The sequence below is a fragment of the Morchella sextelata genome (assembly GCF_020137385.1).
Source record: "Morchella sextelata strain SCLS chromosome Unknown scls_22, whole genome shotgun sequence".
Taxonomy (NCBI): domain Eukaryota; kingdom Fungi; phylum Ascomycota; class Pezizomycetes; order Pezizales; family Morchellaceae; genus Morchella; species Morchella sextelata.
The window spans coordinates 812,941-936,696 of NW_025408637.1; the positions used below are offsets into that span (position 1 = coordinate 812,941).

A 123,756-nucleotide genomic window follows, 5' to 3' on the forward strand; every position below is an offset into this window, starting at 1 on the left:
TATGATGTACACTTCTCTCGAATCGAGGCCAGAGCGACCTGTCGGGGGTGTATCATGAAATATCACTCGCTCGATTGCTGATCTATTTAAAGAATTGTGCGCATAGTGAGCTAATCATGCAAAACTGTTTTTATGATCGTTTTCCATTTTGTAAAGGAGGTGCGATTCCTATATATCAAAATGATTTAGTGTTGACGTAGGCCGTTCGAGAGAGGTATACATATACATGTATAGACTCATGGATTGTGCACACCACTCATTGCATCAAACCCAATCGATTCTGTATCATCATAACGACAGCATCGTGGGTAGAAGGGTGGTAAATGGTTAATGCGAAATAGCGTTGTGCTGACAATCCAGTGCGCAGGCCACGGTATTAGCGGCCCACAAGACTGCTCGCGCGTCTTTGTCAAGAATACTCCATGTGAACACTAGTTTGGGGGTTTCATAGAAGAGCGAGGTCTGGTAAAGTATCCTTGGTGAAGACGCGCGACTATATGTAGCCTGAAGTCAGGAAACGTTGTCAGAATTAAGTTTGACAGGGGGCGTCCTTCTGGACCTCACTCGAGACATCCCACACATTTACCCATCAGGTGAATCTGTCATATCTTAAGTTTTCCTTTTCGAAGTCGCGGTAATATCGGTTATCACAAATACATTACCATTGATAACCACACTCCTGGCGAGAATTAATCAGTTGAATCGAGGGCAAGCGGAGCTTGCGCCAAGTCCTTAATCTTCCTGTGGTACCTGCTATAGATAGCTAGCAAAATTGACATGAATGAGGATGTACGTGTACGCCGTACCCTATCTCAAAATGTACATTGTGTCCTGTAAAGCTGACTGGTGTGAAGGCATAGCTAATGGTGAGGCATCGTTGATATCTGATGGTTATCACGCCCAGAATGAACTGTGGTAGCGCTTGGAGCTTGTGCGCGCAAGGTTGGCCTGGCACTACCGTCTCGTCGGAAGAATTGAAATATAGCTCAAGACGGAAGGACCCCGAAATGCGTGTGTGCGGGCATGTATATGTAGTTAAACGTCTAGTAAACCGCAGGTACTAAAGTGCACTTAAAGATATCCAGGGTTGTCCACGTCGCCAGCCTCAAATCGGCGGGGAATCGCCTTCATGAGCATTCCCAGATACATCGGTATTGCAGCTACATTACCCGTATTTCCTCTCAAACCAGATAAACATCATTTCAGAAGCGTATTATGACGAGAAACCCGATTTCATTCTTAGAATTAAACCACGAAAACACGCTTCTAAACACCCGACCTCCCAAGAGTGACTCTATTGCTATTGAGAGGGACCGAAGGACAACCTTCCGTATAAGTAAGATTCCAGTAACCGTCTCGAAACCAAAATTACTATCCATTCTCGACCTGCTATTCTCTCAAACATCTTGTCACGGACAGCCTGCGATTCCTGGACGGGTCTCGGAGTGTTCAATTGCTCCTTCACCTATGGACAGTGGAAGATACCAGATTGCAACTGTGACCTTTGAGTCCATACCTACACAGCTTCAAGCATGTGGTGGAAGTGAGGAGTGGGTATCTTTAACAGCCAGAATCGATTCGACGACAACAAAGTTAGTGTTTGACTCCCACTTTATTGGATTGACTCCTCTTCAGGGGAGCAATGGTGATTATCAAGTTGAGTAATACATCCCGTCCGAGATTGATTTACATATGAAAATCCCCATTAACCGTTTCACTGGTATCGTTGTTAGTCTTGTTTTCGTTACCGGTCTTGCCGGTCATGCGTTCGGATCGTGGAAAGCGAGGGGTGAACACACGATGTGGGTGAGGGACTTTCTTGTTAACGACCTTGAATACCGGCAGCCCGGAAAGACGCGCGTTCTTACCTACGGATATGATACAAGATTGCTTGCGTCGAGCTCAACTGCAGGAATTGACGAATTTGCGTGTAGTCTGCTAGACGCGGTAAAAAATGCTAGGAGATTTCGTAATGTATTTAGACTCCGGAGGTGTGTCTTAGAGGGTTAAGCTCAAATCCTTGTTCAGGAACAAGTACGGCCAATTATATTTGTGGCGCATAGTCTGGGGGGTCTTGTAGTCAAAAAAGTAAGTAGATACAGTCCGTTCTAGTTATTCACAGTCCCGCTGATTGGGGAAGGAAAGGCTCTGCTACAGGCTTCAACCGGCACTGAGAGAGACAGGGGCGTATCTCGCTCGGTGCATGCTTGTTTCTTTCTTGGGGTGCCACATAGAGGCATGAATAATGAACAACTGAAGTACATGGTGAAGGGGCAGCCTAACGAGGCTCTTATATCAGATCTTGGCATCGGTTCACAGTTTCTCAAAGACCTCGAGAGGTCATTCAACGAGACATTCACACTAGATTCCCTACGCGTTTTTTCAATATATGAGACTAGCTTATCTGCAACGGTTCGGGTACGATAATTCTGGTGCCATGATTGTGATCTGTTGCTAACTTTAATAAAGCGGAGTCCAACCGGCATATGGGGCAGAACAGGCCCAAAGGTGGAGATGGTCACCAAGGAGTCTGCATTAGACTGGTTAGACGATGACAGAAGACATACTCGGATACCAAGAAACGTCGATCACTCGACACTCGCGAAGTTCACGAGTAATGCCGATCATGATTATGAAGTCCTCCGCTGCCATATCTTGGAATGCGTTGAAGAGGCTGTAGAAGAAATGTCAAAAAGACTTTCAGAAGTTAATGATATTTTTGCCGATTGTTATTACGATGGTATACCTACTGGCCCTTTGGTGCTAGGATATCATATTGCCGAGCTCTCAAACACCTGCGCCTCCGGTATCAGCTCTGATGTTGCTAGCCTTGCAAGCCTTATTTGCCTTAGATTGGTTGTTGACTCGCTCAGGAGCAGTCAATGTGAAGTTTCAATATTTCAGAAAGAAGTTAATGGAGATGAAGTACCGGTTAATCGTCTATCGAGTGTGGAGTTCACCTACAGCAAAACAATGGAAATTGAATGTTCGACGCACAGAAAAATCGATGTTGGGCTTCCGCCTCACGTGAGAACACAAGTTAATTCTCGAGATGTGAGGAAGTGGCCTCAGAGGCTCGGGAGGACCGTATCGTTTTTTCGCCGATCTCTCAAATTTTCGCTTAATGCGAAGACCAGACTCCTCAATACTATTCTACAAGCCAAGGAGGCATCACTAGACATCTCCAGGCATTCTGTCCCAAGATCTATCCGATGGTATCTAGTAGGGAAGAAGGAAAGACTTACTAGTACTCACATAAGCGCCCTGCGTAAGACCGTTCGCAGGGGGGTGGTCTAAAGTACATGGAGCATGAGGCTAACAGGAACAGAGAGATGGCGCAATTTATTGGAATCAAAATCAATCACTCGCACACATTCCTCTGGTCATTCGTTTTACTTGTCCTAGACGATTTCGGTTTCTGTGGTTATCACTGGATACATTGGTTCTCACTATCATGGTTTCGCTGGTCCCGACCCCGGAGGTGGACTGTCGCCAGGCCCGTTATAAATGGAAGGTCTGAAGTCTGGCCTCAAATCACCGACAGTCCTTGGAGTGCAACATGTCGAAGTGAAGCAAAATTACTCGGAGTGTCGTTTTATGAATGGTGAATGTATATTAGTAAACATCGTAATGGTGGTAGCTATTCTACAGGGTTTGGGGGTAAGGAAATACGCGTTATATAAGGCTTAAATAAGGGTTAAATAACGGTTTTTGGTAGTATAAGGCTTATTTATCTTTCAAGTCTCCAGTAATAAACTCTGGCAGGACCTGGCCGAGAAAGGAGGAATCTCATGCACCCTAGCTCTAGATCTGCCTCCTACTTATTCCCAAGGTTTCCAGTGGTTCGGCGGTTAGGTGGTTGAAACCGTTTTAACTGAACCATTTAAGTTAGCAGTTGGTACGGTTCTTATCATTTATAATACATGGTTTGAACGGTTTAGAAATCTTCAAAACCAGTTATACCGACAGTTTAGACAGTTTACACGACTCCTGTTCGTGAGCTTGAACACCCCAGTTCCTAAGCTCGAACATCCTGTTCGAGAACATGAACACCTATTTTGCGGACCCTTACCACGGTAGATGTGCCAAGACATAGAACCACGGTTTAGACGGTTAAACCGGTTCAAACTGTCAAGATAAACAGTCGGTACAGTTAGTACGGTTTGACTTCCCCGAGTTAGTGGGCGGTGCGGTTTTGTCGTGTACCAGAACTGGTTCCTACCGTTGGAAACCCTGCCTATTCCACTCCTAATCGGATGTGCCGAAACCTTCTGCCGGCCGACGTGGTGTAGGATATCCATTCAGCAACTTTATCGTTGGTTCATCAGTAGAGCGATTTATGAATTCCTGCCGGGAGTGGATATAAAATTGATGGCCGGGGGGGTACATAAACAGAACTGGATTGATATGATCACATCGTCGTTCGAGAAACACCTCATTATATTATGCATCTCATTATAGACCTTTCCTACAAGATGTGATAGCAAGTCATATAAGCTGTTATCAACATGCGGTGGAGATGCGTGGATACGCTTAGGAGCCGATATCTCGGTGATAAAGAAGACTCTATACCGAGAAACACATTTTGACAGATAAGGTGTCCACTTCTCATTGAAATAAGTTGAGAGACTGGTGAGAGGTGGAAATCTCAATTATATCGTGACTAGATATTCTGTTCTCTCGGTTACGAGCCCGGGTTTTCTCTCATTATTAGGATTAGGGAGGGCTACCTGCTGATTTGTGGGTGCGGAATCAGGTAAAGGGTAAAGTGAAATGTGCGAGTTGTAAACTATTATGAGTCCGATACAATAGCTAGGTCTTATATAGCTTATATTTGCTCGTTGACTAATAGGTCAGAAGTCGTTCCAACGAAACCTCCACACAGAATTCCGACATTCTAATTAGCGCGTGAGTATCGGCATATGCAGGCACAGCTGCATGTATATGCAGGAACATTCATGCACTCGCCTACAAGCTTAGGAAATGGAAAGTACAGATAAGAAAGGCAATGATTATCTGCGCCCTTCTGAAATATAAATAATCCTTGTATTTAGTAACGGTATTTTCTGGCTCATATGGTGCTCTAATAATTACTTTTTTTTTTTTTTTTTTTTGTTTATTCCATATATGAAGTTCCTCCGTTTGAGAGCATTTCCATTTCGCAGGATACTGTATCAGCAGATCCAGCCATGGCCGGAAGAAATCTACCGTTTCGGATGTTCCTAAATAGTTGGGCCATATATGGACTTCCAGTATGGCGTAAGGAAAGAAATTCACGAATAAGATGTTTTCATTATTGCGATTTCCAGGCGAACAGCTCCAGAGTCCAGACCTGTGGCAGTAGCTCAATTGGGACGATATTTCTGATATCAAATAATGCTTTCAGGAATTAACAACAAACCCAGTGATTGTAATACTGGACGCATAAATTCGCTAGCATCAATTGACAATATTGAGTATACAATCCAGTTTGTCTTACATAACCGCTCATATACTCATGAGTAGGGCTTGGTGAAATATTGATTATGCTCGACAGGATCACGCATGCCAAACAAATAAGCCTGTAATTGGGTTGAGGATAATCTCCCGAGGTAAGATCATCTGGGGAGATCTCTTGGCTATCGATAAATCCTTGAATGTCGAAAGGTTTGTTAACGGCATGCTGGAAATCCACATATTCCCTGGCGGTGTGGGAACTTCTTAAATTGTTGTTTGCTTCCCGCAAGGGCTGAGCGTTCCGAGCGGCGACCCGTCGTATATAAATCTCCCCAAAATGGCTAATGTTGCATACAGACTGGGTCATGTCTTCGTCCTATGCTGAGATAGATTGTGCTGTTGGATTCCTAGGCATGTGCAAGCTGCTGGTGGATTCCCGGTCTTCGTCTAGTTTCCTAAAGATTGTGAGTTGGCGGGTTTAAAGCTCGATGTCGACCTCACCTTTCTTCATCTCCTTTCCTTTCCGCACAAGACCCCTTTCCCCCGCCTCCATCTTCGTGGAAAGGGAAGGGATGACATACCCTCCGCGCGGAGTTAAATAACTAGTCTCCCGCGTATGGCGAACAAAAGCGAGAGATTTCACTCGGTCAAGCTCAAATCTACCCCCAAAGAACATGGAAAGTGAACCTCCCTCTACCGGCTTTCCCCCGGTCCAAGACACTCCCGGAGCCACATGTCAGACGCACCCCTAACACCAGCCCACAGCTTCTAATAGTCTATGCGTCTCGTGGTCCGGACTACTCACCACTGGTCCTATTCCGCTGTTAACGGCCGGTCTAGTCCGCTATAAAACTAGGCTAGAATACACTGCGCTAGTCTCTAGACCATGAAATTGGTAGTTTGAAACCCCTGGTACTGGTACCAATATTTACCCAGAACCTTGAGAAAGGTCTCACGCCGTGGCGGAGAAGTGTTTAAACCTTCCTCCGGAGGCGGACAAACAGTACATGGGCGATGTCGTGGTTCTGGCTACTCTGACCATGGCCACTTATTCCGTGGGCTGCATCAGTTTGCCTTCTGTTCCTGAGGATCAGGCCTGTGTTACCCGATTGTGATCTACACTTCGGCCCGAGGAAGCTCTGGCTCTCACCTACCGTCCGCCGGAAACTAAGTAGCTGCCCGCCCATGGAGAATAAAAAGCCAGAGGGTTATATCCCGACCAGGTTTCAAGAAAAGGGCTTGCAGAGGACCTGACCGTTACGTTAGCCCCATCTTTGCTGGTGCGGCGAAACCTATTGCAATTCCATGACCGGCCGGGTCTGGCTGGAATTATCGGAGAGATGGAATTGGAGGTGTTGGTTATCAAACCAGAGGTTTTGTTCCCTCCGAACGCCGGAGGTTTGGTAGGGATGGAAATTTTGAGAGGGTGAGGCTGAGATGGGTTTCTCTGTGCCTATCTCTACTGAATCTACGTACTTGTGTCGCTCCGCCCCTGGGCACGATTATGATCCGCCATTAGCCGTGCAGGAGAGCAAGAGGCCGGAAATATTTCCATCGATCATGTCGGAACATTCCGCCCTGGTTTTTGGTCTGGCTGGGTGGGGAAGCATAATTTCTTTCCGTATATTGCCGCGTCGTTCGGACGACCGTGGTGGGGCGGTGAAAGGTTTTGTAGTCCAACTTAAATCTCTAGCCGGGGGTTCCGGTCTCTGATCATAACGCTGGCGTACATAAATGTGGCGTGCTCCCTTTAATCGAGACAGAGTCAAGATGAGTTAGTACGTTAGTTAGTCCATCTCCCTGCGGTGATCTGGTGTAATAAAATGTCGTGCTTCCTTTAATCGAGACAGAGTCAAGATGCAATTAGTAGATTCGTGAGTCCATCTCCTTGCGGCGGCCCGTACCCCAGCAATCCCCATTCTCGCGGTTTACTAAATCACCACCGTGACCTCCGAATGGATGGCGGTGATCCGTATGAATGAAATTCCGCTGTTACAATGAAGGAAAGAGTTGTGTGGTGATCCGGGTATAATAGCTGGTGCGCTTCCTTTAATCGAGACAGAGTCAAGATGCAATTAGTACGTCCGTTAGTACATCCCCTTGCGGTGATCCGGGTAGGGTGGTGGTGCGGGTATAATAAATGTCGTGCTTCCTTTAATCGAGACATGGCCAAGATGAGTTAGTACGTTAGTTAGTTCCTGTCCTTGCGTTGGCCCGGGTATGATAAATGTCGTGCTTCCTTTAATCGAGACGTAGTCAAGATGCATTAGTAGCTTCGCTAGTACTTCTCCTCCGCGCACCATGATCATGTGCGTAGGTAGCTATTCGGTATCCATCTGCGGGCCTTCCACCACCTGATGACCTTCCACCACTTGCCGGACTACATCCATCGGCGGCGGTAAACCAGGTGCCTCGTGCTATGAGCGCTTGTGATTTGTTTTTTTTAGATTATTATTTTATGTACCCGGACACATGCACCGATGGAGGGAGAACACATAACCTCGTCGCATGAGCGGCGGACATACCGCCCTCGGGGCTGCGGGCCTCGCGAGGGGGCGGCTTGTGTTTTTTGTTTTTGCTTTTTTGGTATTGAAGCACCCCGGACCCCCACCCACCGACGGAAGGCAGGACAGGACAGGTGCCCATCGCATGGGGCGGGGAGCGGACATACAGACCTCGGGGCGGCTTGTGTGTGTTTTTTTTTTTTTTTTTTTTTTTTTTTTTTGAATTTGTACATATTTATGCACCCCCGCCGACCGTCTACTGGGCTAGCTGCCGCAGTCGGTTGGACTGGGAGCTGTAGCGGTTGGTATACAGCGTCTTGATCGATCAAGGCGCGAGGAAAGCGCGGAGAAAAAAAATGTATTCCGTACATACATTCCCCCACTCGCACCTCCCAGAATCAACATGTGCTGCACGGCGGACATAAACGCCTCGGGTGGGTAGTGGGGCGGCTTGTGTTTTGGTATTTATGCACCCCGGCCCGCGGTGTGTTTGTTGGCTGGCTGCTGGACGAAGTTGATTGCGCTGCGCTGGGGGATGTTAGTGTAATGATATGCCTTGGTCGATCATACAAGGAGGAGCAAAAAGAGTATTCCAGAAAACAAACACTTGGCTTACATTACATGCCCCGTGCCAGAAATGAGAGAGAAAAAAAAGAAACAAGAATTCTAAAAAAAATCTTGCAAACGGTTATTGTTTATGGTTTGCGAAAGTTTTCCCCCGCGAAAAAAGGGTCTACAAGCGGGGGGGGGAGAGAGGGGCGGGAGGCGCCTTATATCGCTGCTGCCAGAATCATTTTGCGGGCGCCAAGCCCCCACCCTCACGCAGCATTCTATGGACAAGGAAAGGGGGAAAAAAAAAAAAAAAAAAGAAAGAAAAAGACGTATGTATGTATGTATGTATAGCGTCGGGAAAACGCCAAGAGGGGCGGGGCTCGGCGCTTTGAGGCGGGTTCATTGGGAATGGTACCCGCAGGGGGAGGGGTGGGTTTTGGTAGTCAGGGTCTCTTCCGGTCTGGGCGGGGCGGGACGGTGGAGCGCACGGGGAATAGACAGCCAGTAGTGCGCTCATTGGGGGACCTGGGGGGAGCGGGGGGGGGGTGATTGTGCTGGAAGCGAGGAGGAGGGAGGTATTTGGGGCAGGCCTAGGGAGAGTGGACGAGGGGGAATATCCCCCCCCCCCTGAGGTAAAGGCGAAGGAGGATGAGATGCGGTAGGAACAAACGTGGGTGGAAGAACGAAAAAGTCGGCGGTGGGGTGGCAGGTGCACGAGCTGCGGAGATGTCAAGAACACTGGAGAAAGCGCCGAGGAGGCTGGGGATGGATGACGTGGCGATGGCTTGGGGGGGGGGGAGGCAGAGGGATGGCGGTCGGGCTAGGGGGGGGATCTAGTTGTGTTTTAAAGGGGTTCCATCGAATAGATTTCTGCAGTTATGAGAAGATGGGGGAGAAAAGAACTGTAAATGCGCGAATGGAATGGGGATGCTGAAAAGGAGCGCGAGACAAAGGAGTGAAGAAACTACATATGTCATTGGCTCGCAACTCTGGCTGCTCTCTGAGAATGCACGATATGCGGGGGGTGGGCAGAGTTATTATGAATACTTACATATGTGTTAAAACACGTTTCAATGGCGACGTGGTGGTCGGACTCAGTTGAGCATACATGTATGTATTATTTTCGGAGAGCCTATATGTAAATTACACCGCGGCACCCCCATCCTTGCTCACACCATCACCACTCTCATCTTAAGCATCCGGTAATCTTGCACTACCGCACTGTCGAGTTCGGAGATATTGAGAACTCGATCAATAGTGTGGGACAGCATAATTCAATGAAGTGCATATATCCGGGTGTGCCAAGACATGGCAAAGTCTCCCGGCAGACTCTCTTGGCAATATCTCTTGGCAGATTGACAGGGATGGCCTTTTTTCAGGCCCGCCGGCTATCACAAACCCGCATCCTACTACATTTCATTTCCAGACTCTCCCGCTGTTCACCAAGGTGTGTGTGCCCCGCCCCGCCCCCCCCGAATGCCCTCGCCGTCCATTGCTCACCGCATCCTGCAGCCACACCCAACGCCCTCCTCACCCTGTCGCTCCGTCCGACCAATGTCGCCCCCGCCCCCATCCACCCTCGAGGACGTTCTAGACCACTACACAATCCGCTCCACCCTCTTCTCCCTCCTCGACCCCCTCTCGCTGATCCGTCTCCAGCGGTGCTCCCGCAAACTGCACAGCCACGCACCCGAGATGCACAAAACCCAATGGAACCTCCCCCGCTTCCTCACCCGCTGGGTCCGCGACCCCGCGGCCTTCCGCCGCCAGATGGCCGCCAACGACGCCATCCTCGCTGGCTCGGCCGCGCTGCAGTTCTTCGACCGCACCCACTACCCGGACAGCGACCTCGACGTCCTCTTCACGGGCGCCGGCAACAACGGCCCCGAGGCCACCAAATGCTACGCCAAGCTCGCGTCCGTGGCAGCGCACCTCGTCGCGGCGGAGGGCTACACGCCGCACGCACCGCCCGGCATCGACTGGGCGCGCGCGACCGGCAAAGAGCTGTTCGGCAGCCTCGCACGCCGCCGCCGCCGCGACAGCCCAGCGGCGCACCGCGAGATCTCGGGGACATATCCGCTGCTGTTCGACGTGTTTGAGTTCCGCAAGGGGCCGCGGCGCGTGCAGCTCGTCATGTATGAGCGCTCGGCGCTGGAGAGCGTGCTGACGGCCCATTCGACGGTGGTCATGAATTTCGTGGGCTGGGATTGCGCGTATAGCCTGTTTCCGGCGTACACGTTTGGCAGCAGACAGAGCCTGGTTAATCGTGTGCCGGATGCGGGGACGGCGAAGGTTATGAGCAAGTGGCGGGGACGCGGGTTCGCGTTTGGGTGGAAGAAGGTGGTGGGGGATGGACTGGGTCCGGAGAATGACGTGCGACCCCCCCCCCCCCCCCCTTCCTCCCCGCGGGCCCTTTCTAACAAAGGAGACATAGGCCGAGTTCCAAGCGCCGACAATGGATCCGTTCCGCCGCGTGCGCTCCCTGGCGGACCGCCACTGCTGGCGGCTCGAGCTGGATACGGCGGGGCTGGAGGATGTGAGTGCGCAGACGGTCTCGCGGGATATGGTGTTTGGGACGGTGTGTGATTACTTTAGCGGGCGGGATCCGTTTGGTTACCCCGGGGCGTGTGTGAGCTTTCGATTCTTTCGGTATGATTCCCCGGTTGAGCGCCCGGAGGGTGTGGCGGGTGTTGTGGGCGGCGGTGTGTAGGGTGGCTGGGTAGTGAGGTCGGGGGCGGTGGTGGATCGGTGGGTGGGCGGGGTGCGGGTGGAGGTGCGAGTGAAGGTGGTTTCTCGGTAGTTTTGCATGTACTGTCTCTTGGGCGCCGCCTGTAAGACCCGCTGATACGGCCACACCCACCTCGAGCTTGGTCTAGACAATGCAAGCCTGTCTGCTACTCGCAGTGCTCCCGGGCCCAAAAGTGGTGCAAAAACGCGGAGTTATTGCTAGGCGGGCGCACTAGAAAGAAAGGCTGTCAGTGGCCCTATACGTATTGACCGAGCCCTGGTTCTGAATCCCGTGGTGAACGCTCGACCAACTCTACAAAACACGTATACCCTGAACCCACCCACCGCTGGTAATGATGGACATAGAGCCCGATGTCAACGGGCCTGCTGAACGCGCACATTACTCATAACACAAACCCCGCGACCCGCTACAACCCCGCGTGCATTCTAACAGCCCCAGCTAGTGGCGGCAATGACTGCACCCTCTGGCATGATGGCGCAGATGGAGATGTCCTGTCTGCTATGGGGCTAGTCCGGTGGTGCGTCGGTGTCAGTGCCCCCTACAAGAGAATCCCACTTGCTGTTACCAGTGTTCGTCGGTGGGGTATTCCTGTACATTCGTCAACGCCAATCGAAACAAGCGGGCGTGGAAACTGATATCCACCGACCCCGGCCGGCCCTCGGGGCGGAGTAATGTATGGTTTGGCGTCTGGCAGTACCAGGATGATATATCAACCGAGACAGTGATATTGAAGGCAGCCCACGTGCGAAGGGTGGTTTAGTGTACTTTAATCTCCCATCCACTCGGCGTACAGGAGAAAGCACTGTGCCGGCGCGCAACTACGTCGCGGAACTCGACGTCTTTAGTGATACAAGTAGTAAATCTCGCGAGCATATCACCGGGGTTTCCAACGGTACAAACCGGTTCAAAATGAAGGCGAAACTGTACCAACTGCTAAAATTAGTACGGTCAAACCGTGCCAGCTGAACCAACTACTTGAACTTGAGAGTTTGAGCCGGTTTAACCGATAAACCGTGGTTCCATGTCTTGACAGCTGAACATGCGCATGATGAGTGTGCAAGCTCCTGCAGGAACCTGGGTGGTCGAGCTCAGGAACCTGGGTCTTCCAGCTGACGGAAGCATGACGTTCGATCTCACGAACAGGCCTTGTATAAACCGTTTAAAGCGCCGGTATAGCCGGTTTTAAAGATTCGTGAAACGTTTAACCGTTTTATTCAAGGAGGCAAAAAAAACCCTACCAACTACTTGAACGGTTGAGTACAAACGGTTTTAAAACCACATAACCGGCACAACCACGGGAAACACTGACTAGATGTTTTCTACAGGTAATAAATCGCTCACGCGCATACCACCACGGGTAGAGATGCCCAATCACCGCCTGTAATCAACACACCAAAGTGCGTCCCAGCCACCACGATCTCGCTCCCTCATCCTGGTGCAAGTCACGGTAGATGACTTGACGATGGTAGCGGAAGATGCTGTGCGATCTAGCATGGTCGGGGGCGAGTTATTGGTTACTGTGTAGTGCGGAGTGATTTTTATCGCTACTAGTCCGTCAATATATTGATATGGGACGACGGGACCGAGAATTTAGTGGATTGGTAGAGATACATAACTGCTGTGTAAGTATATTTTGCCTTTCACTTCGAATTTCATTGGTCTATCTTGCAGCTTGTATTGACGCAGCCCCATCATGCCTCGGCGCGCTCCGCTCCTGCCTGATCCGTCGTAGTGTTTAATTCGCACCATCTTTGGCGTCCTCGGGATCTCGAGATGTTCTGGTCCCCCCGGTCCATCCCGCTACGGGAGCAAGTAAAATCAATCGTGATGACGCTGGTAAATGACAGTAAATGAATCTCTGAGTCAAATACAGTAGCAAAAAAAAAACAAAACGGGGTGATATCACTACGGTAGAACAGCGCTACGGCATTAATTTGGGTGGATGCCGTATTTGAGGGCATGCAGGGATTGTATTTGATTTGGATTGAGAAATGCCCGCATTCCTACGACATTTACTTCACTGACCCAAATTCCTATGCTATATGACTAGCCTGAATGCATGAATGAATACATGCAACACTTGACTGTAGTTACACTCGGGTTTTGCTTACATATCTCCATTGAGGCATCTCAACTTTCCATTAAACCACCACCAAGATTCCGAACACAATAGCTCAATTCATCAACAGATCTATAACTGCATCTCCCTCATCAATGGGTTCCAAAGATCTAGGGAATACTTTTGAAAAAATAATTTTTTTAATTCTATGTGCCCTTATTTTATACTGGTCTGATAGGGTATCTGACTAGGTGTAGGAGTACGGACTACCAAACCGCATGGCCGCCTCACCTCCGCAAGGTAAGTTATTGATCGATCAGTTAATCAGTTAGGCATTTAAAGCATAGGTTAGACATTTAAAGGCACAGGTTAGCAGTCTTGCAAATGCCGCTTTACAACAGCATTCTTAACAATGCGACATTCTTTGAGAATGCCGCAGTGCTGCCATATCACTTCAGTAGTAATTTCACCCCGATTTTTGCTACTGTATGTCCCCTTTTTTTTTACACATTAGCTGACCTAGTCTTGAAAGGGATTTTCTAGGCGATCACTTATGTATTGTTTGCCCAAGAACAGCAAAGATTATTGCTGGCAGCGAGAGTTGAACCCAGAAGCTCCAGAAACCATTGATAGACTATATCACTTACGGAAAATAATACACAATTATTATGGACTTATGCAGAGAGCAGAGATAACCCGAAAATGGTGGTAATGTACACACAAATTGTATTTTAATGTACAGAGAATGTTGCTTTAAGGTGTCACGAAAGGACACTCGGTAAATACATTGTAAATGAATCACTTGTCTCATTTACAAACGACGTTACCGGTAAATGAATCAATTGATTCATTTACTCAACTCGCCTTGGGGAGTAATGCATCAATTGATTGCTTTTCATTTCTAGTAGAGTCCTGGTCTTCCTCTTTATAGGTGACCGCTGTTGTAACACGAGCTCCGTAAAGGATTACTACTAGGTGTTTTACGTGATGAAATTGTATAGGATGATGTACAAGTCTACACGATGTGGTGGTGGGTGATGGCACCGTGATTTTGACGAACGTTTGGCTTGCACCGTCTGTGAATATGTTTTGGTGGGTGATGGCACCGTGATTTTGACGAACGTTTGGCTTGCACCGTCTGTGAATATGTTTGGTGTTATTGGTTGGAAGGAGACGATACCACTCATTTGATTCCTGCTCCTGCTCTTCCGTTTCCTTGGACGGCTACCGCTTCTCAGTAGCTCGATGACTTCTGCAGTCTTTATCTTCCGTCCGCTGATTTGTGATGGTGGAGATGACACTTTGTCGATAGGGTTCCTTTTGATCTTATGTGAAGTGTTTTGAAGCTAACGAATCACGTCGGGGTCACCACGTGGTTGGCTGCTCACAGTGTTCTGATTCCTCCTTCGATCATATACAAGCAGGAAGCATGATGATGATCTATTCTAGGAGGTTGGTCTGACTAGTTATGACATGCTGATCCTGCTGCGTTACAACTAGGCTAGTGTCTGCTTTAATCAGTGCCAAGACTGATTACATAAACTAGACAAGCATTCTTTGGATGACCTGTTGTCAATAACGGAGCTATATCGTCACCGTTGAGATCGGAAGAAAAACTCCCCTGGCTCTCCGAGGGTGGCGTAGACCTTCACAACCTGCGGTGTATCGGTCTTTGACAGACGTCTCCGGCTGCAGGCAAATATCGCAACGACAATTATCGTGACACACCGAAATGCCACCGTTGCAACCTCGAATTGTAGGGAAGATTTGTCGCTCGCTACTAGAGCGGGCCCCTGGACGTCTTTAAACGTTGCCCATGCTTTCGTGATTTGCAGGGCACCTTTAATCATGGTCACCACCTTCAAACTTATAGATTAATAGATAAGTTGCACCAGGGGCTGTCTTATTGAGGGTGTCTGCCCGGGTCAGGAACTACCCAGTGGCGCAACATAATCCCGGCTGAGATGCCAGGAAGATTGCCCGGGCACCCCTCGGGTGAAGAATTCCTGGATTTTCTACCCCGCAAAGCTACTGCGGAAACTTCGAAGACCAGTGACCTCTTGTCTTTTGGTAATAAACCTCACTCCTATACTCATAGTTAGTAACAACCTTGGCCATGAGATTCGTTAAATAAACTTACGGAGTATATGCAAGTGGGGCTTCCATACGAGATCAGAGGGTGCCGTCTTAAGGTTTCTGCCGAAGGCGGGAAACTCCTCAATAGTAACGAGGGTAGAACGCCGTAACCAGGCGGCCTTTTGTAACCGCCATCTACTAAGAGTTTCCAAAATAATGTGAGTCAAGAAATCTTTCAAAACGCCAAAAGGCCGCACCACGGGGAGAACGTTATAATACCTGCTACTTTGTGCATCACTTGTCGATCCGCCCTGACGAGCGGGACGAGGCACCAGATATTCTGGGCTTTGTTGGCTTCTCAACGCTATCCATCAGGTTTTGCTGATGTTGTACTGAGCGTTTGTAACCCATTGGTGAGAGGGTAAACATCTCGTGGCCTCTGTGGGTTACGATACCTGTACGGCAACGGTTATCTGGGTGAATCATTATTTGTTAGAATACTGATGTTACATCTGGGGCGCTAATGAATTTCATACCGCTGATTTTCGCAAAGATATCTTCTTGACGCGGTAGCGGGTATGCGTCTCTGGGGACTAGCTCGTTGAGCATACGCATGTCGATTACGGGATTTCTTTGCCCTTGTGTCTTACGACGAAGACTTGAATGCTGTAGGGTGAAGGTCTGTCTATTCTGGCCATGCGGCCTTGCGGTACGTTTCGCTACACCGATGGAATGGTGATGATGGATGTTGAAACCCAGCGTGGGAAGTGGCTGAAGTGAGGTAGAGGATTGCCATAATCCCGGGTGTTCCTCCAGGGGTACGGACCCCATGGAACGAGCACGAGGTCTTCTCATAGGACAAGAGATTCAAAGGGGAAGCACCCAAGATAGTCTTGAAGGGTGAAGGATTGGCAGAAGGAATGGTCGTGGATGCGAGTGCGATGTTGATGATGGATGATGAAGAGGAAGAGGAGGGGAAGGAGGGGCTTAAATACGTTTCCGAGACATGGTTGTGGACAGGTGGTATGGGGTGTTGGTGCGGAGTACGTTGCAGGTCCGTGGTATCGCCAGGGGTGCTGTGGGGTGCAGGGGAGGGGAGCCGCGTGGCTTTTGAACAGAGCTGCGGCATGTATGATATTTCTCAGGGCACCGTGTCGATTACAGTGGGTGTTCTCGCTTATCGAATGCACGAAGGTGCGGATAAACGATCTTTGCACGATTCAATACAACTGTGTCCTTGCCTCTCCTCCGCAGGCACCGTGGGGGACAGGTGCACCACGTCTCCAAGAACACCACCCAACCAGGCCCTAGACGCCCATATCTGTCTTTGCATTCCCACCCTCACATCCTAAGTTAAAACCTCACCTGTAATCAGTTTTGTGGGATACATGTCGCCGTGGGACTTGGCGCAGGGTTAGGGTTTCCAATGAACTACGAATACCACAAATGTCACGCTACGAAAGGACATAGTAATTACATCGTGTCCCCTTCGTTGTTCAAAGTTCTGGGCCAGTTCCGTTTAGACTTCCGGTAATGCTTTAGACAGCGAAATAAGAACGAGTGTTGTCTTGTCCACTTAGACCAGTGTAAGACACCCCCAGAGGACACATCGAGCATATGCATCCACAAACCCATACCAACAAACTCCAACAAAGGCTTCCGAGTACTTAGACACCGTTCAAATGGGTCCCGCAATTGTGGTCTCATCCTCTTTATCGATATATAACCGCCATCTCCCAGAACCCCCCACACTGCCTACTCACCACCATCCCCACTCCACCACTTCAACAGCAAAAATGCGTCCCAACACCCACAAGCCCACAAAAGTCGCAAAAAGGCAGTACCAGGACCTAGACATCACCGCCCCCGGCCCCGCCCCCGCCCCACCCCACCCCCCACGCCACAAGCTCCCGCGCCCGACATGCAAAAAAGACACGCCCGAGTCCATCACATGCAGCGACCAAGCCACCGACAACACAGACAGCTCGGACACCACAACCCGGCAGGAGATTGACCCCGACGACAACAACGACGAGAATAACACAGAGTTCGACTGCAGCATGATCGAAGACGACACAGAAGCCCCCAAAGATCATGAAGATAGTTGCGCAGAACTTTCCGCCGCCATTGCAGCTGTAGAGTGCGACATGACGTTCAGCAGCGTCTTGAATTCATGCACAAGTCGCAGCTCGGATGCCGAGCAGATCGATGGTCTCTGGGGGTGGGACGCAACAAGGGGTAGCTACTACATTGGTGATGCGGAGACAAAACCGCCGACGGAGGGGGCGAACGTCGTCGGCGAAGGGGGGGGGACCGACAAGCTGCATCTGCTGGGGGATGCTATGGCCCTGGTAGCTGAAGCTGAGGCAAGCGCGGCTGCCGATTTAGGTGGGTCGGTTTCGCACCCGCAGCTCCCAGCAGCCACCGGTGACGGGTTACCGACGCTCGCTACACCCGCCGTCCGCCCTCTCGGTGAGGTTAAACGGTCGTTTCGTGATGTATATCGCAAGCTACGGCAGAATGAACGGAGGATTAAAAGGGTGCAGCGGAAGTTACGTATGGTACGTTCACCTCTACACTATATGTTATGTTGGATATGATGCTGACGTATCATTAGTACACGGCGGAGATGCAGTACTTAAAGAGTAAGAGGATGCGGATTTGGAGGCTGTTATGATTTCTGGTTTCGAGGTGGTGAGTGTTACATAGATATTACACTGTGTAGTATATTTCTTCGGGTGGTATGCAAGTGTCTGTACAAAAAAAGGGGCGACACAGATCAGCAAAGCTATAGCTAGAGAGGAAGAGTAGAGAGAAAGAGGATAATACACTATTTTAATCTTAACTCACTACTCCCTCCACCACGGTCAACAAAAGAATAATAATACATACCACCACCACCAGCATGACCACCAGAAATACCGTTAAACCGCGACGTAGCAAGTACAAAATCACACCGCACCCACAACCAGCAATATGTGTATCAGTAGTCCAAGACCCCTAGCACACACTTACACAAGATCACATACTGTACCATACTCTCCGGATTGCATATACATAACGAAACAATCAGCCAAATCAGCCAAATCAACCCCCGGGGGTGCATCACAAACTATCACTCGCACACCATCCTTCCTCTTCCCTCCCCTTCCCCATCCCCATCCATCCCCTCACCCCTCCATAACACACTCAGTCCACAGGGTGTCGGTATCGTGCTAATGGGTCGATGTTCCGGGCGAGAAGGGAACGTTCCCACTGTTCCCAGGGCCCAGGGGGGTGTGGCCTTGACGTTACCTGTGCGTGTCATCGTAAAGCAAGTATACGCCAAGGATATTATATAACAGATTTGAGATATATGTACTCTGGCAGCTCTCTTTGCTTCTTCTGGCCTGGTCTCCGGAGGAAACATCTCTTCTCGTTAGACTGATGGAAGAAGCACCTGTAATCTGTAGCTCACAGAAAGTGCTCAACCTGTGATCCTGGGTGCGTTAAAATGACACCTTCCTTCCAGACAACAAGTCCAAAGCGAGCCAGATCCATCCACAACACTCCTTCCATCCCACATTCTCTCTCCCTCCCACTTACACTCCCACTCGCTTCATCATGAACACCTGCCCCCACCGTTCCGTCTCCCTCGTCGAGCTCCGCAACCTGAGCCCAATACCCTTCCGCCTCTCCCTCGATGCCACCATCTCCAACTCGCTATCGTCGCTCGACTACCGACTCTATCGAAAGTCACATCTCATCATCTCACCCATACCTTTCAAACTTTCCTTTCAACGTTCGACCGACCCGAAGCCGCTCTCCCCGGAGGAGATCACATCACCGATCTCGGATGAGCCAGGATCCCTACCAGCACCTCCCTATCGCCTATCTCTCGGTGGTTCCTTGCCGCGGTTGGAGATCGAATCTATAAAACATCAACTAATTTCCCTCTCTCCAGCCAACCTGCCGGAAGAACAAAAGACCAACTCTTCCGACAACCCCAGAACTATCACGTCCGCTGTCCGCCATCCGCCGATCTCGCTGGCAGCCAGTCCACCCCGCGGATCCAAGCGAAAGGCTACCGACCATCAACTCCCGCCACCCCACGGCCCAACAGATACCGACGCAACCGCCCCCTCCGGTCGCAAGCGTAAGCGGCGAAGACAGAATCGCCGCCGCCGGGGACCTAAGGAACCCTCTCCCGCAATCAGCGACGACAGCATAGACCGGCAAGTGATGACCGCCGCCACCGCGGAAGAGATGGATGCAGCAGCCGAGATGTGGGTCCAGAAGACGATGCGAAAGCTTGGGTATCCGGAGTTACTGAACGCCGGTGATAGTAGTTGCCCATAGCGGTATCATACCGAGTGGGCGTGGGGGTGATTTACATTCTTTCTTGCTCAGACATGGGATCTTCATGCGTGCTTCATGCTGTTCTTGCTGCTCATGTTTAGTGCGCTTCATGCGGGGATGTTTATATTGATAGTACAATACACGATCGACTTCACTTCAATACAGAGCACATGACTGACAGTCTCTCACGCTTCGATGCCATTGCACCATAACGCTTGGAGCTTTTTGGACTACATCACCGGTGTTCCCCCTCCCTCCCACAAGCCAATACTGATCACGGTATATTCCCCTCAACTACACCGGCCCAGGGCCCGAAGCACACAAACCACCGGCACCCCCGCCCCCATCAGCCCATTACCACGCCACCACTCGGTGCCCTCACCGCCTTCCATAATCCATCCGAGCCCAGCCCAACCCCACCCGCACTCAGAACCAACGCCCCCTCCCATCTCCCGCTAAGCTTTGAACCACACCGGCCCTACCGCAGAAATCCCACCACCACAGCTACACCCCCCACCTTCCGCCCCTTAATATGCAGCGGCGCGGCGAGCCACCTCCCCTCCCACGCCCCCCGCGCAAAAACCTAGCGACAACAGACCGCTGATATGATATCCTCAACACACGCCGTCCTTGGACCTCCGAGTGACAGCGCACGATCCCGCCGCCCATCCCCGACGCGGTTTCGGGGGTGTGCAGACGAACGGCGACAGAAGTGCGGCGTTTTGTGTGCGACACATCCAACTCCCGGTCTCAATCTCTTACGGCGGGGGAGTCGTAGCTACGACGCCCCCCCCGGCCCTCCCCACAACCCCCACTCAACAACCTTCGCCCCAAACCCCCACGCACACCGCCACCCCCGCGCTAAAGCCACCTCCTAGCCGCTCCACCCGCCCGCATCAGCACTACCACCACCAGCCCACGCCGCCAAAACTACAGTTAATACCTACTTTATAAGTAAGCTACGGGCATAAGACGACTCTGGAGGAGAGAGGCTATACAAATTTGGAACAAAGCTACCTTCGTCCCGACTCCCGACTATTACACAAAGTTCCGCTATCACTAAGTGGATAACCTAACCCCTCCAAACCCGATATCAAAACACATTAATTGAAGACCTGCAATGCCGCTTAACCGGAAACGCACCACTCCCAGCAACTCCGGATTTTGAGAACAAATAGATCTACGACCACAAAAGAATAAATACTTATGCTGGTGCCATACCACCTCGAACTGCGCCGACCAGAGATACCCGCACTGAACATCACACAGACCGAGTGATGCTCGATGACGCACCCCCCGCTTCCATATTTACGGGGAATATATATACTCCATAGTACGATGGACCACCCCACATCCCCTCTCGTCTAGCTCAAAGATAGATGGGAGAAACTAGCAAAGTACTTTTGAAATCATGCCCGATATCCCCAGTGACTTATCGAACAGATCTAGTGAGACCTTACCTCCAAACACCGGATGAGAAACGAGAAGAAATACAGCGCACTCAAAGTGAGTTTAGTATCCAAAGCCGCTGCGTCAACAGTATGGTTGACATCGGAAGTTAACGAAGGATTAAAAGCAACACAACTTGCACCGACTCCTTCGATCGGGCCGTCAATTCCGCCGCAGGATTGAAAGAAACACCGCGCCGGGTGTGAATATGGCATCAATAATATTGTGTCGATTGCTGATAAAACACGGACTAGAACGACAAACTAGCACGACATGAAAACCACGAACCACAAAAGCCAAGCACCATCGCGGTACCACCACCGGACCCACCACCCCCCCCCCCCCCACCCTCCCGCGTATCCCAAAATACTCTGCCTTCCGTCCACCACCACCGCGCTCCACCCCGCTCCACCCGCCAGCCACATTCACAACCAGATCTCTCCACCGCTTCCACCACCGCCCCACTCAAAATCTCAATGACGGTTTTTCCGACGGCGAAGTCTCTGTAGAGGCGAAGAAACACAAGGAACTGGCATCCCTTGGCTATGGATGTGCCGCTTGGTATCTACTGGGGTACGTTCGCGGTGGTGGAGAAGCCTAGGAGGGCTAGGAGAAGGAGAAGGGATAGGTGGTACATTGTTGGCTGGTTGGCCGGCTTGTTAGTCGTTTGAGAAATGGAGTTTTGAGTTTTATGTTTAACGAAAGAGGGGGGGGGGGGGGGATGCTGCATACGGCTTCTGCTTCCAAATATCGGGGTAGAGGCCATGCCTCGCAGTGCGGTAGTGGAGCATCGGGAAGTTTATTTGGCAGGTGCGGGACGGCTCGGGAGTGGCGCTGTAGGGAGCATACCATGCAGCGCAGGGATCATAGTGTCGGAACATTAACTTTCCGACCACTCTCCATTTCCTACGGTGGCCTCCGATACGTGATATTGGGGTTGGGACTCTGGTTTACGGACATCTGGGTCAGAATAAAGTCTAATCCACATGCCGGAGGCTAACGAAACCTTATCTGTCGCATGCTCACGGATTAGAATCCGACTGCTCCCGATCCCCAGACTTCCGAGACGTCGGAGTAATCACAGTAGACGCCCCAGCAGCAAGATACCCTCAGAATTCTCACCGCACAACCTCATTCGCAGGTATAAGTTCAGTCCGGATGCCACTCAGAGGGGGTGGTGCAAGTAACCGGGGGTGCATCATGAGCTATCACTCGGGTACCTTTCCCGTGGGATGTCTGCATCTTTTTTTCTTCCCTTGGTTTAATTCATTAATTGTATGCAGACCTTAGTCTAGGGATGTCTGGATTATCCACAAATATATTTAGTTTAGTACCGTATCCCGAGTGCGATCTTAGCAAGTCACTACTCAATTCTGGGTGTAGAAAGGAACAGTTTTAAACCTTGTACCAGGTGAGGTAGATGTCGCACCAGAAGGCTTATAAAGATATCATATTACAAGTAGCTACGTCGCGTACTAGTAAGAAGGATTAAGATATACGTCGTAGGGTAGTAGATCATAATCCCATCTTATTCCAGTCCAGCTAGCCGCCAGTTTTCACCCGCCCCACATTCCTTTACAAATTCGCTAATGAGAGGCTAGTCTCCCAGGGCCTTTCCGAAGACTGGCCATTACGGAGGATTCAGCCACGGCGGAATTTTCCATCATGGCGTATCTTCCAATATGGCCTACAACAGCCACCGCGCCGCCGCGGAGACCGACCGTGAAGCGGGGATCAACACGAGCATCACTCGGCTGTTTCTCGGAGGACCACCAAAAATATGGTTTCCGCGGGTGTTACAGGAATTACGAGCACTGCCCTAAGTCGAGGAAACAGGAAGAATAGTGAGTGAGGGGTGGTGATGCGGGTATGGTCGGGTAGCGGAAGAACAAGCATAGAAAGGTACCGAGGGGTGTGGGAGCACCGGGTGCAACAACACCAGTATTAGGCTATTGTGAGAACACGCTTACTATTGGGTGTCTCACCCGGAACGGAATAGAAGCGGGGTTAATGGCTGCAGGCCATTCTACTTAAGGAAGTAGCTCTAGGACAATGGTATGATACAGCTCGGTTACTGGCAATTGCAGGGTTCATGGTTACGTGTTAGAATTAGAATGGAGGAACGGGACTGTGCGGGTGCGCTTTTCTATCGGGGCTATCTTCAGGTTGATTGTCTTATTCTATTATCGTGGTATTAGTAGTATTAGAAAGCGAGCCTTGGCATAGGTTCCAACATGTATAAATAGGGTAGGATTCTGCTTCGTCTTAGTGGCATCATCAGTCACTCAGCGAGCGGAATCCGGTTTACAATATTACAAGTTTAAGAGCTACAGAATTATCGCTTAGCATTGGCATTTCCCCAAACACTATATTGTTCCTTATCCACTACGCTATTATTTTACCGATCGCATATTATCAACGTCCCGATAAGACAACTACTTGCTTAGACCAATACTTGGGAGTATTTTGTGTGGCGGATAGTCACCGTGCGCTCAAGTAAAAGAATAAGAAAGTAGTCTATTAGAAGGGCTCTTTGATACCTTATGCATCCCCGAGTAGCAACAGCAGCTATCAACAACTTTATTTGCACTACCTCCTTTATCGTTCGTGGAGGCAGTGCCGAACATCTCTATTGCGGATACCTCGAGTACGCCGGGTTTTTTATCGAAACAGGCACTACTTGCACGTTCGAAGAACACGACCCGGAGATCCTCAACTACCCTGAACTCTTCCCCATCAAAGTCACCCTTAGACAGCAATCCTACGGATTAGCTCACTCCGTCCCTTGGTTCGTCGTTCAACCCTGGTGTAGAAGACAGCCACAGCTCAGGATCGAGCAACTTAGCGATGTCAAGGGGTCATCAGCAACGACCGGAGGAAGACTACAACATGGAGAGTTCAATCACAGTGAGAGATCGAGGTATAGTCGAGACCCAGGCGAGGCAGCGCCACAGGAGGGATCTGGACATGCCAATCAGCGACCTCTTCAGATCGACTCAGCCGGCCGAATCCTATGGCCAACCCCGCTCACGCAGGCAAGGGGACTATCGAGACTATTCCCCGTACAAAACGCCAATCAGAGAGAGGTCTTCTATTCCGAGGCCCTCGGTCCCCAGGGTAACGGACGAGGACGAAGACACGGATATGGACGTAGAGGAACGCCGTATCGAGCACCCCTTTGGAGAGATTATCGGGCAAGAAATCGAACGGAGAGGAGCCCCAGTGGTTCAGCAGCTGAGTCGCGGACTTGGAGACCTCACGGTGAGCATCCAAGACCTCCCTATAATCAGGGACATCACTCGTCAGCACTCCGCGCAGCTCGCCCAGCAGCACGCAGAGCAGACCGAACTCATCCGCGAGTTGCAGATGAAGTTCGGCCAGGACCAAGAGGAACGGGAGCGCCGCGAAAGGATCATCCTCGCGCAAGTGTGGGCAGAGACAGCCACAACCACCGCGAATCTCGGCCAAGTCTTGGAACAGATCGTCACCACTACAGAGGCGCCAACGGGAGAAAGAACTCTCGCACCGTCCTCGCGCCACCGCAGGTGATGCACCCAAAAAGGCCAACATTCCCTTCTCCGGAAAAGCCGATCAAGACGTAAGACTCTGGATCGACCAGATGGAGATCCTAATCAGTCTCCAGAAGAAGGTCCAATGGGATAACGGCACTAAGATCATGTGGGCCTCCCTCGAGTTCACCGGTAGTGCGGCGAACTTTTGGCGGAATTTTACGGAGAGGTTAGCCTTGGACAGCAGCATCAGAACCTGGGAACGGTTCAAGCAAGAACTCCGTACCCAATATTGCAACCGCACAAGTCAGGAACAGGCCAAGCAAAAAATGGATAAACTCCGGCAGACTGGCCCAATCGACGACTATATCAATGAAATGCAGAACCTAGAATGGGACGCACGAGTTGGACCAGTTGTCATGAGATCCATGATCCTAACAGGAATAAACTCCTCGCTGGAACAACGGCTATCCAATGCGATTGAGGAACCTGGAGATTTTGTGGACTGGTTAACCTGGGTACGAAAAGTCGGACGCAAGGACCACGAGGTGAAGGCTCGGAAAGAGATCCTGCGAGGTAAAGATACTGTCAAACCTCGCGACGAAAAAACGGAACGGCGAAAATCGCGCAACAATGCAAATCCTCGGAAAACTTTCCCCGCATCAGCCAATAACTCTAAGGCCTCGGATGACTTAGGTGTCACCAAGGAAGAGAAGGAAAAATGGCAGAAGGAAGGAAAATGTTTCCGTTGTGGTAGAGATAACCACTTCGTGAAGGATTGCGTGGCGACGAGCAAGGTCAGGTTAACAAACCTGAAGAGGAGAGAGCCTCCTTCCGGGAGAAAGGACCACGGAAGGGAAGGTGATAAGAAACGGAAATTGGGGCCACAAAATGAGGCATTTAGGGCAAGGATTACGAATTTGGAGAACTAAAATTGATTGGGTATTTCTATGTTTTACGGTTGTTTATTCTATGTTGTGTTATGAGGTTTTTTTTTTTTGTTTGGTTTTTACAAGGGATCGGGTTATGTTATGTTCTATCGGTTGTTATTTTGCGCAATTTAATTCTCTTTACACATACTCTGAGAAGCGGGGTCACACCCCGAAACACCTGACGCATAAGTGTTGTACTATGGCCTTCATCGACGCTTGAATTGTCTATATAAACTCCCTCGCCCCGCGCTCAACAACAAGAACCATTCACATCAAACTCACTTATATCTGAAAACAACATACCTTTATCTTACACTTTTATACATATGAATATGTCCTCACAAAACCAAGAAACCCGCCTCGAGATTGAGATCTCCTGGGCACACCCTGCAACTAGTACCCTTCATGCAGAGATAGTCAATGCACTCCTAGACAGCGGAACAGAGGACTGGGTTATGCCCTGGAACTGTATCCATCGTCTCAAGATCCCAACCCAACCTCGACCTAAGCCTCTCATCATCAGACAGGCCGATGGTACCCCTATGCCTAACTCCGGAACCCACATCACTGAATCTCTTACCCTCCGCATCGGCAACCATCTAGACAGAGACATCGTCTGCGAGGTTGGCTCGTTTGCAGGAGAAGACCTCGTCATACCACATCGATGGCTTAAGGACCATCAACCTACCATACATTGGGGTCAGAATAAGGTCACCTTCGACAACATCTATTGTGAGATTAAGGGATGCTTCATGACCATGTATGATACATACGAAGAAGACCCAGAGGAGCTCGTCATCAGGCTGTTGAGGTCGTCAACCGAGACACAGATGATGATTGAGGAACACCCTTTCTGGGCAAGGGCATTGGTAAACGAGGCTCTCGTTGATGCTATACCAATGGAGTATCAGGACTTTGTCAACGTCTTCTCCAAGGAGGGAGCCGATCAACTACCTGATCATTCTGAATGGGACCACACCATTCCCCTTATGGAAGGAAAGCAGCCTCCATGGGGACCGATCTACGCACTCTCCCCAGTGGAACAGAAGGCACTCCGGGAGTACTTGGACGAAATGCTAGCCTCTGGCAAAATAGTCCCCTCCACTAGCCCGGCAGCAGCACCCATTCTGTTCGTTCGCAAGGCCAACGGGAAATTAAGGTTATGCGTAGACTTTCGTGGCTTAAACGCTATCACAGTCAAGAATCGCTATCCTCTCCCACTTATGACAGAATTGGCCGATGCGACGAAAGGAGCAGAGTTCTTCACCAAATTAGACCTGAAGAATGGCTACAATTTGATTAGAATCGCTGCTGGCGAGGAATGGAAAACAGCTTTCAGAACGAAATACGGCCACTTCGAATATAGGGTAATGCCTTTTGGCTTAACCAATGCACCAGCGTCGTTCCAGGTCATGGTTAATACCATATTCAAGGATCTCTTGGATCAAGGCGTAGTAGTCTACTTGGATGATATCCTAATATATTCAAAGGCTAGAGAAGAGCATACGACTCTTGTGCGAAAAGTATTGGAGCGACTGCAACAAAACCACCTATACGGGAACCTCGAGAAAACGGAATGGTACAAACAGGAGCTAGAATTCCTGGGATTTGTACTATCAGGAGAAGGAAACCAGGTCTCACCTAAAAAGGTGAAAGCAATCACAGAATGGTTGGCACCCACCAAGGTTAAGGAACTTCAATGTTTCCTCGGGTTCGCCAATTTCCTACGACGGTTTATCCACAGGTACTCCGAAATTTGTCGACCAATGACCGACCTCTTGAAGAAGGGTTCCGTATGGCGATGGAGCAGGGAACAGCAAAGTGCTTTTGATGAACTCAAGAAGAGATTCACATCTGACCCAATACTACGACACTATGACGAACACCGTGAAGCAATCATAGAAACTGATGCGAGTGACTGGGCCGAGGCTGCAGTACTCTCTCAGGTGTTCGAGGACGGTATTCTACACCCGGTAGCTTACCACTCTCGTAAGTTCAACGAGGCAGAGGTTAACTACGAGATCTATGACAAGGAGATGCTCGCTATAGTTTCTGCTCTCTTGACTTGGAGACATTGGCTGGAAGGAACGGACATTCCTATCCAGATACATTCGGATCATCAGAACCTACAGTATTTCACAACGACCAAGAAGTTGTCGAGAAGACAAGCCAGATGGGCCGAAAAGATAGCACCTTTTCGCTTCAGGATCCATTACCGCCCAGGCGAAAAGAACGGCAAGCCAGATGCACTCACAAGGCGCCCAGAGTTCGCTATGGAAGGGGGAGTGATGCGTGAACAACCCGTAAAACAGTTGCTCAGCGCAGAACAGTTTGTCAGAAAATCACGGACCAGTGTAGAAACTGGACCTGAAATTATCGGCAACCCCGAGGAAGGATGGACTCCGTTGGATCAGTGGTACGACATACCAGGTGTAGAGCTGCCTCAGCTACTACAAGACTGGTATGAACAGGACAGACAATGGGTTCGGAGAGTGTTCCGGGATGAACCTCTCCCTGATACAAACCTTGAAGTCTTCGGGTCAGAGGAAGCTGCTGCCGTAACAGCAGAGCTTACTACTGAATGGACGCCGGGATCGAATGAGGCCACCCACGATGGTCGTTGGGTAGTGCCAGGATACGCGGTCAAGCAAGTCATTGAGGATCATCATGACAGACCCGTAGCGGGGCATCTAGGAAGGGATAAAACCCTTGAGTTGATCGATAGGAACTACTGGTGGCCAGGAATGTCCACGGATGTAGCCAACTTTGTTAAGACTTGCGATGTATGCCAGAGAGCCAAGCAGCGTCGGAGACACTTATCACTCCCTCAACCCCTAGAGTTAGCCACCACCCCTTGGACTGATATCTCAATGGATTTCGTGGTAGAAATGCCAAAAGAGAAATCAGGATTCCGTAACGTATTGGTAGTCGTGGACCGTTTTACGAAAATGGCTCACTTCATTCCAATGACGGGAATCAATGCGGAACAGACCGCTAATGCATTCGTCAAAGATATCTGGCGTTTTCACGGACTTCCCAGGAGCATTGTCTCTGACAGGGGAACACAGTTCGTATCAGCATTCTGGACGGCGGTTACAGAACGATTTGGGATTCGTAGAAGACTCTCAACCTCGTTCCACCCGCAGACAGATGGTCAAACGGAAAAAACCAACCAGCACCTCGAATCCTACCTTCGAGCCTACACTGCAGGTACCGGGAAGAAATGGAAGGACCTGCTACCAATCTGCGAGTATGCCTATAACAATGCGAAACACTCGTCTACAGGACAATCGCCGTTCTATAGTAACTACGGTTTCCACCCACGAACGGATTGGCCAACAGATGTGGATATCGGTCGGCTGGACGTCAATGGAAACAACTACTTGGACGACCTTCTTCAAGCTCACGAGTCAGCGAGAGAAACGCTGCAGAAGACCTTTGACAGAATGGCGTCAAGACCAGGGCCAGCTGTTCAGCGGTTCACAATCGGTCAAAAGGTCTTGTTGGATACTCGGAACCTCGGGGGATACGACAAGTGGTCGGACAAGTTCACTGGACCCTTCGAAGTTGCCGCAGCTGTAGGAAATAGGGCTTATCGGTTGAACCTTCCGGTAGAATGGAAGGTTCACGACGTATTCCACGAGATGCTGCTACGACCTTATCGAGAGGACCAAAATCCAGGTAGACAACAGAATACACGGAAACGACTCGCAACACCCGATCCTCAAGAAGCGCTCTTAGATGAGAACTTCAAACCAAGTACGAGTACCCGACCCCATACGCGGAGTCAAGGGCCAGTCACCGACTCGAGACGACCTCCGAAGCGACAACGGACTGGGAAAGACTAGCTCGATACCTTTCCTACTCTATGACTTTTCCCACAGGGTTTTTATCATAGAGAGGTTTTAACGGTCGAGGGCGACGTCTAGGAAGGGGGAGTAGTGTTACAGGAATTACGAGCACTGCCCTAAGTCGAGGAAACAGGAAGAATAGTGAGTGAGGGGTGGTGATGCGGGTATGGTCGGGTAGCGGAAGAACAAGCATAGAAAGGTACCGAGGGGTGTGGGAGCACCGGGTGCAACAACACCAGTATTAGGCTATTGTGAGAACACGCTTACTATTGGGTGTCTCACCCGGAACGGAATAGAAGCGGGGTTAATGGCTGCAGGCCATTCTACTTAAGGAAGTAGCTCTAGGACAATGGTATGATACAGCTCGGTTACTGGCAATTGCAGGGTTCATGGTTACGTGTTAGAATTAGAATGGAGGAACGGGACTGTGCGGGTGCGCTTTTCTATCGGGGCTATCTTCAGGTTGATTGTCTTATTCTATTATCGTGGTATTAGTAGTATTAGAAAGCGAGCCTTGGCATAGGTTCCAACATGTATAAATAGGGTAGGATTCTGCTTCGTCTTAGTGGCATCATCAGTCACTCAGCGAGCGGAATCCGGTTTACAATATTACAAGTTTAAAAGCTACAGAATTATCGCTTAGCATTGGCATTTCCCCAAACAGCGGGGCAGAGCGTACTGCCTCTCTGCGTAGTTTGGACAGACTAGTCGGGGGGGTTGAGTATATGCATCGGGAGTGCATCAATGGCTATTACCCGGATACGTTCCACGGGGGTTCTGTTTTCCCCGGGTTGCTTTCCGTGCCAGGCCGTACGGCCAGTATAGATCTGTCTCACGCGCGCGCAGGCCCCGCAATGGGTATACCCGGGTAGAGAAAGGGCCTCGACCCGGCCCACCCAACCTGTCAGATCTGAGTACCCAACCCAACCCAACCCGTTGAATATTACCCGGGTAAAAGGTACTTTTTAACGGGTAGAGTTTTTGGTGTTAAGCATGAAATAATAGTCTAATTGAAGTACCTACTCTAAAAACCTTTATGTCAAATCGGTATTTTCCCAAGAATAATGTCTCATTTATAAGAAATAGTTGTAATTTCTCTACCCAAGATATAACTGAATCACCCGGGTAAAAAAATAACCTTATACCCAACCCACCCAGCAACAAAACACTCTCTACCCAACCCAACCCAACCCACCCACTCTTTACCCGGGTATACCCAAGTAACCCGCTACCCATTGCGGGGCCTGCGCGCGCGGGTGTACCTTACATGTCCACCGCCAAGATCATTGTTTCCAACGGTTGTAACCGGTTCTCATTTTCAACAAAACTGAACTGAACTGAATAAAAATGGCCGGCAACTGAACCACCCGAATAAGAACCGGTTTATACTGCAGAACGGTTCTGGGGTCTTGGCACTGGTATACCAGGAACTGAACACCAAAGGTCTTCAGGATCAGGGTCTCTTCCAAATAGGGTGTTCGTACTTTATATGAGGAGTTCCAACTTCATACAAAAGCGGTTTGGCCCAAGTAACAAACTGAACTGAACCAAATAGTGAAAAGGCAAAATGAACCGAACTGTTTTGTTGAACGGTTCTGGAAAACCAGTTTGAACTGACAAACTGAAGAACTATTGGAAACACTGGTCAAGATCGCCTGAGGCTCTTTGCTGACTTCGTCGAGTACTCAGCCTTCCGCTCTCACCGTCACCTGTGTGAGGCATGGGTGGGGGTGGGGTGGGTTGTGGTGGAAGGGTTAGGGTTCTTACAATCGCCGAGCTTTCACACTAGGGTTGGTGGGTGAGCGGATGCGGAGCTTGCAATTGACGAAGTACTACTTACGACTAGGCCCTAAGGTCTGTTGCTCATGTGGGCTGCAAGGGCTGATGGGCAATATCTGATTAGACGTGGTGTGGGTGTGAGAGGGGGGATAGAGTGCCAAGAGAATACGGCACGACATACAATAAGGGCTTTTTTTGTACGATATCGTGTCATGGATATAGGAGCATTCAGTCCACGCGTTAATGCATTTTTTTTCTCGCTCTTTATATTTACCGGTAATAGCGAGTTAGACAACTCCGTGAGGTAACGGGGGGGGGGGGGGGGGGAAAGGGGAACCCGAATAAGCATGCACCAACACAGAAACGCCATCGACTCTTGAGAAATGAGGTGGGTACCCTAGGCTGATTTAGTCAATGAATCCAGCGGTACATCGGTTTAATGGTATAAACCGGTTTGAGCGCTAATGATAATGGTATAGTTGATGCAGTTGTGACATTTTTACCCGATGGTTAAACTGGGACGAGACTCTATTCAAACCGGTTCAAACCGTATTACCGTTAAGGCACGGAATTAGCCAGATCCTAATCGCTATACATCACTCGAAATTAAGACCTCCTAGCTGCGACAGAAGAATGCACATGGTGGATCCAGTTAGGGGGGTTTGGCATAGGGGTTGGAGCAATGTAGGGGCCCGGAGATCTCCATATTGTTTGGCGAGACTATAAAGTACATTGATATGCTCAGCGTTTGCACCATGGTATATGTAGTACAAACCGTACAAAAATCTGGGGCATACGGTTGGTGCAGTTTGGGCTTTGAACTAAATGATAACGGTAGAGCTGATGCAGTTCTTCTTCACATACAAACCGGTTTGAACCATTGGATTCATTGGATTTAGTCGAGTACTGAGCCCTCTGCTCTCACCGTCACCTGCGTGAGATGTGGTGTGGAAGAGTAGGATAGAGGGGGTGCGGTGGTGGTGGTGGCGGTAGTGGAGGGTTAAAGATATTGCAATCGCCGAGTTTTCACCATAGGGTTAGTGGGTCAACGGATGCGAAGCTTGCAATTGACGAATTACTACTTATGGCCGGACCCTAAGGTCTGTTGCCGATGTGCGATCTGATTAGATGTGGGGTGGGTGTGAAGGGGGTGTTTGAGTGCCAAGACTTACCGTGCTGCTTTGGGGGGGTGGAGAAGAAGATCTACACCGCGGCTCGGAGTGGGGGAACCGTTGCCATTTCCTGGCGAGCTTTACGTTTGGGAGTATGGTGGCCCCAGGCAGGGGTGTGGTTGGATATGTGTGCTTGTGACGGTGTGTTTGGAGTGTGTGTGTGGTTTACGCTGGAGTCTGCCGGAATTCCCCGCGCCGTAGCCTGCAAGATCGGTATTTTTCCAAGAGATTTTGTAATTTAAACAAGATGGTTAGTCATGCGAGAGACCCAGAGAACTTATATATTAACCGCCTTGGGGTTAAAACTTAGGTTATTACTGAGGGTTAGGTGTTTACCGATCATGCCTAGAGAAACTCTCACCCGCGGCCATCCCCCTTTCTCCGCCACCGCGTCTCACATGTAAAAAGGGCAGTCACACGGTTGAATAGAAAGCCTAAGCATGTTATATCAGACGCACTCTGATGTCCATCTAAAGTTAGCGCCTTGAGAAAAACCAACATGACGGCGCGAGTTATCATGAGAAAGTAGCTGCACTGCAGGCGAAAAGAGGTCCCTCGTTGCGTAAGGTTCTTGAATGGACAGACAACTAAGAACTAACTCAACAGCGGCAGAAGGTAGAGATACGCCTAGTCAACCGAGGAGATATGCTTGCATGAACGCTTACTCGATCACGAAGTCATCGCCACCGGTTTCGGCGAGAGCATAATAATTCCAGGGACCCACAGAAGGATCGGTGTATGTTCGCAGAAGAAGAGTAAATGGTGCATTCGGGGACTGCAGAGCGCAACGGATATGCTCGGAATTGCGCAGAGCCATCATCCACATATCGAACATTAACTATTTCCAGACACCATCGCCTCTGCGAAAAAAAAGAAAAGAAAAAAGAAAAAGCTGCATTTCCATCTCGTTGGGTGTACCGAAAGATGTTCCCACCCCCTCCAGCTAGGACAACTCCATCTCCCAAGTTCTACCAAGCTACCAAATTAGAACCCCCGCAGATGTGACATCGCCCCATACTCTCTCGAAGCATATCTACCAAGACCCCCGGAGTCGGATTTTGCATCAGCTACGAAAATGTACTCCCGGCGCTGAATAGATCTAATGACTGGCGGCAAGGTGGCTTGATGCCATTTACAGCTGGGTAATATAGCTGATCCTCAATTCAATACATCGGGGGCGGCCAGCATCCACAAGGGCACAATCTGCGATTGACCTGTCCGCAAGAGTAAGATTTGAGAGAGACCAGCATGAGGAGATGTTAATACAGTCTCTCCTCCTTCCAACACGGGTACTATGTTTCCCACCCTCGCACTGGCACTTGTTCGTTCCGATCCCTCCCTCCCCCGCTGCTTCTATACTCCTTCGGACTCCCGGCTCTCACGGCTCACAGAAGCTCGCAACAAACTATCAATCGGGGGACTTTAGCGGCGCTCCGTGCTCTAGCCTGGACCTGGACCGGGTGTATCTCCGATTGGAATTCTAGAAAAGCTGCTGATAGGGAGAATTCATAGCGAGCGGGGTGGGTCGTCTGCTGTGTGCGCTGAGGGGGCTTAAGAGGGGGGATGGGAGGTGGCAGGAAAAGCTATTTGTTACCAGAACAGATTGAAAGTGCGGTAAAGGTGAGTGGACGAGCCTGGGGTACCCACCTGATACCTGAAGAATGAATGGTGTTGGTATGTCAGTGTTATTGGGGTGGCCTTTTTTTACTTTTTATGTCACAGCATGATATACTCGCTATTACCTGTAAATATTAAGCGCGTGCAAAAATAGATGCGTTACTGCTTTATATGTGTGTAATATGAACACGATACCATACAAAAACAAAGGTCCACCGTTGTGGTATGTCTTGGCGCTCAACCACCCCCCTCACACACCCACACCACATCTAATCAGATCGCACATGAGTACCAGACCTTAGGGTCTGGCCGTATGTAGTAATTCGTCAATTGCAAGCGTCGTATCCGCCGACGAACTAACCCTAATATGAAAGCTCAGTGATTATAGTAACCCAACGCTTCCACCAACCCACCACCCCCACCCTCACACAGGTGACGGTGAGAGCGGAGGGTCTCAGTACTCGACTGAAGTAGCCCGGGATACCCGCCTGATTTCCCAACAGCCAATAGTTTTAGGGTGTCAGCGCTTATTATGGCGCCCTTTTTCTTCTCACAGAAGGATCTACTCACTATTAACTGTAAATATAAAGGGCAAGCAAAAGCAAAAGAAATGCGTTACCACTTGATATATATGATACAAGCTGGTTCCGGCCTTTGTCTTGTGAACATAAAGAAACAAAAAATAAACAAGGTTGTCGCCAGGGGTATGCATTGCGCTACTAAAGAGATGCACCGTTGCTATATCAAAATCACAAAACAATCCCAAACCATACTGCAAAATGTCAGGGATAACGAATCGAACTGGACAGGGAATCCTGGGCTTCAAATTGGTCAAATGAAGGTTGAGACTCAATCCGATAGACCCAAAGCGTAACTCTTGGTCGTCTTGACCAACGGGTAAGTGGTATTCCAGCCCAGTCCGATTCGTTATTCCTGAGATTCTACGGTATACATCACAGAAACACTATAAGCACAGAATAATGAAACTCAATAACAAAAAGAAAGGGTAGGCTCCACCAAGTACATACCCTCCAACATAACGTTTCTCGAGTCAATACTAGTAGCTCGAAAACGAAAACATCTAAAACGCGGCCAATGAATTAAAAGATCTAAAATACATTGTGTATGCAGTATAGCGAGATACTAATTGGATGAAACTAAAATGCTCCTAATTTCATGACACGATACCGTACAGAAAAGCGCCAAGCCTACAAGCTTCTTGTATGTAAATATATGTCTTGGCACTCAATCACCCCCTTACACCTAATCAGATCGCCCACCACCACATGAGCAACAGACCTTAGGGTCTGGCCGTATGTGGTAGTTCGTCAATTGCAAGCGTCGCATCCGCTGACGAACTAACCCTAAAGTGAAAGCTCGTCCCCAAACCCTTTTTATATCACAGAATGATCTACTCGCGCTACCGGTACATACAAAGAGCGAGAGGTTACCGCTATGGTAGTCTCGTTCCAAGGCTCCGCCGTAATTTTGTAATTTTTGTAGTTTTTTGTCCTACGGAGTCTGGATATAAAGACCCAGAACCATGGCGAAAGGTACCTCTCAAGATATTTTTCTTCTCTAATTTAATGCTACAGTAAGATAGAACCCGCCCCCCACATGGACATGCCTGTTAAGGATACCGGCGCATCTTCAGTAGGGACCTCGAATAGTGATGGGCCGATGATCGGGCATCGGAAGTTCGGAACCCAATCCCGAGAGATTTCTGGACATAGAACACCAGTCCCAATATGTAGATCTTGAAATCAGAGATACAGACAGAAGATCTCTATAGGAATGCAGCATGAATACCTTATAGCCTATATTTTAATCCTGTGCTTGATCATACTTGAGAAAAATGGCGATTTGTTATCCCGACCCATCAGACTCCGGGGATCGAAGAACTTCCCGATACTCCCCGAACCTGGTCCCATTTCAACAACCAGAGATGCTACGATAATAATTTTTGTACCATTAGAGTTTCATTAGAACATTCTTACTTAAGAAAAAAAAAAAAAAAAGGGAGAAGCCGAACCTTTTGAATTTTCTTTGGGGAGGTTATGGACCAGACTGATCGAGCCAGGCTGCGCAGATTGATAAATTATAGCTGACTCTGGGGGAGCCTTGGTACGAGTTCTACCGCTATGTATAGAATGATCTAAATACTCGTATATCCACGATACAATACCGTACAGGCAAGCGCCAAGTTCACACCCTACTTGTACATACATATGTCGTGAGGTATGTCTTGGCACTCACCACCCCCCTCTCACACCCACACCACATCTAATCAGATCACCCACCACCACCACCACCACATGAGCAACCGACGTTAGGGTATGGCCGTAAGTAGTAGTTCGTCGATTGCAAGCGTCGCATCCGTTGACGAGCTAACCCTAGAGTGAAAGCTCGGTGATTGTAAGAACCCTAACCCTTCCATGACTACCACCACCACCACCACCACCACCACCACCACCACCACCACCACCACCACCACCACCATCACGCTCCCACCCAGCGCAGCACCATCCACTGATGTCACTACGGGCCAAGCCCACCGTGAAAAATGTGTTTTATGAAAAATCCCCATAATATTATTTCTAAACCAAAAACTAATTACTTTTTGCTGGCCAGGACGACCAGAAGGAAAAAGAAAAATCTGGGTAAAAAGTATTTTCCAACTCCTAGACTACGTGCTATGAGGGATCGGTAACGGAAAGGGGCAGGCAGGGGCAGGGCGGGAAAATGCAAAAATAGGCTAACGAATAAGAGAATGTGTAGACAGTGTAGTCCGAGTAGACTGGACTGCGAAGAGAACACCACTGACCGCGCCGGAACGACTATTCACCACCACGAAAATTACCTCCCACCGCCGCACCCCTGCCACCGCCCCTCACGCCCCCGCACCCCACGCCCTCAGTAACGCCACCCCCCAACCACCCCGCCCCTATTGCCACACTCACCGGCATGTGCCCCTCGCCATCCACATCCCCCACCGCTGCGCCCATCGCTAAAAGATACCCCACGATCATCTCGTCGCCATAGTAGCACGCTGAGTGTAACAGGCTTCTGTCGTGCGTCAGCATTATTAGCACTGGGGGGAAGAAGCCAGAATGAGTGAGGACTTGCTGTTCCATGACGCTCTTGACCAACATTAGCGCCCCCGAACAGCAACATCTCAACGGATGGTAGGTGCTGCGTGTGGACGGCGTAGGAGAGGGGTTTGCCGTGGGTTGGGTGGTTTGTGTTTGGGCTGTAGACCTGCGCAAGGAGTGCGGTGAGTGTCTGGGTTGCGCGGGAGGCGATCGCTGCGTGAGGGGGGGTAAGGGTCGGAGAGAACGGGGGAATATGTGGGGGGACTGGTGAAAAGGGGAAAAGGGGGGTAAAGAGGTAGTAGTCGTAGTAGTAGTAGAAGTAGGGGGTGGTTGCGGGGGTCGCGGTGGGTATGCAGTTGTAGTTGTAGGTGTAGCAAGGCGCGGCAGAAGGTGGAGGTGTGGAGCCGGGGGTGGGGCGTAGTTGTAGTATGGCGGCGCGCAGTTCGCCGGGGGTAGTGCTGTGCTGGTACTGGTTGCGGTGGGCTGGCATGTATATGCGCCGCTGGTGGTCGACGTGGTGGAGCACGTGATGCTCGAGCTCCAGGCCACCGTACCAGCACTGTCAAGCGAAGATACCGAGGCGCTCTACCGCTTAAGCGCTTTAATGATTCTCCGCGTCACCTTCTTGCAGCCGGCGTGCTCAGCCCTACACACTCCCTAAGCTGCACAGTCCTCTCCACGCTTCATGGAACAGGGGAAGAGACTCAACCTCGTCAAGAAATTTAGACACAGCAGCAGCCTAAGCTTATGGCAGCCCAGCCTGCCCACCAGCGCCGTCAGCGTGCTCTCAGCACTCGCATACCTCACGCGCTCCCAGAAGCGGGCGCCTCCGCCGGCGGTCATTCTAGCGAGCTCGCTTTGCAGGTCGGTGAGCGTGCAGCGGGCGGCGGAGAGGGCGGCGGAGAGATGCGTGTCCGAGGAGCCAAGGGAGGGGAGGTTGAGGGTGGGGTGGTGGCGAGGATGTGTGTGAAGGTGGAGACCTCGCTGGTGAGGAACGTGATTGCCGCGGGGTCTTGGTGCGCGGAATTGACGAAGCGGGTGACGGGTTAGTGATTTCCGTGGCGACTAAGATGAGGCCGGCGATGGAGGCGGCGAATTCCATGATTTTCGTTGGTTGGAGAGGGGGGGGGGTTGGTGGAAAGTGCTGAAGCAGCGCAGACTCGCTAACTTCTAACTGTCAGTTTATGCAAGGACACGCAAAGAAGAAGGGCGCAGATGAGACAGCTCTACCTTTCCAAAGCAAAGCACTGGTTCTTATTCCACTCTTTGTAGAATGATAGTTATCCTAGGATCCCCGACCTCGCTTAAGAGCATCGTTGATGGCTAGAAGCTTGTTTGGAAGCGACCGTAGTCAAGGCTGCCAAATATCGTCACCGCAGACGCCACGGCGAATATGAGTGGTCGAACTGGAATTTGTGGTGTGACCGAAGACCTCCGGTAAGCCACCGCTGTGGCAACGGTAGTATGGCGGTGTCTGTTTGCTGAAATGACTTCAATACTCAACTAAGGGCGTACCGGAACGCCGACAGAGTGTTCTGCTTTCCCGCACCTTTCCCGTGATCTTCACCGCTGGGAATTGAGTTCTCATCAATTTCCACAATTTGCAAAAGCTGTATTTGTAGCCCAGACATATATTCCAGCCGGATACTACTAGATATTCCATTACTGCGCGCCAAATCTTCCGATTCTCTCATATAAGGAGTTACCCGAGTGAGATTCGGTGACGCACCCCCGCCGGACGCGAGCTATTGGTGTTTAAGACCTATTTATCGGCTGTTTGCTTAGATGCAGGAAGGAAGAGTGATGATAGTTATATCAAGTGGGCTGCTGCGCCGTAGTTTTATAGGCTCTCGGAAACCTAACACATGTGCTCAACCGAGTCCTCCTGAAACGTGTTAAAACATCTACATATCTATTCGTATACCCCGCACCACACCGCGCGACCGCTGGATTGCAATCCATGCTTGTGAATTCCTCATGCGCGCACATTAGGGGATCTTGAGTGCACGACTTGTGCTCTTGTGATCCTCGCTGCGGTCTCTTCCGCTTCCCTCCTTTGCCGAGCTGTGTCAATTCTCTTATTGTCACTGGAGAGTAGCGTCGGTAGGTATATAGTGGGTACTAAACCCGCCGCCGCCAAAAAGCCGATGGGACGCTGGGTCAATGCAATGCTTGTGTCCGTTGAGTTTCCTTAAACTCCTCTTTCTTCAGGGAACAAGGTTGTGAGGAGAGGGGAGAGGAAGTCAGTATTCATGAACTAAAAAAGTAGCCATAATACCGCACATACTTCCAACGTTCACTGACCAATCAATACATCAACCCCGCAATCCCACCTCCTGCCGGATCACTTTACCTCTTTCTTACCTACCACCAACCCCCGCAAGGCCACCTCCGGCGTTTCCACACCAAGCTTCCGCCATGACACAACGTGTCCTTTCGGGTCTCAGGAGCAGAGATAGTGTACTTCTGAGACATCCTTGGAGCGCGCGGTCGTAATGTGGCCTCATTAAAGCTTGGCAGCTTCACCGGTGAGAGGAGTTGGCGAGTGATATATGAAGACCAATACGAACTAACCCTAACCTTACCTGGTTTTCCGCATCGACTACGTCTCAGGAGCTCATTACCCACCATCCCTGCGTATAAAGGTTCGGAGGATCAGAGGACCAGGTACCTTATATTGTGTTTTGATGCCTTTGCTGCTCTCGTTGAGGTGGATTGAGAGTTAGCCTTGAATGGCGGCTTATCCGTAGTTTGGCTGGTTTAGTAAGATAGTCCACGAGCGTAGGAAAATTAGTCTATCGTATAAGAATACTACCTTATAGTGTAGAGAAGCGCACAAGACGAGTCAGATCTATGCAATTGTAGGACGAAATATTAAATATCGAGAAAGACGAAAAACGACGACAAGTGCGCTCAGAAAAAGGTAGTTTACACTAGTCGGGATTTACTATTGATTCAAGTCCCGTCATCTGGCCGCCATGGCGTCGGATTAGTGGGTCGAAGAAAGCAACTTTCGATCGCGAGTTGGTACAACCAGCTGCGTCATCCCGCTTCGGGTAGATCCGTACCTGCATACCACCCATGACCCACTGATCCCTGCTCGGTACCTGCATGACGCTAACGGCAGCTGCCGGGGGCTACTGAGAGTAACAGGCATCGCCTAAGATATGACGTATGTGTGGAGGTCTTATTTCGCACCATCATGTCTACCGCCAAAACTCGAAAAATTGGCTATCTCTGTCCACGGATTACCACTTGAGTGATTGGTTGAATGGCATCAATCTGCACCAGAAGTTTCTTGTACAAGTAATTTTTATCTAGCCAATTTTTCGAGTTATGGCGGCATTCTGCTTTTAATTAACGACAACTTTCAATTTGAGAGGCGAGATAACACTTGGCCACCAGTGGTTGCTTACGCTGAGCGCGCTCTGTATAAATCAGAAACCATTATTCGAACGCAGTACTTGGAGATGGTCCCAAAACCAGCGCATCACGGGGATACGGTCTGGTTTACACGTGCTCACCGTTGAAAATGATTCGAAATGCAGTGCCTACTTCATAGCCAGCGTATTTAGTGAGGGAATCCTCTTGCAACTTGTCTATCATCTATCTCATGCCCAGCGTACTTCTAATTGGCTCTTGAGCAGGTAGTATCAAGGTTGGCGCTATTCTGACCTCCTCGTCAACAAATCCCAGCCATCAATATTTTTGGCTGGGACAACCCGTTGATCAATGAGACCGTATTGATCACTAGGGCCCCAGTAATCAATACAAGCCAAATTCGTGGATCAGTGGGGCCCTAGCCACCACCGGATACCATGTTCCTTAACCATTTGGACACCATTCACCGACTCGTTTAGCCATACCTCAAGTATAGGGCAACAAGACTTAGCTGCCACTCCCCACCTAATCAAAAAACCCACAGAAGAGACTCCCGGTGAAACATCACGGGATGAAATGTGTACTATCGCTTCCTGCGTGAATACAAAATGTCTTATCATCTCTTATGAACAGGATTATGAGTTTGACTGTAACCCGATTTATACACCTCGTATCTCTGACTGACAGGTTCGACTGGCTGACAGGTTCGACGTTAGAAGTATATCTTGAAGCCGTACCAGTGATCAACGTTGACCACTGGGGCCCCACTTGTCAATACTGTCCCACTCACCAATTTCCTATCTCAGTAGTTAACGTTTAGTGAGAGGGACGTACTAGGAATCAAGGTTAGTGGGGAGGGTACGTTGGCCAGGAGATTAGAACAGTGCCAAGACCTGAGGCTGGATACTCAACAGGTGGCGTATGTCATCATCGCCCGCCTTATACTTTCGAAATGGACACTGATCGTTCATCACCCGGCATTGTCTAACTAGACTACCACCTGTTGACCTGGACGGGGGGGAAAATTGGAAACCACAGGAAAGGTCTAGCAGTCTGAGAAATACTATCCCCGCTCATGGTTGGCGGCAGTGCGGGGATATCGGAGGGGATCGGGGGGATCGGATGGTGTAAAGAGTCGCTTTGAAGAGTTCTGCAACATGCTCCCTGTGACTCTCTACCTTCCGTTTCCAAACCTTTGCAAGACTATTTGCTACAAGCATTTTCCGGCCTTTGGCCGGAGTAGGAACTGTTATGGCTTAAACTATATCAGTTTACCAACGCTTAAGATCACTGAAACCCCAAAATGCCCTATGCACATATCTGATATACTATTTAGTTGACTCAAGGTATGTTGGAACCAATATCTACTGGCTGACTCAAACATATTTGATAGAATATCTACTAACTCCAACATATTTGATAGAATATCTACTTACTAACAAACATATTTGATAGAGAAAAAGAAAATCCCTCAAACCTGGCCAATCAAAACCTTTAAATAACACATTGCATATCGGTATATCTATATACTTATTAGATATATCGGGAAATTTGTTTCTCAATTGTATAGTAATTTTGAGTATGTAAATATATTAGTAAAGTTGTAGCTAGGGAAATTGGACTACTTTACCAACGATTTTACCAACGATCTTACCAAAAATATACCAGACAAGTGTACCCCTAGCAGCAAGGGAATAAGCTTCGGTAGCTTTAGTACTTCTGATCGCATTCGGAGCTTCAGTTGCTTCATTTGACAAAACTATCCAATATAATGACTAAGGAAATCACACAACGGCAGGAGTTATAAAGTCAGAAATACCTCTATATTCGAATTGAACAACGCATTTTCTAAATTTAAATTGTATCCCCCAAATGTCACAAGCCCATTAATATAGGAGAGCATCTGGTGATCCTATTGATATATTCAGATTCAGATATCCATTATCTCAAGATTCTGGTGAGTACTTAATCGGAAAAAAAATATTTTCTGTTGGAAATAGAAAAGGGTTCGGAAGTGGCAAAGTAATAAGCAAAGTCGTAGGTAAAAGGTATTACAGGTTGTAAAGTCGTAAGTAAAACTATCCACGGATATATTCACACAAGACATCGTCTATAAATGTGCTTTATCGTCTCATCTTATGCCTTTTATTATTCTACTTGTATGGCAAAAGATATAATTGATGCATTTACCGGGCTATTAGAGGGTGTTACACTAGATTTAGGACTATTTATAGACTAGAACTGCTAGACTTCTTATAAACAATCCTCACCTGTGTTCATCTGTTTTGACCCAATCGAACTGAACGCCACACAACGCGCTCAAAGAGACTGGAAAAACCTTCTTCAGAAGTTAGGATTGGAATTTGGAAAGAATATCTATAGTTACCTTCTCTTGTCTGGTATGTGATAAATTACTCCGGAGCTCCCACAATTCAGATCAGTATCCAAGGAACTAATATTCAGTTCTTCCTTTTTCTTTTCGGTCGACGAGCTTCACTGTCATGAACTGATCCACATGTGTCTCGAAGCGAGGTCAGGCATAGTCGCGACCTGCACCTGCTATTCCCGAGAATCGACATCGAGCTGTACAGAGATCTGTTTGGGGAAATGCCAATGCTAAGCGGTAATTCTGTAGCTTTTAAACTTGTAATATTGTAAACCGGATTCCGCTCGCTGAGTGACTGATGATGCCACTAAGACGAGGCAGAACCCTCCCTATTTATACATATTGGAACCTATGCCAAGGCCTGCTTTCTAATACTAAAGAGATAACGATAATAGAATAAGATAATCAACCCGAAGATAACCCCAGTAGAAAGGCACCCCCGCATAGTTCCGTTCCTCCATTCTAATTCCGACACGTAACCATAAACCCCGCAATTGCCAGTAACCGAGCTGTATCATGCTATTGTCCTAGAGCTACTTCCCTAAGTAGAATGGCCTGCAGCCATAAGCCCCGCTTCTATTCCGTTCCGGGTGAGACACCCAATAGTAAGCGTGCCCTCACAACAGCCTAATACTAGTGTGGTTGCACCCGGTGCCCCCACACCCCTCGGTACCTTTCTATGCTTATTCCCTCGTTACCCGACCGTACTCACATCACAACCCATCACTCATATTATCCTTATTTCTTAACTTAGGAGTAGTGTTCGTGTTTCCTGTAACACTACTCCCCTTTCCTAGACGTCGCCCTCGACCGTTAAAACCTCTCTATGATAAAAACCCTGTGGGAAAAGTCATAGAGTAGGAAAGGTATCGAGCTAGTCTTCCCTAGTCCGTTGTCGTTTCGGAGGCCGAGTCGAGTCGATTACTGGCCCTTGACTCCGTGTATGGGGCCGAGTATTCATGGTTGGTTTGAAGTTCTCATCTAAGAGCGCTTCTTGAGGATCGGGTGTTGCGAGTCGTTTTCGTGTGTTCTGTTGCCTGCCAGGGTTGGGATCCTCTCGATAAGGTCGCAACAACATCTCGTGGAACACGTCATGAACCTTCCATTCTACCGGAAGATTCAACCTATAAGCCCGGTTTCCTACAGCCGCGGCGACCTCGAAGGGGCCTGTGAACTTGTCCGACCATTTATTGTAACCGCCGAGGTTCCGAGTATCCAGCAAAACCTTTTGACCGATTGTGAATCGCTGAGCTGCTGCCCCTGGCCTTGACGCCATCCTGTCAAATGTCTTCTGCAGCGTGTCTCTCGCTGACTCATGGGCTAGGGGAAGGTCTTTCAGGTAGGTGCTTCCCTTGGCATCCAGCTGTCCGATTTTCGCATCCGTTGGCCAATCTGTTCGTGGGTGGAAACCATAGTTACAGTAGAACGGCGATTGTCCTGTCGACGAGTGCTTCGCATTATTATATGCATACTCGCAAATCGGTAGTAGGTCCTTCCATTTCTTTCCTGTTCCGGCGGTATAGGCCCGGATGTAGGACTCGAGGTGCTGGTTGGTCTTTTCTGTTTGTCCATCCGTCTGTGGGTGGAACGACGTCGAGAGTCTTCTACGAATCCCTAGTCGTTCTGTGACCGCAGCCCAGAATGCCGAAACGAACTGTGTTCCCCTGTCAGAGACAATGCTCCTAGGAAGTCCGTGAAAACGCCAAATATCCTTGACAAAGGCGTTAGCGGTCTGTTCCGCGTTGATTCCCGTCATTGGAATGAAGTGAGCCATTTTCGTAAAACGGTCCACGACTACCAATACGTTACGGAATCCTGATTTCTCCTTTGGCATTTCTACTACGAAATCCATTGAGATATCAGTCCAAGGTGTAGTGGCTAACTCTAGGGGTTGAGGGAGTGACAAGTGTCTCCGACGTTGCTTGGCTCTCTGGCACACATCGCAAGTCTTGACGAAGTTGGCTACATCCGTGGACATTCCTGGCCACCAGTAGTTCCTATCGATCAACTCAAGGGTTTTATCCCTTCCTAGATGCCCCGCTACGGGTCTGTCATGATGATCCTCAATGACTTGTCTGACCGCGTATCCTGGCACTACCCAACGACCGTCGTGGGTGGCCTCATTCGATCCCGGGGTCCATTCAGTGGCAAGCTCCGTTATTACGGCATCAGCTTCCTCTGTCCCGAAGACTTCAAGGTTTGCGTCAGGGAGAGGTTCATCCCGGAACACTCTCCGAACCCATTGTCTGTCCTGTTCATACCAGTCTTGTAGTGGCTGAGGCAGCTCAGTACCTGGTATGTCGTACCACTGATCCAACGGAGTCCATCCTTCTTCGGGGTTGCCAATGATTTCAGGGCCAGTTTCTACACTGGTCCGTGATTTCCTGACAAATTGTTCTGCGCTGAGCAACTGTTTCACGGGTTGTTCTCGCATTACTCCCCCTTCCATAGCGAACTCTGGGCGCCTTGTAAGTGCATCTGGCTTGCCGTTCTTTTCCACTGGTCGGTAATGAATCCTGAAGCGAAAAGGTGCTATCTTTTCGGCCCATCTGGCTTGTCTTCTCGACAACTTCTTGGTCGTTGTGAAGTACTATAGGTTCTGATGATCCGAATGTATCTGGATAGGAATATCCGTTCCTTCCAGCCAATGTCTCCAAGTCAAGAGAGCAGAAACTATAGCGAGCATCTCCTTGTCATAGATCTCGTAGTTTACCTCTGCCTTGTTGAACTTGCGAGAGTGGTAAGCTACCGGGTGTAGAATACTGTCCTCGAACACCTGAGAGAGTACTGCGGCCTCAGCCCAGTCACTCGCGTCAGTTTCTATGATCGCTTCACGGTGTTCGTCATAGTGTCGTAGTATTGGAGCAGACGTAAATTTCTCCTTGAGTTCGTCGAAAGCGCTTTGCTGTTCACTGCTCCATCGCCATACGGAACCTTTCTTCAGGAGATCGGTCATTGGTCGGCAAACTTCGGAGTACCTGTGGATGAACCGTCGTAGGAAGTTGGCGAATCCAAGGAAACATTGAAGTTCCTTGACCTTGGTGGGTGGTAACCATTCCGTGATTGCCTTTACCTTCTTAGGCGAGACCTGGTTCCCTTTCCCTGATAGTACGAATCCCAGGAATTCTACCTCCTGTTTGTGCCATTCCGTTTTCTCGAGGTTCCCGTATAGATGGTTTTGCTGCAGTCGTTCCAATACCTTTCTCACAAGAGTCGTATGCTCTTCCTTAGTCTTTGAATATATTAGAATATCATCCAAGTAGACTACTACGCTTTGATCTAGAAGATCCTTGAATATGGTATTAACCATGACCTGGAACGACGCTGGTGCATTGGTTAAGCCAAAAGGCATTACCCTATATTCGAAGTGGCCGTACTTCGTTCTGAAAGCTGTTTTCCATTCCTCGCCAGCAGCAATCCTAATCAAGTTATAGCCATTTTTCAGGTCTATCTGGGTGAAGAACTCTGCTCCTTTCGTCGAATCGGCCAACTCTGTCATGAGTGGAAGGGGGTAGCGATTCTTGACCGTGATAGCATTTAAGCCACGAAAGTCTACGCACAACCTCAGTTTTCCATTGGCTTTCTTCACGAACAGGATCGGTGCTGCCGCCGGGCTGGTGGAGGGGACTATTTTGCCAGAGGCTAGCATTTCGTCCAGGTACTCCCGGAGTGCCTTTTGTTCCACTGGGGAGAGCGCATAGATCGGTCCCCATGGAGGCTGCTTTCCTTCCATAAGGGGAATGGTATGGTCCCATTCAGAGTGATCAGGTAGTCGATCAGCTCCCTCCTTAGAGAAGACATCGATGAAGTCCTCGTACTCCATCGGCATAGCACTAGCGAGAGCCTCGCCTACCAATGCTCTTGCCCAGAAGGGGTGTTGCTCGATCATCATCTGTGTCTCGGGTGATGACCTCAACAGCCTGATGACCAGCTCTTCTGGGTCTTCTTCGTATATATCATACATGGTCCTAAAGCATCCCTTCACTTGACAATTGATGTTGTCGAAGGTGACCTTGTTCTGACCCCAATGTATGGTAGGTTGATGCTCCTTGAGCCATCGATGTGGTATGACGAGGTCTTCTCCTGCGAATGAGCCAACCTCACAGACGATGTCTCTGTCTAGATGGTTGTCGACGCGGAGGGTAAGAGATTTGGTGATGTGAGTGCCGGAGTTAGGCATCGGGGTGCCGTCAGCCTGTCTGATGATGAGGGGCTTGGGTCGAGGTTGAGTCGGGATTTTTAGACGATGGACACAGTTCCAGGACATAACCCAGTCCTCTGTTCCGCTGTCTAGGAGTGCGTTGACTGTTTCTGCATGTTGGGTACTAGTTGCGGGGTGGTTCCAAGAGATCTCAATCTCAAGGCGGGTTTCTTGATGATGTGAAGACATGTTCGTATGTTAAAAAAGTGTAAGGTAAGATAGATTGTTCTTGGGTATGAGTGGGTTGATGTTGATAGTTCTTGTTCTGAGCGCGGGGTGAGGTGGTTTATATAGGAAATTCACGCGTTGATGAAGATCATGGTACCACGCTTACGCCCCAGACATTTTGGGGTGTAACCCCATCCTCAGAGTGTGTGTAAGAGAATTGAATTTGCGCGAAATAACAAAACCGATAGAGCATAACATAATCCGATCCCTTAGAAAAGTCTTTTTCCCAAATAAAAACCGTAACACAACATAGAATGAAACACCGCATAAATAGAAACACCCAATCAATTTAGTCCTCCAAATTCGTAATCCTTGCCCTAAATGCCTCATTTTGTGGCCCCAATTTCCGTTTCTTATCACCCTCCCTTCCGTGGTCCTTTCTCCCGGAAGGATGCTCTTTTCTCTTCAGGTTCGTTAACCTGACCTTACTTGTCGCCACGCAATCCTTCACGAAGTGGTTATCTCTACCACAACGGAAGCACTTTCCTTCCTTCTGCCATTTCTCCTTCTCTTCCTTGGTAACACCTAAGTCATCCGAGGTCTTGGAGTTGTTGGCTGATGCGGGGAAAGTTTTCCGAGGATTTGCATTGTTGCGCGATTTCCGCCGTTCCGTTTTTTCCTCGCGAGGTTTCACAGGGTCTTTACCTCGCAGGATTTCTTTCCGCGCCTTCACCTCGTGGTCCTTGCGTCCGACTTTTCGTACCCAGGCTAACCAGTCCACGAAATCATTAGGTTCCTCAATCGCGTTAGAGAGCCTCTGTTCCAGCGAGGAGTTTATTCCTGTTAGGATCATGGACCTCATGACAACTGGTCCAACTCGTGCATCCCATTCCAGGTTCTGCATCTCGTTAATGTACTCGTCGATTGGGCCAGTTTGACGGAGCTTGTCCATCTTCTGCTTAGCCTGCTCCTGACTCGTACGGTTGCCATATTGGGTGCGAAGTTCCTGCTTGAACCGTTCCCAGGTTCCGATGCTGCTGTCCACAGCTAACCTCTCCGTAAAATTCCGCCAAAAATTTGCCGCACTACCGGTAAACTCGAGGGATGCCCACATAATCTTGGTGCCGTTATCCCATTGGACATTCTTCTGGAGGCTGATTAGAATCTCCATCTGGTCGATCCAGAGTCTTACGTCTTGATCGGCTTTTCCGGAGAAGGGAATGTTGGCCTTTTTGGGTGCATCACCTACGGTGGCGCGAGGGGGATGCGAGAGTTCTTGCTCTCGTTGGCGCCTCCTTTCGTATCTTCGTTTCTTACGTTCCAGCCGCTTGCGGCGTTCGCCTTCCGAATCTGAGGAATCCGATGGGGATGATCCTGGTGCTCTCGGGGCATTACCTCCCTTATTGCCATTCCCGTTACCTCCACCTTGTGCTCTTTGACCTCCTTGCTTCCCTTGTTGGCTATTATGCTTAGGGTTGCTTCTTGGTGCTAGGCTTTGGTCTTCGAGGTCTTCACTGGATTCGGAGCCAGCTGGAGGGGCGACTGGTGGTTGGGGGGGTGGTTGGGGAGGTGGGCCTGATCCGCCGCCACCTGTTACTGGGGCCAGTGGTGGTTCCGCAGCCGTTTTACGGGCTGTTTCCCTCATCTGCTCCATCATTTCTTCTAGAACCGTCCTTGTTCCAGAGAACCCATCTACCAAGGAGACCTGCTGCTGCATGGTCCTCTCCAATTGTGCCAGTGTGGCTGCTACGCCTTCTGGGACTTGGGCTGGGCCATCTTTTGGCAACTTCTGGATCCAGTCGGCCAGCATAGTTATGTGCTGAGCCTGCTCTTCCTGCCGCTGTTGGTGGGCCCTAGTAGTGGTGACGATCTGTTCCAAGACTTGACCGAGGTTCGTAGTGGTTGCAGCTGTCTCTGCCCGCACTTGCGCGAGGATAAACCCGTCGCGGCGCTCCCGTTCTTCTTGGTCCTGGTCGAACTTCATCTGCAATTCGCGGATGAGTCTGGTTTGTTCTTCGTGCTGCTGGGTAAGCTGCACAGCGTGCTGCCGAGTGATTTCCCGGATTGTAGGGAGGTCTTGGACACTCACAGTGAGGTCTCCAAGTCCGCGGCTGAGCTGCTGAACCACTGGGGCTCCTCTACGTTCGATTTCCTGCCCGATGATTTCTCCAAAGGGGTGCTCGATACGGCGTTCCTCTACGTCCATATTCGTATCCTCGTCCTCGTCCGTTACCCTGGGGACCGAGGGCCTCGGAATAGAAGACCTCTCTCTGATTGGCGTTTTGTACGGGGAATAGTCTTGATAGTCCCCTTGCCTGTGGGAGCGGGGTTGGCCATAGGATTCGGCCGGCTGAGTCGATCTGAAGAGGTCGCTGATCGGCATGTCCAGGTCCCTCCTGTGGCGCTGTCTCGCCTGGGTCTCGACTATACCTCGATCTCTCACTGTGATTGAGCTCTCCATGTTGTAGTCTTCCTCCGATCGTTGCTGATGACCCCTTGACATCGCTAAGTTGCTCGATTCTGAGTTGTGGCTGTCTTCTGCACCAGGGTTGAACGACGAACCAAGGGACGGCGTGAGCTAATCCGTAGGATTGCTGTCTGATGGTGACTTTGATGGGGAAGAGTTCAGGGTAGTTGAGGATCTCCGGGTCGTGTTCTTCGAACGTGCAAGTAGTGCCTGCTTCAATAAAAAACCCGGCGTACTCGAGGTATCCGCAATAGAGATGTTCGGCACTGCCTCTGCGAACGATGAAGGAGGTAGTGCAAGTAAAGTTGTTGATAGCTGCTGTTGCTACTCGGGGATGCATAAGGTATCAAAGAGCCCTTCTAATAGACTACTTTCTTATTCTTTTACTTGAGCGCACGGTGACTATCCGCAACACAAAATACTCTCAAGTATTGGTCTAAGCAAGTAGTTGTCTTATCGGGACGTTGATAATATGCGATCGATAAAATAATAGCGTAGTGGATAAGGTACAATATAGTGTTTGGGGAAATGCCAATGCTAAGTGGTAATTCTGTAGCTTTTAAACTTGTAATATTGTAAACCGGATTCCGCTCGCTGAGTGACTGATGATGCCACTAAGACGAGGCAGAACCCTCCCTATTTATACATATTGGAACCTATGCCAAGGCCTGCTTTCTAATACTAAAGAGATAACGATAATAGAATAAGATAATCAACCCGAAGATAACCTCAGTAGAAAGGCACCCCCGCATAGTTCCGTTCCTCCATTCTAATTCCGACACGTAACCATAAACCCCGCAATTGCCAGTAACCGAGCTGTATCATGCTATTGTCCTAGAGCTACTTCCCTAAGTAGAATGGCCTGCAGCCATAAGCCCCGCTTCTATTCCGTTCCGGGTGAGACACCCAATAGTAAGCGTGCCCTCACAACAGCCTAATACTAGTGTGGTTGCACCCGGTGCCCCCACACCCCTCGGTACCTTTCTATGCTTATTCCCTCGTTACCCGACCGTACTCACATCACAACCCATCACTCATATTATCCTTATTTCTTAACTTAGGAGTAGTGTTCGTGTTTCCTGTAACAAGATCCGAGGCAGATCTTGAAACCCGGGGAAGGGCGCGGGCACGCGCGTGATGTTGAGTATCTCCGGGATTATAATCTGACAAGGAGATGAATGTGTGTAGTGGTCCTTCAAAGAAGAGCAGAGAAGAATAAAAGATAGAACGGTCGAGAGACCTTGCCTTGGATGGTACGAGGGTTTGCAATGGGTCAAGTGTTCCTTGGCTCGGCCTGGTGCGACATGATCTGTCACTCGATGGATGCAAGAACGCGCAGACATTATTGGCGCTTATAGTTACGTGCTCTTGGCACAGATTCCCAGTCGGTCGCTAAGGCCCTAGCTAGGACTTGCGGAGTATCAACAGCCTGATTCGTGGGAGGATCCTAGGAGTCGTCTCATGGAATATTGCACATCCTACTCTTAGACTACCCATGTGGCGGATCGAGGACTTTGCATCTCACAAACAAATGAAAGGAGCTTTACTTGAGGAGCGTGTCTACTTGCTTCTACGCGGCTCACAACCATGCTTTACGTTTCTTGTTGTCATTCGAGCCAACTGGCCTTCCTGCCAGTGTTGGCGGCGGTCATTGCCACGGCTGTGGCCGGTATCACCTGACCAGGCCAATCATGCTCTCAGTCGCGCTGCATTGCGCACCACTGCGCACGGAACACCAGTTGGCTGCCCTTGATACGCTCGTTCTCAAACAACACTTTGAATGATGTCAGCAAGCGGGGTAAAAGCGGGGCTCGGCGAGAGCTACAAATAGGTAGAACATTTATCTTCCAGGTTCTCGGGTGGCACTCATTTTCCTCTTCTACAATAAGCACAGGCGCTGGTTTGCTTGCTTAGGAAGGTATATCTCATCTCCCTTACGAAGTAGCTTATCGCTGCTTAGGCTCACAGTAGGCTGGAGATCTCACATATTCGCAGCGAGGACAACGTCGGACGCTGAGTTACTGCTCTATTAACATCGCATAACCTAGGAAAAAGGTATGGAGGTAGCACTTTCCCTAAGCGGCCTTCTAGCCACTGGACTCCAGGTCAGTGACATGCTGAACCGCTTCGTCTCCGACGTCATACATGCCCGTCGCGCCATTGAAAATCTCAAAAGCGAGGTCAAGATCTTCACAAGCATCGTCACCAACCTGCAGACAAAAACATCCCCCCCGCCCCCCCTTGATCCCTTCAAAGACGCCCTCATCGCTGCCGGCAATACACTCTCCGACCTGCACAGTGAGCTGGACCGCGTTGCCTCACATGGCAGCAAGCTCCGGGAAGGCATAAAATACGCATGCACGGAAAAGACTTTGAGCTCGCTGCTGCTGGAGCTGATGAGTCATAAGTTGACGCTACTGCTGTTTGCCAGGTTAGTGTGCTCTTCCGACCTTCACATATGTTTACGGAGCTGAGAAAGGCTGGATATAGTGCGATGTTCGTGGAGTCTTCGGATGAGAGGTGTGGGATTGTGGGGGGGTTTACAAGAGACGCTGCGGTGAGGGATTTCGGGAGCTATGTTACTGGGTCGGCAAATGTTACCAGTTCGACCGCAACCAACACCGGCGGTAACCCACATCCCACACGCAGCAGGACATTGGCCAACGAAACATCAACGCGAAGTGTCAGCGGTACACCGCCCCCGAACCATAATCTGACAGCACCAGCTCCCATTATTGCCATGCCCTACCACAACGTCGTGCCCTCGATAGCACTATACCCGGTGCCGTCTCCTCCTCTATTCACTGCGCCGGAATATTCCCTACACGATGCTGTCAGAAATAGAGATAAGAAAAAGGTGTACGATCTGCTCCAGCGCGGCTACAACGTCGATCAGAACCATCCAGATTTCGGGACGCCGCTGGCATACGCGGTGTCGCTGAGGGCGGCACCGATATTAACTAATCTGTTGGAATTTGGGGCAAACACGAAGGTCAAGGACAAACTTGGGAGGTAAGTTGATTCTATCCACTCTAGGGAACACCTACCTATCCTTCCAATCCGTTTTACTGATACCAATGACTGTTCCAGAAGTCTTCTCCACACCGCCGTAGTCACCGGCGATGAACAGATCCTCTACTATGTGCTGACCATGCAGATACCGGTCAATGAAGCCGACATCTCCGGCGACACCGCGCTGCATACCGCGGCGAATCTTGGGTATAGGAAGATGATTGACCTGTTGATACAGTGGGGAGCGGATGTGGAGCGCAGAGACAGGCGGGGACTGACGCCGTGGCTTTCACCGTGGCGGGTGTTGAGGCCGAGGAGGAGGGTGACGGTTTGTGGATGAATTTGGCTAGACCGTTTCGGGGTGGGGTGGGGGTGGTAGTGTTCCTTGTGAGGAATTGGTGGCTTTGGTTCGATGTTGGGTTTTCGGGGTTGGGCGTTTGGAAAGTGCTGGGGAAATGTAATTGAAATTATAGTTGAAGCATTGATTCGTTCCAAAAAGCAACGTGCCTAATAGCACTATGTATATACAAGACAAAACATATTGATAACCGTGTCCTAGCTTTCTTAAAAGAAGAATTGAAAAATGGCGCGCGGTATGTTTATATCAATTCAGACAACCAATTTTCCCAGGGAGGAAAACCATGGAGTAAGCCATGTAAATTCTTGATCCCGTTCATGAACCAAACTCGACCAATTTGATCCTAGACATGACAGAAACGGCAAAGATCTGTCAATAGGGGTGACATTTGTGATATCACACCGCCTGTATATTCGAAAGTCTATGATCCATTACACCATTTTGCATAGCCTTCTATTTAAAGAGACGAAAGTGATTGCTAGTCTTATGGCTTCACGATGATATTTTATGCATAGTGAAGTCATAGTAAATCAGATAACGGGATCTTTTAGCAAGGTCAACACCAAGTATCGTGAAAGAAACGTAAGCCTGTTACCCCCTAAAAACACCTGTCGAGCAGATCCTTTGAGAAATCGGCGTAGCAAAGAAAGCCTGAGTTTTTATAAGTGCAAGCTAAGCACGATTTTGCGAAACTTTAAGAAGAAAGTAAAGCCTGCCGTAACCAGGCGACGATCGAGTAGAGATATTCAGAATATTGAGCTGATTGAGGAAGCAAAGTCTACCAGTATAGCTTCCGGTAGAGCAGATGTTACAGGAAACACGAACACTGCTCCTAAAGTCAAGGAATAAGGATAATACGAGTGATGGGTTGTGATGCGAGTACGGTCGGGTAACGAGGGAACAAGCATAGAAAGGTACCGAGGGGTGTGGGGGCACCGGGTGCAACCACACTAGTATTAGGCTGTTGTGAGGGCACGCTTACTATTGGGTGTCTCACCCGGAACGGAATAGAAGCGGGGCTTATGGCTGCAGGCCATTCTACTTAGGGAAGTAGCTCTAGGACAATAGCATGATACAGCTCGGTTACTGGCAATTGCGGGGTTTATGGTTACGTGTCGGAATTAGAATAGATGACCGGGACTATGCGGGGCCGCTTTTCCTATTGGGGTTATCTTCGGGTTGATTGTCTTATTCTATTATCGTCATCTCATTAGTATTAGAAAGCGGGCCTTGGCATAGGTTCCAATATGTATAAATAGGGAAGGATTCCGCCTCGTCTTAGTGGCATCATCAGTCACTCAGCGAGCGGAATCCGGTTTACAATATTACAAGTTTAAAAGCTACAGAACTATCGCTTAGCATTGGCATTTCCCCAAACACTATATTGTACCTTATCCACTACGCTATTATTTTACCGATCGCATATTATCAACGTCCCGATAAGACAACTACTTGCTTAGACCGATACTTGAGAGTATTTTGTTTGTGGCGGATAGTCACCGTGCGCTCAAGTAAAAGAATAAGAAAGTAGTCTATTAGAAGGATTCTTTGATACCGTATGCATCCCCGAGAAGCAACAGCAGCTATCAACAACTTTACTTGCACCACCTCTTTTGTCGTTCGCAGAGGCAGTGCCGAACACCTCTATTGCGGATACCTTGAGTACGCCGGGTTTTTTGCCGAAGCAGGTACTACTTGCACGTTCGAAGAACACGACCCGGAGATCCTCAACTATCCCGAACTTTTCCCCATCAAAGTCACCCTCAGTCAGCAATCCCACGGATTAGCTCATTCCGTCCCTTGGTTCGTCGCTCAACCCTGGTGCAGAAGACAGCCACAACTCAGAATCGAGCAACTTAGCGATGTCAAGGGGTCATCAGCAACAAATGGAGGAAGACTACAACATGGAGAGCTCGATCACCGTGAGAGATCGAGGTATAGTCGAAACCCAGGCGAGACAGCGCCACAGGAGGGATCTGGACATGCCGATCAGCGACCTCTTCAGATCGACTCAGCCGGCCGCATCCTATGGCCAACCCCGCTCCCGCAGGCAAGGGGACTATCGAGATTATTCCCCATACAAAACGCCAATCAGAGAACGATCTTCTATTCCGAGGCCCTCGGTCCCCAGGGAAACGGACGAAGACGAGGATACGGATATGGACGTAGAGGAACGCCGGATCGAGCACCCCTTTGGAGAAATCATCGGGCAAGAAATCGAACGGAGAGGAGCCCCAGTGGTTCAGCAACTGAGTCGCGGACTTGGAGACCTCACTGTGAGCGTCCAAGACCTACCCGCAATCAGGGAAATTACTCGGCAACACGCGGCACAGCTTACCCAGCAGCACGAGGAGCAAACCAAACTCATCCGCGAATTGCAGACGAAGTTCAACCAGGACCAAGAAGAACGGGAGCGCCGAGAGGGGTACATCCTCGCTCAAGTGCGGGCAGAAACAGCCGCGACCACTACGAACCTCGGCCAAGTCTTGGAACAGATCGCCAATACCACTAGGGCCCACCAACAGCGGCAGGAAGAGCAGGCCCAGCACATAACTATGCTGGCCGACTGGATTCAAAGGCTGCCGAAAGAAGGCCCAGCCCAAGTCCCAGACGGCGTATCAGCTACACTGGCACAATTGGAGAGGACCATGCAGCAGCAGGTCTCCTTGGTAGATGGGTTCTCTGGGACAAGGACGGCTCTAGAAGAAATGATAGAGCAGATGAAGGAAACAGCCCGTAAAGCGGCTGCGGAAAAACCACTGGCCCCAGAGACGGGTGGCGGTGGATCAGGCCCACCTCCTAGACCACCTCCCCAACAACCAGTCGCCCCTCCAGCCGGCTCCGAATCCAGTGAAGACCTCGAATACCCAGGCCAACAAGGGAAGCAAGGAGGTCAAGAAGCACAAGGAGGAGGTAACGGGAATGGCAACAAGGGAGGAAGTCAAGGAGCACAAGGTGGAGGTAACGGAAATGGCAATAAGGGAGGTAACGCCCCGGAAGCACCCGGATCATCCCCATCGGATTCCTCAGATTCGGAAGGCGAACGCCGCAAGCGGCTGGAACGTAAGAAACGAAGGCACGAAAGAAGGCGCCAACGAGAGCAAGAACTCTCGCACCCCCCTCGCGCCACCATAGGTGATGCGCCCAAAAAGGCCAATATCCCCTTCTCCGGAAGAGCCGATCAAGACGTAAGACTCTGGATCGACCAGATGGAGATTCTAATCAGTCTCCAGAAGAAGGTCCAATGGGATGATGGCACTAAGATTATGTGGGCATCCCTCGAGTTTACCGGTAGTGCGGCAAACTTTTGGCGGAATTTTACGGAGAGGTTAGCTGTGGATCGCAGTATCGGAACCTGGGAACAGTTCAAGCAGGAACTTCGTACCCAATACGGCAACCGCACGAGTCAGGAACAGGCCAAGCAGAAGATGGACAGACTCCGGCAAACTGGCCCAATCGACGACTACATCAATGAGATGCAGAACCTAGAATGGGACGCACGAGTTGGACCAGTTGTCATGAGATCCATGATCCTAACAGGAATAAACTCCTCGCTGGAACAACGGCTCTCCAATGCGATTGAGGAACCGAATGATTTCGTGGACTGGTTAGCCTGGGTACGAAAAGTCGGACGCAAGGACCATGAGGTGAAGGCTCGGAAAGAAATCCTGCGAGGTAAAGACACTGTGAAACCTCGCGAGGAAAAAACGGAACGGCGGAAATCGCGCAACAACGCAAATCCTCGGAAAACTTTTCCCGCATCAGCCAACAACTCCAAGACCTCGGATGACTTAGGTGTCACCAAAGAAGAAAAGGAGAAATGGCAGAAGGAAGGAAAGTGTTTCCGTTGTGGTAGAGATAACCACTTCGTAAAGGATTGCGTGGCGACGAGTAAGGTCAGGTTGACGAACCTGAAGAGAAAAGAATATCCTTCCGGGAGAAAGGATCACGGAAGGGAGGGTGATAAGAAACGAAAATTGGGGCCACAAAATGAGGCATTCAGGGCAAGGATTACGAATTTGGAGGACTAAATTGATTGGGTATCTCTATTTATGCGGTGTTTTATTCTATGTTGTGTTACGGCTTTTCTATTCTGTTTTGGAAGAAGGACTTTTCTAAGGGATCGGGTTATGTTATGTTCTATCGGTTTTGTTATTTTGCGCAATTTAAATTCTCTCTACATACATTTCGAGAAGCGGGGTTACATTCCGAAAACGCCTGGCGTATAAGTGTTGTACTATGATTTGATCAACGCTCGAATTTTCTATATAAACTCCCTCGCCCCGCGCTCAGAACAAGAACTATCAACATCAAGAACAACCCCCCTTACCTTACACTTTCAAAACATACGAACATGTCTTCACACAACCAAGAAACCCGCCTTGAGATTGAGATCTCTTGGAACCACCCCGCAACTAGTACCCAACATACAGAAACAGTCAACGCACTCCTAGACAGCGGAACAGAGGACTGGGTTATGTCCTGGAACTGTGTCCATCGCCTAAAGATCCCAACTCAACCTCGACCCAAGCCCCTCATCATCAGACAGGCTGACGGTACCCCTATGCCTAACTCCGGCACTCATATCACCCAATCTCTTACCCTCCGCGTCGGCAACCATCTAGACAGAGACATCGTCTGTGAGGTTGGCTCCTTCGCAGGAGAAGACCTCGTCATACCACATCGATGGCTCAAAGAGCATCAACCTACCATACATTGGGGTCAGAACAAAGTTACCTTCGACAACATCAATTGTCAAGTGAAGGGATGCTTCAGGACCATGTATGATATATACGAAGAAGACCCAGAAGAGCTGGTCATCAGGCTGTTGAGGTCGTCACCCGAGACACAGATGATGCTCGAGCAACACCCCTTCTGGGCAAGGGCATTGGTAGGCGAGGCTCTCGCTAGTGCTATACCAATGGAGTACCAGGACTTCGTCGACGTCTTCTCTAAGGAGGGAGCCGATCGACTACCTGATCACTCAGAATGGGACCATACCATTCCCCTTGTGGAAGGAAAGCAGCCTCCATGGGGACCAATCTATGCGCTCTCCCCAGTGGAACAAAAGGCACTCCGGGAATACTTGGACGAAATGCTAGCCTCTGGCAAAATAGTCCCCTCCACCAGCCCGGCAGCAGCACCGATCCTGTTCGTAAAGAAAGCCAATGGAAAACTGAGGTTATGCGTAGACTTTCGTGGCCTAAATGCTATCACGGTCAAGAATCGCTACCCCCTCCCACTCATGACAGAGCTGGCCGATTCGACGAAAGGAGCAGAGTTCTTCACCAAGATAGACCTGAAAAACGGCTATAACTTGATTAGGATTGCCGCTGGTGAGGAATGGAAAACAGCTTTCAGAACGAAGTACGGCCACTTTGAATATAGGGTAATGCCTTTTGGCTTAACCAATGCACCGGCGTCGTTCCAGGTCATGGTCAATACCATATTCAAGGATCTTCTAGATCAAGGCGTAGTAGTCTACTTGGATGATATTCTAATATATTCAAAGACTAAGGAAGAGCATACGACTCTGGTGAGGAAAATATTGGGGCGACTGCAACAACACCATCTATACGGGAACCTCGAGAAAACGGAATGGTACAAACAGGAGGTAGAATTCCTGGGATTCGTACTATCAGGGAAAGGGAACCAGGTCTCGCCTAAGAAGGTGAAGGCAATCACGGAATGGTTACCACCCACCAAGGTCAAGGAACTTCAATGTTTCCTTGGATTCGCCAACTTCCTACGACGGTTCATCCACAGGTACTCCGAAGTTTGCCGACCGATGACCGATCTCTTGAAGAAAGGTTCCGTATGGCGATGGAGCAGCGAACAGCAAAGCGCTTTCGACGAACTCAAGGAGAGGTTTACGTCTGCTCCAATACTACGACACTATGACGAACACCGTGAAGCGATCATAGAAACTGACGCGAGTGACTGGGCTGAGGCCGCAGTACTCTCTCAGGTATTCGAGGACGGTATGCTACACCCGGTAGCTTACCACTCTCGCAAGTTCAACGAGGCAGAGGTAAACTACGAGATCTATGACAAGGAGATGCTCGCTATAGTTTCTGCTCTCTTGACTTGGAGACATTGGCTGGAAGGAACGGATATTCCTATCCAGATACATTCAGATCATCAGAACCTACAGTACTTTACAACGACCAAGAAGTTGTCGAGAAGACAAGCCAGATGGGCCGAAAAGATAGCACCTTTTCGCTTCAGGATTCATTACCGACCAGGCGAAAAGAATGGCAAGCCAGATGCACTTACAAGGCGCCCAGAGTTCGCTATGGAAGGGGGAGTAATGCGTGAACAACCCGTAAAACAGTTGTTCAGCGCAGAACAATTTGTCAGGAAATCACGGACCAGTGTAGAAACTGGCCCTGAAATCATTGGCAACCCCGAAGAAGGATGGACTCCGTTGGATCAGTGGTACGATATACCAGGTATTGAGCTGCCTCAGCCACTACAAGACTGGTATGAACAGGACAGACAATGGGTTCGGAGAGTGTTCCGGGATGAACCTCTCCCTGACGCAAACCTTGAAGTCTTCGGGACAGAGGAAGCTGATGCCGTAATAACGGAGCTTGCCACTGAATGGACCCCGGGATCGAATGAGGCCACCCACGATGGTCGTTGGGTAGTGCCAGGATACGCGGTCAGACAAGTCATTGAGGATCATCACGACAGACCCGTAGCGGGGCATCTAGGAAGGGATAAAACCCTTGAGTTGATCGATAGGAACTACTGGTGGCCAGGAATGTCCACGGATGTAGCCAACTTCGTCAAGACTTGCGATGTATGCCAGAGAGCCAAGCAACGTCGGAGACACTTGTCACTCCCTCAACCCCTAGAGTTAGCCACCACACCTTGGACTGATATCTCGATGGATTTCGTAGTAGAAATGCCAAAGGAGAAATCAGGATTCCGTAACGTATTGGTAGTCGTGGATCGTTTTACGAAAATGGCTCACTTCATTCCAATGACGGGAATCAACGCGGAACAGACCGCTAACGCCTTTGTCAAGGATATTTGGCGCTTTCACGGCCTTCCTAGGAGCATTGTCTCTGACAGGGGAACACAGTTTGTATCGGCATTCTGGGCTGCGGTCACAGAACGACTAGGGATTCGCAGAAGGCTCTCGACCTCGTTCCACCCACAGACGGATGGACAAACAGAAAAGACCAACCAGCACCTCGAATCCTACATCCGGGCCTATACCGCCGGAACAGGAAAGAAATGGAAGGACCTACTACCGATTTGCGAGTATGCATATAATAATGCGAAACACTCGTCAACAGGACAATCGCCGTTCTACTGTAACTATGGTTTCCACCCACGAACAGACTGGCCAACGGATGCGAAGATCGGACAGCTGGATGATAAGGGAAACACCTACCTGGAAGACCTTCTCCTAGCCCATGAGTCAGCGAGAGACACGCTGCAAAAGACTTTTGACAGGATGGCGTCAAGGCCAGGGCCAGCAGTTCAGCGGTTCACAACCGGTCAAAAGGTCTTGCTGGATACTCGGAACCTCGGCGGTTACAATAAATGGTCGGATAAATTTACAGGCCCCTTCGAGGTTGCCGCGGCTGTAGGAAATAGGGCTTATAGATTGAATCTTCCGGCAGAATGGAAGGTTCATGACGTATTCCACGAGATGTTGCTGAGACCTTATCGAGAGGACCCCAATCCGGGCAGGCAACAGAATACACGAAAACGACTAGCAACACCCGACCCTCAAGAGGCACTCTTAGATGAGAACTTCAAACCGGTCACCAACACTCGGCCCCATACGCGAAGTCAAGGGCCAGTCACCGACTCGAGACGACCTCTGAAACGACAGCGGACTAGGGAAGACTAGCTCGATACCTTTCCTACTCTATGACTTTTCCCAAAGGGTTTTTATCATAGAGAGGTTTTAACGGTCGAGGGCGACGTCTAGGAAGGGGGAGTAGTGTTACAGGAAACACGAACACTGCTCCTAAAGTCAAGGAATAAGGATAATACGAGTGATGGGTTGTGAGGCGAGTACGGTCGGGTAACGAGGGAACAAGCATAGAAAGGTACCGAGGGGTGTGGGGGCACCGGGTGCAACCACACTAGTATTAGGCTGTTGTGAGGGCACGCTTACTATTGGGTGTCTCACCCGGAACGGAATAGAAGCGGGGCTAATAGCTGCAGGCCATTCTACTTAGGGAAGTAGCTCTAGGACAATAGCATGATACAGCTCGGTTACTGGCAATTGCGGGGTTTATGGTTACGTGTCGGAATTAGAATAGATGACCGGGACTATGCGGGGCCGCTTTTTCTATTGGGGTTATCTTCGGGTTGATTGTCTTATTCTATTATCGTCATCTCATTAGTATTAGAAAGCGGGCCTTGGCATAGGTTCCAATATGTATAAATAGGGAAGGATTCCGCCTCGTCTTAGTGGCATCATCAGTCACTCAGCGAGCGGAATCCGGTTTACAATATTACAAGTTTAAAAGCTACAGAACTATCGCTTAGCATTGGCATTTCCCCAAACACTATATTGTACCTTATCCACTACGCTATTATTTTACCAATCGCATATCATCAACGTCCCGATAAGACAACTACTTGCTTAGACCAATACTTGAGAGTATTTTGTTTGTGGCGGATAGTCACCGTGCGCTCAAGTAAAAGAATAAGAAAGTAGTCTATTAGAAGGATTCTTTGATACCGTATGCATCCCCGAGAAGCAACAGCAGCTATCAACAACTTTACTTGCACCACCTCTTTTGTCGTTCGCAGAGGCAGTGCCGAACACCTCTATTGCGGATACCTTGAGTACGCCGGGTTTTTTGCCGAAGCAGGTACTACTTGCACGTTCGAAGAACACGACCCGGAGATCCTCAACTATCCCGAACTTTTCCCCATCAAAGTCACCCTCAGTCAGCAATCCCACGGATTAGCTCATTCCGTCCCTTGGTTCGTCGCTCAACCCTGGTGCAGAAGACAGCCACAACTCAGAATCGAGCAACTTAGCGATGTCAAGGGGTCATCAGCAACAAATGGAGGAAGACTACAACATGGAGAGCTCGATCACCGTGAGAGATCGAGGTATAGTCGAAACCCAGGCGAGACAGCGCCACAGGAGGGATCTGGACATGCCGATCAGCGACCTCTTCAGATCGACTCAGCCGGCCGCATCCTATGGCCAACCCCGCTCCCGCAGGCAAGGGGACTATCGAGATTATTCCCCATACAAAACGCCAATCAGAGAACGATCTTCTATTCCGAGGCCCTCGGTCCCCAGGGAAACGGACGAAGACGAGGATACGGATATGGACGTAGAGGAACGCCGGATCGAGCACCCCTTTGGAGAAATCATCGGGCAAGAAATCGAACGGAGAGGAGCCCCAGTGGTTCAGCAACTGAGTCGCGGACTTGGAGACCTCACTGTGAGCGTCCAAGACCTACCCGCAATCAGGGAAATTACTCGGCAACACGCGGCACAGCTTACCCAGCAGCACGAGGAGCAAACCAAACTCATCCGCGAATTGCAGACGAAGTTCAACCAGGACCAAGAAGAACGGGAGCGCCGAGAGGGGTACATCCTCGCTCAAGTGCGGGCAGAAACAGCCGCGACCACTACGAACCTCGGCCAAGTCTTGGAACAGATCGCCAATACCACTAGGGCCCACCAACAGCGGCAGGAAGAGCAGGCCCAGCACATAACTATGCTGGCCGACTGGATTCAAAGGCTGCCGAAAGAAGGCCCAGCCCAAGTCCCAGACGGCGTATCAGCTACACTGGCACAATTGGAGAGGACCATGCAGCAGCAGGTCTCCTTGGTAGATGGGTTCTCTGGGACAAGGACGGCTCTAGAAGAAATGATAGAGCAGATGAAGGAAACAGCCCGTAAAGCGGCTGCGGAAAAACCACTGGCCCCAGAGACGGGTGGCGGTGGATCAGGCCCACCTCCTAGACCACCTCCCCAACAACCAGTCGCCCCTCCAGCCGGCTCCGAATCCAGTGAAGACCTCGAATACCCAGGCCAACAAGGGAAGCAAGGAGGTCAAGAAGCACAAGGAGGAGGTAACGGGAATGGCAACAAGGGAGGAAGTCAAGGAGCACAAGGTGGAGGTAACGGAAATGGCAATAAGGGAGGTAACGCCCCGGAAGCACCCGGATCATCCCCATCGGATTCCTCAGATTCGGAAGGCGAACGCCGCAAGCGGCTGGAACGTAAGAAACGAAGGCACGAAAGAAGGCGCCAACGAGAGCAAGAACTCTCGCACCCCCCTCGCGCCACCATAGGTGATGCGCCCAAAAAGGCCAATATCCCCTTCTCCGGAAGAGCCGATCAAGACGTAAGACTCTGGATCGACCAGATGGAGATTCTAATCAGTCTCCAGAAGAAGGTCCAATGGGATGATGGCACTAAGATTATGTGGGCATCCCTCGAGTTTACCGGTAGTGCGGCAAACTTTTGGCGGAATTTTACGGAGAGGTTAGCTGTGGATCGCAGTATCGGAACCTGGGAACAGTTCAAGCAGGAACTTCGTACCCAATACGGCAACCGCACGAGTCAGGAACAGGCCAAGCAGAAGATGGACAGACTCCGGCAAACTGGCCCAATCGACGACTACATCAATGAGATGCAGAACCTAGAATGGGACGCACGAGTTGGACCAGTTGTCATGAGATCCATGATCCTAACAGGAATAAACTCCTCGCTGGAACAACGGCTCTCCAATGCGATTGAGGAACCGAATGATTTCGTGGACTGGTTAGCCTGGGTACGAAAAGTCGGACGCAAGGACCATGAGGTGAAGGCTCGGAAAGAAATCCTGCGAGGTAAAGACACTGTGAAACCTCGCGAGGAAAAAACGGAACGGCGGAAATCGCGCAACAACGCAAATCCTCGGAAAACTTTTCCCGCATCAGCCAACAACTCCAAGACCTCGGATGACTTAGGTGTCACCAAAGAAGAAAAGGAGAAATGGCAGAAGGAAGGAAAGTGTTTCCGTTGTGGTAGAGATAACCACTTCGTAAAGGATTGCGTGGCGACGAGTAAGGTCAGGTTGACGAACCTGAAGAGAAAAGAATATCCTTCCGGGAGAAAGGATCACGGAAGGGAGGGTGATAAGAAACGAAAATTGGGGCCACAAAATGAGGCATTCAGGGCAAGGATTACGAATTTGGAGGACTAAATTGATTGGGTATCTCTATTTATGCGGTGTTTTATTCTATGTTGTGTTACGGCTTTTCTATTCTGTTTTGGAAGAAGGACTTTTCTAAGGGATCGGGTTATGTTATGTTCTATCGGTTTTGTTATTTTGCGCAATTTAAATTCTCTCTACATACATTTCGAGAAGCGGGGTTACATTCCGAAAACGCCTGGCGTATAAGTGTTGTACTATGATTTGATCAACGCTCGAATTTTCTATATAAACTCCCTCGCCCCGCGCTCAGAACAAGAACTATCAACATCAAGAACAACCCCCCTTACCTTACACTTTCAAAACATACGAACATGTCTTCACACAACCAAGAAACCCGCCTTGAGATTGAGATCTCTTGGAACCACCCCGCAACTAGTACCCAACATACAGAAACAGTCAACGCACTCCTAGACAGCGGAACAGAGGACTGGGTTATGTCCTGGAACTGTGTCCATCGCCTAAAGATCCCAACTCAACCTCGACCCAAGCCCCTCATCATCAGACAGGCTGACGGTACCCCTATGCCTAACTCCGGCACTCATATCACCCAATCTCTTACCCTCCGCGTCGGCAACCATCTAGACAGAGACATCGTCTGTGAGGTTGGCTCCTTCGCAGGAGAAGACCTCGTCATACCACATCGATGGCTCAAAGAGCATCAACCTACCATACATTGGGGTCAGAACAAAGTTACCTTCGACAACATCAATTGTCAAGTGAAGGGATGCTTCAGGACCATGTATGATATATACGAAGAAGACCCAGAAGAGCTGGTCATCAGGCTGTTGAGGTCGTCACCCGAGACACAGATGATGATCGAGCAACACCCCTTCTGGGCAAGGGCATTGGTAGGCGAGGCTCTCGCTAGTGCTATACCAATGGAGTACCAGGACTTCGTCGACGTCTTCTCTAAGGAGGGAGCCGATCGACTACCTGATCACTCAGAATGGGACCATACCATTCCCCTTGTGGAAGGAAAGCAGCCTCCATGGGGACCAATCTATGCGCTCTCCCCAGTGGAACAAAAGGCACTCCGGGAATACTTGGACGAAATGCTAGCCTCTGGCAAAATAGTCCCCTCCACCAGCCCGGCAGCAGCACCGATCCTGTTCGTAAAGAAAGCCAATGGAAAACTGAGGTTATGCGTAGACTTTCGTGGCCTAAATGCTATCACGGTCAAGAATCGCTACCCCCTCCCACTCATGACAGAGCTGGCCGATTCGACGAAAGGAGCAGAGTTCTTCACCAAGATAGACCTGAAAAACGGCTATAACTTGATTAGGATTGCCGCTGGCGAGGAATGGAAAACAGCTTTCAGAACGAAGTACGGCCACTTTGAATATAGGGTAATGCCTTTTGGTTTAACCAATGCACCGGCGTCGTTCCAGGTCATGGTCAATACCATATTCAAGGATCTTCTAGATCAAGGCGTAGTAGTCTACTTGGATGATATTCTAATATATTCAAAGACTAAGGAAGAGCATACGACTCTGGTGAGGAAAATATTGGGGCGACTGCAACAACACCATCTATACGGGAACCTCGAGAAAACGGAATGGTACAAACAGGAGGTAGAATTCCTGGGATTCGTACTATCAGGGAAAGGGAACCAGGTCTCGCCTAAGAAGGTGAAGGCAATCACGGAATGGTTACCACCCACCAAGGTCAAGGAACTTCAATGTTTCCTTGGATTCGCCAACTTCCTACGACGGTTCATCCACAGGTACTCCGAAGTTTGCCGACCGATGACCGATCTCTTGAAGAAAGGTTCCGTATGGCGATGGAGCAGCGAACAGCAAAGCGCTTTCGACGAACTCAAGGAGAGGTTTATGTCTGCTCCAATACTACGACACTATGACGAACACCGTGAAGCGATCATAGAAACTGACGCGAGTGACTGGGCTGAGGCCGCAGTACTCTCTCAGGTATTCGAGGACGGTATGCTACACCCGGTAGCTTACCACTCTCGCAAGTTCAACGAGGCAGAGGTAAACTACGAGATCTATGACAAGGAGATGCTCGCTATAGTTTCTGCTCTCTTGACTTGGAGACATTGGCTGGAAGGAACGGATATTCCTATCCAGATACATTCAGATCATCAGAACCTACAGTACTTTACAACGACCAAGAAGTTGTCGAGAAGACAAGCCAGATGGGCCGAAAAGATAGCACCTTTTCGCTTCAGGATTCATTACCGACCAGGCGAAAAGAATGGCAAGCCAGATGCACTTACAAGGCGCCCAGAGTTCGCTATGGAAGGGGGAGTAATGCGTGAACAACCCGTAAAACAGTTGCTCAGCGCAGAACAATTTGTCAGGAAATCACGGACCAGTGTAGAAACTGGCCCTGAAATCATTGGCAACCCCGAAGAAGGATGGACTCCGTTGGATCAGTGGTACGATATACCAGGTATTGAGCTGCCTCAGCCACTACAAGACTGGTATGAACAGGACAGACAATGGGTTCGGAGAGTGTTCCGGGATGAACCTCTCCCTGACGCAAACCTTGAAGTCTTCGGGACAGAGGAAGCTGATGCCGTAATAACGGAGCTTGCCACTGAATGGACCCCGGGATCGAATGAGGCCACCCACGATGGTCGTTGGGTAGTGCCAGGATACGCGGTCAGACAAGTCATTGAGGATCATCACGACAGACCCGTAGCGGGGCATCTAGGAAGGGATAAAACCCTTGAGTTGATCGATAGGAACTACTGGTGGCCAGGAATGTCCACGGATGTAGCCAACTTCGTCAAGACTTGCGATGTATGCCAGAGAGCCAAGCAACGTCGGAGACACTTGTCACTCCCTCAACCCCTAGAGTTAGCCACCACACCTTGGACTGATATCTCGATGGATTTCGTAGTAGAAATGCCAAAGGAGAAATCAGGATTCCGTAACGTATTGGTAGTCGTGGATCGTTTTACGAAAATGGCTCACTTCATTCCAATGACGGGAATCAACGCGGAACAGACCGCTAACGCCTTTGTCAAGGATATTTGGCGCTTTCACGGCCTTCCTAGGAGCATTGTCTCTGACAGGGGAACACAGTTTGTATCGGCATTCTGGGCTGCGGTCACAGAACGACTAGGGATTCGCAGAAGGCTCTCGACCTCGTTCCACCCACAGACGGATGGACAAACAGAAAAGACCAACCAGCACCTCGAATCCTACATCCGGGCCTATACCGCCGGAACAGGAAAGAAATGGAAGGACCTACTACCGATTTGCGAGTATGCATATAATAATGCGAAACACTCGTCAACAGGACAATCGCCGTTCTACTGTAACTATGGTTTCCACCCACGAACAGACTGGCCAACGGATGCGAAGATCGGACAGCTGGATGATAAGGGAAACACCTACCTGGAAGACCTTCTCCTAGCCCATGAGTCAGCGAGAGACACGCTGCAAAAGACTTTTGACAGGATGGCGTCAAGGCCAGGGCCAGCAGTTCAGCGGTTCACAACCGGTCAAAAGGTCTTGCTGGATACTCGGAACCTCGGCGGTTACAATAAATGGTCGGATAAATTTACAGGCCCCTTCGAGGTTGCCGCGGCTGTAGGAAATAGGGCTTATAGATTGAATCTTCCGGCAGAATGGAAGGTTCATGACGTATTCCACGAGATGTTGCTGAGACCTTATCGAGAGGACCCCAATCCGGGCAGGCAACAGAATACACGAAAACGACTAGCAACACCCGACCCTCAAGAGGCACTCTTAGATGAGAACTTCAAACCGGTCACCAACACTCGGCCCCATACGCGAAGTCAAGGGCCAGTCACCGACTCGAGACGACCTCTGAAACGACAGCGGACTAGGGAAGACTAGCTCGATACCTTTCCTACTCTATGACTTTTCCCAAAGGGTTTTTATCATAGAGAGGTTTTAACGGTCGAGGGCGACGTCTAGGAAGGGGGAGTAGTGTTACAGGAAACACGAACACTGCTCCTAAAGTCAAGGAATAAGGATAATACGAGTGATGGGTTGTGATGCGAGTACGGTCGGGTAACGAGGGAACAAGCATAGAAAGGTACCGAGGGGTGTGGGGGCACCGGGTGCAACCACACTAGTATTAGGCTGTTGTGAGGGCACGCTTACTATTGGGTGTCTCACCCGGAACGGAATAGAAGCGGGGCTTATGGCTGCAGGCCATTCTACTTAGGGAAGTAGCTCTAGGACAATAGCATGATACAGCTCGGTTACTGGCAATTGCGGGGTTTATGGTTACGTGTCGGAATTAGAATAGATGACCGGGACTATGCGGGGCCGCTTTTTCTATTGGGGTTATCTTCGGGTTGATTGTCTTATTCTATTATCGTCATCTCATTAGTATTAGAAAGCGGGCCTTGGCATAGGTTCCAATATGTATAAATAGGGAAGGATTCCGCCTCGTCTTAGTGGCATCATCAGTCACTCAGCGAGCGGAATCCGGTTTACAATATTACAAGTTTAAAAGCTACAGAACTATCGCTTAGCATTGGCATTTCCCCAAACAGCAGAGGAACTATAAAGGGAGAATCCCGAGAACCAAGTGAAGCCTGCCCAGGAGGGCACTTGTCGAGCTACTCTTATATTAAGATGTTAAAATAGAAAGTGAAGTCTATCTCTGAAAATGGCGGTCGAGTAGAAGACGTATTGAAAGATATCAAGGAGATGGTGAAGCCTACCTGGAAAGATACCGGTCTAGCTGAGGATTTCTAGCAAAGAGATGTGGATATACAGAGAGCTACAAGAGGAAGAGTATATAATGAAAGCCTGCCTTTGTATAGGCGCCAGTCAAGCAAAGAATAGAGAAACCCTGCCATACGAGGGTGCTGGTCGAGCAGATGTTTCGGAAAATAATGACAAGAGAGGAAAGCCTGCCTTTTTATAGGCAGTGTTCGCAACAGGGCAGTCCGTCCGTTTTTACCCTCGCCCCGAAACGGACTGTAAAGGTCGTCCGTCTTTAGGGGTAGGCCAGGACGGACCACACCCCGAAGATCAAAGACCGAAGATCAAAGGCCGAAGATGGCCGTCATGCCCGCCACGGTCTTGGAATTACTGTTGAAGAACAGGGTTCTGCCAATGTTCGAGATATAGACATAGTTAAAGAGCTGAGAAGTGTGAACTTCGAATCACATATCATGATCTAATGTCTCCTGCAGTCATCTGCAGTCATATGCGGTCATATGCGGTCATATGCGGTCATTTGCAGTCCCCCGCCGTCAACGGCAGTCAGCAGCGGTCACCAACAGTCACCCACGCCCAGGTACCTAGTTCCAGGGCCCAGCAGGGCCTACCGTTATTTGTGGTCTTCTATTCGTAAGGACTAGACGGACCAGTTCCTGCCATCTACCCGGTCCTACCCTACAAGACAGCCCTGGACGGTGCCCGGCGGGGCGCCCCGGACCGTTGCGAACACTGTTTATAGGCGCCGGACGAGCGAAGATATTAAGAAATAGTAAGGGAAGGTTAACGCCTGCCCTATGAGGGTGCCAGTCGAGCAGTATTTGTAAATTTAGTAGGTAGAAAAAAGGAGAGAGAGAGGAAAGCTTGCCTTTTCGGGGTGCCGTCGAGCGAAGATAGTAAACCTACTTTTTTATGGCGCCGGTCGAGCAATTAAAGATAAGGAAAGCCTATCGGTCAAGGTGCCGGTCGGGCAGTTGAATTAAGATATAGCGAGCTGGAGTGGAAGCCTGCCTTTTGAGGAGTTCTAGGAAATAGGAAAGGAAAGAAAGTCTGCCTTTTACGGCGCCGGTCGAGCAAAGTTCTAGGAAATATCCGGATAAAGAAAGCCTACCATTTTACAGCGCCGGTCGAGTGAAGAATAAAGAAAGCCTGCCTTTTATAGGTGCCGGTCGAGCAAGAGTTCTAGGAAAGAAGGGAAGCCTGCCTTTTCATTGGCGCCGGTCGAGCAGATATGGGGATAAAGAAAGCCTACTCTAGGAGAGCACCGGTCGAGCAAAAGCTCTTGTTAAGTGGAAATATCGCTGGAAGGAATACTTACCTAATTGATTACTGTCTCTGGATGGTTCAGAAGAAGTACCTCTCAAGTTGCTCCTAAGTTAGAAAATGCCCGGTTGGTTCGCTGGTGAAGAGAAGAGGGAGAGGGGAGGAAGGGCTGTATATATACCCCCCCTAAAATTGAATTCTTCTCAATTAGGGCTTGGGGCCTAGCGTCGGCCAAAATCTTAGGGTTAGTTGCTTGGCGGAGTAAACGTAGGGTTAGGTGCTTTGCTTGGCGGCGAAAACAGGCAAACATGCGTTTAGAACCTTCTGGGGAGTGGTAAAGATATCTATGGAAGGGTCGAGAAGGGCAGGGATTGTTGTGGAAGGGGACAAACAGTGCGGTAGAAGGTTCTAGGAAGGCGAGGGGTTAGCAACAGTACGGCCCAGATTCGCAAACATGCCAACATAGCAAGATCTAGACGTATCAAACACACAAACACGGCAGAAAAAAGACACATAAGCAAACATCAAATATTCTAGATGATTCTACGCGCGCCTATAACAAACAAGCCACAGAGTACGAGAAACGAGCAATCAACCAAACTCCTGAGACTCTAGATTATTCTCCAACTGTCTTCTGAAATAGAAAGCCACAGTAAGGCGCTCAAAATACCATACCGCCAGGTCCTGCGAGCGACGGGCCCTAGAAACGGCGGGCCCCCAACCCATCTATTCCAATATTCCCCGCCAGTTCCGTGGAGACTATGGTAGCGCTACGAGTACTAGCGCATCCTCGACCGCTGCCAATCAGTAATCCTTCAATCGCCAACTACACGCCGGAATAAGAACACACGTCGCGAGTGATATCTGACGACGGACACGTGACCGAGTGATCGTACATGACACATTCGCTCCACAAGCCATGATATCTACGTTCTTGTAATAATAATCTGAATATAGGTTACACCTTCTAGTTGTTAGCTATTTATGCTTTAAGAAACTACGTATGCGCAAGGCCTTTTATCATGGATTTACTTTGAGTGTGGGCTGGCGGACGAAGGGGTTCGGGAGATTACCTACGCTAACGTTAGAGATGTTCGTTTTATCGATACTGGAGGAGTTATGAGTCAAGTGTACATAAGACAGAGTCGATTGGGTCTAAGGCGGTGGATAAGTGACCGGAATATAAAAAGCGAAGAGGTTATCTGGAGAAACCCTAACCCGCTAGCCGCATCCACCACCACCACTGGATGCGGAATCTTTGGACACCAAGAAAAGGTACAGAGTCTTTGGTTAATCGGTGGTTGATGTAACGGAGATTGATTAACAGCAATTCTCAATGATAGCGATACGCGCGATTCAGTCCGGGGGTGTCGAAAACAGTACTAAAAAGGAAGACGGGTAACGGTAAGCTAGAACGAAACGTGGGCCTTAACGTCATGTAGACACGGAAGAAGGATAGCGGGGAGTAGTAGAAAGAGATATAAACGTATTCCTACAATCCATATCATACTCATATTCTAACCACAGCCCTGTACCTGATGTCAGACACCACCAACCGCCGTAGTAGTCTCTTTTCATTGTAGGAAGGTCGCTGAGTCATGGTAGGCGCAGCAGGTAACACTCGAAACCACCTATGGAGGTTCTGTAGAGATTTGGAGCAATGTCCTACTTGGACGGCTCAAGAAGGCGTTTATTGGCAGCTCGGATAAGATAATCGCACGTGATTAGCTTTGACATTACCCCCGCTGATCGCGATAGATGATACGGTTTCGCGAGGAGATCGAGATATCATCACGTCTATATCAGATTACCGACTATGCAGGCTCAGAAGCGGTGTGTTGCTCGGTCCTCGTCGGCGGAACTCAAACCTTGACATTAGGAGTTCTCCGCAGACTAACATAAAATAGGTATTCGAGTAGCTCTCCATGTCCCGATGTTATTTTTCTTAGAACTTGTACATATAAACCGCTTGTATGGGTCGGACGCCCATGCGTAACAGTTTCCGTCGGAGTGCAGCGCCGGTAATAATCGCCCGGGATGCGATGTTACGGGCAACCTGGGAATACGGGCCGCTCGGGGTGATAAGAAAGTGGCCTGGGCAGCATAGGAATATCCCTAGGTGGCCTTGCGGATTCCTGAGGTGCCCAAATTCCCAAGTGGCCGGTTCACTCAGGAATATTCCCGGACGATGCAACCAGTTCCTGGGTGGCCCTAGTAATGTTGCCATTTTTCGCATTAAGGTCATTTCTCACACTATAAAGCTTGAAAACTCTCATACTGCCTGCTGATATGGACCTCGTCCTAATTGGAAAAGGACCTTTCCCGTGAAGAGACGTTGATACCGTGCGAAAAGCCGGACCAATTTTCTTTCTCCCATTCACTTCTTGGTGGTTCAGTACGAGCGCCATAATGTCATAATTTAAGGATACAGATTGAGTGGAAGCTATCACCCCAGAAATGATCGGGTCACCCTTGATATTCCTAGGTGAACAGGCCAAGTAGGAATTTGGGCAGCTGAGGAAGAACGAGGGCCACCCAGGAATATTCCCATGCTGCCCGTAACAGCGACACCTTAACGTACTTGCGTCGCCGTAGCAAACGGTATATCAACCCTAGCCCAACCCCGCCATGACGACCCAAGCACCAGCTGAGGCAGTGGCCGGCCGCACCACGTAAGCGCCGTTCCATTTTCTCGGGGTTGACACCTATCGTATTCCGGAGATTCTTTTTTGAGGTCGAAAGACACAAATCCTAAGTGTTCGTATAAACATTGATATGGCACGGATAGAAAGACTTCCACATATTGTGTGCCTTCGACTCCGCCGCGAGCTTCCAGGGACACGTCGGCTTTGAGAAGCAAAATGCTTATACTGGCCGGGTGCTAGGAAGGAAATTATGAGATAGCTGCCGAACTCGCTTCGGCTGCGTATTTGGGCATCAGGGGTCGGGATCGATGTTGCATGTAGTCACCGAATCTAGAAATGAATCAGAGGCTTCTGTACATGCCGTCCTGTAGTCTTCCGTCATTCCTTTTACTACAGGTACATACGTGCTATCTACCTCTTTCTGTAGAATACCTCGGCCTTTATTGACGAAGTGTTTTATACCTTCCCTATATTATTCCTTCGGTCGTGCGGGTCTTTCCTACCCTGTTGCCTGACTATGTATACGCTATGCCCCTTTATCTTAGGGTGGCCCACTTGTTCTGTATCTTTAGTTTTGCTTTGTTTCAGCTATGTGTCCTTACACCTATTTAACTCTTCCACTTATACTGCTTTTTTCCTCCACACGTTCTTGTATCGGAATGTATTCAATTGATCTAGTGTTCCCCAGGCTTGGTAATTTATTACAGTCTAAAGTATATACAACATTGATAACATGCTCCTATAGCGTTACCTGATTTCTCAACGAATCCGAGATTATAGGAAAACGAGACATACGTACAGCGTGAAATATAACCACATGCTCACCCCCGATCGTTCTTTACCACTCCTATAGCCAACGATCAATTGATAGCCGTGGATTGTTATGCTCCACAATTGGCATCTCAATCCGTATGCAGTAATCCAAGTATTCATCGAAGAAAAGAAAGGAAAAAAAATGAAGAGGAAAGAGATCGAATCTGAAGTTGAATGCCAAGACCAAGTGATTCACTATGCCTCACTCATTCAAAGGGTTAGGGTTCTCAACTCCGAGCAAGTTCGCCGACAGGCGTTGTGTAAATTAAACATCATTGTTAGTTCTAGCCCAATACCTACACGAGATCTTGGCTTTGCGCTTTCCTCACCGCGGCATGAAGTTCAGAAGTCCGGGTGGCTTGGGGTCAGAGGTGCATGTTAATCGCGGAAGGAGACTAATCATTCTGGTTGTATCAATAGATTTGTAAACTCTTATCCGGCAGGAATAGATCCTCAAGGGTCCCATTCAGATTTCAGCGATTTGGTATCTCTGTGTCGGGGCATGGGTTGACGTTCCCCGAGGTTGGAATCTATTGATTGATTGATTGATAATTGAAATTGGTTAATTGTATGCCGTCGGATGAGGTTGAAAGTGAGATATTGGTCGGATAAAAACCAGATTCACACTCTGATGGTATCTCTTTCATACTCTGACGGTAATTATCCGAGACTGAAATATATGCGGGCTATATAGCGAGTCGGGTCATCTGGAGATATGGGTGGGATTGGCCCGACCGATCTCCAGACATCGCAATGGGTGACACCCAACCCGGGCATCACTCGGGTAGCACCCGGCGGGTATGGGTTGGGTACGGCCATTTCTTCAACGGGTCGGGCCGGGTATGGCCTATATTTTGACCCGGGTATACCCAGCTATTTCATGGGTGAGAAAAAGGCACTTCATCGCTGAAAAAAGATAATATATTTCAAATACCCACTATAGTAATTCTCAAATATCTCCCAAATTACATGAAAGAAATAGTATACCCCCGGATTTATACCCATATAAGCGGCGGGTTTACCCGGTTAAAACACCCATGGGTTGGGCCGGGTTGGGTACACATATTCTGAGGCCGGGTCGGGTTGGGTACAGACTCTTTTGATACCCGGGTGTACCCATTGAGATGTCTGCATGCAGGTTTCCATCTGAGCCAATACAAAGGTCAGCCTTCCTATACGTACTCATATAGGCTCCTTCGAAACTAGACTGGGGATTCGTATGTTCCAGGGACAGCGATTGCATACACACCAAGCTCATGATTTGGTATCGTACGTGTTCTGGCGCAATTGAGGACGCTACCCGCCAGCATGATATCATCATATGGCCTGCCCCGTTCACAGACAGGTAATGGCGTACAGGTGGGTAGCCCATTCAGAGACAGCGAATAAAATTCCTGCCTATATCCCAAACGATATTGAACACTGACTTTCAGCAATGTACCTACACCCACACACATACTCGTGCGCTAACCAAATATTTTTATTCACAGTCATGAGGAGGGTTTCGTGGAGTAGGTCGTTAATTAAAAGCCTCGATCGTAGCAAAACAGTAGTACTCGACAATAGTCCGAGATCATTGATCCTCAATACGAACTCTATATGCCGACCTACTGTAAGGTCTATTTTCTGATATAAATGTCAGATATTAGAGCGTATTTGCTAACCATCAATTCTGGGAATTGGCACTTCGCCACTTTCCAAAGTGGCATCCACAAGTGTCAATTTTGGGTGGGGTTGCTTGAAATACGTCAAGGGGATACAAAATGCACTTGCAGGACACCATAGTAGTTATCATCCTGTTGTTGTGGCTTACACATTTTGTATCCCTATGGAGGAGAAGTGTCAGTTTTGCCTCTCGCAACCGTCAATTTTGAAATGTCAATTGTCAAAAATGACACTTAATAAATACGCTCTATTGAGTCTACGCTTGAGCCTAGTTCCAGCGCTCAAACACCTCGAGCCTTTGTCTCTGTTCTGTCTCAACCACAAAGTCGGTTCCGTCGGGACGTTTCGTGGGTGAACCGGTTCAGTGACGAAGTTTCGTGACCGGACTGATTTCTTCTTGATTGGACTGTTGATGTATAAAAGCAGTCCAGTGGGGAAGTGCGCTAACGTACATGGTTCACTCAAGAAACGAAACAAAAATTAAGGTTTCGCTTGTACCTATTGACCAATGGGAAGGTGTTGGCGACTCGGGCCCCATCAACTGGCAATGGTACCAAATGCGTTGATCACTGGGGACCCGGTCACAAATGGCGTCCATCACAATATATCACTCATAAAATACGCGGGAGAAAAATCAAGTGCGCTGGAGAAAATTACAGTGCTCGGGAGAAAATTACAACAGGGAGAAAGAAAAGACTGTCCGCGAAAGATATGAGGGAACTACTAATAGCCCGAAGTAAACAGGTATTAAGTAGGGGGGATGGCTCTTTAATTTTCGCAAAGGCAGGGCAAAGCAGTTCAAGTTCTAGGGTTCTCCGCTTAAGAAAGTAACAGATTAATATTTGTAAATAGATATGTATATATTAGCGCTACTCTTTATTGCCAGAATACAATACTTCGTGACTGGTCTGGAAGAACTGAATAGGCCTCCTCACTAGACTCCTCTTCTATATCAATAGTCCACTTAGGAAGTAATCCGTTCGACTAGGAAACTTCGTGACTGAACTAGTTCAGTCATTGCAACTTCCCGACTGAACCGGCTTCGCGGGTGAACCAGAACATCTCCAGTACTAGAGCCAATGTTGTAGAGATTCCAGGATGGGTGGGCACCCATCGGCTTACTGTTCAATATTTGGGTAGCCCAACCACTGGCTGTGCCATGAGTGGGTATTTGGTTCAGTGGATGCTACCCATTGATGAACAGGTAACGCCATCCGATGATAGCAGCCAATTGGGTCGGCCTATACATTGCTATCAGCAAATGGGGCGTGACGGGCGTATGGGTCAGAACATACGTAATATGACGCATTTCTTTCCCCTTGACTTAAACGTTGGTCATCGTATATCCGATGGGATCGATATGTAATTAAATATAGGTAGTCCTTCAGCTTATCCCTTGGACAGATAAAACGCTCAAGGCCACAGCCTAGACCGTGCATGCACTGAGCCAGGTATCTTCCTAGTTCTTTGTGTGCGGTAATGGTAATACAGCCAATTAAAAGTCAACACGAGTCACCCTTGTTAGAGATGGATAGTACCAGATCAAAGAGGGAGGCTGCGAATTTGAGGGTTGAATCTGTAAGAATCCGATCGGCAATATGTAAGATCGATCCAGCAGAGATTAGCAGTGCCTCACATTAAATAATTCGTTTCTGATAGGTTTTTCTATTTGCTCTTTGAATACTGCCAGTGGATAATCCTCATCGAGGTAAAGTACTACCGCCTGGCTGACTCACCATGTCAATGAGGGGGTAGGTATCGCGCCGTGGGTTACCTGATCTAGCTCTGGGTCAGTCTCGTGGCCAGAATGTCCCGACACGATACAGTCTAGTGTAATAGATCTTTTTCATTTAGTGATCTATTTTCCCGGATGAATTAGCGTCGGAGGGCTCTCGGGGGGCTCCCGGGGAGCCTTTTCGGGGTATTTTATATCGGCTCAGCACACCCCGAGAAGACCTCGAACTAGCGTAAAATTTCAACACTAGCGGAAGTTATCTGAACCTAAATATCCCTAGTGAACCTTAAATCTTTGCGAGTTTGCCTTACAAGATCAAGCATTTTGGGGTCTTAAAATCTCTCTGAACTGCCTAGACTCTCCGAGAGCCCCCCGAGTCACTCCGACAGTTCTTGGAGGAAGTTCGAAGACTTATTACACCAGGCTGTGCACATGGTGTACATAGCCACAGATAGCACAGTCCAGGAACGAGACTAGCTCTTGGTATATATCTCAGCAGAGATTGGAATGAGCCTGAGGTTGATCGGACTTTCCCGGAGAATGCCGGGGGTGCGTCACAGCGTATCACTCGGATGTCGTAACGTGGCGCTTACGCCCTGGACGGCTCGCTTATATGCTCGCTTATATGGGACCGAGTGGTGGGGGGGTGGTAAAGGCGCTTGTGTGGGGTTATGTGAGGGGTGTTTGACGGCTTTATCTTCCCGGGTGGGGTTGGAGTAGTAGTACTGCGGGGGAGAGATGGGGTGGGTGGTTGGGTATTCGTACTACAGCTGGGCTGCGTACTATCATTCCCGGTCTGTAGTGTTCTATTCACCTGCTGTGGGGACAGCGGAGTGTACGGTTCATTCAGGCATCTGCCTTCTTTCCTCTCCAGATGAAGGTGTTTCAATACGTTCTGTGCAACGTCCGAATGTATCCGACCAACAGCCCGAAAGCGCCCCTTAGTCAGCTCTGCGGCTGACGCGCAAGTTAGGCCTCCAACTCGACGCCATCCCCGGCTCCCCACCCCACCACGAACCACCCCACAACCCCGCTCTCAACACGGCGAGTCCGAAACACCAAACAACATGACACTCGGGTACGTATCCCCTCCGCGCCCACCACCAACCCACGCCCGCTAACAACCCAGCACCGAAACTATCGGCCTCCTCCGCCAGAACCTCGACGCGCTGACATTCATCCTCTCGCCGGCGCAGCACGGCCGCACGACCGAGGGCGAGCGCAAGACCGCGCTGCACACAGTCCAGGTGACGGCCGAGGCGGGGGCCAAGCTCGCTGAGGCCGTGCATGTGAATGCGGTGACGTCGGGCGGACTGGGAACGGGGGTGAGCACACGCGCCGCTGTGGCGGAGACGATGGAGACGGAGGTTGAGCCGGTCAGGTTGGTTCCGGCGAAGACGGAGGTTGAGCCAATCAGCGTGGTGTCGGCGAAGACGGCGAGGGTTTGGCCGCAGTATATACCGCCGTCGCAGCGGACGAGTACGTCCACAATTGGAGTTGATCGCGGCCCCAGGTAGAATAAATGCTCCCTGCGTCCTTGACGAACGGAATGGGGCAAAGAACGGGCGGGAGGGGAAGACAGGTATAAGAAGAGAGGCCACGACTTAGTTAGATTGTTATCAATTTACAATGCTCTCAAACTCTATCCAGTAATCCTGCACCTGCGCACTCCTACCATTTAACGAAAGCGGGGGTTGAAAGGTCAGTGGTGGTGGAGACGGAGAGAGTGGTTGGGCTCGGTGTAGAAGTTGAGTGAGGGCTGTGTTACAGGAAATACGAACACTGCTCCTAAGTCAAGGAACAAGGATAATATGAGTGATGGGTTGTGATGCGAGTACGGCTGGGTAACGAGGGAACCAGCATAGAAAGGTACCGAGGGGTGTGGGGGCACCGGGTGCAACCACACTAGTATTAGGCTGTTGTGAGGGCACGCTTACTATTGGGTGTCTCACCCGGAACGGAATAGAAGCGGGGCTTATGGCTGCAGGCCATTCTACTTAGGGAAGTAGCTCTAGGGCAATAGCATGATACAGCTCGGTTACTGGCAATTGCGGGGTTTATGGTTACGTGTCGGAATTAGAATGGAGGAATGGGACTATGCGGGGGCGCTTTTCTACTGGGGTTATCTTCGGGTTGATTATCTTATTCTATTGTCGTTATCTCTTTAGTATTAGAAAGCGGGCCTTGGCATAGGTTCCAATATGTATAAATAGGGAGGGTTCTGCCTCGTCTTAGTGGCAACATCAGTCACTCAGCGAGCGGAATCCGGTTTACAATATTACAAGTTTAAAAGCTACAGAACTATCGCTTAGCATTGGCATTTTCCCAAACAGGCTGAGACGGGGTTTTAGAGTGTGTTTGAGAGTTCGGGTAGGTTTGGGCCGGTGTCTACGACCTATATATGGTGCGGGTCTGGGTAGCATGTAGATTAGTCTTGCCTTGGCGGCATTTACCGCGGAAAGGGTGCTTGCCGCATGCCAGATATTGGCGAAGTAGTACCTATTAGAGAGGTTTTGCTGCGGCCGAGACCGGGGTTTTCGCATAGTGAAGTCATGCATATTTGCATATATGCAGTGTAGGTCAATCATTTTCGTTATCGGATACCAAGCATGAGTATATCATAAGCGGATGTAGAATAGCATCTGATAATGCGCCAAGGTGAGTGGCGAGCAAGTGATACTCACAGTAATAATGCGTCGAGGTGCGTAGCGAGACAGTAATCCTCACATCTTCAAAACGGTAACCGATATCGATAGACCAGCAATGAGTGATCAGGCTGTAGAGGAGGATGTTATTGTATTACTTTCTACTACAGTAGCGAGTGTTGCTGGAGTTCTTTGCCTACACCTTTACACTCGGGGTCATGATCAGGATGTTTCAGAGTACCGGGAACCATTGGAAATCGCGATTGGCATCCCGTTTGACCTAGACCTTTTGAGTGAAGCCTACTGTTTAGCTTTTTTCCGGTAAGCATGTACTCAGGCTAGTCCGATTCAATTCCCACCTAACAATGTCAAACAGATTTACTCATTACGATATTCATCATATGTTGCGGTTCTTCAACTTGGAGGAAATGAACTTGAGGGTAAAATACACATGCACTCCAGAAACAGCAATGTGTCTTGTTCTCTACAGACTCTCCGTACCCTGCCGGTATAAGGAAATAATGTATCTTTTCCAAAAGTCCCGCTCCTGGCTGTCAGTTGTTTTTAACGACACCATTACATACCTACTCAATCGGTATTTGAATAGACTGGATTGGGATCAACAGCGACTTACACCTGAAGCAATTCGCAGATACGCCAATGTAATTCAACAAACGGCGGGACTCGGAGTAGGAAATATATGGGTATTTATTGATGGTACTATGCGAGCAATATGTCGCCCTACGGAAAATCAGAGACTTTATTATTCTGGATACAAAAAATGTCATTCAATCAAATTTCAAGCAGCAACGACCCCCGATGGTATTATCAGTCATTTTACGGGACTTTGGCCAGGAAGTCGCGGTGATTGGAGCATGTATATGGAATCAGGGTTACAACAACGTTTACGAGAACTCCATATCGGTCAAAGAGCAGAGGACTGCTGTTATTTATATGGAGACCCTGCATATTCACTTTCATATGGCGTTATGAGTGCCTACAGAGCTCTCCCCCATCGTTCACTGAATCCAGTATTACAAGAGGTCAACGCATTAATGTCAGGTTTCCGGGTTAGTGTTGAGCATAGTTTTGGAAAAGTTTTGACATTATGGGGGTTTAACGGATATAAAAGTAATCTCAAAATAGGTCTTTCTCCTGTCGCAGCATACTTTACTGTATCTGTTTTACTTGCAAATGTACATAGCTGTATATACGGTAATCAAACAAGCCAACGATTTGATTGTCAACCGCCGACATTGGAGGAGTATTTGGGTTAAAGATATTATTTGTATATATATCTAAAGTTTTTTGAGCTCATCAAGTTTCCCTAAAATATGAGAGAGGAAATCTGTACTGCGTGCTTCCTCCGCCATCCTGTCTTCATTTCTTTGTCGCTCTATTGTTATCCTATCCTCCTCTCTTTCCCTTGCCAACTGCTCCTGTAATTCCTAGAACTTCCCATCAATGCGTTCATTCTGGTGAGCTTGTGGTTGTCTAGAAGCCACAAGCTGGTGAGCTTGTGGTTGTCTAGAAGCCACAAGCTCACGAACAGCTGTTACCATACCGGAACCCAAACTCTCCACCCCAGCAACAACAGCCAGTGTATCAGCAGAACGCTCACTACTGATAACAGGTCTCCTCTTCTTTCTCATTTTTCTAACCTCTTTCGCAACACTCTCATCACTTTCCTCCCTATCAGAATCTAATTCCCCGTCCCTGTTCCTTTTTTCACCTAAGGGGACCAACATATTGCGACGATGGACTGCCGCTTCCTCTGCTTCTTTAGCCAAAGCTGAATTTCCTTTAGCAGCGTCCGATTCCATTCTCTCCAATTGGTCCTCATGTGCAATCCAAGCATCAATTTTTTGCGTCAGTTCATCTTCCCGTTGAACAGTACCTAAAAGATCAATTTATCAACTAATGACGATCAAAAAATCATAGTTATGAGATTAACCTACCACTTTCCCTTTCCTGCATACGTACTTCAGCTCTTCTTCGTGCGACTATCAAACTAACTGTCTTTTGCGGGTCCTTGAGCTTTACACCACCCGACTTTTGTTCCAACAGTTCAGAAATCAAGAGCCAAAAACCACTGTTCTTTCCCTGTACATGCTCCGCCTGGTAGTCAACACATAAGCGCATGAGCACTACTTTTTCACCCTCAGTAATTGTACAGCGTAATCACTTACTACTACTTTGGGTGTCGGCAATCACTGGGGACTGATAGCGTTGCGGAGGACAGCTTGATACTGTGATTGATTCCCCGGTTACAATACTCAAGTTTTGATTTATATCATCAACAGAGAGAGCTGCATAGGCAGAGCCAAATACGCGCTGCACTGACTGTTGTAAGGGAGTAAGGTTCTATTCCATATTGTTTCCCTTTGTCCGTCAAGTATGATGGTGATCGCGTTGTTGTTGTCTTTTTGGTTGCGACCATGAACGCGATTTATATGCAGTTAATACTACTCAATTGACTATCAAAACCACTACTAGTACGTTTAGTTGTTTGAATCCCATTCCACTATTTTCTCCTCAAGCAATTTGTTTCACTTTTCCTCTGAAAACTCTCCCAAACGCTTCAAATTTCTCTCAATTTTCAGCTTTATTGCAAATTTAACTGAAGCTCGCTTAGCTTTCTCTGGATTCCTAGATCTCCATTCCGCAGAACTAATTCTCTCTTCATGCTTTTTTTTCTCCGCTTTTTGGCTGCCAGTTAGCAGATATAGCAGATATTAGTAATGGATGTAGAGAGAGTACATACCCGAGGGCTTCTGATCCCTTATTTTCTTAAGGGCATCATGAACTTCTTGAGGTTTTGGATCTTTGGTAGCAAAATAGAGTAGATGTTGCCAAACAGCTATATGGGAATCAGGCCGGTGACTGAGGTCTTTAAAACATGCTGGGTATTGTTGGAACTTTGTACGGTTACCCCTCCATTTCTCATAAAGGTTTTGATTTTGAACTGGAAGTGGGACTGAGGATTTCAAAGGCTTCTTCCTGATTCTGCCTGTATCTGTATAGCCATAAGGGGCAGCCTGAGTATTTGGCTTTGAGGTCGGCATTGTGAGGTTGAGTTGAGATGAGTGAGTGAAAGCGAACATGATCCATATTATAAAGGGTGGTTAACGCGAACATGATCCAAATACAAAAGTGGCGAACGCCAACATGATTCGTGACAACAGCGCGACCACCAGCACAACAGCGTGACCACCAGCACCCTAGCGCGACCACCAGCACCCCAGCGCGACCACACCAAAACGGTTTTTGGGTGCTCAGCGCAGGCCTCGGCGCATAAGCGGATGCAGGTGCGCAAAACCTCTACTCTCTCATTCTCGCCCTCATAGACAACTTCCTTGCAGCATGCAAACGCACTCGATATCGGACGGCCACAGCAAAACCTCTCTATTAGAGTCCTTTCGCTACAAACCGTAAGAGGTGTCAACACTAAATTAGTGTAACGGGGACTATGGGCGATGGACGATGATGCCAAGGAATACAACCGAGGCGACGACGTAGACGTAAGGAGGTTCGTGGACTATAGACTATGGAGCCGAGGTTTGCTACCAAGGCGGGAACGTGGACTATGGACTATGGGTGGTCTTACCTGGTCTAGTATACCGGGTAAACCCTATGACGTTGCGCGAACCAAATAGTATTCGTAACTGTGAAATACAGAGGTTGCGTAAAGAGAAAAGAGAAAGAAAGAGAAACAAGAAATCACAAGACAATGCCCCCCTTATATATCCATACCCTATCCCAATGCTGACTCATACCCTCACATAACAGAAACAAACAGAACATAATAGAAACCCGCTTCGCTAAACCCAACCACACTATATAATCCTTCTCCCTTATACCCAGACAACTCACATAGCCAACCCGCTTCACTGCCGTTACAGACCACTCCCCCCTCTAAGGCCTACCTCCTGGTAGGCTTAGGCTTCCGTGGGTAACATTCATGAAATCGTTTGACGACATCGGGCGAGTGTTCGACATCCGACAATGGCTGCCACGAAGCTTCATCATAACCAATATACTTTACCAAGTATTCAAACCTTCCCCGACGGTTTCTGGAATCCAAAATGTCTTCGACTTCCCATTCTTCTTGACCTTCAATTTCGACTGGGGGTGGCGGCAATTGTTGCTGACCCGGTAGGGGATCAATGGCTTCCGGCGACAGTAACGAAACATGAAACACAGGATGGACCTTCATAGAATGGGGAAGTTCTAATTCGTAGGCATAGGGATTAACAATTCGCTTAATGACATATGGTCCAATACGCTTCCAATCGAGTTTCTTCGAGGGTCGTTTGGTGAGGACATGGCGGGTCGATAGGAAAACTTTATCCCCCATACGATAGTGGGGCGCTGGAGTCCGACTTATATTGGCCGACTCTTCTTGAATCCTTTGTGCTCGGAACAATTCAGCTCGTAAAACGTCTAGTATCTCCTTCATCTCTCGTGCAATGGTATTTGCTTGGTCTTCCGCTGTCGTCTTATCATGTTCCAGAGGGCCGAAAGTCATTCTTGGATTCCTTCCCAAATTGGCATAAAACGGAGAAATTCTTGTTGTTTCCGAAGCGTAGTTATTGGTTGCGAATTCGGCCATTGGTAACCATCGAGCCCAGTCATCCTGTTGATAGGAGACATAACTCCGAAGATACTGTTCCATCACGGCATTAATCCTCTCCGTCTGCCCATCCGTTTGAGGGTGGAACGCAGTAGAGAACTTTGGTAATATTTTCAGACGATCGCATAGTGACCTACAGAATTCTGCAACGAACTGAGTTCCCCGATCGGAAACCATGGTATTAGGTAGTCCATGTAGCTTCCAAACATTATCGATATACAGCCTCGCTACTTCCCTCGAGTCTACCTCCTTAGTTGTTGGTATTAGATGTCGCATTTTGGTTAGTCTATCTACCACAACTAGAATCGCATTATACCCATTGCTTTCGGGGAGATCGGTGACAAAATCCATTGACACATCCGTCCACGGTCCATCAGGTATTGGCATGGGATGGAGTACTCCATAAGGCGCATTACGTGGTGCCTTACTACGGGCACACACATTGCAATTCCTAACATACTGGTCGACATACTTTCGCATTTGTGGCCAGTAGTATTCTCGATTCAAAAGCTCTAGGGTCTTCGCTCTACCAGGATGTCCTGCTGATAGTTTGTCATGGTATTCTTTGAGAAGTCTTAGCCGAAGGTCGTTGACATCCGGTACATAGAGTGCGCCACGGTAAAGTAGCCGACCGTTATTATCTTCCGTACATTCGGCAAGCGAGATCTTATTCGAGTGACGGACGCCGTTCCGAAGCATCGCGAGTACTTTATTCGGGAAACTGTCAATTTGGTAAGCATTTAAAAACAACTCTTCTACAGTGGACATTCCTTCAGCGGATTCATTTGAAAAAGAACCCGCGAACAAACTTAGCTTTGAATTCAAATTTTTTCGCTTCAAAACCACCTGGCTTTGATGCGTCAACCGTTCATCCCCCTCCTTAGGTAGGTCACCCGACCTCCTAGTCAATGCATCTGGCTTTGCCCCTTGTTTCCCTGGTCTAAATTGAATGACGAAATCAAAACGTGAAAGAAATTCCGACCAACGGGCTTGTCGACGGTTTAATAACTTTGTTGACATGAAATATTCGAGGTTCCTATGATCGCTGAGGACTTCGATTGGGAATTGTGCCCCTTCCAAATGATGTCGCCATTCCTCAAAACATCGTACAATTGCCAGAAGTTCTTTGTCATAGATTTCATAGTTGCATTCCGCAGGGGAATGCTTCTTTGAGAAGAAAGCAACTGGATGTAAAATTCCTTCATCATCACGTTGGGACAGGATTGCAGCAGAAACATAGTCGGATGCATCGGTTTCTGCTACGATTTTCCGATTCGGATCAAAGTGCGCTAATATGGGTGCCGTGGTAAACATCTTTTTCAATGTCTGGAATGCTTCCTCCCTTTTATCCGTCCATTCAAACTAAAGATTTTTCTTCGTTAAAGCCGTAGGTGGGGCAACAATCTTTGAGTATCCTAGGATAAACCGTCGATAGAAATTAGCGAATCCCAAAAATACCTGAACATCATGAAGGTTCTGCGGTGTAGACCACTCTAACACGTCGACAACCTTCTTCGGATCCATCCTATTCCCATCCGGGGTGAGAATAAGGCCGAGATACTTTGTTTCCTGAACCATAAACTCGCATTTCTCAGGCTTAAGGTGAACATGATTCTCATCAAGTACCTTCAGAACCTTCTGAATATGCTCTTTGTGCTCCGACAGAGTCTCCGAATAGATCAGAATATCATCCAGATATGCCGTTACAAATTGATCGAGGTAAGGACGTAGAATATCATTGATCCAGTGTTGAAATGTGGCAGGGGCATTCGCTAATCCAAACGGCATTACAGTATACTCGAAATGTCCATAACGAGTCCTGAACGCCGTCTTCCATTCGTCTCCCTCGGCTACCCTGATTTGGTTATATCCCCAACGTAGATCCAGCTTGGTGTAGTATTGCGCTCTTGATAACTTGGCCAGGGTTTCCTTTAACAATGGTCACGGATATCGATTTTTGACCGTGATTGCATTAAGACCTCGATAATCCACACAGAGCCGGAGAGTCCCATCACTTTTCTTTACGAACAGTATAGGTGCTCCCGCTGGTGACTCACTGGCCCGAATAAATCCCTTAGGTAGGTTTTCATCAAGGTATTCCCGTAGTGCTTTTAATTCAACCTGGGATAATCCATATATCGGTCCGTGCGGTGGTCGTTTACCTTCCTCCAATACGATCTCAATATCATGTGACGGCCGATGTGGTGGAAGGACTGAAGCATCATATTCTTGGAACATATGGAGACGATGGTGAAACTCCTTTGGTACTAGTTGCTTGACTTCGAAGGTGGATTTCTCAACTGCTGAAATGACAACAGTATGATGTTCCGGTAGAGGGATCGATATTCCATGGACAATGACTGTCGTTCCACTGAGTGAACAGTGTTGACAACAGCTTTGAGAGTCAAAAACAAGTAAATTTTCCTTCGGCCAAATGGTAACATCGTGACGTCTCATCCAAGGTATTCCCATCACAATTGGATAGTGTCCCAGCTTCGTTACAAAACATGATGTAGTTTCCCGATGACCATGGATATCCAGCGACACATTGACAATATGAGTGATCTTTCCTGATTCAATAGGCCTCCCATCCATAACATCTACCTGACGAGGTACTTTAAGGTGGGTCATTGTGAGATTATTGTGGCATACTAAAGATTCATCAATAAAAGCGTATCCAGAGGCTCCGGTATCAATAAGGGCATAGGTGGGTATAAAAGAGTCAGAATTCTGAGAAACTGAGCAGGTAACGACAAGAGAGTCTTCGGACATCTTGTCCTCAGACATGGCAGCAGCAGAAATAATAGAGACTGGTGGCGGGGCTAGCCCCTTTGGTTTGCCATTTTCTACCAAAGGGGCTGACCTTTTAGCGCCGGCTTTGGAGACACATGTTCAATTGGCCTTTCTCGCCAATTGCTAATGGTACGGGGATCTTGAGAGTGAGGGGATAAGTAACGAGATTTGGTGGAGGCATGTCGGCGTTGATGTTTGACTGTGGCGGTAGAAACACGAGAACGAAGATCAGCGATGATGGCATTAGCTTAGGCCTCCCAGGCTTTTGCAACAGAGGTGATGTGAAGAATCTCATCTTCAGCATCAGCGAGGTTCTCGTCAGCGATGGCGAGACTTTCCTGATGTAGTGCCAGGCGATACTGAAGCTCCTCCTCCTCGGCCTTAGACTCCTCAAGCTCGCCCTTGAGAGCAACGATAACTTCATCGCGGCCCCGGATAGTCTCGGTAAAGTCTTCCTGGCATTCGGACAAGGTTTGCAATAGATCGGCAGCCTTTTCGTCAGCTGCTTCGAGTTCCTTGGTGAGGCCGATAATGACCTCTTCTTGGGCCGTGTCGATAACGGGTTCGGGGTTTTCGGAAGGCTTGGTAAAAGCCTCCAAACATTCAGCAATAAGATTATGGGCCTCGGTAAGTTCATCACCGAAGTCTATATCCGTTGGGAGGGGACCATATGTGGTCAGAAATTCTGAAAGGCGCTGCAATAGCGTATCCTGAGTAGTGTCGGACATAGTCGCGACCAGAGCTAAGTAACGTGGTGTTGTATTGGTTGGCGATAGAGGACGCAACCTAAGTGTAACGGGGACTATGGGCGATGGACGATGATGTCAAGGAATACAACCGAGGCGACGACGTAGACGTAAGGAGGTTCGTGGACTATAGACTATGGAGCCGAGGTTTGCTACCAAGGCGGGAACGTGGACTATGGACTATGGGTGGTCGTACCTGGTCTAGTATACCGGGTAAACTCTATGACGTAGCGCGAACCAAATAGTATTCGTAACTGTGAAATACAGAGGTTGCGTAAAGAGAAAAGAGAAAGAAAGAGAAACAAGAAATCACAAGACAACGCCCCCCTTATATATCCATACCCTATCCCAATGCTGACTCATACCCTCACATAACAGAAACAAACAGAACATAATAGAAACCCGCTTCGCTAAACCCAACCACACTACATAATCCTTCTCCCTTATACCCAGACAACTCACATAGCCAACCCGCTTCACTGCCGTTACAATTAAAATACCCAAGACCGCCTGCATGTATTAGGGGGAACCTTGGCCTGTATGGTATGAGAAATACTCCCAAAGAATAATTCTAAGGACCGGTACTCTAAGTATTTGACAGCGTATGCTTAAGCACGATAGTCGAAAAGTGATATATGATACGCAACAGAGTCTTGGGTATTTTAATTTCGTGCTAACGACTCTCACGGCCGTTGGCGAAAAGACTCTTATATATAAGAGATGAATGAAAACACTCCTACCTACATGAGAGAGGTATGGTGCGCCCACGCATAAAGGTGACAAAAGGTGACAAGTCAGGTTTGGTTGGTGGAACAGGCTTGGTAGTAGGGTAACTGCAACCTCACCACACCTCAACTACACCTTTACGCACCCAAAGCTGGTAGGCAACAACACAACCAGTTTTCAAGAGTTAAATTTGTAATTCTGGGAGGTAATAGTCGGTTAGCTTAAAAGTATATAGAAAAGTTAAAATGAATTTTTACATGCACAAATAGGGATAGGATTTGTATTTTCATTGTTAAAAAGGCTAGAAATCATTATTTACTTAATTTAAAATTATTTTCAGGATTCTATATTGTTAAGCTACATCTTATTTACTATGTTCCCGAAGAGGAGAATAATATCTTGTGTGGTTGTTGTGCTCAAAATTATTTGGTGGGGGTGGTTGCTATGGGGCTGGGAATGATAGGGATGCAACATTATTGTCCCCTTACTCTATGCACCATAACTCTACGAGTTTTCGAGATTAAGACAAGTCCTTTTCACAGTATCTAGCTGGATAACCTCCCAAAATTATGAATTTTACTCTTGAAAACTGGTTGTGTTGTTGCCTACCATCTTTGGGTGTGTAAAGGTGTAGTTGAGGTGTGGTGAGGTTGCAGTTACCCTACTGCCAAGCCTGTTCCACTTTGTGATTGCTTGGCGCATTTTACATACTAAAATACCGAATTTCAAGCTTGAATAACCTTTTAACCAGGAGAGATATCAAAAATCTGGTTGGGAAAATTCTTCTTCATCACTAGTACTTCAATTTAACCAACCAGATTTTTCATAATTTATTTCGTTGGAAAGTTATACTACCTCGACCTCGCCCCAATTTTTTGACTACCTTTATGATTGGACGCACCATACATATCTCGTGCACTTAGTCAGCCCCGCGGCTGAAGCGCCAATCGGACGACCACCAAAGAGTGAAGCGTTGCAACAACCCAGGCAACCCACTCTAGTAACCTGCACGCCCACCTCCCCACCCCCAACTCCACCCCAACTCCACAAAACCCCGCAAAACCACCATGACACTCGGGTACCCCCTCCCCCCCTCCCCAACCTCACCTCACAACTAACGCCCACTAGCACCGACACCGCCGCCCTCCTCCACCGCAGCGTCGACGCGCTCCTGCACCTCACAACGCCCACCACGCACGCCCTGCTCTCCGCGGAGGAGCGCGCGTTCTCGCTGCGCCAGCTCATGGTCGCGACCGAGGCGGGGGCGAAGCTCGCGGACGCTGTGTATGTGGATGCGGTGACGCGCCAGCACGAGCTGGTCGGAACGGGGGTGGACACGCTCACTGGGGAGGAGGTGGGGGAGGAGGTGGGGGGAGAGGCTGAGGGGACGGGGGCGCAGACACTCGCCGCGGAGGTAGGTGCTGTGGCGAGGACGGGGGAGGTGGGGGCTGGAGCTGGGGTGGGAGGGTTGGAGGGGGTGGGGGGAGAGGCTGGGGGGTCGGTGGCGGAGATGGAGAGGAGGCGGGTGGAGGTGGATTGGGACGCTGTATGGGGGGCCATAGACGTCACGGAGGCGGGGCGGAGGAGGCGGGGGACTGGGCTAAAGTTATCGAGGCCGTCTAGGAGTTGAACGTGGGGTACTTTGGTCGGGGGTGAAGTGTGTCCGAGAGGCTGGTTGTAGTTGCTTTGTTTGTTTTAGTGATAGAGGAGCGTTGAGGGGAGGAAAAGGAGAGGAGGGTAATTTCTCGCTAGTTAGGTACAATTAAGCTGCAGCTGTCAACTTCTCTTTACGCTAGCCGTCACTGTGTTCCTGTCTCTAGCCCTGACCCTTATCAATCTATGCTAGTTGGGGCTAATCGACATTTTAAGCCACCTTCCGTTGCAACAAAAAAAAGATCTACCTGCTATACGAGGTTGGGGTGATCAGGTTAATTGACACAGTTAAGAGCCATTCTCTCGCGGTTGTACTTTTGATACCGTTGCAGTGGCCACTGTGAGCGGCGTAGAAAATATCATACCTACTCGCGCGGCCGGTTTGAAGCCGCTCAAAGAACTGTAGTGAGTGATCTGGCAGCCAATAAGAGCTCACGTTTTTGCAGTGCTCAGATCAATTACCTTTTTTGTCTGAGCGGCTTCAATCCGGCAGCGCGAGTACTTTCTCCAGCTAGTGGACGCTGATCTTTTTATTTGCCGATTTTTTTTTTCTGTTGGCTCAAAACGGTTTAATACACGCCGCAAGACGCCTACGATCTACGGTGTCCGCGGTAGAAGTCTTGCCTTGGCGGCGTTCACGGCGGAATGCATTCATGTTTGTTTCTCATGGCGACTTTTCCAGATGAGCACTAGAAGTAGCACTACGGTACTTGAATGCACAGATCTCTAACACCTTTGTAGTTATATTCTACACCAAAAACTCATTTAATCATGTACTCATTTCTTAAATTGCTGGTTCTCACAAACAAAGCTATCCGCCAGAAACATTCACAAGATAAGACCACCAGCGCACTCTAACGCTTAAGCACCCTCTGAAACTCAGTCTCACTCCTCACCCGGTCCACCTCCACCCTCAGCCTCTCCGTCTCCGCGTCGGTCCTCGCCTTCAAACTCCTCACCCGGTCCACCTCCACCCTCAGCCTTTCCGTATCCGCCTCGGTCCTCCACTTCTCATTCTTCACGCCGTCCACCTCCACCCTCAGCCTCTCCGTCTCCGCCTCGGTCCTCACCTCCTCATATTTCACGCGGTCCACCTCCACCCTCAGCCTTTCTGTATCCGCCTCGGTCCTCGTCTTCTCACTCTGGACGCGGTCCACCTCCACCCTCAGCCTGTCCGTATCCGCCTCGGTCCTCGCCTTCTCACTCTGGACGCGGTCCACCTCCACCCTGAGCCTGTCCGTATCCTGCGCCGTCCTCTCAACCTCCTTCCCAACCCTCTACGTTTCCACCTTCGTTCTCTTCGTCTCTGCCACCGACCTCTCAACCTCCTTCTCAACCCTCTCCACCTCAACCCTCAACCTTCCCGTGTCCGCCACCGTCCTCTCAACCTCCCTCCCAATCTTCTCCGCCTCCACCTTCGTCCTCTCCCGCTCCGCCACCGTCCTCTCAACCTCCCTCCCAATCTTCTCCGCCTCCACCTTCGTCCTCTCCCGCTCCGCCACCGTCCTCTCAACCTCCCTCCCAATCTTCTCCGCCTCCACCTTCGTCCTCTCCCGCTCCGCCACCGTCCTCTCAACCTCTCTCCCCACACGCTCCGCCTCCCTCCCCACCACCCCCTCCTCCGCCTTGAGCCGCTCCGTCTCCGCCACGGCCCTCTCAACCTCCCGCGCGATCTTTGCCGCCTCGGCCTTCATCCGCTCCGTCTCGGCGCGGATCCGCTCCGTCACCGCCTCGGTGTCGCCCCGCTCCGCCCCGCCAGAGGCGGCGTGCTGCGCCAGCGCCTCCACGTGCGCCACCTCCGCGAGCTTCGCGGCGACTTCGACAGTCACCATCAGCTGCAGCAGCGCGGACTTGCGCTCGTCGGCGGAGAGCAGCGCGTGTTGGCCGGCGGAGGTTTGGTGGGCGAGCGCCTGGGTGGCGAGGACGAGGAGGTCGGCTGTCCGTGTGCTGGGAGGGGGGGCAGTGGGGTTGTTGTGGGAGGAGGAGGAGGGGGGGGGGGGGGGAACGTACCCGAGTGACATGGTTGTGGGGGGGTTTTGGATTGCGGGAGGAGATGGGTGTGTGGTGGGTTGTGGGTGGGAAGTAAACTTGGAGCTTGAAGCGTGGCGGTTGTGAGAGGAGGTTGTAGGTTGTGATGCCGACTTATCTGCCTGCGCTTGGGTTGGAGGCCTGAATTATGCGGGGTTGCAACGCTTTCCCGTGATTGGCGCTTCAGCCGCGGGGGCTGACCAAGTGGGCAGGATACATACATGTATCTCTATAGGTCGGAGTATTTTCACATGAGGTTAGCAGAGAAAGACCCCACCGCGCTAGGCGCACACTTAACACCATACGGACACGCAGATCATATGAAGCCCCGAATACTAATATAATAGTTTAGGCGTACACCCAACACCTAGCGCATCTACAACTACATATAGTTACCATATAGCCTCTCAATACTTGTTGGTCTTTAGGCGTTGATATAGAAAACCACACCCCTAATTATCTAGCTATAACAAGCACCGTACTCAGTACTCTTTAGTGAGAATTAGTAAACCTTAACTAGGAGGAGGGGAGGAGAAAATCACATTGATGACGGAAACATCGAGCATTAACTATAATTTCAAGCTTAAATGATGTTCTCCGTTCCCGAACTGTACAATAATGTCATACTACCAATGATGGCGTCGGTTTAGTGAATAGTTCGTACAATTGAGAAGTCTTCCTGTATAGTATTTACAATTCAAGAACGCTCTCGCATAGTTTGTCCTGTCCAGGAACGTTCACCGATAGTACGTGTTCCGATTTCATATAGAACATCGCGAAGTGCTACAGGGTGAATAATATTCTGCTCGGTTGACCAAGACGCTCGCCCGGCCAAGGGAGCGCCCTATCCGCCAAGTTGGCCAACGGGGCGCCCTGCTGGCCAGCGGGTTGAACTTGGTGAAAGGTTCAACCGTTCACCAAGAAAGCCCGGTCGTCAGTCATGGGATATCACTCTAATAACCCGCTTACTTTGTAGTCCGGATAGGATGCTCCATCTATAACGAAGACTCTGTTCAAGATTGGCGAATAGGTGGTGTTGTTGTCAGTAGAGCGAAAGCTTGCTATAACGGTACGCTCGGGAGTGGAATTTGGTACCGTTATAGAGAGATTACCCTTATATAAGAGGTGATTGTACTAAAATCGGGGCAAAAAGGACCGAGAAGTGCTACCGTTATAGAAAGATTACTCTTATAGAAGGTACCATTATAGCAAGCTTTCACTGTACTAACGCAGGCTGGGAGTAGTGTTGAGGAAGGGGATTAAGGTTTGCAAGGAATAGTTAAGGTTCGGTGCTACTCTTTAACATGTAGTTCCTGCAAATAGAAGACAGCTACCGGTACCTAGTGTAGTAGTAGAAACATCTGACATATGTTGGAGTATCTGGGGTGCAAATCCGACCTGTAACAGGTCAGCGGCGCACGATATATAATTGAGGGCCTCAAAGGTGCGTCATATTGTCCACACAGAATGGATAGACGCCTTGCCAATAAATAAGAGGGTTCTCCGATTACTGTACCATGAATTTATCCCTCTGGAGGTAAGGCATAAATCTCCAGCTGTTTATACAAATTAGCTCAACCCCACATTACACGTGAGTGGGGTCGCGAAAAGGATAAACAGCTGGTGGAAGTCGATGCAGTCTTTTTGTTCATATCGAGTGATACCTGATGATTGGCCTTCTGCCCTGACGGTACCCCAATCTCCTGCACTCACCCTAGGATTCCTGAGCTCGCCCCAGCTGTGTAGCGAGCTCCTACACCCACCCCAGAACACTTGGACCCACACCAGTAGTATGGTAAGCTCCTGCACTCGTCCCAGCAGCATGGCAAGGTCCTACGCCCACTACAGCAGTTATCTGTTTGCTCCAGGACAGCTGTAATCGTCAAGGGAGCTCCACTGATACCTGGAGTCGTCCAAGTAGAGCTATAGTGGTCCCCGGAGCTGTGGACTTGCCCCAGTAGCTATGTTCTTGCCACAGGGACTGTATAAGCTCGTGCGCTCGTGCACTCGCCGCAGATGCTATCCACACGTCCCAGAAGCTCTGTGGTAACAAGAGATAGCTCCTCCTACCTCAGTGCAGCTGTACTCACCCCCAGATCTCTACCACTTTGTGTACTCACCCCTGTCAAGTTATACATGACCCAGGAAAGCTCTACTCCCCACAGGACAGCTGGGCTTACCCCATTACAGCTGTATATGCCCCAGGAGCTCTCTGCTCATTTCAGTACAGCTTTACCCATTCCAAGATCTCTAGGAGTACCTGTACATGTAGAAAGATAGCTGTGGTCACCCCAGGAGAACGGGGCTCGGCCCAGGATAGCTGGACTCACCCTAGTATAGCTATACATGCTCTAGTAGCTCTCTGCCCACCCTAGGAGCTCTATTAGTTCCTGTACATACCCAAGACAATCTGTACTCACCCCAGAATCATCATGCTCTCCTCAGGAGCTATCTGCTTGCCCCAAGACTGTCGCTCTCTGCCCAGTGCAGCTCTACTCCCCCCGGGATCGATGTCAGCAACACAGAACTGCTGTCCTACTCCTATTATTGTTCTACTTATCCTGTACACTCTGTGGACGCCCCAGAACTGCATATGCTAGTGGATGTTCTATAAACCATCATGCAATTTCTCCAAGTACATGTTCTTATAAAAGAATATCAACGTCTGCCTCTGCCGCGACCTCTGCCTCTGCTGTTACCTCCCCCTCTTCGTGGAAATGTGCTGCTTCTCACATGTCTGGTATTTCTCGTAGAGCCCTTTATTATAGCTTTGTATGCTCCCCATTTACTCTCCTCAACGGCGTCATCATCTTTCAGGACTTTCCAAGCCATTTCACTACAGACACCTATATCCTCCATTATAAACTCCTTCAGTAACTCGGGTGCAATAACCTCCAAACCTATGGAGTAGGAACGTCTGGGATCATTACCAGCCACTCCCATAGGTTCCCCAAGCTTTTCATGATGGTTGATTTGATAGCCCTAAAATGTCAACGTTGCCAAATTAGCATGAGCTTGACAGACACAAGATCATCATTATTGAATTGGGGTAAAGGGTTCTGTCTTCCATCACGAGCCACCATGAGATCTCTGGCCCGAACAGTTGCATTTCTGACTTCATCATGCATTTTTGATCAGTCCTGGTCCCGCATATCAAAAGCTAGGAGCTCGGGATTCAAATTTGATACCGTCTCGTCTCTACGCAATTCAATTCTCAAACTATCAGCAAACTATTCATTCAATATCTCCAGACGAAGAAATTGAAATAGTTTACAAACCTCTCTGTACTCCCAGCTTCCTGCACCAGCTCCACGTCCTCAGTTTCATTCATTTCTTCGTGAATCACCTCTGCATTCTCTCGTTCCATGAAGATCACTCTGTCTCCAAGCATTCATTGACCAAACACAATTTCATATGGTGCTTTTGCTGTCGATGTGTGCTTCTCCGTGTTCATAGCTAGTATAACCTCCGGAATGGCCAATGTCCACAGGATGGATTGGTGATCTCTCATCCAGGCCGAAATCTTCTCTTTCACGACTCCATTTGCCTGCTCGATCATACCTTGACTCTGTGGATATCGTGCCCTCCCGTTTATAATCTAATCGATTTTAACACTCTCTTTTCTGTCCGGGGATTGTGTCCAGTAAAACTCTTACCTGAATACCATAAGTGCGAAGAAGAACCAACAGACTACCTTTGAACTCAGCACCATTATCACATTGCAAAATCCGCGGGACTCCCAAATGTGATATCCAATGTCATACGACTCTTGCGACGTTCTCGCTGGGCTTTCTTTCGAGTGGATAAGCCTGTGAGAATTTGCTAAAGTGATCACGCATGTGACAAATCCATTTGTTGATACCGTCAGCGTTGGAAGACATATCAATTAGATCAACCTGCACCCTTCCGAATAGTTTGTTGATGACTATTGGCTTGATTGGTGCCTTCCTGGTTTGAGACCTCTTCACCGCACATGTTGAACAATGCTTGAGCAGTATGTCAACCTCATTCCGCGTAATCCCATAATAGCTTCTATCCAACTCGTCAAAGGTTTTCTGCCTACCGGCATGAGCTAGATTGAGGTGAGTCTTGACAACCAGATCAAACACTTCGTAGTCACTGACTACAAATCTAAACTCTTCCTGTGTCCTACCACGATATCTCAATCGACCATCAAGAAAGTCATACTTGACCTTGCCATCGTATTTTAGTTGCTTATTGACGTCAGGTATATCCTCGTTGCTATTCTTGACACTATTGACTAGAAGGATCTTCTCTAGGGTTGGACGGGAACTGTTTTTATAGAGTGGACTACCCAAATACTCGTGCCAGGATAGTTGTGCCTGTTCAGAAAAGGGAAGGGAGCGAGCAATAGCAGCTTGAGACATCTTGACGAGTAGTGATTGAAGGTTGGGCAAAGGAAGAAGCATCCATACAGGCGGAATCTCCGCTCTTATATACTAGGATCCTCAAGCCCACGAGTGTATTGCAAATCAATAAGCCCTCCCACCCACTAAAAGTTTAAAGAATCCAATCGTAAGAGTACCCACACCCCTACACCCAACTAATTGAAGAGGTGTTGGTTCCGATTCCTAACATAGCCTCGGCAGCCGAAACAGTTGGTACTTTACAACACTCACAACTCCAACAGTTATTGTTTCTTACAGGCTGGCACCGTTAAGTTATAACTCTAGCAGATATCTGACATCACCAATACTGATTGCCACCAATATAAGCCCACAAATACTATTACCTCATTCCGAGACTGGTATCCACCCATCCACACCATTCTGTATCAATAACACAACCCACCCACTTCAGCGAGTCCAACAAAACCGATACCCTCATATTGCGGTCACCGGCGATATCTGAGCTCAAAAATACAAGTAAGAGCCAGTATTATAGCAGAGAGGGTGTTATAGCACCCTGAAATTGATACCCACCCATACACCCCTACCTCCGTTGCTGTTTTTGCTTTTGAGCTCTGATGTGAGCTCACAATTCAGCTGTTCGTATGGCCAGCACGCTGTGCATGGACCCATATAACTGACCCTACTGTTGACCCATAGAACTGACCCTACAGTTGACCCATTGTCTACCATACAACTGCTCGTACAACTGATCAACTGTGTACCCTGCCTGGCATCGTCGACCATCGGTCTAAACTCCTGGGCATGGTCGACGGATAACAGCTATTTCTATATGGTACGGAGCATCTATAAACATCCCTAATTGAAAAGGATAACTACTTGACAGTCAAGGTTCTGTATTCAAGCTTGGGCTGCTCGGCACGGTGGCCACTCAAGGATAACTAAGCAAATGCTGAGCGACTATGCCCGCTTAACCCTGAAGTAAACATCAGGGCATTAATCTCTTATATACAACTAGAGGTTTTCCTGTTACTTACCAACCGGAATCATTTCACGATGCCCAATCTCAATTTATACTATCAATTCTCTTGAAATAGTACGCTCAGCACATTTCATAGTATTGGAGGATTCTTATTTGTCATTATGAGTCATGGGTCCTGACCCACCCCCCCCCTGGTATTTATTAGTCATGTCTTTCTTTTTACTTATACGGTTATGATTTACTATGTTTTTGTGTTACCTTTCTTTAGTATAAATATGGGGCATTTCCCCCTCTAGTTAGTTGGAATAACACGCTCAATTACTACACTTCTCTACTACATTTCTCTAAATTCAGGCCAGGGTAGTGAATGAGATAAATCTTTACGTTTCTTTTTTCCCTGCTATGTACTCTGGCTTGGAACTCTTTTTACCTTTAATAGTACATACGTTCCCGGTCGGAAGTAAACAGAACAATCATTCTATTGAAGGGGCCGTTCCGGCATATTACATTCCAGCACACCCCTCTCGCGCTCGTCCCCGTGGGGAAGACTGGATACGTGCAGGGCCCAATCATCACCCGCGCTCTACAAATTTCTTCTTCGCCCTAAGCCTTTGCTATACACAATCAGGGGATCGATGAGCATCAAACACCATGTCCGCCACAACCGCCGCCAAGCCAAACACTACTCAAACCCAGGCCTCTTCTTGAAAGGTTTCTCCGCCCACTCCAGGTCCACCTTCGTCTCCTCCGTCTCCACCGCCGCCGCACACTCCTTCGCGGCGATCAACTACTTCGCCCCCGTTCCGCCCGCGGCGTGGTGGTGCGTCTGCGAGCCTACGAGCACGGCCTCCGCGAGCTTCGCCAGCACCTCGACGCTCATCCTGAGCTGGAGCAGCACGGCTTTGCGCTCCTCCGCGGACAGCAGGGCGTGCTGTTTGGGTGTCGTTACGAGGTTCATCGCAGCGGTGGCGTCGCTGAGCTGGATGAGTATTTCAGAGCTGGTGCGCGGGTGGTAGGGTGAGTTCAGTGCATGCAGTAGTGCGATGATGGGGATTTGGGGGGGGTGTGGGTGCGTACACGAGTGACATTTTTTTGGTGTTTCACACTAGGCGTGCGGAGGTCGGGGTGTGCGAAGGTTGGGGTGTGCGGTGCTTTGTGGGGTGGGACGTTGAGGAGGCGGTGGTGGAGTCCTAGAGAGCAGTGAGCGGGACGCGGGAAGGTAGGAGCGGGGTGTTACACAAGCGCTGTTGGGGGCCTAAATTACGTGCGGGGTTGATTGGCGCTTCAGCCGTCCCCGGGGGGCTGACTAAGTGGGCGAGGTGTCTATCAGGTGTGGTGCGCCCACTCTTAAAGGTGAGGAAAATCGGGCGAAAAGTCAAGGGCTTTTTTTTTTATTGTTTAATTCATTAATTGTATGCAGACCGTAGTCTATGACAATATCACACTGCCCCGGAACTTCCCAATCACTTCCTCCGCCTCTCTCAATACAACCAAAATAAAACAAAACCCAACTAAACAAAACAAACCCAACTCTCAAACTAGTAACTTATAACCTAAGGAAAATAACTTTTAAACAATTTATAATCTTCCGGGCTGTCCCGCAAATGACCCCAGCCCCTTTCCATTTCTCTGACATCTTCTTCTCAGTCTTCATCTCTCCCTCCTCTGTCATGTCGCCACTTCGAAAATTGCTTCCAAATTTGCAATGCCGTTTTAATCTCTTGTGTGGTCTAAAGTAACTTTATAACTGTCTGATTTTCTCCGTTGCTTCGCACTCGGTTAAAACATGCGTGAAAGGTCAAGGGCTTATAACTTTGCCAAAAAAAAAAATTAAAAAAGAATCGTTAAACAAAAAGTGTAGTACTAGTGATGAACTTTAGTTTTGCTTTCCAGATTTTGATATCTAGTTTACTTAAAAAGTTATAGGAGTTTGAAGTTGCGGATTTTTGTATATAAAAGGCGCCAAGACTGAGTAAAGTGGAACAGTATTATACCCATTTATACCCCTCAAAAGTGAATTGCGGCAAAGTGGCTAGGAATAAGCCCTCTCATTGGCCTTGGAGTTCACCTTGCAGCCAGGATTGTTCCACTTCCAGATACCGCCGTGTCACCTTTAAGAGTAGGCGCACCATATGAGCGTTTTCATCCAGTTCTTATCTCGTCCACTTAGTCAGCTCCCCGCAGTTAAAGCGCCAATCATAAAGAGGAAAGCGTTGCAACCCCAGATAATTCAGGCCTCCAACCCAGGTATGCGGTAACAACTCGCTCTTCCAACCTCCAAGCTTCAAGCTCCAAGCTTCCCCACCCCACAAACCACCACACACCCACCTCTCCGCACCGCAATCCAAAACCTCCCATAATCATGCCACTCGGGTACGTATCTCCCCCCTCGGTCCCCCGCCTCCCACAACCACAACTGACGCACGACCCCCACCCCGCACCAGCTCCGAAACAGCCGCACTACTGTCACACGCCATCAATGCGCTCAACCACCAAATGTCGCCCGCCCAGCACGCGCTGCTCTCCGCGGACGAACGCAAGGCCGCGCTGCTGCACTTCGCGGCAACGGTGGATGTTGCGGCCAAGCTCGCGGAGGGCGCGCTCGTGGATTCGTTGGCTGCCCGCGTCGCATCGTGCACCGAGACGGAGCGCATCTGGGCCGAGACGGAGAGGCTGAGGGCGGAGGCAGAGAGGCTGAAGGCGGAGCGCATCTGGGCCGAGACGGAGAGGCTGAAGGCGGAGACGGAAAGGCAGAAGGCGGAGACGGAGACGATCGGTAGGAGGGTGGAGTGGTCGGAGGTGGAGAAGGAGAGGAGGAAGGCGGAGGCAGAGGAGGCGGTGGTGGAGAAGGAAAGGATGAAGGCGGAGGCGGAAAAGGCGGTGGTGGAGGAGGAGAGGCTGAAGACGAAGGCGAAGTGGGAGAAGTTTCTGGCGGCTTAGAGGGGAGTGGTGGTCTTCTTGTCTTAGGAACGTTGCTGGCGGGAAGGTTGTTGGTTGTGGGAGCTAGTCATTTGAGAAATGAGTACATGATTAAATAAGATATTACCGTAGATCATTGCCCTGAAGTTTACTTCAGGGTTAAGCAGGCACTGGGCACCAGGCATTGCTTAGTCATTTCCTTTAGTCATCATTGTGCTCGCTCAGCTCATTCAAGGGCAGCTGCGTCTAGAGTTAGGCCAAAGGTGAGGTTTGACATCCTACCCGTATCAGTTGCGATGAAATTGAGTATTGTCTCCCGCGATAGCAACCATCAATCTCACCATTTCCTTAAGCCCACCAACCACCACAATCAATGGGTAAAGCCAGAGGGAATTACTTAATTTCCCCGCAAGTACTTCATACTCGAATTTACGGATTTACGAATTTACATAACAGAGCGTATTTATCCTAAGTTTCATTTTGACAATTGCCCTTCGAAATTGGCGGTTACAAACCGCAAAGCTGCAAGGCGAGAAAGGAGGGTTCGAAAGCCGCGCAGCGGCTTGAGAGCCCGACTTCGAGCACTTGAAGAGTAAGTGTTATTTTACTACAGTCGACTGTATGCTTCAGGGCCTCGCTAAGCGTAGCGCAGCTCCAGTATACAATGGTGTTAGAGATACATGTAGGTAGATATCTTGTCTACTTAGTCAGCCCCCCGCGCGGCTGAAGCGCCAACCATGAATGACAAAGCGTTGCTACCCCGCGTAAGTTAATTAGGCCTCCAACCTATGCGCTAGGTAACGCTTGTTTCCCACCCCACAAACCAACACCCCACACGCTAACCTCCGCACAGTTCGTCTGAAATACCAAAAATCAAAATGACACTCGCGTACGTATCCCCTACCCCCCCCCCCAACCCACCCTAATTAGCGCACTGCACCCACCTACGACTAACGAGCCTCCCATCAGCTCTGAGATAGTCGCACTCCTGACCCTCTCCACCCATGCGATGAACCACCTCACGTCGCCCGGCCAGCACGCACTGCTTTCCGCGGAGGAGCGCAAGTCCGCCTTGCTCCAGATCATGATCACGGTGCAAGTGGCGGCGAAGCTCGCGGAGAGCGCGCATCTGGATGCGGTGACGCACAACGAACCGGGCGGAGGGGGCAGCGGCGACACGGAGAGGATCAGGGCCAACACGGAGCGTTTGTAGGCGGAAGTGGAGAAGGTCGAGAAGGAGGTTTAGATGAAGTTGGCGGAGACCGAGAGGCTGAGGGCGGAGGTGGAGGCGGTGGCGGCGGTGCGGATGGCGAGGGAGGGGTATGAGAGTGAGCATTTTTCTGAGTGATGAATAGTTAGAGGCGAGTGGTGGTCTTGTGTTGGGAACCTTTTTTGGCGGGATAGTTTTGTTACTGGTACCAAGCTGTACGAGGAATGAGTAGTGAATGAGAGATGAACGCATTCAACAGTTCGAGAGAACATCTAGCAAGCTTGCCGCGTTGACCTGGGTATCTCTGTAACCACCACCGACGGCCGTGCTGTTACCGTTGCTGTGGCTCCTGCGTGTGCCGTATCCCCTCGTGCGTAGCAACCGGGTTTGGGTGCAAAATTGAACCCGAATAAAATTGGTATTTTCGCCACGGCAACCAATAGCCACAGGACCCCCTCCACCTCCCTTTATGATATCATCAATGATGTAGACAATAATAGAGATTAAGTTAGGCATATCCACATGAATTCTAGGCTGTTTTTTCGAGTTTAAATAGACCATGAATTCACCCTCATTCTTACATACAAATTCAACTCCATCAATTATCTCTTTATAAAATGTCAGAGAGAGTTCTCATACCCCGTCATCTCAATGTTTCCTACACTGCTATCAATTCTGATGATGAAGCTGATCCCTCCAATGCCCCCATATCCTCCGAGAAGACAAAAAAGATCCCTAAATATTCAATCACGAAAAATCACTCGGCCGTTTCGAAAAAGAAAAAACCTTCCTATACACCAGCATTTGACCCAGCTTCTTTGCCAGATGCACAGTGGTTTGAGCCTTTGATACACCTCCGTCCTCTGCACAAAGTCTACAACAAGTTGCCACCTGCATTGGGCAATCTTGGCATCATTGAACCCATAAATATCTTCCAATTATTCTTCACTGATGACCTGTTGGAGGCTATCTCTGTCAACACCAACCATTATGCTGCACAAAAAAGAGTGGAAAAAGGCCTCGAAAATATGAGAGGAAGGGCGTGGAAAGATACTACATTGAGAGACATTAAATGCTGGCTTGGGATTGTGATATATATGGGAGTTGTGGGTCTACCTGCAGTGAGAGATTATTGGTCAACAGATGGGCTATTACCTTCGCATGATATATGCCATTACATGAGCCTAACACGATGGGAGGACATCAAAGGCTATCTACATATTGCTTCACCCGATACTGCAACTCATGATCCTACTGGAAAAAAACTATGGCATCAAAAAATTGATCCCCTCCTCAACCAAGTTAGATATGCTGCTCAGTCGTACCGGATTCCTTCCTCGAATATTTCAATCGATGAAGCAATTATCAGATGTACAGGACGGTCCTCAGACACCTACAAGACACCTTTCAAGCCTATACGTCAAGGTCTTAAATTTCACTGTGCTGCTGATCATGGTTACATTTTCGATTTCCATCCAACATCCAACAAGTATGGTCCTGATGCATTCTCCGAGTCAACAATCTCCGAGCACCTAAGCGATACAAATTCCCTCATTTTAGAGATGACGTCACGATTACCTCATAATCATTCATTCAATCTCTATATGGATAATTACTATACAAATCTGCCTATAGTTTCTCTCCTCCGGAGAAAGGGAATAGGTGCATGTGGTACAGTTCGCACCACCTCTAAAAACTACCCCTCCGAACTTATTATTCCAAAAAATTCGCTCTCTCAACTTGCATATCACTACCGAGCTGGAGTTGTACAGAGCGGGGTTGCAACAATGTTATGGATAGACAATGCACCTGTATCTATGATGACGAGTATTCATCATTTGAAAGGAAGAAAATCTGAGGTTATCAAAGAGCGGCTTAAACCAGGGCCAAAAAGTACCAATTCCGCTGGTATCAAGCGAGCTCAAGTATTTACCGAGGGAGAGTGGAAGGCTATGCTCAATATACCTACTTGTATTGAGGATTATAATCATCATATGGGTGGTGTAGATATTGCAGACCAATATCGTGCCTACTATGATACTCAAATTATATCAAGAAGAACTTGGTTTCCTATTTTCTTCTGGTGTACAGATACGGCATTGATTGATTCTTTCATTATATTCAATGACCTTGCCGCACCTATTAGTCATAAGAAATTTAGACTACAGGTTGCTTGGAGTCTGGTGTTGGACAGCATTACAAGAGGTCAAAAAAAGCGAAAACGTACCAGTGAACTTGATCAGCTAAAGGACGAAGAGCATACCCTCACAGATTCTCATGCCAGCAAATCCCTCTATATTACCAAGCGAATGGGTCTACCTGTACCCGCCACTTCTGAGCAACATTTACCTATACAGCTTGAAGGAAGGTTGCGCTGTGTCTGGTGTAGGTGGAACAGATCACTGGAGGGGGGGTCTGGGGGCCCACAGGCCCCACAGACTATTTGGAAATGCGAGTCTTGTGGCTATGCTCTATGTCTAAATGATAAGCGCAACTGTTTTTACATGTACCATAAACATCAAGAATAGTAGACCTGTTGTGGTAGTGATATATTATTTTTCATCGTGGTTGTCACCCTGTAATTAGGGTTCGAAATCGAACCCAACCCGCTACGCATGAGGGGATAGGTCGAAACAGTCGTACGTACAGAAACACTGTCTCCAGCAACAAAATACTCCCATGTTGTCCTATCGTGTCATATACGCCCTAGGCGAATATGAGCACCGGGGGTGCATCATGGCCTATCACTCGTCACACGCTGTGTCAACCTAACCTAGTCCGTTGCCCCTACTGTGAGAATCGGGTTGGTGGCGTGTGTAGCGAGCATTCCATGGCACGGGAAAGGACGCGACAGACTTCACGGTCGAGTATTGAGTGTTGTGGTGTCAGGCTCGACAGGTACAAAACCTCACTGAACGCTGCGGAAAATATTGCGAAGAGAAGGTTTTGAGGGGAATTCAGATGCAGAGCTTATTCGAGTCTAGAGCCTTAGAGAGGAAAAGAGAAGAGGACTCCCTCCTCCCTTTTTATCCTTCTCGTTTAGAGCCACCTAATTGATCTATACGTTGCCACCACCTCCCCGTACTACAGTGTTCTTTCCATGTCTCTTCTTCTCCCACTCGGCACTAGGCGCGCACTAAGGCCAACAAAGCAGGATTGAAGCGGTGGACAGGTATCCTATAGTCCCTTTTACCAATCATAGGTCAACGCAGAATCAATATGATCCGCCGCCTGCGTGCCGCAATTGCAATCGGGCGCTGAGCGGTGGTAGTCTTGTTTTCTTACCCTAGCTAGATTGCAGTCAGAATCTTGTACCTCCGACTGTTCGGCGCTGTAGTAAGACCAGGAGCTCCGAAATCCAGCTCCCGGGGAATCTGTGAATGTAGCTTTTTTTTCTGGTGTGGTCGACTCGATGTTTGTTTTTCGGCCTTGTTTTAATCATGCCAAAGATGCCGATATAAAATGTCGGAGCGGCAAACCCTAACCCTGGCAATATATATTTCCATAAAGAGAATGTACAATTAGAATGAATTTAAGGGTGGATGTGTTTCCAGCTACCTCGTTGACTGCACTACCTCCTTGACATCTTTGGATTGTCGCGCTGCTTATGGAATTGCTGGTGGTGTTAGGATAGGCCGGCCGCGATCCTCAATACGTGACCCCCGGATTAAAGGTAATGGAGGGAAGCTGATTGTTAAAATATTGGATGTTGGTAGAATGGGTTCAGGAGGTAGAAAGGCCGATCGGCATAGAATACTAGGGCGATAAAGAGGGCTGCGGACTTGCTGCGGCGGGAATGTGGGATAGGTATAAGTACTGCTCTATATATATGATTTCGATCCGTTCCGGAGGTTCTACATGGCCCCGTGTACATTGGCCCAGTACCTGTACTCCTCCTTTTTTGGAATCGTGCCAAACGTCCCTTGCAGGTATGATCGGTGACTCGGTATCCCGGTTTCACCAACCTCAAAGTACGCTCAATTTTGGCACTGGTTATCTCACCTCGACCTCTCGCCTCCGCCCTCAGGACCTGTGGCGATTTGTGGCGCGCGATATATATCCAAAATTGGAGATTAACCGGAACCGTCAATCTATAGGCGGTGCAAAAGTGATATATCAGGAACGTAATTTGAAGCTGCTTCGAATGTTAGCGGTGTATAGTATTTACTTGTCGTCAAATTGTCTCTATCATGGCGTCGTCGAGTTAGGCTCAATATGTTGTGATTACGGGGAACAGACGAAGCATAACATAAATCGTCATCTCGGTTGTTGGAAATTAGAACTCTCTAGATAACCATTGCCAGTTTGAACGGTAGGAACGTATTTTCGGGGAATCGCCGATATGATCCATAGCTGGAGAAATGGGGTCCACCTCCGATCCGATACCGATTTCGAAATGTTTACAAGGCCCGGAATTTAGATTACACCTCGACAGGAACGACGGAACACAAACCGGCGAGATTGTGTACATTGGTAGAAGATTGTTGAAGATTCGGGAAGAGAGCATAATATTAGCGATTTTCAAAGAATAAGCTTCTTGCTGCTGTATGATGGTTTATCAGGGAACAGAGTCAAACCCCCCGCGGTTCCTTTTCGGATTCCCGAGCTCAGGTATGGTATTACTCATAATCTCATGAGACTGGGACGAGAATAACAAACGGCTTCACCGGCATGGCTCTAGAGTCTAGATCCATCATGGACAGGGAGAAAGTCTGGGGGCGACCTAAGCGCCGCGCCAGCAAGCGAGGCCAATGGAGCGGTTACATCCTGCGATATGCATTCTCTTCGAGGCACATGTAGAGTAGGCAAAATCTGTACATTCGAAATCTCGGCTGGCCCAACGCGATGTGTTTCTACAGGAGGATGGACCGCGTTTGATTGATCCACCGCGGCTGCAGCCTCGCCATTGGGTGTGACCAGTGAGACGACATAGAAGTTGGTCCCCCTCGATACATACTCCCGCTTAGATAACGCATCTCCGGTATCAGATTAGGCATGGTGGGAAGGTCGATCAACGCATGCAATTACTAACCCTAACCCTAAGCCACCTAATCGCAACATCGGAAGGAGATTTTTGGACGTGTCCCGCATCTAAAACGTTTTCAAGTCACGGCAAGGCGAGAAGTAGCGGCCAGGAGTATCTTCAGGCTTTCCTGCTGCTCACATCGACCGGGTTTGAGGATCATAAGGCCGAATGGTCGATATTTCCTCTTCCAACACGATCTCCACGTATCCAGTTACACAGTGATGCCGACGTTACAATTTTTCGAACAGAAGAAGAATGCAATTTGTGAAGCATTCTGTACCTTTCTTTCGTGTCGGCAAGTCGCATACATTACGCAAGTTCCCGTCGCTGAGTGCTTGTTGCTCCTCCTATTATTGTCGCTCTCCCGAGCGGAAACCTCATTTGAGAATTGAGAGTTTTAGATTTCCGCCCTGGTTATCATAGGTTAGATCTATCTGATATCCCTTCGCGTTCAACACGTCACTCTCCACTTCATCTCACCTACTGGACCGTAGGTAAATTGATGTCGGAGGTGGTGAACTATCATGGCATATATTAAGCGGACCTGAATGGGAAGAAAATAAAGCCCAGCGGTACTTAAAGTTGACGAATTTTATTACTGTTCAGTGACGTTAGCAGATAAGGCAGATATCTGTTGATGTCAGATCTTACAATGTCGTGGATGTCAATGATCAAGTTACCTGTGCATCCCAGAGCAACTTGCAAAAAAGCTGGAAACTTCTCGATGATATTTGAAGCGTGTTGCTGATCAGACATACCCTAGTAGCTCGGTTAATGAATCAACCATTGCCTTTCTCTTCGAACGAGGTAGCGCAAGCAAATCTTTTGATTCTTTTGGAAAGGAGTTCGGCTGTTTCGGAATGGAAGCGCTGATCCATTTCCAGGCTGTTTTGATCGTTTCCAGGCTTTTTAATGGGCGGGCACAATACGGGCCGGACCGGTCCAAGTATACGGGCGGTGGGCCGGGCTTGGAGTTTTCTCTGCTGGGCTGGGCCGGTCCGGATGGGTTTTGGGACCGGTCAAGGGGAATAATATATGGGCTAGTTTATAACTGGATTTCTCCACTCATTATGAGATAAATCCTCAATGCAACAATTTTATAATACCTTTTTTCCTCTTTCGACTTCGATGAATATCATTGGGGGGCCCATATATTTATATTTCCGTGACCGGTCCTCATGGTATATGGGCCGGTCGGTCCGGGCCCAACATTTGGTGGGCTGGGCCGGGCCGGGCCAAGGTCAAATATAGACCGGTCCAGCCCATTAAAAAGCCTGATCGTTTCCCCCAATTCACTTCCCCAAAAATCGATATCACAGTTTTCTCGATACAGTTCCTAAATAAATACGGTTCTAGCTTGATTCATTTCCTTAAAAGAGATACAAAGAGTTTTGATATCGAATTCCGTTGTGACCTTTTTTAGAAAGGTGCAGAGGAAATGGGTAGAAAAGGCATTAGCTATGATAGGCCTCTGCTAGCCGGGCTTGGGCGTGGGTAACCAATGTGTGGATTTTAACAAATCTTTCTGTGATTTGACTTTATGAAAAAAGGCCCTAGAATAATACTCGATTTCATCACCAGTATATGCTAAATGTATATTCCTAGGACCTTCTGAATCAAAGGGAAAGCCCAGGGCACAAGCTTAAGCCCGTATATATCGGAAATCAGCTCTCTACTGTTTGAACCTAATCGTTTCCGGGGCACGGGTTGAAGATGAAAGAATGTCATATCGCCGAAAGATGATTGTTACCTCTTCTCATATTTGAATCCTGCACGAAGAGATAAATATTTCTATATTAGGACAAAGAGTTGTGAGCAGGATGTACTATACAAAGCTTCCGCCCTCTAGCTTCTGGAACAGAATGCACCATTAATGTTCGTCGAGTGATCTGTCATGATGCACCTCCGAGAATATCACCATCTTTTCAGGAGCTGACGAGGTACCCACACGGTCCAGCGAAGTCTGGAATAAGTGCAAAACATTTGCAAGAAGTTATTGTCCCACTATTGTCGAATATATATCACTTTCCCTTACTGCTGTCCCGCCCTCCGCTAAACACCCCTTTAAGGTATAATCCCTAGTATATATAGATTCCACGGATCTGTGGAATTTGGACAGTTCGCTGATTATCTCGATATCTGAACCAACCTTGAACATCTCGCAGCACTCATCCACAGAGGAATAGAAACGCTGGAGACGTTTGGGCCTGTGCCGTATATCGCTCCGATCCATTTTGACTGTACATGTGTTAACCGGTCGCGATGATCACGATCTCACTGCATGGACAGATGCCTCCGGAGGTTCGGCCAGAACCTTAGACAACACGTTGGCAATTAATATTCTTAACATATACCATCATACCGCCGGTCTCTGATAATTTTTCGACGATCTCTCGAAGGTGAAAACCTTGGGTGTGCATGTCGTAATTGACCACGACTGATGATTTCCGCGATCCAGTCTCTGTGTTATCTCCTACGGCTCGCTACGGCACGATAGCTCTGTGTAGTTAGTGATTCCAGCAAGCCTTAGGATACACTCTAGGAGAAACTGGGCACTTGACCTCTAGGCTCCGGGGTATTTCCATCAAATAGTGAACGTGTAATTCTGCGCTTTAATGATAATATATTGAGCTATATGGAGCGGTAAATGTGTCAAAAGTAATTTTACCAACGGTAGTCAATGATTTACCACCGGTGGTATAAGCACTGAATTTCAGTCATTGTATCTGCACGCTATCCTACATTAGTACATTTCCACCGGTATAAACACTGAGTTTCGGTCTTTATGCTGCGCTATACTAAATAAGTAAATGTTCAATCATTAATGCCAAAACTTATGAAAATTTCCCACCGATGGTGAGATTCCCCGCCGGTGGACAATTTTTATATATATTGGCATTATATGGCCCCTTTTGGCCAAAGGGTCTGTGCTTTTATCAGAAAAATTAGCATTATAGGTTATAAATACAGGTATTATTTTCACCACCGGTGGTAAAATAATTACTATCGTTGGTAAAATTACTCTTGACACATTTACCGCCCCATAGAGCTATAGCTATCGATCCATTGGGGAACATCATTGATGGAGAGATCTTTCGGGATCCCGACCTTACCATCTCCACACTGTGAATTAACACAAGTGCTACTCTATGAGCACAAACAAGGATGACCGAATGCATCACGGCCCCAGTTGCCCATGGGCTGGCCTAACTACATAGTACACATGATGTGGCTGGAGACGTGGCTGAGTTAGGAGGCTAAGCGATGAGTATGTTGCCTTTTTCCATATTATGCATAACTGTTCACTAGTTGGTATAAGACGAGAAAGACTCTCCTCTCCTCGAGAGAATCATCAATGACGGAAGTGACCACAGTTCAGTAAAACTTCACTGATGTCCGGGATTGTCTCATCTGATGTCGCGACTCGCTATAACATAAATTTAGAATCTACATCAGGACCAAGCCGGTGCGGTCCGTGTGATTTTCGGATGGCCAGATGTTATCAAATGAAACGCTTAAATAGAACTCTCACAGGTTCCCGCGCGAAACAGGAACACCAGATCTATGGTAGTAGGAAGTACGCCTACAGTAGATATATCACGTGACTACCTGCTGCTCACTTGGCTTACTTCGCCACAACGCCACAAGCTGTCCGAGTGCGAGAACACTGCCTTGCGATCTGCAAAGTTGAGTTTAGGGTATCATGGGAGGTTTGATGATCGCTGAAAGTGATATTGCTCGTTAGCAGAAATAGACGAACATGGAGATAGCAACCATACAAACCACCTAACAACATCGAAATTCCAAAGTCGGACTCTCGAAATGACATTTTAGCCGTAGGTACTATCGCTGCCGGAGAATCAATACCTAAAACTATTTTGCTTTATATCCTTGTAGTTGTGGAGAAATAAATGTTTGAAGATGCACTATCATACAACTGAATGTTCGCTTACCTGTGGTAACCCAATACATTGTTTTGGGTGCAAATATTAAACCAACAGGGTACTTGTATGTAGATTACCCGGCTAAAGGCAAACCAAAAATACGAGTCTGTAAAGATGTTAACAAATAATGAAAAATATAGCAAAACCTATCACATATCCACCCCGGCCACGGCCGGGTTTAGCTGGAAATATCGTAGGGATGGAACTGAGCGGGAGTTACATATTTACCAGCTAACACAGGTTTTTCTCCCTCCGAACGCTGGAAGTCTCGTGGGTATGGAACTCCAAGAGAGTGGAATTATGATCGTTTTCTCTTTGATTCGATTGAGTCTCCTTTTTTTACAAATCGAGAAGATAACCCTAACCCTAGAGAACAGTTACACAAGGAGCTGTATTGAGCGGGGTAAGTCTTGAACCGATCGACAGCTCATAGACGGCAGCGCAATTATCAAAAATATACGCCATTCTCTCTATACGCCAGACAGACGGTATCGAAATCAATTTATCTTGTCAATTTGCTCACCTGTGTACTAAAAGAGGGATCTGAAGCTCGGAGTATCGCTAAGCTCTCCAGTGGCATTCCCGAAGCGTTTCACCTCCGGCATCTATCATGGAAGTCGCAGCTTCGATAGTAGGACTTCTAGCTGCCGGTGCACAGGTCACTTCCATCTTGCGAGAGTTTCTCTCCTCAGTCAAAAACGCCCCGGCTATAGCCAAGCGACTCGATGACGAAGTCATCCATTTTCAATATATCATTCTCAAGATCGATCAAACGGTAATTAAAGGCAAAAGTCTTGATCCCGATCGCGCCGCTCTGGTCGACATCAATCATCTCTGTGCCGCACTCACCGCAGCGGTTTCCACATTCTCAGAGCTGGAGAAGGAGTTGGACCGGATTAAAGCCCGCGGGAAAATGGATTTCTGGGATAGACTAAAGTGGAGCAGAGCAGAAAAGAACCTTCTGAATATCTCTCTGCGTCTAAATAGACACGAGACGTCTTTAACCCTCATATTTACAATTCTCACCAGGTAAGCTACACCCTATCCGATACATGTCCGAGGATACTGCGGTCTTCCGAGCCTCCATATACTCCCTCGCCTTGTTTTCTCAGAATGTCTGTACATATATGCTGACTTTGACTTCGCCTTCAACTTAGCGAGTCCGTTACCCGAGCCCTATCAAGCAAGGAGCGCCTTAGTGGCGAGTTTGATGCGGAATCGCTGGCTGTTAATCAAGGTAATCGTATATATTATATCCACTGTAACACACTCTCATAACTGTTGCATAGCAGATAGTGATGCCGCTTCTCAATCAAATGATGGCTCGATGTCCAACGCATCCACGGGTACAACATCCAACCCCTTGGTTGGAATGCATGAATTTGAGTCGAGTTTGTCCAGCTCTCGCGCATATAGAAGGGCGCGAGATTCCGATTCCATATTCTCACTAGAAACCCTGCAGAGTAGGATTGGGCGATGGTCGATGTATACAGCATACTCAAATGACTCTGTGTTCTCTATGCCGATATCACTCCGAGAAGTGGCAGGGGTGAGTCTGGCAGACAAAGCCATAGCTCCAGTGCTGTTGCCAATCGCCGTAGATACCATCTACCACAATGACCATTATCGAACTAGCCCCCCACATGAATTGATGAAGGGACCGACTCCAAAGTTAGTACTTTATGCCGCTGCTAGAGAAGGACGATACGAGGAGGTTCGCGACTTGCTTCGGCGTGGTTTGGATGTCAACGAGACCGGCCCGAATGGAGATACCACATTGGACGTTGCGTTTCAGAACCTACATATGCTTACAATAGAGATCCTACTACTATTCGGTGCGCGTATTAGCCAACCACCAAACTACTAGTACGTTATCTTTGCCTATCATGAGTACATCTGTCAACTCAGAGGTGGACTTACGCGATTTGTTACAGTGAATTCTTGGATCTTACTATAAAACAGGGAGGCAGGCATATTTTTCAGATGATTCTGAAGAGGTGCCCGCATGACCATGTTTCTTTAATTCTCGACGGTCTCTTTAGTCTCAGTCTACGTTCAGCAAACATGGAACCCTATTCTTTCGCATTGGGACTCGCACATCACCTGGATCGTCACATTTATATAGATATCCTAGAAAGCGCCTCGCAACGCGCTGCAGCTTTACGAGATGAGGCTGCCATAAAGTCGATGTTTCAAGACTCAATCAGGGTAGGAGATGGTCTTCATGCGATTCAACGCGTGCTCCTGAAACAACGATCTCCAGAGCCCGAACTCATTTCATTCGCCTTGGAGAAGGTAGCTCAATTGGACACTGAACAAAGCATCCATCTTGCCTTGAGCCGCAGGGTGAAACAAAGAAGCTTGCCTCTCATTGGGTTATTATTCGGGGTCAATACATATGGTGCAGTAGTCGATGGTCCACTGCGTGTCTTTCTACAACCCGCTGATAGGGCTCTCGTTAAATTTCTGTTGGCCTTAGGGATTGACGGAGAAGCTGATCCGTATATTCACGTTACATTACTTGATCCGGCATTTTTAGATGACGATAGAGAAAACCCCAAAACAATACTTCATTCGGCATCGCTCACAGGCACTGTGAGCAGTGTCAAGACTCAATTGTAGGCGGAGATCGGCATTAATGCCACCGATGGAAATGGTTCAACGGCATTGCATCTCGCTTTACAGGAAGGTTCCTGGAGCACGGCGCACTTCTTGATAGGCGGTGACGCAGACGTAAACCGTCCAAACATACTCGGTAACATACCACTGATGATAGTAGCCGCAAAATACTCCATGGGAGCGGGTGCTGTAATAGATCACCTTGTAAGTAGGGGCACAAATTTGAACGCTATATTCCCTTCTGGGGGCACTATCCTACATTTCGCCGCAGAGTATGAGGAGACCCACATGGTCGGCGAGCTCCTAAGGAAAGGAGCTGACAAATACGCTCAAGATCACGACGGCCGTACCCCAGACCAGTGCACTCATAATAAGGAAATAGTCCGCATGATCCAAGATTATAAGGGACGAGGTCCCACCAGTGAGTATCCCGCCGTAGTCACTTATTACATGTTGCTAAAATATGGAAGATGTTATATTAACACCACGATCAGAAACGAGTCCGTTCATCAACAAGCTAGACCATGACCAAACGTATGCATATCTTCGTTAGAGGACGATAGAATAAATGGAGGTACATTGTTGATAGATTAGGTATACAAAGGTTCGGAGGAAGCGGAAGACCCCAACACGGTCGACCGAGTTATCTGAAAAATGCATTGTAAATAATTTTGAATATTGTTTTGTCAAAACACAGTTACATATGCTTAGGACCATAGTTTGATTTTGAAACCATACATATTAAGTAAGCGGGTTTACCCGGGTACAATACCCATGTCTTGAGTTATGTACATTGGGTATATAGATTTTTCTAAGCCGGGTAGGGTTGGGTGAAACCCAATTTCGTACCCCGGTACACCCGTTGCGACGCCTGCAAGGTATTGTAGCCCTAGCCCTGAAGTGTAGTTACACAAGGAAGATTTGTGTGCGGGGTAAGACATCAACTGTCCTGAAATCTAACCAGATCAATATCAACATCAGGCATATCAATAACACATGCCAGTCATCCCTACATCCCTTGGACACACGTCGTGTATATTTAATTAATGTTGTAAACTTGCAACCTGTGCGTAAAAGAATTTTAATCTGCGAATATTATTGCGCCTTCCAGTAGCATTCCCGGCCGCGGACTTTTCCGCATTTCATCGATCATGGAGGTTGAAGCGGCCATGGTAGGCTTACTGGTTGTCGGTGCACAGGTCACTTTCATCTTAGATGAACTTATATCTTCAATGAAGAATGCCCCAGCTATCATCAAACGACTCAATACTGAAGTAGTCAACTTTAGTTATATACTGAGTAAGATTCAGAAAAAATTAATTGAAAATGAAAACCTCTATCTCGAGGGCACCACTCTCGTTGACATAAACCATCTCTCTGCCTCGCTCGCCAGAGCGGTTAGTATATTCACAGAGTTGGAGAAGGAGTTACACCGGATACAAGCAAGTGGAAAGATAGATTTCTGGAATAGAGTGAAGTGGATTAGAGCAGAGAAGAGGCTTCATCAGCAAGCTCGGGTATTACCCATGGCACAGCCCATTCATTCTGGTGGGAATTCTGCACCCCGGCACCTACCGAGTCTGATACCACCAGTGTACACCGCTCGCACCCCGCTCCGCCCCAGGAGCGCCTAACCTTCCGGAGACGATAGCATGGAGTTACCCCGCTCATAGCACCTATGGAACTTTTGCTTCTTTTGATTATGTCAGTAGTATCACGCGAGCACTTCCCAATGCTATTACAGTTTTGTTGAATGCTCTCACAGCATGACGAATGCTCTCATGGGATGGCGAATTTTCTCACAGCACAGTGAACCCTCCCGCTAATGCTGCCGTGAATGCTGCCGTGAATGCTTCCACAAATGCTCCCACGAATACCCACCTGAGTACTCTCATTAGTGCTCCCAGAGCTCTCACCATTACTCACAGAGCTGAGGCATTCGTCATACCCACTCAAGGTGAGGCAACACTCACTTCACCCTCCTTTTATTGATATACCGTCTTCAATGGGTAGGAAGACACAAGTCCCTCAAATGATATCTAACGTGGGTATCCTCAATACCACTGTACGGTCAGTCGCTAGATACTGATACGGGTACTGTCCTGTATACTAGTCATGACTAGCCAACCTTTGACGGAGGTTTATGTTTCTGTCGATTCGTGAAAGGCATAATTAGCCTTAAAGTCGAGGCCACGGTACAGCTCATCTGACAAGCTCAATGTCCATATATAAGCAGCAAACATGTACTGGCATTGACCTCCTGGAGCGAGCTTGCTGGATAGCCAGACTCAAATACTGAGTGGCCGGAACTTTACCTTCTTTTTCTAATCGGCATAGATAGCAGAACGACACGAATTTTAAATTAGAGAGTCCAATTGAGTCTAACAATCCTAGAGCACTCATGAATGCACTCATGGCTTTACAAGCATTCAACTAAAGTTATTCCATGTACCTAAATCTATCCTAGTATTCACCAACTAATTACCAGTCTCCACCTCAAACAAATATGCCATTCCCAATATACTCCGAATATTAACTACCCATATTCTCTTCCTCCTCCTCCTACAAACTTTCAGGGGCACATGTAAGCTATCAGCGATATCACGATCTTTGGCTTCGAGTAGCTTCACTATACATAGTCTATGTGCTTGCCTACCACTGTTCCGTAGCTTGAACAAAGCCACTACATGTCCTGGTAACTGTCCTCGAAACACTGCCCACTCCTCTAAGGATGCTACCGACACCCATACCCAATCCTCTCTTATTTTCACTTTCCTAAAAGCCACGTTTCCCATGCACCTAATATTGTGAACCTCGCACACCTCAGGTCTTTGGAAGATTCATATCGGAATCTGCAAACATGTGAACATCTCCATCCAGTGCTCTAAAATACTCTCAGATCTTCTGATAAAGCTTTGAGAGCATTCCGAATCCTCTGTATACTACTTTATCAGGCTGTATGACTTATTTGCAGGCTACCCGTAATATTCAAAAGTATTTCCGATTTCGTAGAGGGGTTGCAAAGACGCATTAGAGGCAACCATCCTTCCAATATGGATCGTTCATTTGGAGTTTCTTTCTGGTCTTCGATTTTAAAAATCTCAAGTAACTCTAGGTTATCTCAATAGCTCCAAAGGATGTCGTTAATGCTCCAGGACCTAGAACAATATCTTTCAGATTCAGTATTCGAATCTCTAATGCCAATCCCAACCCCCGATAGTCCTGTACAATGAAAGCTCGCTATAGCGGTACTCGTTATAAAGGTAATCTCTCTGTAAGGGTCAGGGATTTCGGTCCCCTTGAGTTTTGGTGTGCTGGACTGGTAAGTTCGCTATAAGAGTACCGGTAAAATAGTTGGATATATTTTGATGTAATACCATTATAGAGAGCATAGGGTTAGGTTTAAAATACGGAAATATTTGAAAGGAAGCCTTCTAATACCCAACTCATTGGTGATTGTAGGCAGTATTTTCTCCACTAACAACATTATCGTCCCTACTGACGCCCTCTTCAAGTTCTGCGCGCCCCCTCTATCCGCCACCTCTAAAGAGAAAGAGACAAGTGTTTTCTGAGGCGGAGAAGCATACGATATGCCAGTGGCTCAATAATGAATATGCCCACCTCAACAAGCGGCCAAGCTGGAAGGATATTGCGGAGTAGTTCAAAATAAAATTCAACTGAAAAATAATCTCCCAATCAACCAATAGTGACATTGTCGTGAAACACTCCACAGATCTCTCAGGACAACCAGCACCGGTCCGGCCAGATATCAAAAAGCGCTGAGCCGTTGTTTTGCTAGGCTGAATGAAGCGTTGTACGAGTGGCACAAGAGTATGAAGAAGAGAACTGTAATTACGAGACTCATTCTTAAAGAGAAAGAAATGCATTTCTTTAGTGTTTTGTACCTTGGTAAGTAATATATTAATTAATATAAGTTGATGTAAAATTTTTACTGCTATGCAATTATACTAACTTGAATCTGATGCAGACGACGTCGCACCCTAGTTTCCGGATAGTTGACTCGTTCTTTTCAAGAAAAGCTACAACATTTGGGAACACGCTCAAGATGGTGAAGCAGGTGACGCCATTACTAGTGCTTGTCTTTTAGGCATAAACGAAATGAACCTAATCAGGGTTATACTCAGAGAGTATAACTTACAAGATATCTACAATTTTGACGAATTAGGTTACTATTACCGCATGCAGCTAGACAGACGGCTCTGTACTGAAGTTCTACAAGTTTTCAAAAAGGACAAACTTTGGTTTACTATTGGATTAACAGTCAAAGGAACTGGGTCATACAAGAAGAAGCCAGGGGTTATTGGGAAGTATGAAATCCACGATGTTTTAATCATGTAGACCGGAGACATCTCGGAGTTTTTTATCGCCATAACAGTACTTCTTGCATGAAGTATAATATTATGATAGAGTATCTTCTTTGGTTCGATCGATGTATGCAAGGTAATAGAGTTGACATTCTTATGGACAACTGCTCCGCATATGAATTAGCTGTGAGAGAAATCGGTGGAGAAAATGCATTAACCAATACTCGTATTGTTTGGCTTCCCCCTAACACAACCTCCCTTTGGCAGCCCCTTGACTAAGGGATCATTAATATTTGGAAATCATATACTCGCCGCTATTATGTCCGCTATCTTGTAACAGAGATAGAAAAACTGGCATCCAATGATGATCTACCAAAAGTAAATCTCCTACAAACAATTCAGTGGGGTGTACAAGTATGGTACACCGATCTCAAACCATCAACGATTTTCAACTGTTTACCAAAAGCACCGTCAAGTATTTTGAGCCATCATTCCTATCCCCTGTCAATGCAACCCGGATCCAGACAGTGAATCCGGACATGAACTGACCTTTACAGGTAAGAGTGGCAACGGCGGATGGAGTAGGTACTGGTTTTGTTGAAGAGTGGTAGCCTGCAGTTGAGGGGGAAATTATAGTAGAGGAACTGATGTGTATCCGAGCTGAAATTGAGGACAACATCAATTTCTTAAGGGAGCGGAACTTTATTGAACATGGGGCAGACCTTAACATGTTCATCAATCCGAAGGAAGAACATATAGATGACAACCCAGACTCTCTTGAAGCCCATACTCCGGAGAGATTCTGTCCGCTTGACCCAGTAGAAAAACTAGAAGAAGAGCAAGAGAAAGTTCAAGAGGAGCCTATCATCATGCATCAATAGGCTATCGAACAGCTTCGCAAGCTTGAGCCCTACTATATACTCCATGGAGACAGATTAGAACCAATTCAAGATGGAGGAAACAGATCAGTTCTCACATTCCAAAAGATGCGTCGCAATACTGAATCAATGCGACTCCAGGCTCTACGCAACGAAACTCAACAAAAAATTTCCGCATTTTTCACGCAACGTGAAGGGTCTACTTAGCAGGTGTAGGGGAGGGGAAAGAAGGCAAAGGGTCTACTTAGTGGGTGTTGAGGAAGGGGACATACAGGAATCTTTATGATCATCTGTATTTTTCGGAAATTAATCATTGACATTCTCTAAACCGGTACGCTCACTATAATGGTACCAAAACCCGGTCTGCCGCGTACCACTATAACGAGATTTCGCTGTATCTGCATTGCAGCATCGACCTTGTTGGATGCTCCGTATGCGTCTTTTATCTGACGTATATGGGCGAGTTCGCTGATGTGCGTAGAGTATTGGGAAATGCTCCTAAAGCGCTCAACATGTTCCCAATAGTGTGATAACACGTGCAATTTGATGAAGTTGAAGTGAGACCTTTCTCATATCTCGCGAATCTCCTCTAAGCCTCGCTGAGCACTCTGCGAGCCTAAGGCATATAAGGCTTTTGTCCCATTTTCTCGCATCCTTAACCGTCCTCTTATATGCTCAGAATTCTAAAAAGATATCCTTGTGCTAATAGAAATCTTCGAGGTAGTTCTCCATAGAATTCAGTGTGCTCATCGTATGACTCCCATACTGCGTCATTAACTGAAAGTCGATTAAGCCTCCTATAGATTTCAATGCCTTTGCGAATTCATCCCTAATCACAAACCCCGGTTTCTCAAAGCAGCTGCAAGTGCTCCAAGAACGACCCATCCCAGATTTCTCATCTCCTTCCCTTGCCATTGGGTTGTGTCACGATATGCTTTGTTCGGTACTGCCAGTCCAGCGTAAGGCGCAATCGAGGCCCAAGCCTTGTCAAATTCCTCCAATCGATTGTGCTTCTTCAAGAAAGCCTGAACCCACTACATCAAGTGCATCAACATCCCTAGGTAGATGTTGTGCAGAATGTCCAGTTTGTTGAGATCGTATGGATTAACCTTTGGCATACTCCAGAAAATATTGAAGATTGTGTTTACTGATCTCGCGACAATGTATTCCACTAGTCCGAAGTTTCCCAGGTTCTCCCTGAACAGCTTTACCCTCTCCCAGTACTCTTTGTGATCGCGCATAAGGCTCTGACGAATGCTGCCAAGACTGTGAAATTCCATCTCCTATTTTGGACAAGAACTAATACTAATATTTTGTAAGTTTGCATGCTCAGATTGATCAGCGGTCCAACCCGACAGCACCAGAAAGTATAGACATTCATACCCATCGGTGTATGCGATTAGCTCTCCTTCCTGATAGCACTCCCGAATACTCTGAAAGATGTTCCCAAGGGCGCGATACAGTGCCATTTGACTCTGACGTTGTAAAGCGGAATTAGCGAGTGAGTTTTTCTCGAGCTTAGATGGGACTGGCATTAGCCCTAGGAGAATTAATGAATGCCCGGTGGGCTTGTTCCGGACCGATGACTTGATGTTCCCGATGGTAAGATAGATTGGCCAGGCTTTCTTATCTCCACTAAAATTTGTCATATGTGTGCCATCAGACACGCATATAATTGGTACCACAATCGACCCCTCCGGTAAGGTATTCTGTCCAGAAAGCAATAGCGATTGCTCATAGTGCACTTGTGACGCTTACCGGACATGCGTCTCCCATGATCAATCTCCTGTATATATTTCCCCGTACATTCTCTCGCCAGATTCATTATGCTCTACCACTAGCGCGTACACCAATGACTCCCGAAAGGCCCGTTAGCATAGAAGATATTGCATAATTACCATTGGATCCCGGTAATAGTAAGAGATTTTCTCTCCCCAAATATCTACTTCTGAATGATGCCAGCTCACCTTTCCCAATATGTCATTCATTTCCTTCAACCATTTTATAAAACCTCACCCAGTCCTATAAGAGCATTCGTGACTGCTTGACGGAGCGTGTAGAAAGAAACTGTTGATATTTGCTTGTGAGGCCTTCGACAGTATAAGATAACGTCCCATTCTCAACTCACATTCTGAGTTGAATGAGTACAATGGATATCGGATAAGATTTTCTGATCATTCTTCGTAGTCCTCCGACCGGTAGAGAAGCTCCCCAGCACTCTATTAAATCTTTGTCACTGCCAAATGCCTATTTGCATCTTCATCTGCCTCTCCAGCACCTAGCCAGAATGCATCCCAGGGAGCACTTCGGGCCCCCCAGAGAGCACCCCTAACACTCTTATGGTCTAGGTCCTCTGCACCTGTTTATCCTCATGAGTATACCTCATCTACATGTTATATCAATTTTTCATCGATACGCTCTCGATACGGGGAGTCGTCCGCCACTTACCGGGCATATCGTTCTTCACCGCCTAACGAGGTAATTGGCAAGAAATCTGTGAGCAGTCGTCGGGTTCCTTCAAGTGAACTTCACGGTCAAGGTAGATCGCAAAGAGTCTAAGAAATTGCGTACCTTCCCTCATATAGGGAGGAGGATGAGAGTTTTCCGATGCCGGAAAGTGATGGTATTTTGATTTTGAAAAGTGAGGTTAGTATTCTGGAGGATACTCAACACGTCTTTGAGAACACTGGGGACATTTCTTTGAGCCAATTAACTCAGAGGTTTATGGTTCCTAACTCTGGGAGTGCAAATATCCTGTTAGTGAAGGCTCAGAGAATTGATAAGGAGTGAAGCGTGTTAATCGGGGGGCATACTCTTCTACATGAGCCTTTTCCACCTGCAGCAAGATTGTCGGTACTGGTAGTGAGCATGTGGGCAACTGCAAGTCGCCGAGTGGGGTGCAGAGTAGACCTTGATGAGGTCGTTATTAAATAGTTGAGTGACCCCAAAAGGGATTACGAGTGCTCTGAAAACATAATTGAGAATGATGGGTCAAAAGTCTGCATTTCCGTGTCCTTTCCTACTTTACGTATGAGGTAAAAGGGTACCTGGTGGACTTTACGATATATGGGCTTGGAAATCTTGTCGGTCCTGAGGTAAGGGCGGTTTAAGTAGAATGTCTTTTGAAGAATGATCGTTTCTTGAGCCCTCAATAGTATTACAAGGTATGATGGATTCCCAGACAGTGCACGTGATAACTGCCGACAGATTCTAGACCAACCAACTGCGCTTCCTGGCTCCGGAAATCATCGATATAGTGTATTTTAAATACTTTAATAGAGTATGAATGGGAGGGATATTGGATCCCAAATTTCTTGTCATGGCTCGACCCCCCCCACCTGCCCTGTCGATGAGAACGCCACGGAATCGGATTGTTAGGTGAAGGATCAGGATGGCTTCGGTTAGGTTGGATATGTTAGGAAAGTGTTCAGATGATACAGTAAGCGCTAGGCGCTTCGGGTTAGGTTGTAGGGAAAAGGATCGGGATCGGCTGTGGGATGTTATTATTTTCGTTCGATATTTGTTTAAGTGTGGTGGCGAGGATTAGTTATTGGGTTATTCTTTGGGGTTTATATTTGAGGCTTTGTTTCTGTTATTGGTATTTTCCTTCTTTCTTCTTTACGCAACGTCTTCATTCTGTTTGTTAGTAAAATTCTATTCTATTTCGATCGGTATTCAGCTCGGTCCCCTGTCCTCATCTTAGAACATATCCTAGTCAATTCTTGCTTCGGTACCTACCCACATCCTTGTTATTGAACCCCGCCCCGTTAGATTTCTAGAGCGGATAACCCCTACCCTTATTTGTTTGATATCGATGGCGATCTGGCACGGTATTCAGGCGTAGTCAAGAGGGAGTTACTTGAAGCCTGATAATTTTCAGTCGCAGAATGAGAATGTTGTGAGTAAGTATGGCCTGATGCTCTCATTGATATGGTGAGTAACTTGGAAGCAATGGCGGATGCTCCTAGAGCTATACGGGATTGCCGAGCTGACATTCAAACTCAAGTAGAAACGTTCAATAGGATGAGAAATACTTAGAAGAGGAGAAGCAAACAGAACGAGGAGGCAACCTTGAAGGTAATCAAAGATAACCTTCGAGAAATAGTATAATACTTCTAGATGCCGGTAATGCGATTGGTATTCTAAATGCTAACCTTAATAGATATGAGATATAAGGGGGGTAACTATTGAGGTAATACTGGAGAAGGGTTTTAGTGAGAATCATGAAGCTCTGGCTGCAGATCTTGCTGTATTCTGAAATGCTCGGAGAAAACTGACGAGTGCTCCAGGAGGTCAGGTTGGTGCCGATATTCCGCAGGACGAAGTCATTAATGCCCAACTTCATGGCATTGACACCGAACAGTAGGGGGACCAGGAAGAATAGGAGTCGCAATTATCTATAGCGGGGGATTATGAAGAGGGTGGGGGGCAGGATGTGTAGACCAATTCCGAGTGCTAAGGGAGATAGTGGGGGATTTGTTCTTTTCCGTATATTGTATTAGGGTTAGTTAGGGTATTAAATGGTGTATTGAATTTAGTATTAGGCGGATGATCACGGTATTGAATACACAAATTCTAAAAGTAAAGTCGCGGGTGCTCTGGAGTCAGTAGAAATTGTCGTGCGTCTGATGTTTTGGTAATCTCATTGGGGAATTGTAAATACCAGAGGCCGGTACGGCAGAGAGGTGTATGCCTGGACAGAATGGGGCGCTGACATAGAGGAATCGGTAAGTCAGGCATGAGCTAGGTTTCAAAGCACTCGATCCAGCAACGTCAGGAGGGGTCAGAGCGATCATTCTATCCCAGGGCCCGCTGGAGCAGTCAGGAGTACTCCAGGAGCATCCAGGATATACCAGCGAGCAACTGACATTCTCTGGCGACTGGACTAATGTTTAGGTTGCGCCCAGTGTTAGGATTAGGTGTCACAGTGGGTTGGGCAGACTAGTGTACACTGAAGCGGACAACTGTATGCCAGAACTTGCCAGGAGTGCTTGCCGTATCTCTGGAGAGGTAGTTTACCTACCGAGCACCCTGACCGCCCTGAGCACCCCGGGCATCTGGTGAAGGCTGCAGGTTTGCTGATGCAGTCCGTCCAAAGATCATCTCTTACTGCGTACTTGATTCCCTTATTTCTTCGCACCATCCATATTACAATGCTTTTATTGCCTTCTCGTCTTGGTCT

General features: G+C 48.5%; 29 protein-coding genes across 29 annotated transcripts; 17 read left to right on the top strand and 12 right to left on the bottom strand.

The window, feature by feature from the left end:
- Positions 1-2,238: 2,238 nt before the first annotated feature.
- Positions 2,239-3,297, top strand: H6S33_007120 (uncharacterized protein; the record flags this gene model as incomplete). The annotated part of the gene is made up of 2 exons (XM_044838467.1): positions 2,239-2,418; positions 2,470-3,297. 2 exons carry the CDS (start codon positions 2,239-2,241, stop codon positions 3,295-3,297), a joined length of 1,008 nt encoding a protein of 335 aa, XP_044689284.1.
- A 6,671-nt stretch (positions 3,298-9,968) lies between these two features.
- On the top strand, positions 9,969-11,202 carry H6S33_007121 (uncharacterized protein; the record flags this gene model as incomplete). Its single annotated transcript, XM_044838468.1, has 2 exons — positions 9,969-10,865; positions 10,927-11,202. The coding sequence occupies 2 exons, from the start codon at positions 9,969-9,971 to the stop codon at positions 11,200-11,202; spliced, it is 1,173 nt and encodes a 390-aa protein (XP_044689285.1).
- Positions 11,203-13,014: 1,812 nt separating this feature from the next.
- H6S33_007122 (uncharacterized protein) lies at positions 13,015-13,905 on the top strand (the record flags this gene model as incomplete). Its single annotated transcript, XM_044838469.1, has 4 exons — positions 13,015-13,087; positions 13,558-13,600; positions 13,663-13,760; positions 13,844-13,905. 4 exons carry the CDS (start codon positions 13,015-13,017, stop codon positions 13,903-13,905), a joined length of 276 nt encoding a protein of 91 aa, XP_044689286.1.
- A 1,410-nt stretch (positions 13,906-15,315) lies between these two features.
- H6S33_007123 (uncharacterized protein) lies at positions 15,316-15,991 on the bottom strand (the record flags this gene model as incomplete). Its single annotated transcript, XM_044838470.1, has 4 exons — positions 15,316-15,386; positions 15,441-15,574; positions 15,675-15,849; positions 15,913-15,991. 4 exons carry the CDS (start codon positions 15,989-15,991, stop codon positions 15,316-15,318), a joined length of 459 nt encoding a protein of 152 aa, XP_044689287.1.
- A 1,181-nt stretch (positions 15,992-17,172) lies between these two features.
- Positions 17,173-18,053, top strand: H6S33_007124 (uncharacterized protein; the record flags this gene model as incomplete). Its single annotated transcript, XM_044838471.1, has 2 exons — positions 17,173-17,937; positions 17,994-18,053. The coding sequence occupies 2 exons, from the start codon at positions 17,173-17,175 to the stop codon at positions 18,051-18,053; spliced, it is 825 nt and encodes a 274-aa protein (XP_044689288.1).
- Positions 18,054-18,979: 926 nt separating this feature from the next.
- On the top strand, positions 18,980-19,714 carry H6S33_007125 (uncharacterized protein; the record flags this gene model as incomplete). Its single annotated transcript, XM_044838472.1, has 1 exon — positions 18,980-19,714. The coding sequence occupies one exon, from the start codon at positions 18,980-18,982 to the stop codon at positions 19,712-19,714; it is 735 nt and encodes a 244-aa protein (XP_044689289.1).
- Positions 19,715-24,010: 4,296 nt separating this feature from the next.
- Positions 24,011-25,604, top strand: H6S33_007126 (uncharacterized protein; the record flags this gene model as incomplete). Its single annotated transcript, XM_044838473.1, has 2 exons — positions 24,011-24,708; positions 24,767-25,604. 2 exons carry the CDS (start codon positions 24,011-24,013, stop codon positions 25,602-25,604), a joined length of 1,536 nt encoding a protein of 511 aa, XP_044689290.1.
- Positions 25,605-25,936: 332 nt separating this feature from the next.
- Positions 25,937-29,452, top strand: H6S33_007127 (uncharacterized protein; the record flags this gene model as incomplete). Its single annotated transcript, XM_044838474.1, has 1 exon — positions 25,937-29,452. The coding sequence occupies one exon, from the start codon at positions 25,937-25,939 to the stop codon at positions 29,450-29,452; it is 3,516 nt and encodes a 1,171-aa protein (XP_044689291.1).
- A 7,408-nt stretch (positions 29,453-36,860) lies between these two features.
- H6S33_007128 (uncharacterized protein) lies at positions 36,861-37,605 on the bottom strand (the record flags this gene model as incomplete). Its single annotated transcript, XM_044838475.1, has 2 exons — positions 36,861-37,089; positions 37,196-37,605. 2 exons carry the CDS (start codon positions 37,603-37,605, stop codon positions 36,861-36,863), a joined length of 639 nt encoding a protein of 212 aa, XP_044689292.1.
- Positions 37,606-37,772: 167 nt separating this feature from the next.
- On the bottom strand, positions 37,773-38,809 carry H6S33_007129 (uncharacterized protein; the record flags this gene model as incomplete). The annotated part of the gene is made up of 2 exons (XM_044838477.1): positions 37,773-38,127; positions 38,631-38,809. The coding sequence occupies 2 exons, from the start codon at positions 38,807-38,809 to the stop codon at positions 37,773-37,775; spliced, it is 534 nt and encodes a 177-aa protein (XP_044689293.1).
- Positions 38,810-43,756: 4,947 nt separating this feature from the next.
- On the bottom strand, positions 43,757-45,331 carry H6S33_007130 (uncharacterized protein; the record flags this gene model as incomplete). The annotated part of the gene is made up of 1 exon (XM_044838478.1): positions 43,757-45,331. One exon carries the CDS (start codon positions 45,329-45,331, stop codon positions 43,757-43,759), a length of 1,575 nt encoding a protein of 524 aa, XP_044689294.1.
- Positions 45,332-45,472: 141 nt separating this feature from the next.
- Positions 45,473-47,272, bottom strand: H6S33_007131 (uncharacterized protein; the record flags this gene model as incomplete). Its single annotated transcript, XM_044838479.1, has 1 exon — positions 45,473-47,272. One exon carries the CDS (start codon positions 47,270-47,272, stop codon positions 45,473-45,475), a length of 1,800 nt encoding a protein of 599 aa, XP_044689295.1.
- A 328-nt stretch (positions 47,273-47,600) lies between these two features.
- On the bottom strand, positions 47,601-49,754 carry H6S33_007132 (uncharacterized protein; the record flags this gene model as incomplete). Its single annotated transcript, XM_044838480.1, has 1 exon — positions 47,601-49,754. One exon carries the CDS (start codon positions 49,752-49,754, stop codon positions 47,601-47,603), a length of 2,154 nt encoding a protein of 717 aa, XP_044689296.1.
- A 2,021-nt stretch (positions 49,755-51,775) lies between these two features.
- On the top strand, positions 51,776-53,070 carry H6S33_007133 (uncharacterized protein; the record flags this gene model as incomplete). The annotated part of the gene is made up of 3 exons (XM_044838481.1): positions 51,776-52,149; positions 52,209-52,730; positions 52,809-53,070. 3 exons carry the CDS (start codon positions 51,776-51,778, stop codon positions 53,068-53,070), a joined length of 1,158 nt encoding a protein of 385 aa, XP_044689297.1.
- Positions 53,071-54,950: 1,880 nt separating this feature from the next.
- Positions 54,951-57,119, top strand: H6S33_007134 (uncharacterized protein; the record flags this gene model as incomplete). Its single annotated transcript, XM_044838482.1, has 1 exon — positions 54,951-57,119. The coding sequence occupies one exon, from the start codon at positions 54,951-54,953 to the stop codon at positions 57,117-57,119; it is 2,169 nt and encodes a 722-aa protein (XP_044689298.1).
- Positions 57,120-57,442: 323 nt separating this feature from the next.
- H6S33_007135 (uncharacterized protein) lies at positions 57,443-60,958 on the top strand (the record flags this gene model as incomplete). Its single annotated transcript, XM_044838483.1, has 1 exon — positions 57,443-60,958. The coding sequence occupies one exon, from the start codon at positions 57,443-57,445 to the stop codon at positions 60,956-60,958; it is 3,516 nt and encodes a 1,171-aa protein (XP_044689299.1).
- A 1,150-nt stretch (positions 60,959-62,108) lies between these two features.
- Positions 62,109-64,277, top strand: H6S33_007136 (uncharacterized protein; the record flags this gene model as incomplete). The annotated part of the gene is made up of 1 exon (XM_044838484.1): positions 62,109-64,277. The coding sequence occupies one exon, from the start codon at positions 62,109-62,111 to the stop codon at positions 64,275-64,277; it is 2,169 nt and encodes a 722-aa protein (XP_044689300.1).
- A 323-nt stretch (positions 64,278-64,600) lies between these two features.
- On the top strand, positions 64,601-68,116 carry H6S33_007137 (uncharacterized protein; the record flags this gene model as incomplete). Its single annotated transcript, XM_044838485.1, has 1 exon — positions 64,601-68,116. One exon carries the CDS (start codon positions 64,601-64,603, stop codon positions 68,114-68,116), a length of 3,516 nt encoding a protein of 1,171 aa, XP_044689301.1.
- A 10,028-nt stretch (positions 68,117-78,144) lies between these two features.
- H6S33_007138 (uncharacterized protein) lies at positions 78,145-78,594 on the top strand (the record flags this gene model as incomplete). The annotated part of the gene is made up of 2 exons (XM_044838486.1): positions 78,145-78,155; positions 78,207-78,594. 2 exons carry the CDS (start codon positions 78,145-78,147, stop codon positions 78,592-78,594), a joined length of 399 nt encoding a protein of 132 aa, XP_044689302.1.
- Positions 78,595-81,170: 2,576 nt separating this feature from the next.
- Positions 81,171-82,787, bottom strand: H6S33_007139 (uncharacterized protein; the record flags this gene model as incomplete). Its single annotated transcript, XM_044838488.1, has 3 exons — positions 81,171-81,619; positions 81,681-81,869; positions 82,487-82,787. 3 exons carry the CDS (start codon positions 82,785-82,787, stop codon positions 81,171-81,173), a joined length of 939 nt encoding a protein of 312 aa, XP_044689303.1.
- Positions 82,788-83,644: 857 nt separating this feature from the next.
- Positions 83,645-87,142, bottom strand: H6S33_007140 (uncharacterized protein; the record flags this gene model as incomplete). Its single annotated transcript, XM_044838489.1, has 3 exons — positions 83,645-85,717; positions 85,814-86,284; positions 86,348-87,142. 3 exons carry the CDS (start codon positions 87,140-87,142, stop codon positions 83,645-83,647), a joined length of 3,339 nt encoding a protein of 1,112 aa, XP_044689304.1.
- A 254-nt stretch (positions 87,143-87,396) lies between these two features.
- On the bottom strand, positions 87,397-87,876 carry H6S33_007141 (uncharacterized protein; the record flags this gene model as incomplete). The annotated part of the gene is made up of 1 exon (XM_044838490.1): positions 87,397-87,876. One exon carries the CDS (start codon positions 87,874-87,876, stop codon positions 87,397-87,399), a length of 480 nt encoding a protein of 159 aa, XP_044689305.1.
- Positions 87,877-89,687: 1,811 nt separating this feature from the next.
- H6S33_007142 (uncharacterized protein) lies at positions 89,688-90,250 on the top strand (the record flags this gene model as incomplete). Its single annotated transcript, XM_044838491.1, has 2 exons — positions 89,688-89,698; positions 89,749-90,250. 2 exons carry the CDS (start codon positions 89,688-89,690, stop codon positions 90,248-90,250), a joined length of 513 nt encoding a protein of 170 aa, XP_044689306.1.
- Positions 90,251-91,127: 877 nt separating this feature from the next.
- Positions 91,128-92,294, bottom strand: H6S33_007143 (uncharacterized protein; the record flags this gene model as incomplete). The annotated part of the gene is made up of 3 exons (XM_044838492.1): positions 91,128-91,500; positions 91,555-92,220; positions 92,284-92,294. The coding sequence occupies 3 exons, from the start codon at positions 92,292-92,294 to the stop codon at positions 91,128-91,130; spliced, it is 1,050 nt and encodes a 349-aa protein (XP_044689307.1).
- A 3,765-nt stretch (positions 92,295-96,059) lies between these two features.
- On the bottom strand, positions 96,060-96,689 carry H6S33_007144 (uncharacterized protein; the record flags this gene model as incomplete). The annotated part of the gene is made up of 1 exon (XM_044838493.1): positions 96,060-96,689. One exon carries the CDS (start codon positions 96,687-96,689, stop codon positions 96,060-96,062), a length of 630 nt encoding a protein of 209 aa, XP_044689308.1.
- A 1,646-nt stretch (positions 96,690-98,335) lies between these two features.
- H6S33_007145 (uncharacterized protein) lies at positions 98,336-98,741 on the bottom strand (the record flags this gene model as incomplete). The annotated part of the gene is made up of 3 exons (XM_044838494.1): positions 98,336-98,440; positions 98,492-98,651; positions 98,731-98,741. 3 exons carry the CDS (start codon positions 98,739-98,741, stop codon positions 98,336-98,338), a joined length of 276 nt encoding a protein of 91 aa, XP_044689309.1.
- A 1,408-nt stretch (positions 98,742-100,149) lies between these two features.
- On the top strand, positions 100,150-100,593 carry H6S33_007146 (uncharacterized protein; the record flags this gene model as incomplete). Its single annotated transcript, XM_044838495.1, has 1 exon — positions 100,150-100,593. The coding sequence occupies one exon, from the start codon at positions 100,150-100,152 to the stop codon at positions 100,591-100,593; it is 444 nt and encodes a 147-aa protein (XP_044689310.1).
- Positions 100,594-101,450: 857 nt separating this feature from the next.
- H6S33_007147 (uncharacterized protein) lies at positions 101,451-101,785 on the top strand (the record flags this gene model as incomplete). The annotated part of the gene is made up of 2 exons (XM_044838496.1): positions 101,451-101,461; positions 101,542-101,785. 2 exons carry the CDS (start codon positions 101,451-101,453, stop codon positions 101,783-101,785), a joined length of 255 nt encoding a protein of 84 aa, XP_044689311.1.
- A 9,577-nt stretch (positions 101,786-111,362) lies between these two features.
- H6S33_007148 (uncharacterized protein) lies at positions 111,363-113,924 on the top strand (the record flags this gene model as incomplete). Its single annotated transcript, XM_044838497.1, has 6 exons — positions 111,363-111,781; positions 111,910-111,989; positions 112,042-112,618; positions 112,687-113,347; positions 113,375-113,792; positions 113,866-113,924. The coding sequence occupies 6 exons, from the start codon at positions 111,363-111,365 to the stop codon at positions 113,922-113,924; spliced, it is 2,214 nt and encodes a 737-aa protein (XP_044689312.1).
- Positions 113,925-123,756: the final 9,832 nt, after the last annotated feature.